This window comes from Tachyglossus aculeatus, chromosome 19 (assembly GCF_015852505.1).
Source record: "Tachyglossus aculeatus isolate mTacAcu1 chromosome 19, mTacAcu1.pri, whole genome shotgun sequence".
In the NCBI taxonomy this organism is placed as follows: Eukaryota; Metazoa; Chordata; class Mammalia; order Monotremata; family Tachyglossidae; genus Tachyglossus; species Tachyglossus aculeatus.
The window spans coordinates 31,394,607-31,538,785 of NC_052084.1; the positions used below are offsets into that span (position 1 = coordinate 31,394,607).

Below are 144,179 nucleotides of genomic sequence, written 5' to 3' on the forward strand. Positions count from 1 at the left end.
GTCCTTTTTATTAGGTTTACCCAAATTAAAAATTGATGATAGAATTTATAAATAATACTATTTACACTAAAAACTTCATCAATTTCACAAATACAAACCAAACTAATGGACACTTACATTTGATTTTTAGCTGCTTGCCTTTGAGCTTTACGTTCTTTCCTTTTTTGATCTGGTGGCTTAGCAAAAACAATTTCAATATTTTCTCCCTCTAAGTCTTTGCCATTCATTTCTTCCATTGCCTATTGAAAACAGCTATTGTTCAATACACTTCAGGGAAAATGCACACTCACAATTATGATTTGTTGCACTAAATACTTTTGTAGAGATAGGAAACAAATCACCTCCCACATGAAAAAATAGCACCGAAATCTTTTAAAAAGGCAGTTATGTTCATCGCTAAGAGCAAACGTTCATTTCCTTCAAATGAATTACCAAGTAATACAAATAGAATGCTGGGTCTCAAATATCACTAATTTCCAAATTTCCAATTAGAGCCCTTATTTTGGGAATTGTAAGTATGGTTACTAGGCTCTGATTCACAGCAAAAAAAATTCACTGCCTCTCCATTTCTATACATTTACCCAATGGCTGCAAGTAACAGTTAGTTACTTGAATGCTAACGACTTCATATTGTCATTTTAAATTATCTGGTCTGGACAGGTTGCTTCTCTTGACTTCTATTAATTCTAGTGCTTTTGGAAAACACTACATTTTCTGGATCTATGAGGAAATGTTTTGTATTCTCTGACAAACTTTTCACAAACATTTTTAAGTAACTTTAAGTATTTCAGCACTCTAGGTAAAATGAATGAGGAGAAATGTACTGGTTTCTCTTCCTCGACAGCACTCCTCCTTCTGTGATCCCAATCTTACTGTTCTTTTTTTAGCATTCCTCTTACTGCTAAGTGCTTTTAGGGCTTGAGATGTAAACCATGACAGGATTTTTTTTTTAAATCAAAGTTGTACTGATCATGGGTATAGACCGCCTCAACTAGGTTCTTTCAAGATTCACATTACACTAAAAAACTCCTAATGTTGGATATTCAAATAAATTTTAGGAGACAAACTACTATGATCCTGCTATCCCAAAGTTTTGATTTTGCACATATATTATATTCCCAGCAAAGATGCTACTCTACTACACCATTAAAGAAGGACAATGTGGTACTGTACATGTCATACTAAAATAATAATAATAATGATGGCATTTATTAAGCGCTTACGATGTGCAAAGCACTGTTCTAAGCGCTGTGGAGTTTACAAGGTGATCAGGTTGTCCCACGTGGGGCTCACAGTCTTAATCCCCATTTTTACAGATTAGGGAACTGAGGCACAGGGAAGTTAAGTGACTTGCCCAAAGTCACACAGCTGACAAGTGGCAGAGCTGGGATTTGAACCGATGACCTCTGATTCCAAAGCCCTTGCTCTTTCCACTGAGCCCCGCTGCCTCCCCAAACAACTAAAAAATACTAATTATCCACCCACAGCCCTTCTTAGACTTATATCTCACTAAGAAATTTAACAAGATCCCACATCTGAATTGCTTCTGCTCAGTCAAAACTTGATGGACCGAAAAAAAAGGGGCAGAGATGTAGATTCGTTTACGTATTTTTGAAATTCTTTCTAGTTAACACTGTTAGACTAAAAAAGCAGTCTTTTCTGTAAAGACTTAATGTCAATACTAAACTTTTAGAAGTATTAATGCGGCTTTCCATGCTAGTTTATTAAAATAAAGCACTTGTTTGTCTACTTAGTGACACCCAGACACTCATAATCCCCTTAATTTACCTTTACAGCACCATCCCGTTCATCAAAATGAATGAATGCATAATCTTTTAACTTCTTCACTCGTTCCAGTTTCCCAAATTGACTAAAAGCTTTTTCTAAAATCTCCTCTGTTACAGTGTTGGCAAGGTTGCGTACAAAGAGCACTTTCACCTGAAATTGAAAGAAGAAAGCTAAAACTCATGTATAATTCGAGAGCACTAATGCATATCTATCATAAAACCTGATTATCATCAAAGCACAGTTCAGTGACTGCATAAAGGAAATTGTTTTTTCACCCTTCTCTCAAACGACTGGCACTCAGGGTAAACAGAAAAGGTACACAATCTATGCCCTCATGAAACTGATAATCTAATGGTATTTTTAGCTTCATCGTTTTTAAGGGTGGCAAAGGGATGACTACACAATCTCATCTTTTGGCACCCAACTCTACAACTAACTAAAGCAAACCATTTAAACGTAAGTGCTCAATAGATACGATTGAATGAATTTACCCCTAAAACTATCCTCTTAATGCCTACATTTCCCAATGGAGCAAGTCCAATTCAATCGTATGCTTAGCTCTCCTATTGGATAAAACAGTTCTAGCCACCCATTTCTGAAAATCTCCTGATCTTTATTTAACCGCATTTGATACCATCTTCTGATGATTGAAAAAAATGTTAAAAAGTCAATCAATCACTTGCAGAGCACTGTACTACGTTCTTCTGAGAATACAGAATAAGAATTGGTCAATGCAATCCCTGCCCACAAGGAGCTTACTGTCTAGAGAACCTGTGAAAAGTACAAGAACTTCACAGTCCAATGATCAACTTCCATTCAAGCAAACCAACCAATTCCACTTATTAGAACTACAGGTGAGAGGCAGGGAAGGGAGATTTGATGAAGGGAATAAGACTATGTCAGAAGTGGGAAACAATATCCACCCCTGTGACAACCACTAGAACCCTCTCGGGGCCCCACCAAACCAAAAGAAATTTCCAAATTTGAGGTGCACACTTTGGCTCGGTTCTTCTTTAAGTGTGTGGAAGAGAGGTAGAAGGGATGTGTTCCCCCCACATCACATTAGGATCTAAAATTTTAGATAATTATGGGACTGGATAATCCAGAATTTCCACACCTGTTAATCTTAATGATGTACATCCCAATCACAAAATCATTTGGACAACTGGGTATTTGTTCATTTGGAGGTGGGGATCTCAATTCAATAAAGATGATCGGTTCACTGATTAAGATTCTTAAATATTCACACTTTTATATACATCCCCAGGCCTTTCTTACCTTTGCCATGACTTCAGGATCTGGATCTTCTATAGGATCAGCCCACTCAACTGTAACAACATTTCCCCAGACTTTCACTTTGCCACTCATTAACCTACGCCTTGCCTGAGCAGCAGTTTTGTGATCTTCGTACTCAAGGAAGCAAAAGCCTCTGTTCTTTTTTTTGTCATCCGGTTGATGATACAAAATGACATCTGTAAGTCCCTCTGTGAAATTAAAGCAAGCATATTCTTAGTATTTCCTTCAATGTGGTAATTTAGAAAATGACCTTTTAGAGAATTATAAAACCTGCCCAAGCCATCACAAAAACCCAACTTCAAGTTCAAATTTGCCTGAGATTCGTCTTTGCCTTTAAATCAGTGGGAGAACTTTAAAAATCACCAGACCCAAAACAGAATCATTACACCGCCACTTATTACAGGAAATCCAGACTTACGACACAATTGCCTCTCGACAAATTGTGCCTTAAATCAGAATCTGTTTTCACATAGAAATTGTTATAAATGGGGGATTGGTTCCAGAACCAAAGGCAGATACCCTATTTTTATCACAACTACCAGAATTTTATACTCAATTGTAGACAAGTAACATGGAGTCAGATGATGTTCCACGGAACGACAGACGGCTTTTTCTTTTGAAACTTTACAGGTCAGCATAGAGAAAGCGCACCTTGTGAATCAGGAGATCTGGGTTCTAATCCCAGCTCTACTACTTGCCTGCAGGGTGACTATAGCCAAATCTCAAAACTTCTTGGTGCCTCTCTTTACTTTTTTGTAAAAAGGGGGTGAAATGCAAGTTTTTCCCTTCCCCTTACACTAATGAACTCATTGCCTGATCTGTTTATCAACAGTATTTATGTTTATATCTACCCCTGTACTAAGGCACAACTTAAATGCCAATATTATTATTCAGCTCATCCCCACTCCCACCAAATCAATCAGTGGTATTTATTGAGAGCTTATGGTGGACAGCACTGTATTAAGTGCTACAATACAACAGAATTGGTAGATATGACCCTGCCTCAAGGAACATACTTGAAAGACTTTTCTCATTTCCTCACCCTTCCCAGTCTCATTTCTTCAACAGGGAGAATAAATGCCAGCAGCAAATACATTTGGAATTCCCTCATATACACTCAAGTCTCCTGAATTCAGACTAAATGGAAGTACCAGAGAGGCACAGTATAGAACTACAAACTACAAAGAAAACCAGGCCCCACTGATCAGTAGATGTTTCAGGGTAATAGCCACAACCCTCTCATCTTCTAGCAAAGGACACTGCTGAAAACAGCAAAAAATTTTTAGAACTAGACTGGAGGATTGGCAAGAATTGCAATGGCCCACTATCTTGGCCAAGCCAAGTGGAAAACATCCACAACTGATATATTCCTAATAGTTTACACTCCTCAACTAAGAGGGAACAGGCAGGGGGACGTCTCAGCTTTCTACAGCTCCCCAAATAATGTCTTAGCAACTTGTATTTCTCAACTACACGGCAAGATAGTCCCCAAATCTTCTGAGGCTTCATCTAGGAAGTGACTGAGAAAAGGACTGCAGTCCCCCAACACACTGTCTCCTTTGAATAACAGTGGTATTTGTTACAAATTTACTACGTGCCCAGCACTGAAGTAGGTACGTTCAAGATAATCAAGCCGGACACGGTCTCTGTCCCACATGGGGCTCGCAAGCTGGGTGGGAGAGAGAACAAGTATTTCATCTCCATTTTACAGATGAAGAAACTGAAGCTCAGAAGCCGACTTGCCCGAGGTCACAGAGCAGGCAATTGGCTGAGTAATTGGGATTAGAGCCCAAATCTCCTGACCACAAGGCTTCCCTCTAAGCAACAACTTTTCAAGTTGAGTGAGGGCACCTGAACTTGAAGGGCATAGCAGTGTAATTACCCCCACCGGAAAAACAAGGGCAGGAGCTTTCAGCAATTGTTGCCAGCCAGGATGAGTTGGGGAGGTCAGAGAAGGGATGCTACTGGTGCACAGTTGGGGAGGGAAGGGGTCACACACCGCTGAAAATTGGACAACCAACCACTACTTTCTGTGACATTTACCACTACGTCTGCTGCCTGGCTTCCATGCAGTTCAAAACTTTTTCACAGCACTTTTAGGCTACTGGTTGCAGTTCAACTTTTTTAAAATTACCTTTTCAATTAAATAGTCTCTTAATTGGCCACTGCCTCAGTGTCATACTCCACCCAAAACAATGCAAAATGCAAAGATGTAATGTTAGTAGCGAACGGGGAAAATTAGTCACTACTGATGTGATGACTTACAACATGAAATTAATCCTTAAATTCCCTGATCTCAAATTGCATCTTTATGAAATTAGTTTACAATTTGTTTCATCTAACGATTAATAATCAGCAATCTGATACAGCCTACTAATCAAAAATTGATTACATACCCTAAAATGTTATCTCTTGATAAAATAAGCATTCGACAGCTAGAAATCACCCATCATTCACAGGAAACAATACCAGCTTCTTAAATTTATCTCCTGCACCCCAGCTAAAACCAACTTACCTGTTACTTTGCTAAACTCCTCAACAATCTGCTCCTTAGTTTTACTCTTAGGAATAGACCCAACAAAAAGCCTATTATTGGCAACAGAGATGCAGACACCAATGTGTTTTCCAGAACGAATTTCATGATTATTATACTAGGGGGAAAAAAAAGATAAAGTTTACACAAGTTAAAAAGTCACTTGTACAATAAACACATACTAATTAACACCCCGATTACCACCTCTATCCATCAGTTACTTCAGACTTCACATCCCGTTTACTCAAGCAGACTCTGCATAGCCCACAAGACTTTCACTTAGTTGGAACTGAACGAAAATTTAGGGGATGAGCAATCGATAAACCAGTTGTGCCCATCAGTTCCATGGGCAGACACCTTCGGAGTGGTTATTCTATACTCACCTTAGGATCTATTAACCCTATTTATTGAGCTGTTTGCAGAGCACTGTGTTAAGCACTGAAGGAAGTCTTCCCTACTTCAATTATTAGAAATTAAGTGACTACACTGAGTCAGTCATTCCTTTCTCAAACAACTTTAGGAAACTTTTGGAAAGTAGCTAAATCCCTATGTGACTGGTAGGCATTAGTGAGCGGCATGGATCACAGTCTTTCCAGAAGCTTTGGAGCTAACCCAAATACAATATTTATTTCTAATGGAGGAACATGGCTAAGTTAAGTGGAGCAGCTGCCTCTCTAAACTGTAAGTTCGCTATGGGCAGGGAACCTGTCGTATTGTTATACTGTACTCTCTGAGCAGTTAGCACAGTAAGTGCTCAAGAAATTCAACTGACAGACTGCCCAAGAAGGGGACACCAGTTCTGGGTTCCTTTTTTTTTTAATCCCAGGGCTTCCACTGAAGCAGAGATAATGAGCCTTTTGGGCCTATCCCCCATTCAAGGGCCTCAGGGAAATCCCTCAGAAGTATATTTCTCCACAGGACAAAACACGCACTCACAATCAATCACTCCCTACCTAGAAATTTTTCTTATCTATTATTGAGCCCATCCAACCTGTCTTTAATACGGTACTAGGTACTATGGTGCAGGGGCGTTATAACAAAAAAGAGAAGCCTAAGAGTCTACGTCTCAGGGATCATACAATCTAAAGATATAGCAACACTAGGAGTCTGAAGTTCTTAGAAAAGATTTTTGTTTAATGATGGGTAGTGGGTGTTCCCTATTGGAGAAAAGATGCTAAAGGAGTGACAGCCCAAGAGGCAGCTGTGAAAGCTCACTTTACCATCCTATTAACTGTTTAGTACAGAACTTCACTTTTCATCTCTACTGGCCATTCTGGAATCTCTAAGACAATTTCTTGGGACAAGCAAAGCTAGTGACCACACGGCTTACCTAAGAAGACAGAATATCACAATCCAGGGATATGCAATTTCTTTCACACAAATTGGGTGGGTGAAGGATTGCCGATTATACAGCTGTCCTAAAAAAACTAAAATTCTATTTAGGCTGTGTGGTGCATGTTCAAAGAGTCAGACCCCTACTTGGAATCTGTATTGGTTTTTTTTTTGGGGGGGGGGGGGGTGCAGTAGAAACAACTACAAAACAAATGTAAAGCTACCAAGGTGGCAGAAACACTGGCTGAAATTCCAGGCCTGCCCCAGGCAACTCCGGGTAGCCAAAAAGCCAAACCAGATTATTCCCCTTCCCAATTTTTCGCCAAATGCAAACTCTCTGTGAATATATCTAACACTACCACAACGTGGATTTTTATTTCCTCAGGTGCTTTCGAAACATCTGCTAATTGACATTTACAACTAAGCCTCAAACATTTGCAGCCTACCCCGTAGCCCCAGTGGCTTTCAAGTGAAAAAATGACTCCTAAGACAGAGCAAGGAAAGAAAAAATCCACAAGGTAAATTCCCTCAGGGAGTACTTGTGGAGTATATATTTAAAACAGAGAGTGAATCAGTTGCATGTCCTGGCTTTTAAATTGCTTTAATTTGATCTTTTCCTACCCCAACACAAAAAGTTGTTTTATAAACAAACGGCATCCCAGTAAGGTGGTCGTACTTCTTTGAATTAAACTCACTCCTACCCAACCTCAGCCAGAATCCAAAGGATCCAGTTTCTAGGAAGAGTGAAAGAGATAGTCAGGAAACTAAGGTGAACATGCAGCTAAGGTGAGGCATTGCAAGGTGGGAAACGGGAAGCAGAGTGGTCTGCTGGAAAAAACAAGGGCCTGGGAGTTGGAGACCCTGGGTTCTAACCCAGAACCGGACTTGTCTGCTGTGACCTTAGGCAAGTCATTTAACTCCTCTGTGCCTAAGTTCCTTCATCTGCAAAATGGGGATTCAATACGGGTTCTCCCTCCTACTTGAAGACTGTGACCCCCATGTGGGACCTGATTTTTTTTTTTTTACCTACTCATTCATTCATTCAATCGTATTTATTGAGCGCTTACTGTGTGCAGGGCACTGTACTAAGCACTTGGGAAGTACAAGTTGGCAACATATAGAGATGGTCCCTACCCAATAACGGGATCAGCGCTTAGTACAGTGCTTGGTACACTGTAAACACTTAACATAGCGCAATTAATATTATTATTATTGTCAGTCAAATATGCAGGGGGAAAGACAACTAAATGCTTCTCAATGCCAGCTTCCTCTACAGGTAATTCTCAATTATTGCAAATTATTCAAGTTTTTAGAGTTTCTATGCCCTTTGCTTCTTCTCTCCCTGTTTGCCATTTAGCCATCTCACTGCTCATGGTGCCTTCATATTTTATCCTTTTCCTCTGAATAAAATTAAGATCAGTAATTTGTTAACAGCTTAGCAACTTTCCATCTAGGAGCTTTCTATATACCTTCATCAAGTGCTTACTGTATGCAGAGCACGGTACTAAGCCCTTGGAAGAGTACAAGACAAAGATCCTTGCACTCAAGGAGTTCACAATCCACGGTTTCCAACAACTGAATAGTATGTGGATCAATTACACGTGAGTGCAAAAGCAGATAAGCCATACAAAAATGATCTGTTTAGTGATATTTGGGGAAAAAACCCTACAAAACTACAATGTTCAGAATCTGAACTAGACTGGGCCCAATTAGTTTGAATAAACAGCTTTGAACTGTGTAAGAAAGTGCCATTTAGGAGCTTTCTATATACCTTCATCAAGTGCTTACTGTATGCAGAGCATGGTACTAAGCCCTTGGAAGAGTACAAAACAAAGATCCTTGCACTCAAGGAGGTCACAATCCACGGTTTCCAACAACTGAATAGTATGTGGATCAACTGCACGTGAGTGCAAAAGCAGATAATCCATACAAAAATGATCTGTTTAGTGATATTTGGGAAAAAAAAACCCTACAAAACTACAATGTTCAGAATCTGAACTAGACTGGGCCAAATTAGTTTGAATAAACAGCTTTGAACTGCGTAAGAAAGTGCCATTTAGGTGCTTTGTTTTGATTTCTCCAAACCTGGGTTCTTTCTCTAAAGGCCTGACAACTACTTCATGTCACTGAGGCTGAACGTAAGGGTCCTAAAACTAACATTTTATTATTTCTCACGTCACCCAGGACACCTCTTTCATTGAAGCTAAGCTTGATTCCACTGCACATCTCTACTACTTATCCATACCCACCCTCAGCATTTAATAGCTCACCAAGAAAGGAATCTGGTTTGGTTAAATTTTCGGTTACCAGCGCTAGGAATAGGAACAGTTCTTTGGTGGATGGATGAATGAATGAATGAATGAATGACTGGAACTTGGCTCTGGTGTAAGGAAAGGTCCCATAAACATTGTTCTGGTAATGAAAACCCATCAGCGGCAAGGGGGCCTTGTGGCTGAGGAGCCATCCAGCTCCAGTTCATTCATTCATTCATTCAATTGTATTTATTGAGCGCTTACTGTGTGCAGAGCAGTTCCAATAGAAAGAAGGTCCTTACCATTGGCTTTAAGGCACTCCATCAGTTCACCCTTTTCTATCTTAACTTGCGGATCTCTTACAACACAGACTGCACTTTTTGCTCTTTAAACATCAACATGCTCTCTACATCTATATCTTGTCAGTCTTGCCAACCAACGTGTGTACCAACTCTGTTATACTGTACTCTCCCAAGGTAACTGGATACTGCTCTGCATATAATAAGTGCTCAAAAATAAATACCAGTGATGGCCCCAGGCTCCTTGCCTACATACTCCCTCTCCTTTCATATTTTACTCTCCACACCTTCAAAATCCCCTTAAAATACTTCTTCCAAGAAGTAATCGCTAAGCCCTCATTTCATTCATTCATTCAATGATATTTACTGAGCACTTACTGTGTGCAAAGTACTGTACTAAGTGCTTGGGAGAGTGCAATTTTCTCTATATTTTCTCCTTTCTGCATCACCTATGCATTTGGATCTGTACCCTTTAAGCACCCCACCCTCAGCCCCAAAGCACTTATGCACTACACACACACACACACACACATACACCCACACAATATTTGCACTTATATACTGGTGTGGCCCAGTGGAAAGAGCATGGACATGGGAGTCAGAGGACCTGGGTTCTAATACCGGATCCGCTGAGTGACCTTGGTCAAGTCACTGAACTACTCTGTGCCTCAGTTTCCACATTTATAAAATGGGGACTCATTGCCTGTTTTCCCTCCTACCTAGGCTGTCAGCCCAATGAGAGTGGAACTGTACCCGACTAAAAACTAATTAGGATAAGGTGGCATAAGTGTAGTTCTTGGAACATAGTAAGTGCTTAACAAATGCCACCATTCTTATTATAGCAATATACTATGCTGCTTCACCCATTTGTGATTTATTTTAATGTGTCTATCTCCGTAAGCTCCTTGAGGGCAGGGATCAGGTCTACCAGCTCGATATTGTATTGTACTCTATGTTAGCACAGTGCACTGCACATAGTGAGCACTCAATAAATGAATAAATGACTTGCGAGTATTCAGATAGAATTTTTATATTTAAGTTTCAGCACTGGCATGTAAATTTACTCAACTGTACTATTTGCATTTTGCACTGTTTGTAAATATTTTTTAACTATTTTTGTGGGCAAGAAATGTTAATTCTTTGCCTTGTACTTTCCCAATGCTGAATTTAACAACTGCTTCTAGTTGATGCTCAATAACTATTACTATTACTTCTACTTATGCTTACCTGGGAACTACCACTTTTGTGAGGCCCAGTATTTAAAACCCTACACTTAAACAAAACTGAGACCTCTTCAAAGGGAAAAAATAATTATCATTCTTCGACAATGCTTAAAAAGCATCACTGACTGGCTTTCTAGAAACATCATTCCATCTAAGCCGGCAAAGTCGCCAATGAGTCAGAAAACTATGACTGGCCAATCACAAGAACGGAGGTAATTTAAAGAACGCTGAAATTCCCAAACTATAGAACCAAATAAAACACACACCCCCGCCCCGCCAAACACTTCCTTAACAGTTAAATCTAACAATAATTTGCTGGACTTGCTGAAATAGACTTTGCAAAACAGTTCAGATTCATGGTTACTACACAGTAATAATATATGTAAATATATATATATATATATATGGTAACTATGCTAGGGGTAATCACCTATAGTCTTCTTTAAGAGAGCTATACAATTCAACTGTCTTCCACTTTTCTGGTGTCCTGAGCATCGTTCAGGGTTTTATCAATAAGCATAAGAACTGTTAGTAAAGTTATAACAACCTATTTGAAAGAGAAGTTAAAAACAAGGCTTGCAAAAAATATATAAAAATATCAAGCATTCAAACCTTCCCTCCCCTCAGCCCCAGAACAAAGCATCTTGATATTTACAAACAAGTGTTTACCCCTGTCACTGGCACGCCCATGTCATCAACTAGTTGTGTACGTTAGCTCTCTATAGCCCGGTTGATAACACTATAGGTAGGTGACAGTACACTGTGGTTGTCCATTCCGCCCGTCCCGTACTTTTCTACGCTCCAGAATGTTACCTCTTTCCTCCAAATTTTCCCGTTGCACTTGTCTTCTGTAGCTAGCTTTTTTGTGCAGCAAGAGTTCTCGTGATTTAGTGCCCAATACTGAAAACTCCATTACCCTGAGCTTCAGAACAATGCGCGCCGACCTCAATCACACCCAGAACATACGTAAGTTAGCGAAAGCTCAGCACATAATAAATGCAAAATTTGAAATATTTTTAGGAGGGAAAAAAAAACCTTACCAGCTTAACAGCCTCCTGAGCTGCCTCCTTAGTACAGAAAGTAACAAAAGCATAGCCTCTATTTAGACCAGTTAATGGATCCATCATTAAACGCAGATCCCAAATAGATCCAGCTTTCTCAAATAATGGAACAAGTTCATCTTCAAACAGATCCCGTGGAATCTTTCCCACAAATATCTACAAATAAAAATAATAAAGTAAAACAATCTACTCAATCGTATTTTTATGTCTGTACGCTAATCACATTTCAATTTTTTTTTTTTTTTACCTCTGTGCCAACAGAAGGTTGCTGTCCTGAATAAACAGAATCTGGAGGGGGACCGCCGTATTTCCTCTGCCCAGTGGTCACATCAAGTGTATAGCCCGTTCTTTCCAAGAGAGCCTTCAAAAAGATGTCAGAAGTTCATACTTGGTTAACTCATTCAACGCAAATACCACATTAACTGTATTTCTTTTTAACAACCCTCTCCTCAACTTCTGTAGCCAAGGAGTTGCGCAGAAACCAAAAAATGTAATAAGCAAATGATAATAGGTCACGGGTTCAAATTCCGGCTCCGACACCTGTCAGCTGTGTGACTTTGGGCAAGCCACTTAACTTCTCTGTGCCTCAGTTACCTCATCTGTCAAATTGGGATTAAGACTGTGAGCCCCACATGGGACAACACGATCACCTTGTATCCCCCCAAGCGCTTAGAACAGTGATTTGCACGTAGTAGGTGCTTAGCAAATGTCATTATTATTATTATAATAGAAAACTCCACTTCCTTTAGATACAAAACAGCTAGATGAAAGAGATTGAACTTGAATAGGCAAACAAGTATTTATCTGGCCAATATCCCGGAGCACAGAAAGACTCTTTGGATGCAACACTGAATAATAGAAACATTTAATATTGATCACAATTCATTATCAGTGAACTATCATTTCAGATCTAGGGGCCTTCCAAGGAAAAGTGTTCTTAATTCCTCAGCTAGGAAAAAACAGATATACTTTTATTTCTACCCAGCACACCAGGCTCGGTAAGCACGTACTAAAAACTGGAGAATGTCTATCTGCAAAGCATCACTAAAGGAAATGGGGTAATATTCACCCCTAGATTGCTCTAAGTAAAGTTGACTCTGCATGTTTGTAAGTCTACTTGAAGGCTCAGGACTGCTCATGGTTTCTTCAAACTAGATCATAATCAATGAATAATACGTTGAGGCGTTTAGCCAAACTTACAAGGTACACTGTCCCTACCAAACTAAGGAACATCAGTTGCAGCCCTCTAGAAACTTAATTCTAAACATGTTCAGAGAGGAGGAATATTAGGAAATTCCAGCTTAAAGCATTCTACAGGAATTGTGATGTCATCATTGCAAAAAAAAAAAAAAGTCTAAAGCCATGTGTATTCTTTCTGGAATCCATTCTTTTTGAAACTCCCCCAAAGGCATCTGGTTTAAGAGTAGGCAATTCCCACAACGCAATCTCAATCTAACCTCGAACTTGTAAATACAAGCACCTTGCTTCGCTGGAGCTCTATGAAGTCCACGCACATTATTTCCTTTAACCTCCCATCAATTGAATGTGCTGGATACAGCAAGTATTCTCTCGAAGAACACATTTTGAAATCAACTTTTTTTTTTTAAATCGACGGGGTGAAAGGGGCCATTCAAGAGAAGGAGGCCCGCTCAGCGGAAAGACCAAGAAACCAGACAACTAGAAATTCCACTTCCTGATCAAATGACCCATCTCACCTCAGTTACAACTGAAAAACAGTAAAACAAAACTCATTAAATCAGGTTTACCTACAAAAATAAGGGAGCTTTTGTCTTTCTACTCTGGGTCTCACTTTCGGCTTCCTCGATACCATGACTACTTCATCCTAACTTTAAAATTGTACATCCAAAGACACAACGGAAAACCATTCACTTCCAGTGACTTTAAGAGGCAGGTATAGTGGAAAGACTGGCATTTTTAGCGTTGAGAAGATCACCTAAGTTGGTGAAATCAAGCCCCGTTTTCAGGGAAACTTGGGCAATGTTTACCTCTTTTGTCCCCAAACAACACTATAGCACAGCAAGAAAGGAAGGGCACATTTATTTTTCCTTTGATCTCTACACTCCAATTCCCCTCAAGATGCCTTTGGATCTGGGTCTCTTAAAAAGGATGGAAACCTGCCTGCCACCATCCTCTTACTTCAAAATATTTTTCGATTCCTTCTTTTCGCCAAGGAATTCAGCAGCCAATAGCTGGACCACCACTTTCCCAAAGAACACGAAACACCACCCCCAGCACCTAATATAGTGCCATGCACAGAGGAGGTACTCAAATACCCAAACTCCTCATCAGGGATTGATTATATACATGCAAATGAACACGCAGTTATTTAGTCACACCTTTCATTATAATAATAATAATAATAATGATGATGGCATTTATTAAGCGCTTACTATGTGCAGAGCACTGTTCTAAGCGATGGGAATTTACAAGGTGATCAGGTTGTCTCATGTGGGGCTCACAGTCTTAATCCCCATTTTACAGAAGAGGTAACTGAGGCCCAGAGAAGTTAAGTGACTTGCCCAAAGTCACACAGCTGACGAGTGGCGGAGCCGGGATTTGAACCCATGACCTCTGACTCCAAAGCCCGAGCTTTTCCCACTGAGCCACGCTGCTAGCATATCCCTCTAGTCCGTAAACTGCCTGTGGGCAGGGATCACATCTACCAACTCTACTGTACTGTATTCTGCCAAGCATTTAGTACAGTGCCCTGCATACCCTAAGTGCTCAATAAATATCACTGACTGATTCTTCCACCCCACATCTGATCATCGTTCTTCCTCCTGTTCCCACTCTTCATAAATATCTTGTCTGTGCATCAGTCCCATTAGACTGTACCGTCCTTGAGGGAAGAGAACACTGTATTTCACCTGCCGTATTTTCCCGCATGCTTAGTTTCGTCCACCGCACTCAGTAGGTGCTCAATGACACCGGATGGTGGACTAAAAAGGGAAGATAAACGCTAAAATTTTTTTTAAAGAAGTTGATGGGATCAATAGTCTTCCCAAAGCCGGCTTCACTTTTTTGGAACTGCGAGTCTCAAATCTGCAGCCCAGTAATTCATAATCGGTCAAAGTAAGGATAAACTAGGGAATAGTCTGTTGGAAAACAGTGTTTGTGTTCTTCAAATAGTCACTGACAGTTATCGAGATGTACCTGTCAAGATCCTCTGAACACACTGAACTTCATGCCCCCTTTCCACGAACAAATCTAAGATTCCTCTTCTTGTTCTCCCCTACAGGCCTCTGAACTGTTCCTCCCATTCTTGCAAAATAACTGCCAAGTCTTACTTCTTAGGCTCTCCTTCACTACTTGCCTCCTAGTTCTTGGATCCCTCTATCTTACAGAAACTTGCTGATATTCTACAGACTCCAATGGACTCCAAGGGATCCTTCATTTGTCTTATAAATCGGTCGGCTTAATCAGAAACAGTACCAGAGATATAACCCCCGGGTATGTGCTTAGCCGATCTAAGGAATCTGACAATTCTGTTAAGCAGAAGACTCCCTCTACCCTAGCTCCTTGGCACCCAGTAAGCCCTCAAGTCCACTGCACTTCATGGACAATCTGAAGACCCGAACGGCCAAGCCAGAGTCTCACAGGTCTGTTTCCTCTTTTATAAATAAGGCTAATTCCCATCTTTTCCAAATATATTCTTTTCAGGTATGTCTGAAAATGGCCTTTGCATTAGACTAAGGTGCACTGCCAATGCACCTTCTTCATTAAATTCCTTTAAAGCTTCAATAGCTCTTTCATCTAGATCACTGTGTGCAACTAACCCTGGGGAGGAGAAATACAAGCTTTAACCATATTAATCCCCATTTCAGGCATCAAAGTCTTGGTCTGGATAGACATCAGTTATCCAAACCAAGACTTGACAGGATAATTTAAATTGGGCATGTTCCTGACCTGGTGAATCTCCATTTTTCTTCAGTTCTGTCCAACTTTCTACTAGCTAAACTTAGCCTTGTTCTCACTTAATTCACTCAACTTTCAACAGATGTTTTAAGAGAGTTTGTTCAAGTTGGGTTTTCACTCAAGTATCAATAGGGGTGAAAGAACACGATAACCACAGATTGCTAAATTAACCATTAACTCTCTCACTGGCCCAAATTCACACATACTCATCCAACGGTCAAACACATAATAATAATAATAATGGTATTTGTTAAGCGCTTACTACGTGCCAAGCACTGTTCTAAGCGCCGGGGGGGATACGAGGTGATCAGGTTGTCCCACGTGGGGCTCACGGTCTTAATCCCCATTTTACGGATGAGGGAATTGAGGCACAGAGAAGTTAAGTGACTTGCCCAAAGTCTCACAGCTCACAAGTGGCAGAGACGGGATTAGAACCCATGACCTCTGACTCCCAAGCTCTTTCCGCGGAGCCATATGCCCATGGTCTCCGAGCAAATCCACTAAGATTAGCATTCATTCTCATACCTGGGCTCATATTCACTTCACTGATTTAATTTCCAGAAAACCAACTCTAAACCTAGAGTTTTCCCACACACATACCTTAATTTTTGCCTCATCTGGTCCTTTACTAGAATCTGCCACTTTGGTCCCCTGTTTTTCTCTCTGTCTATATGTCTTCATGACTCCACATAGAAAGGCACTTTTATTCTGTTAAAAAAAAAAAAATTTCTAGTCAGTTATAAAAGCACTTGACACATCCCCACACTTGTTTCCACGTGTCAGTGGTCAGCACGTACAAGCACAGGCACAACTAAAGGTGGCAACCATCTGTCCCGCCACAGAGTAAACTGATGAACATTACCTGAACATGTGAGAGATCACTGTCTTTAAACTGCTGAAGCACTGCCAATGCACCTTCTTCATTAAATTCCTTTAAAGCTTCGATAGCTCTTTCATCTAGATCACTGTGTGCGACTAACCCTGGGGAGGAGAAATACAAGCTTTAACCGCATTAATCCCCATTGCAGACGTAAAGCGGTACTCATATCAGCACGGGCGTGCCACTCTGCTTTCTCTCAGAAAGTCCACCATTCCCGTATCCTGAAAAAAATGATAGTTAAGCGCACTGCTTTCCGAAAAACTTGAAAACGCGTACTTGAAGCACTGAAATAAAAACAGCGGAAGCGTTCGCCTTTGGTACCGAGTACAATACTTTTCCCGGGCACTAAACCGCCTCAATCCACGCCGACGGTCCTGAAACCTAAAACCGACTCTGCGATACGGAGGAACGCCAATCCCGACCGTGCGGGGAGCCCGTCGGCTGATGATTCCAGGGGCTACTTTTTAAAAAAGGCAACGCCATCCAAGGATAAAGTCTAAAAGCGCCTCCAAGTTACTTAGGCTCGAACCCTTCTTACAGCCCAACAGAGAACTTCACCAGCTCTCGCCATGAGCAGCTGTCGCCTTTTCCAGCTGTTGCTGTTGTTTTTTTACAGGCCCATCTGGCCTACCTTCCTCTTCCACCCCCACCCTCCACCCGGGACCCTAGGATCTGCCCTCAGGTCTCTCCCGAAGGTCAAGTAAATAAACTCTCGCTCCAGGTGAAGACTGCAGGCCCCATACTGGTCGGAAACCACAAAAAGTCGCTGTTCCGGCTGGGAGTCCGACGGGAAAGCCTGGCTCGTCGCGTGGGTCCTGGGAGCTTCGGGCCTTACCTGCAACGTAAATTTCGTCTAGTTTTTCGGCAACTTTCTGTGGTAAACCAGCATCGAGCAATGTCTGGAAATGTTCAGAATGGGCAGCTGCGGAAGTGTCCATGGGCTCTTCGGTACCGTTCCCGTTAACATGTTCAGTAGCCATGTTTCCAGAGATCTGTGCAAACGCAATCGGGCAGAATTAAGGCTAGAAGTCTTCCTCCAGAAGGGAGCGGGGTGGGGGGACGGGATAATAATAATAATAATTGGCATTTATTAAGCGCTTAGTATGTGCAAAGCACTGTTCTAAGCGCTGGGGAGGTTACAAGGTGATCAGGTTGTCCCACGGCGGGGGGGCGCTCACAGTCTTAATCCCTATTTTACAGATGAGGGAACTGAGGCCCAGAGAAGCGAAGTGACTTGCCCAAAGTCACACAGCTGACAATTGGTGGAGCCGGGATTCGAACCCATGACCTCTGACTCCAAAGCCCGGGCTCTTTCCGCTGAGCCACGCTGCTTCTGGTTCGGGATGATGTCCGAACCGGACTTTCCCCTCCGCTCTGTCCCGGGCCAGCCGGGCGGCACCTCGCCAGGCCGGACGCGCCAAGCACTGTTCTAAGCGCTGCGCAGGTGGACACGAGGTGATCCGGCCGTCCCACGTGGGGATCCCGGCCTTCGTCCCCGTTTTCCAGAGGCGGCGACTGAGGCCCGGAGTGGGGGGGGCCCTACTCCGGCCTTACGGAGGAGGGAAGTGGCTAGTCCCCCTTCTCGACTGTGAGCCCGCTGTTGGGTAGGGACCGCCTACGTTGCCAACTTGTACTTCCCCAGTGCTCTGCACACAGTAGGCGCTCAATAAATATGACTGAATTCATTCTTTCTTACTGTGTGCAGAGCACTGCACTAAGCGCTGGGGAAGTTCAATCGTATTTACTGAGCGCCTACTGCGTGCAGAGCACTGGACTAAGCGCTGGGAAGTTCAATCGTATTTACTGAGTGCCTACTGTGTGCAGAGCACTGGACTAAGCACTGGGGAAGTTCAACTGTATTTACTGAGCGCCTACTGTGTGCAGAGCACTGGACTAAGCGCTGGGGAAGTTCAATCATATTTACTGAGCGCCTACTGTGTGCAGAGCACTGGACTAGGCGCTGGGGAAGTACAAGTTGAATGAATAGCAACGACGGCATTTATCAAGCGCTTACTAGGAGCAAAGCAGCGTGGCTCGGTGGAAAGAACACGGACTTTGGAATCCGAGGTCATGGGTTCAAATCCCGGCTCCGCCACCTGTCAGCTGTGTGCCTTTGGGCGAGTCACTTCACTTCTCTGGGCCCCAGTTACCTCATCTGTAAAACGGGGCTGAAGACTGTGAGCCCCACGTGGGCCAAACTGATTACCCCGGCGCTTGGAACGTAGTAAGCGCTTAATAAATGCCACCGTTATTATTAAAGCACTGTTCTACATGCCAGGGGGGGTTAACAAGTAATCAGATTGTCTCACGATTGCTCGGTCTTAACCCCCATTTTCCAGATGAGGCCCAGATTAGTGAAGCGCCGCACGGCTGACAATGGGCAGGGCCGGGATTGGAAGCTGTGACCTCTGACTCCAATCAGTCAATCAATCAAATGTATTTATTGAGCGCTTACTGTGTGCAGGGCACTGTACTAAGCGCTTGGGAAGTACAAGTTGGCAACATATGGGGACGGTTCCTACCCAACAGTGGGCTCAGTGTCGGGCTCTTTCCCGCTGGGCCACGCTGCTCCTCGTGGCTTTGCCCAAGGTCACCCCACACCCCGGGATGGGGGTCCGGGCCCTCGGGGGGACTGACGGTGGGAACAAAAAGCGTCCCCCCCAATCCCCTCCCCTCCCCACCGGCTGGCCGGGGCCAACACGTGCTCCGCGCCTTCAAACGTCCTGCAACTTCTTCAATCAATCAACCAATCAATCGTATTTATTGAGCGCTTACTGTGTGCAGAGCACTATACGAGGCGCTTGGGAAGTCCAAGTTGGCAACATATAGAGACAGCGTGAGAAGCAGCGTGGCTCAGTGGAGAGAGCCCGGGCTTTGGAGTCGGCAGAGGTCGTGGGTTCAAATCCGGGCTCCGCCAGCTGGGTGACTTTGGGCAAGCCATTTCACTGGGCCTCAGTCCCCTCACCGGTAAAATGGGGATGAATGTGAGCCCCCCGTGGGACCACCTGATCACCTCGTAACCTCCCCAGCACCCAAGAACGGCGCTCTGCACACAGTAAGCGCTCAATAAATACGACTGATTATTATTATTATTATTATCATATTATCGCCGGCCGCCCCCCCCCCCCCCAGCTGGGTGACTGGTTAAGTCACTTCACTGGGCCTCAGCCCCCTCATCCGTAAAATGGGGATTAATGTGAGCCCCCCGTGGGACCACCTGAACACCTCCCCGGCGCTTAGAACGGTGCTCGGCACATAGTAAGCGCTCAATAAATACGATTGATCATTATTATTATTATTAATATCATTATCGCCGGCCGCCCCCCCCTCAGCTGGGTGACTCTGGGCAAGTCACTTCTCTGGGCCTCAGTCCCCTCAGCGGTAAAATGGGGAGTAATGTGAGCCCCCCGTGGGACCACCTCGTAACCTTCCCCAGCGCTTAGAACACTGCTCGGCACATAGTAAGCGCTCAATAAATACGATTGATTATTATTATCATAATATTATCGCCGGCCGCCCCCCCCCCCCCCCCCTCAGCTGGTTGACTCTGGGCAAGTCACTTCACTTCTCTGGGCCTCAGTCCCCTCATCGGTAAAATGGGGATGGATGTGAGCCCCCCGTGGCACCACCTGATCACCTCCCCGGCGCTTAGAACGGTGCTCGGCACATAGTAAGCGCTCAATAAATACGATTGATTATTATTATCATAATATTATCGCCGGCCGCCCCCCCCCAACTGGGTGACTTTGGTTAAGTCACTTCACTGGGCCTCAGTCCCCTCATCGGTAAAATGGGGATGAATGTGAGCCCCCCGTGGGACCACCTGATCACCTCCCCGGTGCTTAGAACGGTGCTCGGCACATAGTAAGCGCTCAATAAATACAATTGATTGATTATTATTATTATCATTACCGCCGGCCACCCCCCCCTCAGCTGGGTGACTTTGGTTAAGTCACTTCACTGGGCCTCAGTCCCCTCATCGGTAAAATGGGGATGAATGTGAGCCCCCCGTGGGACCACCTGATCACCTCCCCAGCGCTTAGAACAGTGCTCGGCACATACTAAGCGCTCAATAAACACGACTGATTATTATTATTATTATCATTACCGCCGGCAGGCCCCCCTCAGCTGGGTGACTTTGGTTAAGTCACTTCTCTGGGCCTCAGTCCCCTCAGCGGGAAAATGGGGCTGGATGTGAGCCCCTCGTGGGACCCCCTGATCACCTTCCCAGCGCTTAGAACAGTGCTCGGCACATAGTAAGAGCTCAATAAATACGATTGATTGATTAGTATTATTATTATTATCATTCTCGCCGGCCGCCCCCCCCTCAGCTGGGTGACTCTGGGCAAGCCACTTCCCTGGGCCTCAGCCCCCTCATCGGTAAAACGGGGCTGGATGTGAACCCCCCGTGGGACCGCCTGATCACCTCCCCGGCGCTTAGAACGGCGCTCGGCACATAGTAGGCGCTCAATAAATACGATTAATTGATTATTAATATTATTATTATCATTCTCGCCGGCCGCCCCCCCCTCAGCTGGGTGACTCTGGGCAAGTCACTTCACTGGGCCTCAGTCCCCTCAGCGGGAAAATGGGGCTGGACGTGAGCCCCTCGTGGGACCCCCTGATCACCTTCCCAGCGCTTAGAACAGTGCTCGGCACATAGTAAGCGCTCAATAAACACGATTGATTGATTATTATTATTATCATTACCGCCGGCAGGCCCCCCTCAGCTGGGTGACTTTGGTTAAGTCACTTCTCTGGGCCTCAGTCCCCTCAGCGGGAAAATGGGGCTGGATGTGAGCCCCTCGTGGGACCCCCTGATCACCTTCCCAGCGCTTAGAACAGTGCTCGGCACATAGTAAGAGCTCAATAAATACGATTGATTGATTAGTATTATTATTATTATCATTCTCGCCGGCCGCCCCCCCCTCAGCTGGGTGACTTTGGTTAAGTCACTTCTCTGGGCCTCAGTCCCCTCATCGGTAAAATGGGGCTGGATGTGAGCCCCCCGTGGGACCACCTGATCACCTCCCCAGCGCCTAGAACAGTGCTCGGCACATAGTAAGCGCTCAATAAATACGATTAATTGATTATTATTATTATTATCATTATCGCCGGCCGCCCCCCCCTCATCTGGGTGACTTTGGTTAAGTCACTTCCCTGGGCCTCAGTCCCCTCATCGGTAAAACGGGGCTGGATGTGAGCCCCCCGTGGGACCGCCTGATCACCTCCCCGGCGCTTAGAACGGCGCTCGGCACATAGTAAGAGCTCAATAAATACGATTGATTGATTAGTATTATTATTATTATCATTCTCGCCGGCCGCCCCCCCCTCAGCTGGGTGACTCTGGGCAAGTCACTTCTCTGGGCCTCAGCGGTAAAATGGGGCTGGATGTGAGCCCCCCGTGGGACCGCCTGATCACCTCGGCACACAGTAAGCGCTCCCTAAATACGACTGATTGATTAGTACGATGCTGATGGTGATGATGGCCGGCCGCCCACCGTGCCGGCGGGCGCCACATGGCCGGGCCCCGTCCGGGCCCGCCCGCCCACAAAAGCCCGGGCGGCCTAGGCCCGGCCAACGTGCTCCCTGCCTCTCCCCGCCGCGGAATCCATTTTCCAGAAAAGCCGGTTGGTCCCGCCGCCGCCGCCGCCGCCGCGCGCGCGCGCCCGCCCGGGCCCCTCCCCCCACCGGGCCCCGGCCGGGCGCGCGCCCCCCCCACACACCGGAGCGTCCGTTACCTGTCTCTGTCTGTGTGTGTGTGTGTGTGTGTGTGTGTGTGTGTGCGTGCGTGTCCGCGCGCGCGGGCTGCCGGCGGGCGGGGGGGGGGGGCCGGCCCGGCGCTCCCTGGGCCCGGCGCGAGCGGAGCTGTTGTAAAATGGCGGCCGAGGCTCACGCCGCTGGCGGCCGGGTCTGCGCGCGCGCGCGCGCCCCCCTCACTCCCTCCCTCACGCGCGCGCGCGCGCCCCACCCGGGGTCTCTCGGGCCCCTGGGCACGGGTGACTGTCCGTCCCCTCACACACTCACGCGCGCGCGCCCGGACACACACACTTACGCGCGCGCCCGGACACGCGCACGCGCACAGGCCGAGGCGCGCGCCCGCCAGCCCCGTCCCGTCCCGGTCGACGGAGACCCCGCCCTTCCGCTCGGGCGGCCGCTCGGGGGCCTGGAAGTCCCGCCCCTTCCCCTCGGTGCTCGGCCCGCTCCCGGCCCCCCCCCCAGGTCCCCCCGTGCCCCCCACCCGCCACCCGACTTTCGGCCCGGGTGAGGCGAGCGGCTCCCCCCCCCCCCCCACACACCCCACACACATCCGCCTTTGTGAAGCCCCGCTCCTCCTCCTCCTCCCCCCCGCCATCCCGCCGCGCCATCCCCGGGACCCACCCGGGATCTTGGGGAGGAAGCCCGCGAAGTGCCGCCGTGGCCGTCGGCGCCGGGCGGGAGCCGCCGTGGTCCGTCGGTCGGTCGGTCGGTCGGTCGGTCCGCTGGCTGGGGAGGCCGCCGGCGCACGTGTCCCCCGGGGCGGGGCGGACGCGGGGCGGGGCGGAGCCACGGAGACAATGGGGCGGCCGGGACACACGCACGCACACACACACACACACACGCTCGCAGGGACACGCGGCAAGGGCCGGACGGACGGAGAAAAGGAGTCCGCGCCGGGCCGGGCCTCGCCCCCCCCCCCCCCCCCGCCAACATCCGGGGCTTCGCCCCCTCAGCGTCCGCCTGAGGAGAACCTTCTTTCCTCTCCATCCCCCCGTCTTACCTCCTTCCCTTCCCCACAGCACCTGTATATATGTATATATGGTGGTACATATTTATTACTCTGTTCATTTATTTATTTTACTTGTACATTTCTATCCTACTTACTTTATTTTGTTGGTATGTTTGGTTCTGTTCTCCGTCTCCCCCTTTTAGACTGTGAGCCCACTGTTGGGTAGGGACTGTCTCTACGTGATGCCAATTTGTACTTCCCAAGCGCTTAGTACAGTGCTCTGCACATAGTAAGCGCTCAATAAATACGATTGATTGATTGATTGATTGAGAACGACGGCCGGGGCCGGTTGTCCCTCACCCCCCGGCCGCCACGCCACAAAGGGGGCGAGACAAAGACACGCCTCCCCTTCCTTTCTTTCATTCATTCCCTCCCTCAGTCAGTCGTATTTAGTGAGCGCTCACTGTGCGCGGAACACTGAGCTAAACGCTCGGGAAGGACGAGTCGGCAATGCGTTACAGTCCCCACACCCCCCGACAACATGGCTCCGTGGAAAGAGCCCGGGCTTTGGAGTCGGAGGTCAATCAATCAATCAATCAATCGTATTTATTGAGCACTTACTCTGTGCAGAGCACTGTACTAAGCGCTTGGGAAGTCCAAGTTGGCACCATATAGAGAAGCAGGGTGGCCCAGTAGGAAAGAGCCCGGGCTTTGGAGTCAGAGGTCATGGGTTCAAATCCCGGCTCCGCCAATTGTCAGCTGTGTGACTTTTGAGGAAGTCACTTCACTGGGCCTCAGTTACCTCAGCTGTAAAATGGGGACTGAGACTGTGAGCCCCATGAGGGACAACCTGATAATCTTGGAGAAGCAGCGTGGCTCAGTGGAAAGAGCCCGGGCTTTGGAGTCAGAGGTCATAGGTTCAAATCCCGCCCCCACCACTTGTTAGCTGTGTGACTTTGGGCAAGTCACTTCACTTCTCTGGGCCTCAGTTACCTCATCTGTAAAATGGGGATGAAGACTGTGAGCCCCCAGTGGGACAACTATTCACCTTGTAAACTCTCCGGCGCTTAGAACAGTGCTTTGCACATAGTAAGCGCTTACCAAATGCCATTATTATTATATAGAGACAGTCCCTACCCAACAGTGGGCTCACAGTCTAAAACGGGGAGACAGAACGAGACCAAACATACTAACAAAATTAAATGGAATAGATATGTACGAGTAAAATAGAGTAATAAATATGTACAAACGTATACATATATGCAGGTGCTGTGGGGAAGGGAAGGAGGTAAGATGAGGGGGATGGAGAGGGGGAGAGGAAGGAAGGGGCTCAGTGTGGGAAGGCCTCCTGGAGGAGGTGAGCTCTCAGTAGGGCCTTGAAGGGAGGAAGAGAGCGAGCTTGGCGGATGGGCAGAGGGACTGGGGACATTCCAAGGCCCGGGGGATGATGTGGGCCGGGGGTCGATGGCGGGACAGGTCATGGGTTCAAATCCCAGCTCCGCCAATTGTCAGCTGGGTGACTTTGGGCAAGTCGCTTCACTTCTCTGGGCCTCAGTTACCTCATCTGTCAAATGGGGATTAAGATTGTGAGCCCCCCGTGGGACAACCTGATCACCTTGTATCCCCCAGCGCTTAGAACAGTGGTTTGCACATAGTAAGTGCTTAACTGCCATTATTATTATTAACAGGCCGACCATCTAGAAGGGCGGCTCTTCCGGGAGACCAACCGAGACCGACCCTCAGAGCCCTGCTTTCCCTCAAGGGGGCTTTTTCATTTAAAATCAAGCTAATATCAGGTTGTCCCACAACATTCCGCCATAACCCCCTCTTTTGCAGATGAGGCAACTGAGGCACACAGGGCAATAATAGTAATGATGGCATTTATTAAGCGCTTACTGTTCTAAAAGCTGGGGAGGTTACAGGGTGATCAGGTTGTCCCTCGGGGGCTCACAGTCTTAATCCCCATTTTACAGATAACTGAGGCACAGAGAATTCACGTGATTTGCCCAAAGTCACACAGCTCACAATTGGCAGAGCTGGGGTTTGAACCCTTGACCTCTGACTCCCAAGCCCGTGCTCTTTCTACTGAGCCATGCTACTTAAAATCAAGCTCATCAGGTTGTCCCACAACATCCCGTCTTAGCCCCCACCTTTTACAGATGAGGCAACTGAGGCCCACTTAGGGTAATAATAATGATGGCATTTATTAAACACTTACTATCACTTACTATGTGGAAAGCACTGTTCTAAGCGCTGGATAATGATGGCATTTATTACTAAGCGTTTACTATGTGCAAGGCACTGTTCTGAGCACTGGGGAGGCTACAAGGTGATCTACTCCCATGGGGGGGGGGGGGCTCAGTTTTCATTCCCATTCTACAGATGAGGAAACTGAGGCCCACAGAAGTGAAGTGACTTGCCCAAAGTCACACAGCTGACAATTGGCAGAGCTGGGATTTGAACCCACGACCTCTGACTCCAAAGCCCAAGCTCTTTATTCCACTGTCACACTGAGGGAGATGATTTGCCTAAGCTCACACACATATCCCATGGTGGGCCTGGGATAATGATGGTATTTGTTAAGTGCCTGTCCATCTGATTTAATGAAGGCCAAGGACTGTTCTAAGCGCTGGGGTAGGTACAACGTAGGTTGACCAATGAGGGGCAGTTTTAATCCCCATTTTACAGATGAGGGAACTGAAAGAAGTTAACTGACTCGACCAAGGTCACACAGACAAGTGACAGAGCCGGGATTAGAACCCCTAACCAGACTGCCAAGCCCATACTCTTTCCACTAAGCCACGCTGATATTGCTGACACCGAAAAGGCGGTATTTGGTGGTAGCTGCTGTCACTCGATAGTTTGAAATTACCATCCAAACTGGCACTCGTTAGACACCACCACCTTTCTCCCCCTTTCACCCCGTAATTTTAGGAAGCCCCAGGCTTTTAAAGGAATATGGAGCTTTCCTCGCTTGTTATAAATGAAATGCGGTTTTACCTAAAACTGACTGGATTTTGTTCATCTCCCATCTTAGTAAGCCTTCTGAGGGGGCCCACACTCTAAAATTCACCCTATACTCCATTGAATCTATCCGTGTTGGGAAACAACTGACTGAAAAGAGTAAAGGATGCAGTAGCTTACTGCAGAGGACCATGGCAAAGAAATGCAAGCAGCCCCTCAGGTGGTTTGCTCCACCAGCTAATATAAAAACTAATTGTCCCCTGTGTAACAGCCTAAGTAAGTCCTTTCTCCCTCAAATATTGCTTGAAGTTTCCTCTATAAACTCCATTAAACTTCCAGGAAATCCCCATCCCACATGGAGTTTACTGTTTCAGTAGGAGGGAGGACAAGTATTTAACACACGTTTTATAGATGAGGAAACCAAGGCATGGTTTTAAGTGCTTAGTAGGTGCCAAGCACTGTTCTAAGCACTGGGATAGATACAAAGTCATCAGGTTGTCGTCCAGCCCTTAGTGCAGCACTGGGCATTGAGTGCTTAAAAATATGAATTTAAGAAAATGTATGTGAAATACATTCCTGTTGTGCCAATAAGTGACCAGCAACATTTCATTTTACACACTTGGTCACTCTCACCTGTTGCTAAAAGGGCATTTCCCCAGTTCCCACAAGGAACATGGCTCCACAGCCACCACTGCACTCATGCATTGTGAAGCAAAGGAGTTTTGGGCAGTATATGCTTAGCAATGTGCCTGGAAATGTTCTACTATACATGATTTCTTCTATTGCTTTGAAATAATTATCCTTTCCTTAGTGTAATAACCTTTGTTAGGTGCTGTAAACCTGGAGAACAAAAGCTAAACTCAGTGAAGTGACAAACTGACAAGAATTTAGTAGTTTAAGTGGTTGGGGAAAAAACTACTTCCAGAGGGAGACATACACTCACCCGGTATGCTGCTGCTGTTCTGCTACTGCGATCAGCTGCTCCATGGTGCAAGTTGGATCCTACAATTTGGGCAAGCAGAAGTATTCTGACCACCAAAAACTCCTAGGCAAACAGCCTAGGAAGGGCCCATCTGCTCACAGCAATGGTAAAACAATGGTGGTAATGATAATAATGGTGGCAATGTTGAGAGGCTGAGGGCAATGCACTGACCTAAGCACTAGTGAAATAAAAGTGGCAGGCAGAGGCTACTGCATACGTGGTAACTGCAGCTTCTTTCATTGCAAGTGCCATGTTTCTCCCCCAACCCTGATCCAATAGCATCTTTCCAGAGGCTACAGAAAATTAATGTTTAAGCACTTTGTGAAGAGGACTGTAATAAGCACTCAGCATACAATACGTATTGTTAGGCAACATTCCCTGTCCACAGTGAGCTTGCTATGTCTACAGGGACATTTTTACTACCAAAAGAAGAGTTTACTGAAGCATTAGGATTGACTCACCCCTGTATGTTCAAATACGGGCAAGGAATTCATCAAAGTCAGTTTACAACTGAAACCCCCTTCAAAACATGCACACCCTAGATGATTATTGTATACTTTAATGCATATAATGCAAACTCATATACAGCTAGGAATTTATCTTCTGAAAGTGGAGATTGGGTCCTAGGGGAAGTGTGTAGGTGTACCCACCCAGATCCTAAGGGGTTCTCATTTTTTTCCCCCCAATCTGAAGAGCAGTTAAATCTCCCCTAGTTCGAGGGGTAGTTGGACATAAATTCCTGGCTTAAAATGAAGACCAGATAGGTATAGCGTGTTACCTGCTTTCCTACAGCACAAAGTTACTTGGTTTGTTTTAGAGAGTGAGGAAGATTTTAGAGAGTAAGACAGGCAGGCCTCATCTGGGTGCTCACCTTCACTTTATTAAACAGCAAGTTACCTTTCAGGTCTGGGTAAGGTACTAGACAGCCCTCACCTTTTAAAGTAATGTTGTTACTGCTTTTTCCATAAGAGTACTCTGAACACACAGTAGGAAATACAACACTCCCAAATAGATGGAGCATGCTACATTATCTACGGATGCAGAACAAAGCATCAAACTCGAGATAACAGCAATCACAGACGATAGCTTTCAGCACTACACTGTCTTGGCATTCCCACAACGGCATGAAAGCTTCATTTCCAGCCACCATCCAGTCATGATGCCGATGTAATGATTCACAGCCCTGAAAGGTGAAGACATTCTGAATGAGCCATTTGGAGCAAGCAATCAGACAATTTCTCAGTTCTACAGTAACTGTGGATCTTATGCATACGAGATTAACAGGAAAAACAATTTACCACACAAATCACAGGTTCACGGTACATAATGCGATTGTGACATTTGGCTGTCTTGGTCTTATCTCAGAAGCCAGATCCGTTTTGTGTTTTTCAACAGGTGTTCAGGTTCGGGATAGGATCATCACAGACGAGACCAATTTAAAAACATCTTGCTCTACCATGAAACAAATAAGTCAAAAGGGTACTTACTTATACTCTTATCCACCTGCACCTCCCATTTCACTGTTGACAAAAATGACCAAAACAAAAGTTAACTTTCTGCTGGTGTGCACGGTTTAATTACATCTCCCACGAGGGACAACAAGAGCACTTTGTTCCTCCCTCCAAAAACGAAGCTCTTCATTTTTTTTAAAGGGGTAGTTTCTCAGAAGCCAGATCCGTAAAATATTGCTTTCATCAAGAAGTCAGGTTCGGGATAGGCTCATCATTGATCGTACCACTGCCTTTTACCCACTGAATGGTGCCTTAAAACCGTAACTGTGTTAAGATCATTGTTTCATTAAGCGAATTCAGCCAAAAAAATGATTTTGCAAAGTACCTCAATAGGAGCGAGTCCTCATTAGTATCGTAGGTTGCTTTTGTTCAGATTTTGAAAGCCATTTCTCAAACCTGCTCCTGGAATCTGGGACTATCGGGCAGGCCATATTCTTCCCCATCTGGGGCTTTCACGGACACCTAAAGGTAAAAGCCAACAGCTTCAGTTTAACAAATGGATCAGTTCCCCACTCACGTCGATACAAAGTTAACGTTCAAGTCACCCCAAGGTATTCAAGCTGCACTCGATCCAGAATCCCAAATTGTAAGCCAGTACTCCCCGCGTCTTTATTTAATCAGTTTCACACACCTCCAGAACTTACTCCCGCTTTTTTATTTAATGATTTTCACACACCTTGGTATCTCCAGAACTTACTCCCGCTTTTTTATTTAATGATTTTCACACACCTTGGTACCTCCAGAACTTACTCCCGCTTTTTTATTTAATGATTTTCACACACCTTGGTATCTCCAGAACTTACTCCCGCTTTTTTATTTAATCATTTTCACACACCTTGGTACCTCCAGAACTTACTCCCGGCTTTTTTATTTAATGATTTTCACACACCTTGGTACCTCCAGAACTTACTCCCGCTTTTTTATTTAATGATTTTCACACACCTTGGTATCTCCAGAACTTACTCCCGCTTTTTTATTTAATGATTTTCACACACCTTGGTACCTCCAGAACTTACTCCCGCTTTTTTATTTAATGATTTTCACACACCTTGGTACCTCCAGAACTTACTCCCGCTTTTTTATTTAATGATTTTCACACACCTTGGTATCTCCAGAACTTACTCCCGCTTTTTTATTTAATCAGTTTCACACACCTTGGTGCCTCCAGAAGAACTTACACCCGCTTTTTTATTTTATCAGTTTCACATACCTTGGGATCTCCAGAAGAACATGGCTGTCTTTCGTGTTCCAAGACGGTACGTGACCGACGCAGCACAATGGACAACGCCTCTGGCCATGCCTGCAAGCAAACCGGTGGCTGAAACCCGGGAGAAATCGACCAAACGTGCACCAGTTGATAGCCTCCAAACAAGGCTCTTTTGTAAGATATTTCCTGGGCTCGTGAGGGGGGATAAACGGGCCCAAGGGAGGAGGACACATAGGCCCCATGGCCGTTACAGTCACCACGCGGTGGAGGGGAGGGGTTGACACAACCCCCGAACTCCCGGCATGCACCTCGCCTCCCGCCCCGCCCGCAAAGCACGCTGGGATTCCTCCATTGGCCTGGCCCGCCTCCAACCTCTGCCGCACAGAAATCAATCCTATTTATTGAGCGCTTTCTGTGCGCACAGCACTGTACTAAGCGCTTGGGAAGTACAAGATGGCAGCACATAGAGCCAGTCCCTACCCAACAGTGGGCTCACAGTCTAAAAAGGGGGAGACAGAGAACAAAACCAAACATACTAACAAAATAAAATAAATAGAATAGATATGTACAAGTAAAATAGAGTAATAAATATGTACAAACATATATACAAGTGTTGTGGGGAAGGGAAGGAGGTAAGATGGGGGGGATGGAGAAACCCAAAGACCGCCAGGCCCTGGGGAACCACGTTTTGCCCCCCCCCCCTTTTATACCACCTCCAACGGAACTCGCAGTCATCACGCACTTCCTCTACTCCCACCGGGTCCGCCGGCCTCCCCCCCCCCCCCCATCCGACTCAATCGCCATCCCTTCCCATTCAATCAATCAATCAATCAATCGTATTTATTGAGCGCTTACTATGTGCAGAGCACTGTACTAAGCGCTTGGGAAGTACAAATTGGCATCACATAGAGACAGTCCCTACCCAACAGTGGGCTCACAGTCTAAAAGGGGGAGACAGAGAACAGAACCAAACATACCAACAAAATAAAATAAGTAGGATAGAAATGTACAAGTAAAATAAATAAATAGAGTAATATTCGTACTTATTGAGCGCTTACAGTGTGCAGAGCACTGTACTGAGCGCTTGAGGACAAGTTAGCAGCATCTAGAGACGGTCCCTCCCCGACTTCCATCTATATGTTGCCAATTTGTCCTTCCCGAGCGCTTAGTACAGTGCTCTGCACATAGTAGGCGCTCAATAAATACGACTGATGATGATCTGCAGCGGCGCTGCCCACTCACCCGCAACGTTAGACGGCGACATACCCGGAAAAAGAGCGAACTAGGCGCCCGGCCGCTTCTTATATAGCCCTGCCGGCACCAAAAAAAAAAAAAAAAAAAAAAAAAAAAAAAAAAAAAAGAGGCCCCGCCCCTTTTCCCCCATCCCTCCGCTCATTGGACGAAAGCCGAGACGAGAGCGCGCTCTCGACACGAGGCGGGCCAAGCGTCACGCCGCCATCGGGAGCGCGCTCTCGACCCTAAAGCGCCGTGTGGGCCGGCGCGCGCATGCGCCCCGCCCTCCCCCACGTGCTGTGCGTGTCCTCGCGCGCGGGAATCAACTGCCTCAGGGCGCCTCAGGGCGGCTCAGGGCGGCTCGCGCCCGTCCTGTCAGCCATGTCCACCCCCCGACCCCTCGCCTCCCCTCAGGGCCGCCTCGGAGACTCCAGCCCCGAATGGCGGGTCGGTCAATCAATCAATCAATCAATCAATCGTTTTTATTGAGCACCTACTATGTGAAAAACACTGTACTAAGCGCTTGGGGAGTACAAGTTGGCAACATCTAGAGACAGTCCCTACCCAACAGTGGGCTCACAGTCTAAAAGGGGGAGACGGAGAACAAAACCAAACATACTAACAAAATAAAATAAATAGAATAGATAGAATAGAATAGATCTATTCTAGATCTATCTAGAATAGATAGATGTCCACCCCCGACCCCTCACCTCCCCTCAGGGCCGCCTCAGAGACTCCAGCTCCGAATGGCGGGTCGGTCAATCAATCAATCAATCGTAGTTATTGAGTGCTTACTATGTGCAGAACACTGTACTAAGCGCTTGCGAAGTACAAGTTGGCAACATCTAGAGACAGTCCCTACCCAACAGTGGGCTCACAGTCTAAAAGGGGGGGACAGAGAACAAAACCAAACATACAAAATAAAATAAATAGAATAGATAGAATAGAATAGATCTATTATAGATCTATCTAGAATAGATAGATGTCCAATCCCGACCCCTCGCCTCCCCTCAGGGCCGCCTCAGAGACTCCAGCCCCGAATGGCGGGTTGGTCAATCAATCAATCGTATTTATTGAGCACCTACTATGTGCAGAACACTGTACTAAGTGCTTGGGAAGTACAAGTTGGGAACATCTAGAGACAGTCCCTACCCAACAGTGGGCTCACAGTCTGAAAGGGGGAGACAGAACAAAACCAAACATACTAACAAAATAAAATAAGTAGAATAGATAGATAGAATAGAATAGATCTATTCTAGATCTATCTAGAATAGATAGATGTCCACCCCCGACCCCTCGCCTCCCCTCAGGGCCGCCTCGGAGACTCCAGCCCCAAATGGCGGGTCGGTCAATCAATCAATCAATCAATCGTTTTTATTGAGCACCTACTATGTGCAGAACACTGTACTAAGCGCTTGGGAAGTACAAGTTGGGAACATCTAGAGACAGTCCCTACCCAACAGTGGGCTCACAGTCTAAAAGGGGGAGACAGAGAACAAAACCAAACATACTAACAAAATAAAATAAATAGAATAGATAGATAGAATAGAATAGATCTATTCTAGATCTATCTAGAATAGATAGATGTCCACCCCCGACCCCTCGCCTCCCCTCAGGGCCGCCTCGGAGACTCCAGCCCCGAATGGCGGGTCGGTCCATCAATCAATCAATCGTAGTTATTGAGTGCTTACTATGTGCAGAACACTGTACTAAGCGCTTGGGAAGTACAAGTTGGCAACATATAGGGACGGTCCCTACACAACAGTGGGCTCACAGTCTAAAAGGGGGAGACAGAGAACAAAACCAAACATACAAAATAAAATAAATAGAATAGATAGAATAGAATAGATCTATTATAGATCTATCTAGAATAGATAGATGTCCAATCCCGACCCCTCGCCTCCCCTCAGGGCCGCCTCAGAGACTCCAGCCACGAATGGCGGGTTGGTCAATCAATCAATCGTATTTATTGAGCACCTACTATGTGCAGAACACTGTACTAAGTGCTTGGGAAGTACAAGTTGGGAACATCTAGAGACAGTCCCTACCCAACAGTGGGCTCACAGTCTGAAAGGGGGAGACAGAACAAAACCAAACATACTAACAAAATAAAATAAATATAATAGATAGATAGAATAGAATAGATCTATTCTAGATCTATCTAGTATAGATAGATGTCCACCCCCGACCCCTCGCCTCTCCTCAGGGCCGCCTCAGAGACTCCAGGCCCGAATGGCGGGTCGGTCCCCTTCACTCCACCCTTCCTCCGGGCGGCGTGGCTCAGTGGAAAGAGCACGGGCTTTGGAGTCAGTGGTCGTGGGTTCAAATCCCGGCTCTGCCAGTTGTCAGCTGTGTGACCTTGGGCAAGTCACTTAACTTCTCTGGGCCTCAGTTCCCTCATCTGTAAAATGGGGGTTGACTGTGAGCCCCCCGTGGGACAACCTGATCGCCTTGTAACCCCCCAGCGCTTAGAACAGTGGATTGCACATACTAAGCGCTTAATAAATCCCATCATCATGGCGCCAAAATTCAAACCCTCAACCCCGGTCCCGAGCGGGGTGGCCCTCCCCCGCTTCCCCGTTCTAGTTCCGTTTGGGCCCGAGGGAGGCCTGCCATCTTGGGCAGTGGGCCATCTTGGTCAGTGGGCCATCTTGGGCAGTGGCCAACCCCGGGCCGCGCCAAATAAACCAGGCTCCCGGGAGGGCCGAGGGAAAGCTCGTCAGGGTTTGGGGCCACCAGGAAATCCAGCTTTTCCCGGAGTGCCCAGTGAATGAAAAGGTACTTTTCACACTTTCGGTGACATCCCTAACCACCGCACAAGCCGGAGAGGAAGTGTGACACAACCACTTAAAGCGAGCCAAATGTTTGTGGCACCCACTTCGACCTGGAAGATTTGGAAGTTCACACCTCTAGACCTTTCGGCACCCCAAGCCCTACCCCTAGAGCCACTTTGTGTTTATTGATTTATTTCCTCAATCTATTATCCACTTTCCCACACTCTTACAATTATCACTTTCGGTGACATCCCTAACCACCGCACAAGCCGGAGAGGAAGTGTGACACAACCACTTAAAGCAAGCCAAATGTTTGTGGCACCCACTTCGACCTGGAAGATTTGGAAGTTCACACCTCTAGACCTTTCGGCACCCCAAGCCCTACCCCTAGATTGATTTATTTCCTCAATCTATTATCTATTTGCTTTCCCACACTCTTACAATTATCAATTAATTATAATAACAATAATGGTATTAAGGGCATACTACACAAGCACTGCGTTAAGCACTGAGGCAAATGCAAGACACTCAGATCAGACACATTCTCTGGCCCAGGCGAGGCTTGCAGTCTTTGAAGGAAGCGGGAGAGATATTTTATGCTGATTAATCTTCATTTTAGGAAGAAATTAAGCGACATGATGATGATGGCATTTATTAAGCGCTTACTATATGCAAAGCACTGTTCTAAGCTCTGGGGAGGTTACAAAGTGATCAGGTTGTCCCACGGGGGGCTCACAGTCTTAATCCCCATTTTACAGATGAGGCCCAGAGAAGTTAAGTAACTTGCCCAAAGTCACACAGCTGACACTTGGTGGAGCCGGGATTTGAACCCATGACCTCTGACTCCAAAGCCCGGGCTCTTTCCGCTGAGCCACGCTGCTTCTCTACTGAGCCAAGCTGCTTCTCTAAAGTCCAAGGTAACCCTCGCAGGCAAGTGGGGCCCAGCCTGGACTTCTAATAGTTTGTAATCTGTGAAGATAAGAAGCATTAATTTTACTTCTATTGGGCAGTCAGTTCTCCAATCAATCAATCAATCAATCAATCATATTTATTGAGCACTTACTGTGTGCAGAGCACTGTACTAAGCGCTTGGGAAGTACAAGTTGGCAACATATAGAGACAGTCCCTACCCAACAGTGGGCTCTCCAATAAAGTGGGGTGTGCCAATCTTGCCTAATAAGGAAAGGTCATGTTGTGAAGCCCATGCCTTGAATGATGTCACAGTGTCTTCTGACATAGCAATCAATCAATCATATTTATTGAGAACTCAGAGCACTTTTCTAAGCACTTGGGAGAGAGCACAGTGTGACAGTTTGTAGACACATTCCCTGCCCACAAGGAGTTTACAGTCTAAAGGGGGAGACAGACATTATTACAAATAAAAAATAAATTACAGATAGGTACATAAGTATTGCGGGGCTGAGGTAAACAGGAGCAAATCTAAGATCGAGGGTAACGCAGAAGGGAGTGGGAGAAGAGGAAATGAGGGCCTAAGGAAGGCATCTTGGAGGAGATGTGGCTTCACTAAGGCTTTGAAGGTGGTCTGTCGGATATGAAGAGGGAGGGCGTTCCAGGTGAGAGGCAGGATGTGGGCGAGAGGATGGTGGCAAGATAGATGATATCGGGGTACAGTCAGTATGTTGGCAATGGAGGAGCAAAGCGTGTGGGCTGAGTTGGTGTAGGAGAGCAAATTGCATGGTAGGTAGATTCAGCAGCAATCTGAAAATGGCTGGCTAACGTGGGTGGTAACTGCCTCAGGTGCCAGGGAGGTGGCTACTCTGGCAACTGCCTGCTGGTGTCTGGCACCGTGGGACATCATGGCCACAAGGCTGTAGTCACTTTGGCTCTAAATGGGTTTTGCTCACACGTCTCAAAGTGCAGCTCTCCTGTCTGCCTATTCGCCGCTTCCACTCTGTGAAGCAGTGTGGCTTAGGATCGAACACGGGCCTGGGAATCCGCTGGACCGGAGTTCTCGTCCTGACTCCCCTACTTGTTTGCGGTGTGACCTTGGGTAAGTCACTTAACTTCTCAGTGCCTCAGTTCCCTCATCTGTAAAGTGGGGATTAAGACTGTGAACCCTGTGTGGTTCAGGAACTGCATCCATCCTGATCAGCTTGTATCTATCCCAGTGCTTAGTCCAGTGCCTGTCACATAATAAGCACACAAACGCCATTAAAAAACAAAAAATAAAATGCTCTGTGCCCCAGCAGGTCTGTGTCTGATGGATGAGAGTGAGTGGACCTGCGCAAACCGCTGGTGCTAAAATCAATTCCTTAGTGTAGGTTTTCGGTTCTGACTGGACCGAGGCTCATCTATCATTTGTAACAGGAGGTGCTGTCCGCATCATCATTTGGTGGGGGGGAGTAAATTTATATGACAGATCCCTAGAGAGGCACATTCACGGAGCCTTAGAAAGAAGCGCGAGAGAGAGCTCAAAAAATAACCAAAGCAAATTCAAACTATGTTCTAAGCTGACTTCTCAATAAGTTTCCTATTCCTAAATCCTCAAATGAAGGAACTTGCACAATATCCCTCTTTAAAATCGAGTCACTGGGATTATTTTTAGGAGAATTTAGTTTAGGGTGGCCACTGATAGCATTAGCAGGTTCTTTATGTCCCTATGTTGACCTGTCAGTAACAGACATACATACAGCACGTGAGTCCCCAAATTTATGCAATATAATGACATCATACAGAATCTTTGGCAAAAATCTTCGGATCTTTGGATCTGGGGATCACCCAGGATAGCCAACTACTACCCCAGGGCCATCTTCTCAAGCCAAGGGCATTGCAGGAGACTGAGGGTGAAAGCCAGCCTAGGTGACTGTTGCAGGCACAAAGTTTATTTTGTGTGGGAGGAGGCACCTCCGCCTAAAATATCACAGATTGGGACATCGGAGGAATTCTCAGGGATCATTCATGTGTCAGATGACCAAATTCCCAAGTTTGAAGCGGAATTTTTTCAACGCTTTACTGCTTCGAAATGTTCACTGATGACCTGACAATATGGCCTCATTAGATGGGCAAACTGCAGGCCCTAAGAGAGTTGGACACATTTTATTTCCTATAAACAGACCAATGTGAGAAATGAGCCCTATGCTTCTAGTCTCTTCACCAGCTGATATCAAAGGGAAAGAAGCAACATATTCCTGGTAGCTTAAACAGCAGGCTGCACATCAATGTGAAATCGAGTATAGTCCTTTTATAGCTGGTAGCAGAGTAATATAGAACAAGAAAATTGAATAACAGATTTATAGCCTTTTAGCAGATTAATAGAGAATAAGAAAACAGGGTAACAGATTTATAGCCTAGTGGCAGATTACTATAAAATAAGAAAATAGAATAACAGATTTATAGTCTTTTAACGGATGAATTTAGGAAAATAACCTTGGATGATGATGATGGTGTCAAAATCTGTAGAGAAGAGTGAACGAAACTTAGATCTGAGTCTTCAGAAACAAGACCCGAAGTGAAGGGAGTTGATTACAATAATAATAATGGTAACTGTTGAGCGCTTACTATGTGCCAGGCACTGTACTTAGCGCTGGCACTGTACTAATTATACTGCTAGTGATTTGCTCAGGGCCTCTCATGCACTTTTGAATCTGCTAATCATGGTCCTGCAGGGCCTCAGTACCCCTAGGGACTCCCATGTCACTTCAGAGCAGGAGGGAGGTTGTCCGCTGACCAGGATTGCCTCCCCATATCCACACCAAGGGAACCAAGCCTGCCTATACAACCTTTAGAACACTGGAAGGGTTGTAGCAATCTTTTCACCAAGTAGAAATAGTAAATAATAGTAATAGTAAAAAGTAATAATAAAAGGAAAGGTATTTATTGAGCTCTCACTGTGTGTAATGTACTATACTAAGCACTTAGGATGTGCAACAGATACACAGGACATGTTCTCTTCCCATAGGGAGCTAACTCTCTAACGGGAGAGCCAGGTAAAGAAATATTTACAATTCCATAATCAGCAGAAGAAGTCCATTTTACCCTGCCCTGCCCCCTCCAACATTTTTTCTACTCACATGTTTCAGTTTTTTGGATTTTTGAATTTTACCTTGCTCTAAGTCATGGCGTTCTGTGTGTCTGTCCTCCTTCTCTAGACTGTAAATGTGATGTGGGCAGGGAATATGTCTGTTTATTTCTGTATTGTACTCTCCCAAGCACTTAGGAAAGTGCTGTGCACACAGTAAGCACTCAAAAAACACAACTGAATGAATTAACTTAGGCTGAAAGTCTTCTGTAGGACACCCGGGGTCTGTTTTGAAATGGATCCTCTTAGTGTTGAATAGAGTACTTTGCCCATTGTAAGTGCTTCATAAATGTTTGTAATAATTGTAACAATGGGAATAACGATCTCTTACTATTTGAGAATAAGATAATGGAATAAGATAGTAGTTAGTGGAATATGATAATGTTGTTATAGACTAATGATAATAATCACAGTGATAATGAATAAGACAGTAGTCACTGACATTTACACAGTGTTCTCTTGTTCTAATATTCTTATGTCCTGGCGCTTTACTTCTGATAAATTCAAGTGTCCTTATAAAATCTTATAGTGTTTACACAACATTACTGGCTAGGTAGATAGCATGTTTTGTTAACAATGGATTCTATTTTGCCATCTGTGCAAAGATATGTAAAGTCAGGCATAAGGAAGTGTGAGAGCTAAAACACAGAACACTTTAATGGAGGGATAATCACAACATTTGCACTCCTCTAAAGATGGTTTCACGCTCCCTTGAATAGGTGGGAGAATTGAGCTAAATCAATAAGCAGCTTAATAGGCATGTGCAAATTTTAGCGGGCTTATATGTATAGTTGTCCTCCCCATTCGAAGTAGACACCACTGACCGTGAAGTTCACCCATGAGTGGCTGAAGAGGCCAATGCGGGACCCACAGACCCTACCACCATCCACGCACTCTTCCCAACCTACAGCCTGCTCTCACCAGCGCTTAGAACAGTGCTTTGCACATAGTAAGCGCTTAACAAATGCCATCATTATTATTATTATCTTCTCTCGCCTCCTCCACAGATTGCAGGTGATCGGCATTTTGTCTCCTTTAGAGGTGGAATGTGTTTACCCTGCTCAGAGCCAGAGTTCTCCCCATGAGGGTCACTGTAAAGCTACCATAGCACCAATGTGATTTAAATCACTCTATAGGTCATGGACAAAACACGCGGCTCCTCAGCATTTATATTAAGTCGATCCACTGGAGCATTTGAGTGAACAAACTCAGGGTCTCTCCAGCCCTGCTCCCAGATCTTCAAATCTCAAATTTTAAAACAGATGTCATATCTCTCTTTGTTGTATTGAGCAGGATCAGTGATCCGGGAAACGCATTCCAAGATTCAGTTTTAGAGAATTTCCCAAATCCCAAATCGCAAAGGATGTGAGTCCATTATGGACAGATGGAGCTGTTGGAGATTTTTCACAGATTTTTCAAGAGTTTCGGGAATTCCTATCCCTAGCCTCAGGGCAATATAAAGGAAACTTACTGAAACAATTTTTATGCCAATTTTGCTATAAGGCAGGCCATTTGGTGACTGACTTCTTTTCTAAACTGTTCTGAAAGCAGCACCATTTTAGGGGCTACGTGTAAGAAAGCTGTCAAAAAAAGCAGCAGAAAGGCTGAATTAACAATACTAATAATATTCAAATGGGGGAGCTGGGACTGAAATCCAGTTCTTGATGTGCCGAGGCCAGTACCCTCAACTTACTTCCTACTCCTTATTCATTCCTTATTCCTTAATTCCTTATTTCCTTATTCCTACCCCTTAATTCAAATTCTTCATCTGTCCTTTATTCCAGAAAAGAGTTTGGGAGAGAACCCAGCCCAGGCCTGTGCCTACCTACTATTAGTCCCTTTAGCATAGCTTCCTCCTTTCGAAAGATTATGCCTGTTGAATCAATCACTGGATCAGTGGTATTTATTACTGAGCACTAGCTGTGTGCAGAGGACTGTACTAAGCACTTGGAAGAGTACGATACAGCAGATTTGGCAGTCACAATCCCCACCCACAGGCTAGCATCAGAGCCTAGAGCCACTCTGGATGGGGCGTTAAGGTACGTTTTCTTCCCTATTGCTTTGGGAAAGGAAGGACCTGTGTTTGAAATGGAGCTGGGGAGGCATCTAAATCCAGTAGAGGAGCCTGGGTTCCAAATATTCCCCTTGGTTTTCACTCTGCCCTGTAGTGGAAAGCGTGTGGGGAGGGGAGGCGGGGAAGAAAGACACTCCCACTCATGTCAGAAAGTAAGAAAGAAGGGCAACTCTCATCATTGCTGAGTTCTCAGCTGCCCAATTGGTCACTGTGGCTCTGAAAAGGACTGGGGGTGGGTGGGTGGAGGGGGAATAGAGGGAGTTTATGATTAAGTAGGTGACCAGAGGTCCCAATTAAGACAGGACAGATCCCAAATTTGGGGTTCTGCCCCATCTCCTTAGCCTCTTTGGTACACAATCCTGTCTCAAAGAGTCAGGAGTCACCTCCTCCTCATCTCTTCCTTCCTGCCTCCCTTTCCCCCCACCTCCTCCCAGGAAGAAATGAGGGAAATCTACTGATTCTATAAAAGCTCTCAGGAAATCCAGAGGAATTAATTGAACTTGATGCACAAGGAAGGGATTTCCTAGACACATGATGTTTCAGAGATGACACCAGCTGTAATTCAAGCCTGACTGACTCTTAGAAAGTTAACGAGAGAGAGGAAACAGGAATCACTGTTCTAACAGTCAGAACTCCTCACCAGGGAATCTCCATGGAAAAAGTCCAATAACTGGATTGAAAAGTAGGAGTAACTCTGTGTAAGCTGGAGCACTGTGACCGACAGTCCAGGGGGAAAAAGTGGAGCAGAAATTTGAGAGTGACTTGTCTTGTCTTGGGATCCTTTAGGCATACGAGGGGACTCCTTTTATTTAAGGAGAGGGAAGAATGAAACTCTGCTCAGACTTCTGCCAGCTTTCTGGCTGAACTCCCCGTCCGGACTGCCTTCTTCTCCCCATGATCCGTGAAGAGAGTGATTTAGAAGGACTGGCATCTTCCAGCCTTCCACCTCCAAACTGGTGCCACGTCCTTGCAGCCCAGATGGTGTTCATTAATAGGGAATGTTTAAATCACGTTCCAAGACGTCGGTAGCGTTTCCCTTCTCAACTTCAGCTGAGAACAGGAGAGGATAGTGGTACCCGAAGTGAACACGGAAATGAATTCGGCACCCCCGCCTCCCCACCAAACATCCCATATGACTGAGCCTTTGCTACCATGTGACTAGATTACTTCTCAAAGGCCTTTCCAGTCCTAGATGCCAAAGAAAAGTAGCAGAGACTCCATAAAACCGCAGGTTGGAGTTCGTTCTCTCCGACCTTTTTCTTCTCTCTCTCTCTATTCTCCACTGGAAATAGGCAACACTCCACGTCTGAAAAAGAAAGTCTCCTTTAGGTAATAGTACTGATTATGGTGTTTGTTAAGCCCTTATTATGTGCTAAGCACTGGGGCAGATATTCTACCATCAGATCAGACTCAATCTCTGTCCCAAATGGGACTCACCATCTAAGGGAGGATAGAACAAGTGTTTCGGCCAAAGTTGACAGATGAGGAAACTGAGGCTCAGTGAAGGCAAGTGACAAAGCCAAGATTAGAACCCAGGTCTCCCGACTACGAGTCCGGTGCTCTTTCATCATCATCATCATCATCATCAATCGTATTTATCGAGCGCTTACTGTGTGCAGAGCACTGTACTAAGCGCTTGGGAAGTACAAGTTGGCAACACATAGAGACAGTCCCTACCCAACAGTGGGCTCACAGTCTAAAAGGGGGAGGCAGAGAAAAAAACCAAACATACTAACAAAATAAAATAAATAGAATAGATATGCACAAGTAAAATAAATAAATAAATAAATAAATAGAGTAATAAATAAATAGAGTAATAAATAAATAAATAGAGTAATAGGCCACACTTTTTCAACGGCAGTCTGCATTCATTGCCGCTGCTCCCTACCAGATTCTTCTGGCCTGAATCTCTGCTTGCCCACCGCCTACTTCTTACCATTTCCTCATGAACAGTCCACATTTAACCCCATTGCAGTTATCCTACTTGTATTTCCCTGAGATTTCTTTAGGACCCAAAAGGCTCAACGGAGCACCTGCAAGGCTATTGCAAAGGCACTTCAGCTTTAGCCGAACTGAGCAAGAGACTGAAAGCAGGAGAAGCAGCGTGGCTCAGTGGAAAGAGCCTGGGCTTTGGAGTCAGAGGTCATGGGTTCAAATCCCGACTCCGCCACTTGTCAGCTGTGTGACTTTGGGCAAGTCACTTAACTTCTCTGTGCCTCAGTTACCTCATCTGTAAAATGGGGATGAAGACTGTGAGCCCCCCGTGGGACAACCTGATCTCCTTGTAACCTCCCCAGTGCTTAGAACAGTGCTTTGCACGTAGCAAGCGCTTAATAAATGCCACCATTATTAAAGGATGAATTGGTAGCAGAGGCAAGGTACAAGCAGAAGGGAGGGAAGACCCCCCTCCTACCCCAAGAGAGACAGAGAAGGAAGGGAGAAGTCATGAATTCCAGGCAAGCGGGAAAGCTTAGAGGAAAGAGCATGGGCTGGGAGTCAGAGGTCGTGGGTTCTAATCCTGCCTCTGGGTATTTGCCAGCTGTGTGACTTTGGGCAAGTCACTTATCTTCTCTGTGCCTCAGTTACCTCATCTGTAAAATGGGGATTGAAACTGTGGGGCAACTTGATTACCTTGTATCTACCCCAGCGCTTAGAACAGTGGTTGGCACATAGTAAGGGCTTAGCAAACGCCATCATTATTATTATTATTATTATTTTAGCAGCAGCTGGCAGTAGTGAAGCGCTGCAACAGAGCGGCAAGCCTCATTTCAGAGGAACTGGATATCAGAAGTGGGGCAGAGTGACTGACAATAGATGACCTAACGGAAAGGGCATGGGTCTGGAATCCAGGAGACCGGTCTTTTGGGGATTAAACAGATTAAATGACTGCTTGGGCAAGTCACTTAATCTCCCTACGTGACGCAGCACAGCCTAGAGGAAAGAACCTGGGCCTGGAGTCAGAAGACCTGAGTTCTAATTCTGGCTTTGCCGATTGCTTGCTGTGTGACCTTGGACAAGTCACTTAAATTCTCTGTGCCTCAGTTCCCTCAACTGTAAAACAGAGATTAAATAACTGTTCTCCCTCCTGTTTAGACTGTGAGCCTCATGCGGGACAGGGGCGGTGTCCAACTCCAACCTGATTAACTTTATCTACCCAGCACTTGGAACAGTGCTTAATGCGTAGTAAGCATTTAACAAATGCCATAATAATAATGATTTGCCTTGGATTCTCCTTCTAAAAAATGGGTACAAGGTACCCACTCTCCCATATGAAACCGCAAGCACTGGGTTGGACGGGATTGTGTTCAATTTTCTTATCCCCCAGCGCTTGACATGTGGTAAGTATTTAATAAATAACATTCTTATTATAAAAGATGGAGACTCATAAGCATATCCACAAAAAGTCAGAAGCACAGAAAGAAAAGGAGAGGGGAGTAGAAACAGAGGCAGGCAGAGAGGACAGCGGACACGGAAAGAATCCAAGAGAGCTCTGTCAGCCTCACTCTGCCAGGAAAGTAAGAGAATTCCTTAATGAAACTAATATAAATTAGACACAAACCATCCCCTGGAGCAGTAAATAGCCCGAAAGAGTTAATGCCCTTTCCAAAGAGCTTAACTTCCTAACAAGCAATTGCTCAACAAGTTCCTGCCACTTATTCCCTGCTCAGGTTCTGCCCAACCCCTGAAAAAGAGCACTACAGTCTTAATATTTGCTGATATTTTAAACTACAATTATCATTTTTTTCCATCTCCACTCCAGTCACAGGGAGCAGATGAGTATAACTGCTCATTAGCTAGGCCAATTTTAATGACAAACTGATTGCTGGGCCAATATATATATAATATATATATAATAATATATACTATATATATATATATATCAGAGGTTGGTCAGAGACATCAGGATTCTCTGTTTTGGTCAAGAAGGCCATATGTGTATGGACATTACTAAGCTGGACCATTTAAATTCAGAAATGGCAATTTCCACAGAAGCCCAGGAAGTCTTCCATCCCTCCACAAAGCTAGAACAGCAGAGGCTCTAAGAAACCCACCTTAGTAAAAATGACTTTTTTTCCCCCATATTGAGCCTATTCTCAACTTTGAGACCAGTGGAAAGGCCCGTTCAGATCCACAGGTCATGTGTTTGAAATCCTGGGTGCCCTGTGTGCAAAGCTCAGAGTGACTCTGCCTGGAGACAGAGCAGAGTCGCGGCCCAACCATCTCAGAGCCCTGTAGTCCATAATTTGTCTGCTGTGTGACCTTGGACAAGCCACTTAACTTCTCTGTGCCTCAGTTTTGTATCTGCAAAACGGGGATTAAGATTGTGAGCCCCATGTAGGATATAGACTGTGTATTGCCTGACTAACTTGTATGTACTCCAGCTCTTAATACAGTGTCTGGCACATAGTAAGCCCTTAACAAATACCGTTAAAAAAAAGTGTGGTTGTTTCTGCCTTTGGGTGGGGTTTGGGTGCATGGAGAAAGCCCTAATGACACTTTCTACGGGACAGTCAAGAATCCAGCTATTGGGGTGCAAACCATTTTTCTTGTCTCCCAGGGCACTTGGACAAAGTGAAATGCCCAGGATGGCAGGTGCTCAGACATTCCTCAGCCCCTGCTTCTAGGGAATGCAAGTTTTTCACGTGTGTGCAAGAACAGATTTATATATTCTGTAGTACTATCAAATCTTGGGTATTGCCAAGCGTTGTGCTAACCCTCATACAAAGGAAATGGACACAAACTCCGCTAAACCACCCTGGGTACAGGAAATGAACAGAGAACATGCTGTGTCATCTTTGATTTACATTTTTTGTTGTAGATCTTGGTAGATTTTTGAAATCTGGTCACCGGAGGGAGGGCTGGCGCCACATTGTTATTGTGAGAAAACCAGGATGTGTCACCAGAGATGAGGCCTTAGAGCAATTACATGTAGTAGCATCATATAGGGAAGCAGCGTGGCTCAGTGGAAAGAGCCCGAACTTTGGAGTCAGAGGTCATGGGTTCAAATCCCGGCTCTGCCAATTGTCAGCTGTGTGACTTTGGGCAAGTCTCTTAACTTCTCTGTGCCTCAGTTACCTCAACTGTAAAATGGGGATTAATACTGTGAGCCCCCTGCGGGACAACCTGATCACCTTGTAACCTCCCCAGTGCTTAGAACAGTGCTTTGCACATAGTAAGCGCTTAATAAATGCCATTATTATTATTATCATATCACTTAACAACAACAACAACAACAATAATAATAATTATAATGGTATTTCCTAAGTGCTTACATATGTATCAAGTCTTGTACTAAACTCCGGGGGTAGATACAAGATCATCAAGGGTAGACATATTCCCTGTTCCACTTGAGGGTCATAGTCTAAATAGGAGGGAGAATAGGTGTTACATCCCCATTTTTTACAGATGAGGAAATTGAGGCGCAGAGAAGTTAAGATACTTACCCAAGGTCACACGGCAGACAATGGCAGAGCCAGGATTAGAAACAGATTGTCTGACTTCCAGAACTGTGCTCTCTCCACTAGGCCACTCTGCTTCATGCCACATCACGCATGTCCAAGACCTAAAACCCCACCAAATCTAACCTCCACCCAGGGTTTTCCCGGCTTCCCCGAGATCGGGAACAAAATAGGACATAAGTAGAATCGGTTATCATCTCCGTTGCTGGTGTCTTGTTTTCAGTTCCCGCTATTCTGCGATCCCAGCCCCAGCCGGACGCTCTCCATCCCTGAAGCAGCTGCAAGGTTACAGGCTCCCCCCGTCTTGGGGAATCAAGCCGACCCCCTGCCCCGTGGCCCTTATCCTGGCTGCGGTCCATCTCCCGCCGCACCGCGCTGGGCCTCTCATCCTTGCAAGATGAGCAGAGGCGATCCGATGTCCCAATTTAGGCGGCACGAACCCGAAGTTGCGGGGTCTGCCCCACCTTCCGGGGTAGTTTCTCCAGGAGATGACCGTGCTCCGAAAACTTGAAAGAAAAAAATGATTGGCGGAGGTGGGCGAGGATCTCATTCCCCGGGGACGGGGTCACGTCGGGAGAGGAGTGTGTGCCCACTCAGCTGCCCGGTGAGCCCTTGGCCTGCAGGTCTGAGGTTGACCGATCAGGGCAGCTGCAGTTAACGTCAGCCGAACCTGGAGTCCATCCAGGGAGGAGGCCCCTGGCTCTCTGGGGTGGCTGGAGCGGCTCAAGATTTGGGCAGAGCAGGAGGACAGACCCCTCCCTTGTAGCCAAAGAGACATGAGCTTTGCCCAGTTTTGCCTTTCCCAGATTCCCTTTCCTGTGGGAAGGGAAGGGCAGGAGGTGGAGCCTGCCCCCACAGCAGCTTGGAAGATCAGGGAGCCTGGACCTACCGAATGGTAGTTTGTGGCCGGGAGGCAAGTCAGAAAGAGAGGAGCCAACTCTCTATCTACCCCCTCCCACCTCCCCAAGCTGGAGCAAGAGTTTTTCCTGCCCCCCCAAAAGCTGCTGGGGGACTTTCGCCTCCGTCACAATTCCAAGAAAGTGTATTAGACTGTGAGCCCACTGTTGGGTAGGGACTGTCTCTATATGTTGCCAACTTGTACTTCCCAAGCGCTTAGTACAGTGCTCTGCACACAGTAAGCGCTCAGTAAATACGATTGATGATTCCCCATACAGAGATGCCACCCCCCCAAGACTCTGCTTTTCCCCAGTGGTCCGTAAATGAGGAAGAGGAGGAGTTTGTTCTGACTGTTCCAGACTTGCTGCCTCAGTAATAATAATTGGGGTATTTGTTTAGCATCTACTATGGGCCAAACGCTGTACTAAGCCCTGGGGTAGGTACGAGATAAGTAGGTCAGATATAGTCCCTGCCTGACATGGGGCTTGGAGTCTAAGGGGGAAGGAGAACATCATCATCATCATCAATCGCATTTATTGAGCGCTTACTATGTGCAGAGCACTGTACTAAGTGCTTGGGAAGTACAAATTGGCAACACACAGAGACAGTCCCTACCCAACAGTGGGCTTACAGTCTAAAAGGGGGAGACAGAGAACAAAACCAAACATACTAACAAAATAAAATAAATAGGATAGATATGTACAAGTAAAATAAATAAATAGAGTAATAAATATGTACAACCATTTATACATATATACAGGTGCTGTGGGGAAGGGAAGGAGGTAAGATGGGGGGGATGGAGAGGGGGAAGAGGGGGAGAGGAAGGAAGAGAACAGGTATCTCACACGCATTTTTCAAATGAGGAAACCGAGGCCCAGAGAGGTTAAGTGATTTTCCCACAGAAGGAAAATGGCAGAGCTGGGATTAGGATCCAGATCCTCCGACTCCCAGCCCCGTGCTCTTTCCTCTAGGCCATATTGCTTCTTGAAATTCCTGCTGCCTGAATTCAGCAGATAACTGCTCAGCCACTGTTTCTTTTATATCCTCGGTGGACTGAACATAAGAGGGCTTCCTAGACTGGGGAATAATTCTTCCCAAATAATGTTCCTGGTAAAATAGGCAAACGCTCACAAAAGGCATTTAAATTGCTTTTCCCAACACAAGAGGGCAGTGATGCCCCAGTCTTAGAAGCAACATTCAGGTGTGAAAAATCTTTGTGAGGGGGTCTCTGGACTTCATTAGAAACATTATTGCTGTCCTGATCAAAGAATGAATTAAATTAATCTAACTTCCAGCTTATTTTAGCAGACAATTAGATAGTTTTATCCCCTGGCCTCATGGCCACTCTATTCTATCTATTTTACTTTGTTAGTACGTTTGGTTTTGTTCTCTGTCTCCCCCTTTTAGACTGTGAGCCCACTGTAGGGTAGGGACTGTCTCTATATGTTGCCAATTTGTACTTCCCAAGCACTTAGTACAGTGCTCTGCACATAGTAAGCGCTCAATAAATACGATTGATTGATTGATGGAGGGCTTTAGCCTGCTTCAGTTAGAGAAATGGGTTTGGGGGGGATTCACAGGGACTCAGCCTTCCCCCAGTGCTCTCAGTGGTCACTATGATTCATTGGATGGAAAGTAATTTGTCATGAATCAACCGGCATTAAGGGTCTGAAGCCCCATCCTCAGCATAGGACATGTCCATTGAAGGAAGTTGCTGCTAATGCACATATACCGTTCCCACTCATTTTATACTCCATTTTATTTAGACAACAAAGAATTAGGCTCCAAATACTCACTTAACAAAATCTCCTCCCCAGGGGCACTCTGGGTGGCAGGCCCTGTAGTTAGAAGTGTACAGCCTGAGATTAGAAGCTGAATCTTTGGAGGATTTAGTAGTGCTTTCTCCAGGGAGAATATGGTACCTTCTGCTCTTTGATTTTCACAGAGCCTATTATCTACAGTGGGTAACATCGTGTTGAAGGTGCCTTTCACTTTTCCTAAGCCAATCTCCTAACTTTCCCCACACTCACCTCTCTCTCCTAGTGATTGCCCCTTTTCCTCTGTTTTGAAAGCCCTGCACCCTCCTTACCTCCAAACTATAGACCCCTCCCCAAATTCTTCAGGTGGTCTTCTCTGATTAATTCCCTACCTTCTTGGTCAGGTCTAGGGGCTGTCCAGAACTAATCTCAGTTTTTCAGTGAATGTATTAGAATTCCCACTACAGGTTACTGGGATACTAATATGCCATCTTTTTAGACTTTTGGTGAATGTGTTTGTAATCACATTCGTGGCTCAGCGGAAAGAGCCCGGGCTTTGGAGTCAGAGGTCATGGGTTCAAATCCCGGCTCTGCCAGTTGTCAGCTGTGTGACTTTGGGCGAGTCACTTAATTTCTTCGTGCCTCAGTTACCTCATCTGTAAAATGAGGATTAAGACTGTGAGCCCCCCGTGGGACAACCTCATCACCTTGTACCTAACCTCCCCAGCAATTAGAACGGTGCTTAATAAATAGTAAGTGCTTAATAAATGCCATCATTAAGGACTGTCTGAGGATGGTGGGAGGCACTCAGTGGAGGCTTTCTTCTGGGGTTCACGATTAAACCTATTGATTTCAGAGAAGCAGCGTGGCTTAGTGGAAAGAGCATGGGCTTTCGAGTCAGAAGTCATGGGTTCGAATCCTGGCTCTGCCACATGTCTGCTGTATGACCTTGGGCAAGTCACTTAACTTCTCTGAGCCTTAGTTACCTCACCTGTAAAATGGGGATTAAGACTGTGAGCACCACATGGGACAACTGGATCACCTTGTAACCCCCCCAGCGCTTAGAACAGTGCTTTGCACATAGTAAGTGCTTAGCAAATGCCATCATCATCATTATTATTATTATTATTATTATTAATCAGTGTGAGTGGGAACATTACAGTTCTGTTAGTGGGAAGGATTAATAAATCAGTCAGTGGTCTTTATTAAGTGCTTACTGTATGCAGGGTAACCTCATGTGATAGCAGAGAGAACAGAGCTGAAGCCTGACTCAATCAGGAGGGAAGTCACTTGACTATCTGGTTGCTCTAGGAAAATATTTAACTTATTTCTATTCTTAAGGAGGAGTAATCATCAAGACCAAACAAGATGTCTCTGTTGTAGGAGCTACTGGATGCTTTGGCAGAATTTAATTAAGAGCAAAATATTTTGTCAGGCAGGAAATCTAAACTTTCCTGAACACCTGTCTGCATGCAGATTCATTTGAGGATCCCAATATTTTATTTTGAGAGTTGTGTGAAAAGAAAAGTGATGGGTCTTGGTAGTTGATATGGAGTGTTAAGTCATTTTGCAGGGCTTTATAGGCAGTTCCTAATTCCAGAACATTAATTTTATAGCACATCAGCAATTTCTTCCTTTTTTTTCATTGGCAATAAGAAAAGATGAAAACTTTTGATGTATTCAATTATACATCAACTGACTGTCCTGAAATTCTGCTGGTGGAAAAGGTTATTATGTTATAATTCACACAAGTTCTCTGGAATCTTATTCCCATTTTATAAATGAGGAAATTGAGGCTCATAGAGGTCAAGTGATTTGCCCAAGGTCACATAGCAGTCCAGAGGTGGAGGCAGGACTAGAACCTGGATCTTCTGACCTCCAGCTCAGCACTCTTCTCAATAGACCACACTCAAGGGCAAGGATTTTGTCTTTTAGCTTTGTTCTTTGAGGTAAAGCACCCAGGACAGTGTTCTGCACGTAATAGGCACACGATAAATGCTCTTGAATATCTGAATAAAATATTTAATCATCTCTTCTAGGCATCCACTACATTCAGCTTATCTTCAGGACCTGAAGTGTGAGATACAAGGACAACGGTGCCTGGCACATGGTGAGCATTTGGGCACTTAACAAATGCTATGAAAAAAAAAAAGTGAGGGTGGAGAGGGAAAATACCAGGCTGTGAATCAGGAGACTCAGGTTCCCTTAATAATATTCATTAAATTCCCATTCCAATATCTTACTACCCTTGAAGTTCTTCCTAATGTCCAAACTAAATTTCTCTGGCTTTAATTTAAGGCCATTTTCATGTTTGATCCTCTGTGAATCTGGAGAATAACCTGTCATAAAAAACTCTCATAGACATTAACAATGACTAACTCTTCCCTTAGCCTTCAGCTAAACAAGCCCAATTTTCAATTATTATTCATTCCTGATTTTAATGAACGCCTAAACCCTTTGCTCTTCAAACCTATTCTCTGTCCCATTAATCATTTTTGTTGCTTTTCTCTGGAATCTCTCCAGTTTCTCTAAATTCTGTATAAAGCGTGGGTGGCTAAACTGGACACCGGACTTTAAGGTCCGCTATGTGTAGGGTATAGCAACGGGATTAAGTTTCAATTCTCATCTCATACATCTGTTCATGTTAGAGACTGGAAATGTTCTTAGAGACCATTTTATTTACTGTTCCTCAGACTTAGAAACAGATGAAGATTTTCCCTCTCCATTACCATGCCTCTGCTTATCGTTTTGCCCAAGAGGCTGTCGATTGTTTGGATGGCCGCACTTGGAGTATGATATAGCGTTTGGGGCAACGTAGGGCTGTAGGGATGAGTGATATAAAGTTATTCCCAACCCTGGAATGGAGTAGGGAAAGCCCTCAAGAGCCTTGCTGCCTCGCAACAGGCCTGGTTTGAGTGATCTCCATGGGTGATGGGATTGTGGAACCAGGAGCAGAACTGCTTTGAGGTAGGAGGAATCTCAGTGCTATTACAGTTTCCTTGGCAGCACGAGGGTCTGTTTGATGTGGGACTCGGATCAGTATTCTCCTTAATTTCCCCCTTCTCTTTCCTCTACCACCCTTTAACCTTCTCTTCCGCAGGCCCAACAACCCTAAATCCTTTCATCTTTCTCTTTAGGATCAATTCCCATCCTTTCAGTAATTTCTGTTGCTTTTCTTGGGATCATCTCCGTTTCTCCAAGTCTCTTTTAAAGTGCTGTGAGCAAAACTGGACACTGCACTCTTACCAGGGAAGAGGAAAGCAGAAGGATCACTTCCTGAGTCTTGCATCTCATACTCCTTTTGATACAACCCAGTTCCTCACTAGATTCATAACTAAATCATCATCATCATCAATCGTATTTACTGAGCGCTTACTATGTGCAGAGCACTGTACTAAGTGCTTGGGAAGTACAAATTGGCAACATATAGAGACAGTCCCTACCCAACAGTGGGCTCACAGTCTAAAAGGGGGAACTAAATGGAGATTTGCTGCTCTAATCCAGGATAGCCTACTCAGAGCCCTTCCCCTATGTACTGGGGAAAAATATTCTTTGACCGGTGTTATTTATTGAGGCCCTACTGAGTGCCAAGTACCGTACCAGGTGCTTGGAAGAGTACAGTAGAATTAGTAGTCATAATCCCTGCACTCAAAGATTTTACTATCTAGCAGAAAGACAGATATCACAGTATAATACAGATAGGAAGAAATATAGTATAAAGGATATGTACGTGTGTTATAGATGCTTACTTAAGGACTTAGGTGGCATGAAAGTGCTATTTAGGGAGTTGGGAGAGCTGAGGTGGAGGGATTAGAAATTAATCAGGGAAGACCTCCTGAAGGAGCTGTGATTTCAGAGGGGCATACAAAGACATTGCTTCATATAAACCTGGACTACATGGGACTCAGCATCCCACAGAGGGAAGGAATACCAGATAAATCAAACATCAATTTCAACAGAGAAGCAGCGTGGCCAGTGGATAGAGCACGGACTTGGGAGTCAGAGGATCTGGGTTCTATCTCTGACTGTCCCTTTTCTGCTGTATGACCTTGGGCAAGTCACTTAACTTCTCTGTGCCTCAGTTACCTCATCTGCAAAATAGGGACTAAGACTGTGAGCCCCATGTGGGACATGGATTGGGTCCTACCTGATTACCTTGTATCTACCCCAGTACTTAGGACAGGGTCTTGCACATAGTAAATGCTTAAAAAATTTAATGTCACAGGACAAAAAATACCAGTTTGTTATCGTTGGGAGGGACTAGTCCTTGGACACCCCACTGCCCCAGGCAGGGCAATCCTCCCCAATCTTCCCAGCAGGGTGAGCATAGTGGCATCTCCTCTGGGGGGTTGGGTGGAGAGGAAGGGGGCTCCTCTGGTTGTCAGACAGCTTCCCCTCAGACTGTGGAGTCTCAGGAATCCTGCTGGCTGGCCAACTTCTAGCTCCAGTCTTTCCCGTCTTCCCACCTTATTGTCTTCCTGTGGAGTCCCTGACCAGGACTCAGGATCTATACATCACCCCCGTGGGACAACCTGATCACTTTGTAACCTCCCCAGTGCTTAGAACAGTGCTTTGCACATAGTAAGCGCTTAATAAATGCTATCATTATTATTATTATTATTATCACGGCACCACTGGGCAGTAACTATCAACAAACTGGGTGAATTCCTGGGTCAGAAAAGGGGGGAGGAGGCTGGCACACTTGTGACCCCAAATACCAGACTGCTTAGGCTTCAACGCGTAGCTTACAGCCCATCCAGAAATATCGGGGCATTATGAGTTGCCAGTCTTGCTCCCCATTGGCACGTGATAAGTCACAGGTTAAATTTTGGGAAGCAAACTTGGGTTTGCTCTGGACAGATTAAGCGAGTCCTCTTAGGCATCCTTGGAAGACAGACACCAAATCTGGGTAGAGAAGTGATTTCTGCAAAGTGTCTTAACTGCAAACTCAGGAACGTATTTAGGATCCAAAAAAAAAAAATTTTTTTAAAGTGCTGTTATTTTCAGCCTCAGGGAACCATCATGTCGCTCTGCTCCCTATCCCTCCTTTCCTTTCCCCCAACACATTTTCCTGGGTCTTTGGCAGGGATCATATCTTTTACTTCTATTACGCTCTCCCAAGAACTTAGCACAGTGTACTGGGCATAGTAGGTGCTCAATAAATGCTATTGAACAGATGAACATTGATTTTTCAGTAGTCACCTACACCCACTGCTGGTTATTGGATAAAATATTGCCAGACTGTGGCATCTCTGTGTTCAAAGGAAAGGTAGTTGTCCGGGCAAATTCATTTAGACATCTTCAGAATTTCACAGCTATCACATTGCCAAAATGAGCATTTTTCCCCCACTATATTTCTCTAGGCCGTGCACAGGAATCTTTCAGAAAGAAGCATGTTCGGCCAGGTGCTGTGATTTCTGTGCGTACATTTTCCTTCTAGCTCAATAGATCCTTGAACCTTCTCTCAGACTCACGGTTCTTATCAAGCACAAAGTCTGCTTCAACAAAACTCTTTGAATCCTCACTTGCTCTGAACACTTTCCAGTGTTTCTCTTTCGCCCCAAACTGCCTTTTCAAGAACAGAAGAGGCTGTTGATTTGTGTGCTCACCATCATTCCCATTTCCCTCTACAGTGTCAAAGAGAAACTTCCCGTTTGAAATCATCTTCATGCTCATCTCTGGCTCCCAAAGCTGGTTACCAGTTCCCTGGGTTTCCTTTAGGAGGAGTCCTAAGATAAAAGAGAGGGTTTTGGACTGTTAGATTCTTGGACGAAAATGTAGCAAAAAATAGAAATATGGCCTAATGGATAGAGCAAGGGCACGGGAATCAGAAAGACCTGGATTTTAATCCCAGTTCTGCCACTTGTCTGCTGTGTGACTTTGGGCAAGTCACTTATCTTTTCTGTGCCTCAGTTACCTCATCTGTAAAGTGGGGAGAAAGACTCTGAGCCCCATATGGGGCAGGGACTGTGTCCAACTCGATTAACTTGTATCTACCCCAGCACTTAGAATAGTGCTTAACACATTGTAAGCACTTAACAAATACCATCGTTGTTGTTATTACAAACTACATTTATGATATGAGCAGTAAAACTCCCTAGGGAGGTGTCTGTTTTTGGGTTTTTTTTGGCATTTCACTTTACATTAAGGTCAAGTCCATTGTTTTTTGAAACTCTTGGCCATTGGCTTTAAGGACACTTTAATCAGCTCTCTCCCCATTACCTGGCCTTGCTCCCCTCCCCTGCACCTCAGGTCACATTTTTCACTCCTTTCAAACCAACCTCCTCATTATACCTCATTTTCATCTCCCTTGTGCTGGAACTCTCTCCCCCTTCATATCCAGCAGACCATTGCTCTCCCCATATTCAAGGCCCTTCTGAAATCACATCAACTCCAAAATCTCTTCCCTGCTTAATCTCTCATCGTCCTACCCTATTTCATCCCAGCGGCCTTTCAGCATTTCTGCATCACTTAGTCATTTAGGTATTCAACTCTTCCTTTTCTGCCCACCATATTGCAATTAATGCATTTCTGCATGCATCGTCATACTCTATTACTCCCTCGAAACTGAAGTTTATTTTAGTGTCTTTCCATCCATAACTCCTTAATGGCAGAGGTCACATCTACTAGCTGTTGTATTCTTTCCAGTGCTTAGAGTAGTGCTCTGTACAGAGTAAGAGTAGAATAAATACTCTTGACTGCAGTGTGTCCTAATGGTTAGAGCATGGGCCTGGGATTCCAAAGGTCTGAGTCTGCTCTGTGACCTTGGACAATCAATCAATCAATCAATCAATCAATCAATCGTATTTATTGAGCGCTTACTATGTGCAGAGCACTGTACTAAGCGCTTGGGAAGTACAAATTGGCAACACATAGAGACAGTCCCTACCCAACAGTGGACTCACAGTCTAAAACGGGGAGACAGAGAACAGAACCAAACATACCAACAAAATAAAATAAATAGGATAGAAATGTACAAGTAAAATAAATAAATAAATAAATAAATAGAGTAGTAAATATGTACAACCATATATACATATATACAGGTGCTGTGGGGAAGGGAAGGAGGTACTTCACATCACATCACATCACAAGTCACTTCACATCCTCTGTGCCTCATTTCCCTCATCTGTAAAGTGGGGATTAAGACTGTAAGGCCCCTATGGGACCGGGACTGATTTGCTTATATCCACTGCAGCAGTTAGTACAGTACCTGACACATAGACTGTGAGCCCACTGTTGGGTAGGGACCGTCTCTATATGTTGCCAACTTGTACTTCCCAAGCGCTTAGTACAGTGCTCTGCACACAGTAAGCGCTCAATAAATATGATGGATTGATAGTAAGTGCTAACAAATGCCATAATAGTAGTAATAATCATTGTTATTATTATTATTGATTTACAGATGAGGAGACCCATTAGGATTTGGTGCTTTCTAAATTTCAGATAGAATTATCTTTGAAATGTGATAATGTAGAGACAAATCTACCTTTGCTTTTTTTGAGCTAGGTGTTTGTTGGGCAAACACGTTATTACTCTTGCCAGTAAAGCAGTAGTCTTTACTACTACGACTAGTTGAACTACCTTAGGTTAATGTAAATTTGCATCCTGATTTGGTGTTTCTTCATTGGCTAAATCTTGTGTTGCATTTCAGCAAGGTGAAGGGGGTTGAAACAGTGACTACTTCCTGGAGAATTACGTTTCCATATTCCCTACCTTGAAGTAAATAATTATCATCATCATCAATCGTATTTATTGAGCGCTTACTATGTGCAGAGCACTGTACGAAGCGCTTGGGAAGTACAAATTGGCAACATATAGAGACGGTCCCTACCCAGCAGTGGGCTCACAGTCTAAAAGGGGGAGACAGGGAACAAAACCAAACATACTAACGAAATAAAATAAATAGAATAGATATGTACAAGTAAAATAAATAAATAAATAAATAAATAGAGTAATAAATATGTACAAACATATATACATATATACAGGTGCTCTGGGAAAGGGAAGGAGGTAAGATGGGGGTAAGATAATTCTAAGCTACTGGTGAGACTGCCGTGATTACTTTTCTGTCCCATTTATTGGTTAACTGTGTTTAATGATCGTGGCACCGATTTTCAATTGCTGCCTCCAGGTGTCAGTTTTTCCTAAATTATACGATATGGGGCTAAAAAACAGCTTTGGTAGAAGAATTCCATCGTACCTGAGGTGAACTCTGCAGAATTGAGTTCTTCTCAGAGGGTTGCACCCGACCTAAGAAGGTCTGCTGTCCACGCTCACCAGGCATCTGGGAATGGGGTTGATGCTCATTGTGGGCAGGGAATATATCTGTTTATTGTTATATTATACTCTCCCAGGTGCTTAGTAATGTGCCCTGAACACAGTAAGAGCTCAATAAATATGACTGAATGAACTTGCCCCCCATCTACTTTACCTAGCTCTCTTCTAGACTGTGAGCCCGTTGTTGGGTAGGGACTTGTACTTCCCAAGCACTTAGTACAGTGCTCTGCACCCCGTAAGCGCTCAATAAATACGTCTGAGTGAATGGATTACTCAAACTCTCCCTGGAAGGCTGTTACATTTACTAGCAAACCAGTCAATCAATCAGTGGTATTTATTAAGCACCTAAGGAGTGCTGGGCATTGTAATAATACGAAGAATTGTGGTATTAAGTCTTTCCTATATGTCAAGCACTGTACTAAGTGCTGGAGTAGATACAAGATAATCAGGTCCCACGAGGGGCTCGCAGTCTAAGTAGGAGAGAGAACAGGTATTGAATCCCCATTTTACAGATGAGGGGAACTGAAGCGCAAAGAAGTGATTTGCCCATGGTCACACAACCGGAATTAGAACCCAGATCCTCAGACTCTCAGGCCTGCGTTCTTTCCTCTAGGCCATGCTACTTCTCTAGGTACTAAGCACTTAAGGGTACAGCAGTAGCAAGATTTTTGTTCCCTTCCCTCAAGGAGCATTTAGTCCAGTGGGGGTGAGAAACTAAAAGTATTTATGCGCAGTGACTGGAGGAAGAACAAGCCAAAGCAGGAAGTAGTACAAATACATTAGGACAAAACAGGTGAATAAATCATTAAATGTGTAGACAAACATGTTAAAATACACGTACGTACATGCGTTGAGTATGTAATTAATTAATGGCATTTCCTGAACACTTATGGCATGTAGATCACTGTGCTAAATGCTTTGGAGTGTACAGCAAAAACAGAAAACATGGTCCCTGCCCCTAAAGAGCTATCAATCTAATGGGGGGGGGAGAGAGAGAAAGAGAGACACTTATCATTTACAAACTGAGGGAACAGAAGAAAGAACGTTTTACCCAAGTCCCTAACTTTTCCTTCAGTAACTCAGGTTGGAGTGTTCCTCCAAACCCTCTTGAATCTGTGGAACCGGCTGATATTATACCATTCTCAGCAATACTATCAAAAGTACCAAAAATATAAAAAGTGTTCAGAGCACTGAGGTGCTTGGATAACACAAGTAAACTGCACAAGTAATTTACCATCTAATGAGGGAACAGGGAACTTAAACCGATGAATAAAGCGTAGTGCAGAGTGAGAAATATATACAAATAACAGACACAAGGGAGTAAATCAATAATGAATAAATGGATAAATCCATGAATGCTTTGTAGATTGGAGGGATTGGCGTTTTAAGAAAGGTGTTAGATTGTCAACCTTATATTCAAAAGAGGTATTTTCACCTTTTTTAAAAGTTGCAGTCTTAGGGTTTCACCTGAAATATGTCTTCATAACTCCTACCGTGCCCCAACCTTTAGACCCCTTTTTCCTTCACCACTCTAGGAGAATAGTGACCAGAGTCAGGGTCTGAGGAAATGGAGGGGAGACGTGCAGCAGCAGCAGTGGCTTCTCCTGCTGTTGCCATGGTCACCAGCTCTGCGGAGTTGCTGCTCCAGGTCTCCTGGACCGCTTTCGTGCATTCATTCAATCATATTTATTGAGCACTTACTGTGCAGAGCACTGTACACTTGGGAGAGTACAATAACAGTGACAACAAAACTGACCGCTTCTGGCTGTGCTCTTGTCTGAGACGCCAACTGTGTTTAGTGGGCAGCATTCATTCAATTGTATTTATCGAGCGTTTACTGTGTGCAGAGCACCATAAGCAGTAGCAGCAATAAGAGCAGTTTCTCTTCTCACCTGCTCCAACTGCTGCTGTTCCACTTCTTGCTTCCCTCACCGGAGCTTGGCCAGGACAGGGAGACCAGCGAGAAGAGGCTCAGTAGTGGGAGAAGTTAGTGTTGCTGTTGCCATAATGTCAAGTGCTTAGTACAGTGCTCTGCACACAGTGAGCGCTCAATAAATACGATTGAGTGAATGAATGAATGTATCCCCACTGTGACACTTTGCAGCGCCTCTTGGGGTATGCATACTTTTAGATGAGTGCTTTACTGAGCACTTACTATGTGCAGAGCACTGTCCTAAAAGCATGGGAAAATACAATACAACAGAATTAGCAGACACGTCCCTTTTTGTTTTGTTCACTTTTGGGGGATTTTCCGAGGTACCAGTACAATCAATCAATCAATCAATCATTCGTATTTATTGAGCACTTACTGTGTGCAGAGAGCTGTATTAAGCTCTTGGGAAGTACAAGTTGGCCACATATAGAGACAGTCCCAACAGTGGGCTCACAGTACAAGAGAAGCAGCATGGCATAGTGGATAGAGCACATGCCTGGGAGTCAGAGGGTCATGGGTTCTAATCCCGGCTTGGCCACCTGTCTGCTGTGTGACCTTGGGCAAGTCACTTCACTTCTCTGGGCCTCAGTTACCTCCTCTGTAAAATGAGGATTGAGACTGTGAGCCCCACATGGGACAGGGACTATGTCCAACCCAATTTGCTCGTATCAATCCCAGCGCTTAATACAGTGCATGGCACATAGTTAAGCACTTAACAAATTAAAACAAAAGTTCCTGGACCATTCCTTAAGAGCCTTCTTTGAGTGCCCTTTAATTCTGACTCACTGCAAATATAGCCTCAAAATTTGTGATAACGGATTTTCTCACTTCCAGTGATTATGTGTTGACTCCTCCGTCCTGAATTGAGTAATCAAGTAATCACAGTTCTGAACAATTGACTGAGTGTAAGGCCCTTTCCTGACCTGCTCTAATTAGCATTATTGGCCTTAGGAATGTGAAGGCTTTTTTAAATTTTATTTTTTTTAAGTCACAAGACAAAGACCATTGTAGGTCTCCTTTTAGCAGTTACTGTTGGAGGAAGGGGCATTGCTGTCCAAGCCTTGTTAGTCCAGTGGGAACAGCCTTGTTTCTAATATTTGTCTCAGGACACCATTACCAACTCTAGAGTAGAGGGGAAGCCTGAATTCCTTGCAGGTAACCTCCTTCTGAGGTCATGCACTGGCAAAGAAAGGAATTGTACTTTCCAAGTACAGTGCTCTGCACACAGTAAGTGCTCAATAAATGCAATTTAAATGAGTCTGTTGCTGAATTGCACTTTCCAAGCACTTAGTACAGTGCTCTGCACACAGTAAGCACTCAATAAATATGATTGAATGAATGAATGAGGTGAATCCACAGTGAATTACACTTGTTACCAATAGTGGGCATGGTGAGGGAAAAGTGAGAAAACAAATGACTAAAATAAGGCTTATGGAGTGTTTATGAATTTCATTCCCCCATCCCTGCTCCTCAGTAGCCCAAATAACTGAGATTTGTACCTATGTGGAGATTAAACGATGTCCGGGTTCTGAATTCAGTTCACTTTACTCTCCCGCAGAAGGAATCCTTAAAATATCTGCTGCTTTCAGAAATTGGACACACTATGAATCCAGTGGATTAGGAATTCCCAAATTCATTTTAAGAATTCAGGAAAATTAGAGTCAATTCTTTGTAACAATGAAGTTATCAAGGGTCATTGTGTGGTGAATTCCTGTGGGCAGTGTCTGAACCATTTATTAGTATCTGTTCCAGCTCTCAGTGCAATCAATCAATCAATCAATCGTATTTATTGAGCGCTTACTTTGTGCAGAGCACTGTACTAAGCGCTTGGGAAGTACAAGTTGGCAACATATAGAGACAGTCCCTACCCAACAGTGGGCTCGCAGTCTAAAAGGGGGAGACAGAGGACAAAACCAGACATACTAACAAAATAAAATAAATAGAATAGATATGTACAAGTACTCAGTACCTAGTAAGTGCTTAATGAATACCATTATCGGCATCTCTTGCCACCACATCATCATTAAAGTCCCTGTTGAGAAAATTTCATCCTTTTTCTTGATTCTGGCCCAACTGTCATATTTAGATTGATGCCAGATAGCTGGGGACTGGGGCAACCTTCAGGATTTGAAGAGTGTTTAGAACCCAGTTTGGCTACCAAAATGGGTTTTGGGGGTTCTGTTCCAACCAGTCTAGTCTGTGAGCCCAAGGAAAGATGAGATTGGATGGATTTGAAGACCTTATTCGGGATGTAGAGCACAGTAAGGGGCCATCCGAGGAAATTGAAGCTAACCTTTGTGACAACATCCAGAAGATGTCTTTTTCAGTGAAGGCATCTTTACAATTCCCTCCTGTCCAGTCCAAGACCTCACCCCCAAATCTTACGACTAGCTGGATTAAGCTCTTCATCGGATCGGTTCTTCCAGAGCTGAATACTCAAGAAACTTTTGTTGATCAGGTGATTGGTTTTACAACCCCATCCTACATTAAGGAGACTTTCCTTCCAAGAAAGAAAGCATGCTATATTTACAAATGGGAATCGAATAGGCCTTGCAACATTAGCTTTATTTCCAGTGTACCAGCTGAATAAAAATATGTGCTTATCCAAATGCATGTATCATCTGAAGGATATGTCAAAAGAAATCAGGGGGGGAAAAAAAGCAACACCATGCCCGTAGCTTGAAAGAGTGAAAAATAATTGCAGGCAAAATGTAGAAGGATGTCAGAATCTCACCCATGTGCACTGAACTCCAGCCTTCCTTTCAAAGGAGTGTGTTTGGAAAACAAAAGCTTCACAAACTTGTCCAAGAGTTGTGTTGCTATAGGAACTATCATAGAAAGATTTAAATCGGAGAGCTTTGTGGAGAGAAAGGATTTTTCTCTCCCCTTGAACGGTTTGAACCCACCTTACAGATAGACCTCCAAATTCATGAGCATTTTCACTGCTTTAAACGGTAGTCACAGCCATCTAATGGCTGAGGATATCTGAGGCAGCAGAAGATTTTATACTGTGAGCCGCGGGTGGGACGGGGATTGAGTTAACCTGTACCTTCCCCAGTGCTTGGAACAGTCTTTGACACATAGTAAGCATTTAATAAATGCCATAAAAAAAGATGAGTGTTAAAGTCTCTGGGGTTAGTCTTGATTTTAATGGTGTTGCCAAATGTTGTCCTTCCCCCACCACTTATTTACTTAGGACTCTGCCTCACTTCTTTTGGATTGTGAGTCTGTGACAAAGAAAAGTTGGGTTAAGCCTTCCTCTGTGCTCTTCACATATCATCCATGATGAATCAATCAATTTTGATCGCTGCATATCAGGTTGGTGTGTCTGCTGTTGTCTCCTAAAAGTCCACATTGTTTGAGACTCAACTTGATATTTCATCTTTAAAGCTTCCGTCCTCCCTCTCTGCTGGTGAAACCCCCTTTCCATTCACTTTGCAGCAGCTATTTAAAATGGCCTGTAATTTCCCCTCCCAGTAAGGCTTCCTGCAGCAATAACGATCGAAAGGTGACCTACATTGGTAATTATCTTGTGGCTTTAAAAAAAGGGAGTGTGTGTCATAAGGATGAAAGCTCTTTTCCTTGGATTATGAGGCTATTGAGAACAGGTCAGGAAGGGCATAGCTGCCTGTCCAACCATTCGGGACTGAGATTGCTCAATTCAGTAAGGAAGTGACAAACACCAAATCACAGGAGTGAGAAAATTCATTCTCACCAAGTTTGCGGCTAGTGATATTTTTCAGTAGGTCATAGTAAAAGGGCATTAACAAGGAGAAGCATAAGTTCAATTAGTGCTGAAGACATTTTAGGGCTCTTTTAAAGCTACCCAGACACTTTTACAGGCCAGGCTCAAAGACGCCCTCTTCTAAAACTTATCAAGTACCCATCAAGAAGAAAAATACTTGAATCAATCAGCAGAGCACTCACCCAACTAAGCACTTGGAAGTATACAATGAGTTAGAACGCACAATCCCTTCCCTCAGGGCTCTATAATCTAGCCAGGAGTTTACAATCTACCTGGAGATAGGAGGATCAGCAGCTATTTCCATGAGCTGTCCATCATTGGAAGTCATGTTTTGCTCAGCATTGGTGAGTAGACTCCATCCATATCTGGCTCCTTGTTTAGCGAAGTGCCATTCTCCTTAACAGTTCCTCTGTTCCTCTTTTATATGGAGTCCCGTGTCCAGAGATGCAGTTGTGGTTGGTATTTACTTTGTCAGCTTTTGTTCGGTTTGGTCTGGCCAGGATAAGGCTTATATGCAGTTTCCTTGGAGTACCTGGGTAACTATCCTTGGTTTTCTTCACTTATTTTCAGTCTGTAGGACTGTATTACCTGTGAAGCTGTTAATTATCATCTGCACAAACTTCTTTTTGCAAAACTCTAGAGCACAATTATCAGGAAACATCTGTTCCTGGTTGTTCTGTCTAAACCACAAGCTCACTGAAAGCAGGGATTGTGCCTACTTACTCTATTGTACTCTCTGAAGCATTTTCTACTGTGTTCCGCCCAGATTAAGCGCTCAATATATACCCTTGATTGACTGATCGTCTCAAAGATTTGTCATGATACTAATAGTTGTGGAGTAAGGAGAGTTTCATGAGAGATTAGATGTGAATTCGGACTCCAGTTCCCAAACCCCTTGTGGCATACATCTTCCCACGTTCACCAGGTGGGGCATGTGGGAAGAAACCCAAAAGAGCTGCTTTTAGGCAAGCTGAAAGGGGATAATTACAAATAGGATGGAGGCAAGAGGCACTTCAGTGAGCAAAAATGGTGTGACATTGCAGTGGGCAACGAGAGACAGCCGCAGAAGGCAGGCTTGGCATACAGCAACCATTAATCGGTGGCGGTTTGGGATCAGAAGTTTCAGAAAGTTTGGAGCACCAAGAGGGAGAAAGAAAAACGGCACAGAACATCATGGGAGTAAACAGTGCAGCAGGGGACAATCGTTATATATACATTGTATGAAAGGGTTTATCAATCACCTGTTGAGATCGATCTATCTCACAGTGGTTATAGCCACACAGTCCTATAGAAGCTCTAAAGGACTGAATTAGAAAATGAATAGTGGCCATGAATTCCTTTAGCTTGGCATTTCACTTGCTCCCTCAGCTGGGGCCATCAGGTCTCTAGGGCTTTTACCTGCTGCCGCAGCAATGAACAACCCATGAAAAGAAGCTCAAAAGAGCACCTGTTTCGAAAACCAAGACCCTCTTCATGGATGCCATTTTCTACACGCTACTTAAAAGCTAAGTTCTGGAAAAAAAAAGGAAAATTAGAAAAGAAATCTCTCAGGTTTCTGGAAGGTTTATTGCCTTATCTTCTTGAGGATTAGTTCGGGAGTCACTAAATACCATCGACTGAACCATTGGAATTCAGTATTTCACAGATCTGCCCAGGAATTTGTCAGTCTCCTGTCAGTGCCAGCAGCACAATAGAGAAAAAGGTATGCTTCTTTCAACTCACATGGACCTGACATTTACGAATAGCTAAGACCTCTCTGCAGAGACTGTGGCTGGGCTGGGAGACTAACCATTTGCCTGTCGAGTGTCTAATTATTCAACCCTCCTCCTCAGCCACCCTAAAAGCAGGGGAACAACTAAAACCACACTGTAGTCCTTCGGTTTGAAAACCCCTAATTTAAAGAATCACATAATGACGTTGACAACTTTAAGGCAGGAGTTGAAGGTACTCTGGCTAAATTTATCTCATCTGTCGCCCTGATTATTAACATTTCTTTATTTTTCTCCTTCTGGCTCAGAGGGGCCATTCTCTACTGGGGTTGAGTAGTTCATATTTTTCATTCCTTAGCACTGCCATCCGTCAGAAGCTTTCAACTGCGATCACCCAGAGTTAAATTTTTCCCTAAATCAAATTTACCCAGCCAAAGTTTCAAACAAGTATCATAAAAGTAATTTCCTATAAAAATTTCAGCTTCTCTTCCCAAGCGTAAAACTTTAAAATAGAGGGAAAATAGGGGAGCCAAAGAGGGTCAGATTTAAATCAAGAGTAAAACTTAGTTCTAAGGTAGCCAGCAAGGGCACCCAAAAACCCAGACTCTGAGACACATGCAACATCATATGTCACCCCAGGATGTGGTAAAATGGGATGGTGTCATAAGGACATCATTTCTGCAGAAGTCTTTTTGATTTTGCCCATATCTTCCCAAACTTCGAGTGTTTCTCTGTGGTACCCTGACCCTGCCTCTTCAATTGTTCAAGAGTCACTGCGATCCCTTTCAAGGTCCCTCTGAACACAGGTGCCACTTCAGGGACAGGGAACTTGGTGGCAGGAACTGAGGCAGATGGAAACTGGGCATTTAAAGTAAAAATACCAGATATAAAGTAATCAGGTATAATAACTGTGGTATTTGTTAAGTGCTTACTATGTCCCAGGCACTCTACTAAGCGCAGGGGTGAATGCAAGCAAATTCGGTTGGACATAATCCCTGTCCCACATGGGACTCAAGCTCTCTCGTTCACCCCTCACATCCAAGCTGTCACCAAAACCCGCTAGTCTCACCTCCACAACATTGCCTGATGCCAATTTGTACTTCCCAAGTGCTTAGTACAGTGCTCTGCACATAGTAAGCGCTCAATAAATACGATTGATTGATTGATTGATTGATCTGCCCTTTCCTCTCCATCCAAACCGTTACCCTGCTCATTCAAGCTCTCATCCTATCCCGTTTGGATTACTGTATCAGCCTCCTCTCCGATCTCCCATCCTCCTGTCTCTCCCCACTTCAATCCATACTTCACACCGCTGCCTGGATTGTCTTTGTCCAGAAACGCATGTTACTTCCTTCCTCAAAAATCTCCAGTGGCTACCAATCAACCTACGCATCAGGCAGAAACTCCTCACCTTCAGCTTCAAGGCTGTCCATCACCTCGCCCCCTCCTACCTTCTTCTTCTTCTTCTCCAGCCCAGCCCGCATCCTCCGCTCCTCTGCCACTAATCTCCTCACCATGCCTCGTTTACGCCTGTCCCGCCGTCGACCCCCGGCCCATGTCATCCCCCTGGCCTGGAATACCCTCCCTCCGCACATCCCCCAAGCTAGCTCTGTTCCTCCCTTCCAGGCCCTACTGAGAGCTCACCTCCTCCAGGAGGCCTTCCCAGACTGATCCCCCTCTTTCCTCTCCCCCTTGTCCCCCTCTCCACCCCCCAACTTACCTCCTTCCCCTCCCCACAGCACCTGTATATATGTATATATATTTGTACGTATTTATTACTCTATTTATTTATTTATTTTATTTGTACATACTTATTCTATTTATTTTATTTTGTTAATATGTTTTCTTTTGTTCTCTGTCTCCCCCTTCTAGACTGTGAGCCCACTGTTGGGTAGGGACCGTCTCTATATGTTGCCAACTTGTACTTCCCAAGCACTTAGTACAGTGCTCTGCACACAGTAAGCGCTCAATAAACACGATTGAATGAATGAATGAATGAATGAATTTTACAGAAGAAGGAACTGAGGCACAGAGAAGTTAAATGACTTGCCCAAATTCACACAGGAGATAAGTGGCAGAACCGAGATTAGAACCCACATCCTCTGACTCCCAAGCCCATGCTTTTTCCACTAGGCCAAGCTGTGCAACCCATGCATGAAAACCAGACTGTCTAGTATAAAAACTAGTTTAATGGCTTAGTTCCCTGCCATCTGGTAGGGTATTGAACTCAAGTCTAAACCTATTCCCACTGGTCTGTGTTCCAATGCAGATAAATGAATGGAGAAATGGCCTGACCCTTTCCCCACCACTGTGGGGGTCAACAGGGTTATGCGGTAGGTCTGGTCTGTCCTGCCGTGCTCAAGGATAGGCTAAGATAGATTCAAGCAACAAATGATTATGCTTCCAGTCCACTAGAAGACTCTTCAGCTCAACAGGATAAGAGCATCATCAGCAAGTTCTGAGGCGGTGGTTCAGGACCTGCTATATCTAGATGATTGTGCTCTATTGACACATTCACAAAAAGGCATGTCCTTGATTGTGGATTGCTTTGCAAGTGCTACAAAATCTGTGAGGCCCAGGAGGGGCAGAGACCATATTTAATTCCCATCTATGCCTTCTCTCCCAGCTCCTAGTACAGCAGTGCTCTGCACATAGTAAGTGCTTAATGAATACTACTACTTCTCTTACTACTATATGCTTCTGTAGTCTGACTGTGTTTGAAAAAACAGAAGTCATGAACCAGCATACCCCTGGCAAACCCTACACGTAACCAAAGGTTTTCATTGGCAAGACAGAACTCAAATTAGTCATTGAATTCTGCTACTTAGGCTATACCCTGCCCAAACATATCCAGATTTATTTTACTTGTACATATTTACTATTCTATTTATTTTGTTTTGTTAATATGTTTTGTTTTGTTGTCTGTCTCCCCCTTCTAGACTGTGAGCCTGCTGTTGGGTAGGGACCGTCTCTATATGTTGCCAACTTGTACTTCCCAAGCGCTTAGTACAGTGCTCTGCACACAGTAAGCGCTCAATAAATACGATTGAATGAATGAATGAATGAATGAATGAAAAGAGAGAAAATAAGATTGCTTTAACAAGCAACATGGTTGCTCCGGGTAAAGGTTAACTGTTTCCTTTGTTATAAATTGGTAATCCCAGGCTATTTATATAATACAGTTTCCTTCCAACTTGGGTTCGCTCTTCCAAGGCTTCGCCCCTCTCTTTCGTTGTCATGGCTGGTGCCTTAGTGATACCACCCAAACATGTTCCTGACTTCTACCCTTCAATTCTGCTCAGTCCGAAGCTTCATTTGCCCTGTGGAGCTAGAGAGGAGAACAAGAGAGAGACTCTCAGTGGGGGTTCTGTACCAAACCATGACTCTTGGGTTGGAGACCGTCACCCTTCAAGACTTAACTGTTAGATTTATTCTTTTATCCGTTTTATAGAGACCATTTTTCCTGAGGTGCTCACATTACTGTATTTTACGTTGCAGTTGCATTAGAAACTGCGGTAGTGTTTGAAGTTCTCTAACTATTAGAATTCTTGCCTTTTGATCTCAAGAAGCACTTGAAAGGGCTCAAAGCCAAATGTACACTTTTTCAAATAGCACAGAAGAAAAGAAGCAACAGCAAAAGGCTGAGGAGTGGGCACTTTTGATGACTGAAGAAAGCAGCTACTGTGGAGAAGGAGAAAGGGACCCTGCCTAGGGAAAGGAGATTGTTTTGAGGGGCTAAAGAATCTTGCTCTGCCATTGGGCTTGATTCTGGCCATAGTTCAAGCAGCCTATCTGGGGGTTGACTTGTGCCATGTCTAAACCGCAGTGAAAAACACCCTCTGTGAAAGCACAAAAATAGCAGTAACATATGCCCAGTTGTTTTTTAACAACAAAACCGAATTGTGTCTAATTGTATGTTTAAGCAACAATACACTCTGAAGCAGTTTATTGTCCTGAGCTTGACAGAAGCCAGAGGAGATTTTCCCTGCTAAATAAGGCAACCAAGCTATTTATTGGCCTGGGCTCTTGCCCTTCTCTGTGCCTGCATGCCTCTCAGAACACTATAAGTGATGGTGCACGGCAGATTTCTTTTGGCCTGTGAACTGAGCCCCTGCCCTTCAAATCCAGTTTAAAAACAGGATGTGATGATGAAGATTTTAAGAATATAGAAGGTGAAAGATAGAGAAAAGTGTAGTGATTGTTAACACTATCTTATCTTATACACCCTATCTTAAAACCCCACCAGAAGGCAGGGATGAAAGTAAAAAAATGTTTTCTGCCCAGGCATGGAGCAGGGGGTGTGGGGGCAGCTCATCAAATGGGGGTGGGAACAGAACCGGGACAAGATTTGCTCCAACCTGCCCCCAGCCAGTTGAGGATAATGGGAACCCCCCTCACCTCACCCCCCAGGGATGTACTTGGCTTGCCTCCTCACACTTCTGGAGGGCCTAGAATTGGGGTCGGGAGGTAGCGGGGCTAAAAAGGGAGGTAGTGGGGCTAAAAAGGGAGGTAGCGGGGCTAAAAATCTTCCCCTGCTTTTCAAAAGCAGAGGGGCAAAAATATTTAAAGGGTAGGACTCCATTTGCCAGTGGAATTTAGTAAAAGGCAGAAAAAGACAATCTAGGATGAATTGTTGCTCTGCTGTGCAAAGCTTTGTGCAGAGCTTTATTAGAAAGATATCACTGCCTTTAGGCTCAAAGATGCTAATATTGATGCTGAAGTTTTTATCTGAGTGCGTGAGCAAACAATGGGTGACTGATAATCCCTTCCACAGGGTGAACTGCAAAGATTATGCCTTGCTGAACTGTTGTATTTGCTATCCCCAGGGCCTGGCAACATTTTTGTTTTTCCTTCTTTGTGAAAGGATCTTCCTGAAGCCTCTGCCCTGTAGCAGAAATCCCATGTCTCACTGTCGCATACCAAGCTGTCCTGTCTTGGGCTGCCGACTACCTACTCTCCATAGTTAAGCCTCCTATGTTTTCGTTCTTGCTCTCACTATTTCCATGCAGCCACTGTCTACCTGTCTCTTCCATTAGATTGTAAGCTCCTTGGGGGGAGAGATAGGCTCTTTAGCTTCACTGTGCTTTTCAAAATGCCTAGTACAGTTCACTGCAAAGTCCACTTACCTTGCCTTACCTAAGTTTTAGCCTTCTTGCCTCTCTTCCCTCTCCTTTGACCCTGATTTTCCCTTCTCCCCCAGTCCTTATCCCATTGCCCTGCCCTGTCTCCTGGGGGGCCTATTCCTAACCACCCCTTAAATTTCAAGTTGCCTAATTCTTGGCCTCATTATGTCAAACAGTTGGAAATGAGAGAAGGGGGAAAATTTTAGGAACAAAGCCCTTCAGGCAATATAGCCCACAACAGAGCTTGTAAAATGCACGATGGAGATCTCTTCCAACTCCATGCCCAGTTGCCATATGTGAAGCAGCGTGGCTCAGCGGAAAGAGCACGGGCTTGGGAGTCAGAGGTCGTGAGTTCTAATCCTGGCTCCGCCACTTATCGGCTGTGTGACTTTGGGCAAGTCACTTAACTTCTCTGTGCCTCAGGTACCTCATCTGTAAAATGGGGATTAAAACTGTGAGCCCCATGTGGGACAACCTGATTGCCCTGTATGTATTCCAGCGCTTAGAACAGTGCCTGGTGCATAGTAAGCACTTAACAAATGCCATCATTAATTAATTAATGTGAAAGCCCACGGAACTGGGGGCAGTTGGGTTAACCAGGAGGACTCCCTGGGCATCCCAACTAACCAACCGGGTGGGTTAGGCTGTTCTGTGTCATTTTTCCCAGAAAGTTTGGCCTGTAATTATCAATTGCCACAGAGTGCTAGGAGGACTCCTCCAATCAAGTCTTCATCTCTCTTCTTTTTCTCCCCTCTGATTAACCCAATGCCTCAGGAGGTCCAGTCACTTTTCTGCTATCTTCTAGTCCTTTGGCAGCTAGATTAAGATCCTAAGTGTGAGAATGAAAAAGCATCCTTTTCAGGTTCTCAGCAGGTGGGAGACACACTTCGGCTTGTCAGATCCGTTGCTGCCCTGGCTTGCTCAGTCAGAATGGGTCAGTGAGACACTTGTGTTAGAATAAAGCGTCAGAAGAGTGGCATGCTGAGAGGTTCTGTTAAAGTCTTGTTAGTGTCCAGCCTGCCCTGTGAGAAGAAAATTATATTCATAGAACTGTCCTCCCCACACCAAAGATTACACGTACCAAACAGATTGCCCCGTGGGGCTTTTGTCTGTTGAGTGTAAGACAGATGATTAGGCTTTTTTTACCCCCAAAGATTCTTGTTGTCTTACTATTGTCCAAGACAATATCATGCAGAAATTACACAAAGGCTATTCTTAGTGGCTGCGGTTTGATTGTGAGGACAGCCCTTCTCAGCCCCTTCTCTCTCAGCTGGAGAAATTCAGTATCATAATAGCTCTGCACTGTGCAGTTAAAGTTTCAAGGAGACCTCCTCAGGAAACAGTGATTCCTGCTGAGGCAGTGAGGCTACGATGGGCAGTAAGGACCATGAAAGCCAGCCTCCAAACCAAACATTATTTTAGCCATCAAAGTGGTGTTTTAGAGTTCCCAGTGGACTTGACTCCCTTGCTGTCAGGATTGGGAGAGGGAGACCTTGAGGGGGGCCAGTTCAGAAACACCTTAACTAGGATCTGAGGTTAAAGGTGTGAACCAGTTGTGTGAACCAACGTTTTGGAGGCCGCAGGCAACTCTGAAAGAAGCCAGCAATAAAGGAGATTGATATTCTTTTCATTCTGTCTCTAGGAAAATTATGAGCACTGTGACCTAGTGTACAGAGCACAAGACAGGAGCCAGGAGCACTAAATTCTAATCCAGGTCCACTACTTGTTTGCTGTGTGACTATGGTCAATTAACGCGTGCCTAAGTCTACTCATCCATAAAGTGGGAATCAAATGCCTATTCTCCCTCCCACTTAAACTGCGAGTGCCATGTGGGACAGGGACTGAGCTTGATCTAAATACTCTGCATGTAATCCAGTGTTTAGCACAGTGCTTGGCATGTAAACTCTTGGGCAAGGAACACGTCTGTTAATTCTGTGTATTTTACTCTCCCAGTCGCTTAGTATAGTTCTCTGAATTGATTGGCTGATTGATAAAGGCTTACAAGCCAATACCTTACAAATACCACAAATTATTAGACAAGGTTCATTCATTCAATTGTTTTTATTGAGCGCTTACTGTGTGCAGAGCACTGTACTAAGCGCTTGGGAAGTACAAGTTGGCAACATATAGATTTGTTGATTTGAGTATTATTTTCCTGACAGTGCCATGGAATAAGAGCTGGGAGTTGGCGAATCTGTGAGTGTATGTGTGATTACTGGTTTGGAAACTGATTTGCTATTTGACAGGAGGGAGGAAGGAAGACACTGGACTGTCCGTTTCTATACTTTTTACCAAGTGTTGTTTCTGCTCTTGACTAGAATACGTTCCGTGCCCTCATTAGAGTGAGGTTTCTGACAGAAAAGAGCATTGTGCCGAAGCGTAATCATGCTAGTCAAGGTTGGTGAAAGGACGAGCTCTGCTTAGCGTGTCCCATGGGTGAGGGAAGCTACTAGGAGCTGAAGGACCACACTATTGTGTGGAGGCAGTTGTTAGCTATAGTGATGCTATGGTGACTCCTGAATATACCCAAGAATGTCGGGGTCCCCTCTGCTGTTTCCACCCCCTGTCTCCGTTTTCAGTCACGGGGCACATGAGCTGAAAACTAGACTGTCTGATGTACAGCTGTATGAATGGCTACCCTAAGTGGAATTCTGGGGAAATTATTCTCCAGGCACTTCCTGGAAACCCAAACATTACTTTCTCGACAGTGAGTTTTGTCTGTGCAGAGGACACAGTATAGGGTATGATAATCAAGGTTCCTTCCTTTTCAGATCAGTAGGGAAACAGTCACATTCGTGGGCAGATGATGGAACCTAGGGTGAAATGTTTTTCTAACCCTCCTTGTCCTTTGCACTTAAAAATGCAGGAAGGTGACAACAAGCATTCTGCAATTTGAGTCTCCGTCAATGCCCCAAGAGCCTGTGCCGCCATGTGTCTCCTCAGGGTACACTAGATCTCTCTTGAGGCTGCAGAGCAGCCGATCTTTCCGGTTGGCCTTCTTAGGCTGCCTCAACCCTGAATTCTGGATATCCCATTGTCAGTTTTCAAACACAACTACCTCTGAAGTCTCCCAGGCCCTGGGGATAAAAGGAAATCCTCAGGACGTCAGAGCCCCCTTCATTTTAGTGCACTATTTCCATCTTTTCCCCGAAAAGGCAGTTTTTAAAAATCCCAACTGTTATAGGTTGCCTCATGGAGTGATTTGCCATTGACTTTCAGCTAGATTATTACTGAGAAGCCTAAAAGCTACCCCACAGTCAGCGGGAAGTAGAAGGCAGAGAAACAAGGGATTTGAGTCATCCACAAACAGGATAGTCAACACCTCAGTGAACTGGAAACAGCAATCTCCCTAGGCCATATTTAAAGACTGCACAGTGGCCCATCAGCCCAGTCCCCTACAACTTGGATGTTTCGGCTTTCCTCCCTCCCTCCCTCACTCTGCAGCCTCTGAACTAGCTAGCTATTTTGTTCCCTGAGGACCCTTGCGAACCAAACGGTTTGATTATCTACGGGTGGGTTGGTTTTCCAGTCTGCGCAAGCCCTTCACATCAAGCGGAAAGCCTGTTGGTTTCTGCCCTTCATTGCTTTCAGTTATCGCTCTCTCTTCTCCAAGTCTGTTGCATCCCAGCCACAGTTTGGAAAACTTCTCCAGCTGGAAGGGAAGTAAAATCAGCCGAGTCCAAAATGCTCAGAAGAACACAAGGGCCACAACCAAGACTGGATGCACCTTGGCAGAGTTGGCCTAGTGGAAAGATCACCAACCTGGGAGTCAGAGGACTTGGGTTCTAATCCTGATCTGCTACTTGTGCGCTGTGTGACCTTGGGCAGGTTGCTCAGCTTCTGTGTGTCTCAGTTATCTCATCTGTAAAATGGGGATTAAGACTGACAGCGGAACAGGGACTGTGTCCAACCCAATTTCTTATATCTATCCCAGGGCTTCGTACAGTGTCTGGCACATAGTAAGTGTTTAACAAGTACCATTAAAAAAAGAAAAATTGCCCTTTGGGCCATCCCAAGCATTTAGCAATAATAATAATAATAATGATGGCATTTATTAAGCGCTTACTATGTGCAAAGCACTGTTCTAAGCGCTGGGGAGGTTACAAGGTTTTCAGGTTGTCCCACGTGGGGCTCACAGTCTTAATCCCCATTTTACAGATGAGGTAACTGAGGCACAGAGAAGTTAAGTGACTTGCCCAAAGTCACACAGCTGACAATTGGCAGAGCCGGGGTTTGAACCCATGACCTCTGACTCCAAAGCCCGGGCTCTTTTCCACTGAGCCACGCTGCTCCTCAGTGTACAGTGCTCTGCACACAGTAAGTGCTCAATAAATACGATTGATTGATTGAACTGGCAAGGTGCGTTTCAGATGGGGAAGGCAAGGAAAACTGAAGGTTCACTGGGTCATCTGCATTAAATGGATAACATCCAGACTGAACACAAACCACGATGCAAGCCCCAGTTGCACAGATAATTAATATTTCTCAAGTGGCTAATCATGGGCTAATTCCTAAAATAGCTCATGAAAAATCAGAGTGATTTATTTTCTGTGCTAGGACAAAATGGATCCAGGGAATCAGCACCAATTGATAAAAAGAGATTATAAAAAAGGCAAAGTTTTGTACACAAACATCCTGTCACATACTAAACATAAGCAAATAAAAAGCAATAACTTTATACCACTTCAGGGTATTTTGTTCTCTGAATGAGTATGGCATGGTCTTTCAAGCCTGTGGTTATAATTTCCCAATTTGGGTCAAAAGAGAACTAGGGAGGAAAGTGCTAAGTGGTAATTATAGCTTTGTCTCTTTTTGACCTTCTGTAGAAGAAAATGTTGTTTATTCAGTTCTCTTTCCATAAAGATGAGTAAAGGAAGGAAAATAACAAAGGCTTTGTTTCAAATCCACCTTTGGTTTTTATCTAAATTCAATATCCTACCAAATGATGTTTCTATAAAGCCAGTGTAATTTTTCAGAAAGAAGATGGACATTTATCTTTTCCTGGTGGGCTCATTTTAGCAAAACCATCCCTTGATTGACTGGGAAATCAATTAGTGGGAAAATACCAGGGGATAAATGCCACCTTTTGATCATCGCTCTTGGATTTTATACAGTTCAATTGTGTTGGGGAAAAAGGAGGAGCAGAAAAATCACTCAGTGAAGCAGGGCCTCTAACTAGAGGAGATAGGAGACTTTGACAAGGGTAGGGACACCAGGCTGCAGAAAAATTCACCTGGGAGTTTGGTCTAGGTTGCTCTGCAGAAGCCTGGTCACAATCATCCCATTCACATCAGCCAGTTAAAACCCAGGCTTCTGGGTTTTAAAATGCAGTGTCCGAAGCTTGACTTGCCGTCAATCCGAAAAATAATTAGGCTTATCGATCAATGGTAATAATAAGAATAGAAAGAGTGGCATTTGTCAAGCAGTGAGGTGGATACGAGCTTGGCAGGTCAGATCCAGTACCTGTCCCATATGGGGATCACAGTCTAAGAGGGAAGATGAAGAGATGACAGATGAGGAAACTGGCACAGAGAAGTTGTGACATGCTCCAGATCATCATCATCATCACCAATCGTATTTATTGAGCGCTTACTATGTGCAGAGCACTGTACTAAGCGCTTGGGAAGTACAAATTGGCAACATATAGAGACAGTCCCTACCCAACAGTGGGCTCAAAGTCTAAAAGGGGGAGAACATCAGGCATCACACATCAGGCACGTGGTGGAGATGGGATTCATACCCCAGTCCTCTGATTCCCACTCCCATGTTCTTCCCATGAGGTCACACTGTATTTCCAAGTGCCTTCGGGGTGCACTAATGTTTATCTCCTCCATTTAGAATATAAGCTCCTCCTGGGCAAATCATGTGTCTTGGGAGCTGTTAAATCGTATTTATTGAGTGCTTACTGTGTGCAGAGCACTGTACTAAGCACTTAATTCTCCCAAGTAGTTGGTTCAGTGGACTGCACCCAGTGAGCACTCAAAATATACTACCACAGCCAAGACAACTATGCTACTATTACTATTACATCCTTGGCAGAGTACTGAAGATGGTCCCTGACCTTGGAGAAACTTCGAAGGGACAGATAGGCAGACATAAATGCCTTCCAAATAGGAGGGGGGCATAACTAAAACTGGCGATTGGAAAAGTGTGGAAAAAAGGAATACGTGAATAATTACATGGGTTCATCATCATGATGATGCTGGGGAGGATTCTGCCTCAATTTGCAAATGTCCAAGTGTTCCCCACTCCCTCCTCTCTTGCCTTTGTCTGGCCAGAAGTTCCACCAGAGTTTGAAGTAAATAGACTGTGTATGGGGAGAACTTTCCACAGCTGCCAGTTTCCTTGTCAAAACCACTGAAATTCTGGCTGTGTTCTTTTTCTAGTTCCCGGCTCATGTGGAAAATGAAATTGCCTTGCATTTTTTTCCTTTGGCAAGCAACAATTTGTAGAGGTTTTCCCAGGGTGTAATAAGCAGTTCTATTTCCCCCTTTTTCCACGTTTTTTTTTTTCCCACTTTCTCAGGAGACTGTAGATTGGATTAAAGCTGACTGACTGTTAGAGGAGCAGCAAGTTGAAAACCAGCATCTCTGTGTACACAGGTTGTCAAGCTGCAAAGCCAAGCCATGACTTTTCTCTTTCGGTGATTGGAAAGGAAAATGGAAAAGAGTTCAGACCCAGATATCATTTTGAATTATTCAACTGATAACTGGATCCTTCAAAGCACATAATGAACGAGGTCAGATTTCTGCCCTTCGCTAGACGGGTCGGCCTCCAATTCAGTCCTCTGACACAGAGCGTTGAATTTGAATGGATCCAAAATAGATCAGTTGAGAACTCACTATGGATAATAATAATCATAATCATAATAATTGTGGCGTTTGTAAAGTGCTTACTATGTGCCAAGCCCTAGGGCAGATACAGTACAATCAGATCCGACACAGTCCCTGCCCTACTTGGGGCGGACGATTTAAGGGGGTAGAAAAGGTAATTTAATCCCCATATTATATAAATGAAGAAACCAAGACCCGGAGAAGTTAAGTGACTTGCCCAAGGTCACACAGCTGGCAAGTGTCAGAGCCAAGATTAGAAGCCAGTTCTCCTGATTCACAGTCCCATGCTCTTTCCACCAGGCTATGCTTCTTCTCTATGAAGACCACGTTGAAGAATTCTCCTCACTGTTGTACAGTTGGGTTGGCTCTTCCTGCTTCCTGGACAACGTTCTTTCACGTGGCTACCTGTCAAAAGTTCAACTTCACTCCATCAGGTGCTTCTCCATTCATTTTTCTATCCGTCGGTCTGTTTTCTTATCTGCATTTCTTGTTTTCTAGACATGGTTTTATTTATCATGGTTGTGATATTGAATAGTGAGGATTCTTGTAGTGGGGGGAAGACCAGATTATCTAGCTTCATTTCTGAATCCAGCTGTTTTGCATGCGTACACACACACACACTCATGGGCATCTATACATCTTTTAGACTGTGAGCCCACTCTTTTAGACTGTGAGCCCACTGTTGGGTAGGGACTGTCGCTATGTGTTGCCAATTTGTACTTCCCAAGCGCTTAGTACAGTGCTCTGCACATAGTAAGCGCTCAATAAATACGATTGATGATGATGATCTATACACGCATATACACACACATGCACATACACTTTCCTGTTGGAACGAGAGTTATCTCTATGAGTTCTAGTTTCCTGGGGCCCTATTTTACCTTCAGGGAAAAGGGAAAAAAACCTATTTGAGCACTGCCTTTCAGTTTTATGAACAGCAGCCAAACCTGGTGAAGATGTTCCAGGGCCTTGTCCTCTGAGCAACACCAGCAAGTGCCCAACATCAACACTGTCATAGGAGGTGTGTGGTCAGAGACGCTTTATTTGTTTCAATTAAATTACCCATCAGACATGTCGCTTCAGAAGCAGAAGAAAATGTTGCGAAACTGTCTAGCCCCTGAGAGTTGCTGGTGGAAGAATAATTAGGTTGCAGTCTTTCCAGCTGTGCAAGCATGAATGAAATCATTATGTGATGTTCAGAGTCTATCTGCTTGTGGTGGAATTGCTTCCCATCTCAAATGCATTCAGAGACAGCTCTGCCCTCCAAGACAGGTGCCCCAGGACTGAAATCACTGCCCCCCAGCATAGCTCTGCTTCTGAGAGGCTGGGAATCCACTCCCATTAGTTTGTATCTACTCCAATCAATCAATCAATCAATCGTATTTATTGAGTGCTTACTGTGTGCAGAGTACTGTACTAAGCGCTTGGGAAGTACAAGTTGGCAACATATAGAGACAGTCCCTACCCCACAGTGGGCTCCAGTGCTTAGCCAGTGCTTGGCACAAAGCAAATGCTAAATAAATGAACTTTTTAGGTAATAAAAGGAGCACAGGGCTCACCAGAGAAAAATGGCATCTCCCAGTGATAATAATAATAATTGTGGTATTTGTTAAGCACTTAACAAGTACCGTGTCAACCACTATACTAAGCACTGTTGTAGATACAAGATAATCAGGTCCCATATGGGGCTCACAGTCTAAGTAGGAGGGAGAACAGGTATTGAATCCCCGTTTTTGTAGATGAGGGAACTGAGGCACAGAGAAGTAAAGTGACTTGCCCAAGATCAAACAGCAGACACGGGATAAAGCCTGTATTAAAACCCAGGTTCTCTGACTCTCAGGCCTGTCCCCTAGGCCATGCTGCTTCCTATGTATAGGAAGGACAGCTGTGTATCCACATATAAACAGAAACAGGTGTTCATTTGATTCTGCCTTTTGGGGAAGAGAACAGACATTCAGCTCTTGGGGGTCAAATCACCACAGGGCTTTAACTTCTGACACTTTGTACCGCACAAATCCATGTACCTCAACTGACAAGCTCTTCAAAATATATCTGCATCGAATATTGCTCTGCTGGTTAGTATTATTATCTTTCTTTGTGAGTTGCTGTAACATTACAGCCCAATCTCCTGATGGAAAAGCAAAGGTCAGAGTACCGAAGACTTCAGTAGCATCTTCTCTGACCATCTGTACATCTTGGCCACTTAACTTGCAGTGAAGTAGAAATCAAAACTTGGCTCCAGTTTCTCTATTTGGTAACATTTTATTAAAGGTTAAGCCATTGCTATTGCACATTAATGCTTCCTATATGCCTTCAGATGCTATTATACTAATTAGAACCCACAGATGGACCGGCTTGAAGAGGAAATCATAGCCCCGCAGCACACTGTAATTGTTTTAAAGGGCATCCATGAACTATTACCAACTGACCCGCGAGATGGAGTCAAGCCAGTTGTCTTTCCTTGCCATATCTTGAAATCTCACAAGAGGACCTGGATTCTAATCCTCATTCCACCACTTGCCTGCTCTATGACCTTGGGCAAGTCCCTAATGCTTAATATGGTGTTTGGCACATAGTAAGTGCTTAACAAATGCCACAGTTATTATCATTAGTATGAAGATTCCAACTGGTGGGTGGGGGTCAGGATTCAGGGCCAGGACTTAGTGGAATAATAGTAAAAATAATAATTATGATATTTATCAAGCTCTTACTATGTGCCAAACACTGTACTAAGTGATGGAGTAGATTCAAGATATTTATATTGGACATAGTCCCTGTCCAACATGGGGCTCATAGTCTATGTAGCAGAGAGTAGGGTTTAATTGCCATTTTACAGATTAGGAAGCTGAGGCACACATACAGCAGGCAAAGGGTCAGTGTTTCAGATTCTCATTGTGGTCAATGTCAGGCGTATTGCTGCTGTAATAATCACTGGGATTTACTGTGCACCTACTATGTGCGGCACTTGGTAGAGCAGGCTAGAAGTCAAAGATGCAACCCGTGCCCTCCAGGAGCTTACAATCGAATGGTCCAGTATCAGGAGCGTACCGTTGGCCACGCTATAGAGGCCTATGCAGGGGCGTGGTGGCATGAAAGAAGAACTCCCTCCACTCACAGGGGATTGAATTATGTGGGCTCTTGGTACATCCATCCAAGGCATGAGACCCGGGTGAAACATCACAGGTATTAGCTCGAGGTGTTTAGCCCTAGGAACTGTAACAAGAATGGTGAAAACCCAAGCTATTTAGGGTGTTCTCAAAAGTCCATTTACCACTGGATCTTTATACCTTTACATTAGTGTCACCCACACTAATATGGGGGTAGAGGGGCCTCTGGGAAGAAGCAGAGAAGCGGTGTGTGATGAGTGAGCACAGGTCAGAGGATTTGGCTTCTAATTACCTGGTTCTGCCACTTGCCTGCTGGATTACCCTAGGCAAGTCATTTAACGTCTCTGTGCCTCAATTTCCTCATCTGTAAAACGGAGATTCAATACCTTCTCCCTCCTGCTTAGACTGGGAGTCCCACGTGGGACAGGGACTGTGGATGATCTGATTATCATGTACCTGTTCCACTGCTAAGTACCACATTTGGCACATAGGGAGCACTTAAGAAATACCACAATTACTGCTATAATTGTGGGCTCAGAGGGACCAAAACTGAGGGTCAGCTGATTGTTGAGGATGATGTCACTGTTGCTGCTATTGATTTTCCTGGATTTTGGAATCTCTATTGACCGAGAGACTAGTGAAGGGTTTAATTCAAATGGCCAGAAGCCTCTGGCTGGGTTGGCATGAACTGGAGAGACCTTTAGGACTGCATGTAACATCGGACTGCATTTAGGGGGATTTGACTCTTTGTGACATTTCTGTTTATAACTCACACAACTGCAATTTGTTGTGTGCATTTAGTTCCTAGGTTCGCTGCTGTTCGGTTCACCTTCATTATGAAAGCAAGGGCATGTGTTCTTTTGCAGTTCTAGATCACATTTTCATCTGTCCACATTGTTTTGTTGCTTCTATCATATTTTTTGTCTGCAGGCTGTAGGCCTCTGCACCGTGTATTTCCGTCTGGGAAGTGCGTGAATGTGGAACAGAAATAATTGGAAATGTCCATCTGTCTTACCAAGAGAGAAATCAACAGTGATGGATGGGATGATCTCAGTGACAAGGCAGGATTAATGTAATCTCTCAACCAGAAGGGGGGAGCCCATGTTTTATAGCATTTCTCCAGTCTGTTCTCTGTTCATTAGAGACATCGATAAATGAGAGAAACAGCAGGATATTCTTGTCAAAAACCAGAAGAGATTCATTAGGGGCAAAGTACAAGGTAATACATACAAATAAGGTGCAAAACAAACACCATGGATATAGGGTGGGGAAAGACAGACTAGGTTTGCATACAACAGAAAAAATATCCGTGGATCATAGTTGTCCACAAGTTGTTTACAGCTATATCTGCATGCAGCAGGTTTAAACTATTTTACCCATTAGTGATGGTATCTGCTAAGCATTTACTCTGTGCCAGGCACTAATTAGTCGTGCATAGCGGACACACACTGGGAACTAGATACAAGCAAACATTAGTACAGTGCCAGGCACAGAGTAAGTGCTTAACAAATATCATAATTATTATTATTATAAAATCTTTTGACAAGTAAATACTGTAGTCTACTGTTAAATGTGGGAGTTCCTGTGATAAGGAGAGCTGAGCAGAAGGCAGTACCCATAAATACAGGATGAAGGAAACACGTAACTGTAAATTTTAGAGACCAAGCTAATAGTATTGAACAGTGGACATATATATCATCAATGCTTTTCATTGATGTTTGGCCTATAAAAATGGGCTGATCCTTTCATCGCATGAGTTCTTTATCCAGTCCACCTAGATAACTTCCAGGTGGTTAGTCCTCTGGTCTTTGATGACTCAACTTGTTGGCAGCTGATCAGAGAGGGAGGGAGGGAGGGAGGGAAGGAAGACTACTAGGAACATGGACTTTGCTAGATAAGCTTCCTGTGAACCATTGCAGCTGAGTAAAGAGCTAAAGACACTCTGTCAGCCAGCCATTGGGGAATAGTGATTAGGATTTATTTTTGCTAAGAAACAGCAGCCAGCAGCTTGGGGCAGTTCCCAGGAAATCACACTGCAGTCAGGAAGAGGAAGATTTGGTTATCTCAGATTTATCAACAGTCCAGACCCCATTCTTATATAACTAGGAAGACTCTTGGGAGCAATATTGTCCCCTGGGGCGGAGAAGGGGTGCTTGCTCTTAAGATACTGTGGTAAGTAGATCACTTGCCATTACCAAGGCAACAACCTCTGATTTGGGCTCTGTGACTACCCACTCCGTTGTTTTGTATCCTTTCAAGCACTTAGGAGAGTGCTCCTGCACACAGTAAGTGCTCGATAGATACCATTGATTTGAATTCCATTGATTTGATGACGTAGCAGTGGTGGTGGTCACTTCAGCCGGGAAGGCAGTGAGGCCTAGTGGCCAGAGCATGAGGACGAGAGTCAGCAGATTCATGTTGTAATCACAGCTGGGGCACAAGTCTTGTGTGATGTTGGGCAAGTTGCTTAACCTATCTGTACCTCAGTCTCCTTTTCTCTAAAATGGATAGCTGATCTGCTTTCCAGGTTGGATGGTGTCTGTTCCTGATCTGATTCATTGATATCTAGTACTACCACACAGTAATCACTTAATGAATGTTGTTCTTACTTAATTTTGGGGCGGTGATGGAGCTGCTGGGAAGTCTTGGAGAAGGCAAGTGTCTCTCACCAATTTCAAGTCACACGATTGCTCTCCAGTGTAACATTTAGCAAGAGCTGGTCTACCAGGGGTGAGAGGGGATGAGCCTGAGGAAAAAAATCCCGGTACCTCCAGGCATTTCCCAAACACTCAGAATAAGTCTCCTACTTCCCCTCCAGAACCGCCCCCATCTCTGTCTCCAGTGGGAGCCCGCACACTGTCACAACCAGCCTTTACCCACAGTCACTGGAGAAGGTAGAGAGCCTTATTTAGCCTATACAGTCCTTGAGGGAAAGGATGGGGTCTGCCAACTCTATTGTACTGTATTCCCTCACTGCTCTGCACACAGTAAGTGCCATTGATTAATTGAGAGAGAAGGCAGGGGTCACTTTGCTCTGGAACACAAGATTGAGGAGGATCTCTTCTCTATTCCTCCCTAACCTAACTTCCTGGCCACCATGGATTCCCTCTTTCCCCTCCCCCTGCCCCCCTCACCCACATTATGACTGTCAGTCCAGCCAGGGGAGGCCTCCTTCCAAACACTGACTTACTCAAGCTTCTTACACAGCTTCTTACTGTGCAAGCTTCTTACTCAAACACCTTCTTACAAGCGCTTAGTACAGTGCTCTGCACACAGTAAGCGCTCAATAAATGCGATTGATTGATTGATTGATTACTCATTTCTATGGGCCGGGCCTATGGAAAGGCTGACCCTGGAGTATGGGCCTAAAGACTTTTTAACTTCCCTCATTCTTTTCCCCCCCTAAAAGAAGCATGAGGGTGGGAAAGGAGATTTGGGAACAACTTCCCAAACTTTATAGCTGCCACTGACTGAACATTTCAGTCCCTCCTGCTGCTGATCAGGCCTCTTTTCCTCCTGCTAAATTGGTTTTTAAGCAATTTCATTAAGGCTGGAAAATTGATATGAGGCTCTGAGACTCCTAAAGATGTGATCAGCAGCCGATCTGAAATCTGCTTGAATAACAAATGGCCCAAGACAAATTATCTTCTGACAGGCTTTCTAACCCTGATCTGGAGCTTCAGCTATGCACACAATTGAAAGGAAATGCATGGGATTCAAAGCACATCTAGGACCGTAATTCAATCTTTTCCTCCCAGATATACACTACTTTCTGTTCTGTTGACCCCCTGTAAATTATTTTAGCATTAGATTGTAAACTCCTCGAAGACAGGGATCATTACATCCAGAGCTTGAGTGCCTGACACATATTAAGCTCTTAACAAATACCATTATTATTATTACTCAATACTATGCTAGATTTTTATTTCTCTAAGGTTATACGTAACAGTGAACTACCTGTTGCTGATGTGTTCTGGTGGAGGAAATCTTTGTTAGCAAGATGATTAGCCTCATACCTTTCAGTCATTTATATTACTACTGTTAAGGGATCAACATTTTCTTGTAAGAAATTGACCCAGTCAGTGTGAATCAAGTTTTCTGGCTCCATTAAAATTTAGATAAGATAATTTTCAGACAAACCTATTCTTCATAAGCACTATTTGCTACAGATGGATAACCCAAATATAAATTTCAACATTCATTCATTCATTCAATCGTATTTATTGAGTGCTTAGTGTGTGCAGAGCATTGTACTAAGCGCTTGAGAAGTACGAATCGAGAACATATAGGGACGATCCCTACCCAACAATGGGATCACAGTCCAGATGAAGTCAGCCCTCCTTTTTGTGAAGTCATAGTTGGCGGGACACCATTAAATTATATAATCTGGTCCTCAGTCAGGGCAGATACAAATCAGAACCCTGGTTGACCCTGTTGGATGTTTTGTGGCGGCTAATGTTTCAAAAGACAGTATAGAGAGGGAAATTTCCCAATTCCTTTCAGGGATTATTTTGCCAAAGCATAGCTCTCCATCACTGCAAGTTGCTACTCTTACCTTAAACTCCTTTCCCTTAATTTTATCCATGACTAAATTACCTCTTTCTTCTTCATCCCTGCTTCTTTCTGGGATACATCTGACATGTGTATCCAATTATCTCTCTACCTCATGCTATTGTGGCTTTGTGACAACCTCTATTCTTTGGCCCACAGCCTCTTCTGATTTATCATCAAGACCACTCCTTAATCAGCCTGGTCACTTTTTTCTCTGAACTCCCCGAGGTTTATCTCCATTTTCCATTAGTCAAATCCTTCCTTCATTGATTTCTTTGCCTTTCTAATCACTGATTGTTCCAGCCCGGCTGGAGCGGTGCTGCTGGAGCTTCATAAAGTTCTCATCATTCAACCTGGTTTCATTTTTTTTCATTGGTGGTGACAGAATAAGTATAGTAGAGCTGCCCTTTATTGTGCAGTCACTCTCCTGAAAGTGAGATCCTATGCAGGAGTGCGGGGTGGCTGAAGAAAAGTGACAGAATAGATCTGGAAAATGACTGGGTAACACATGCTCAGAAAGGTTACTTGTCATCCAGAAGTAATACAGCAGACTCTTGTAAAAAGCCAACATGAATGGTTTCTTTTTAATGCCCAAATTTCAAAATATTGAGGATGATTTACACATGGGCAGTGTAGGAAAAATGAAATATATCCAAGGAATGAAAATAAAATTTTAAAAAATTGCAAAGAATTATATTACTGTGAGGTCTGCATTGTAAAATTCAGCTGTGAAACAAGAGGGATTGTGGGTGAAACATTGATTCAGTAGTAAATGTATGGAGCTTGACTCTTGGACAGGTGTTTTCCAAGAGATTGCTTTTGCATTACAGCATTTCAGCATTCATACTGGGGCGGTAAGGGGTTGGATGCAGAGGGCTGAAATTTGTCCCCATATTTCCCATTGGAACAATAGTTCATTAATACCAGTTTGGCTTATAATGAGGCTTCTTAAGAATGCATCTGTTGGTATTGAATGGACTGAATTCAAACAGGAGCTAGGCATTTAAGCTGTCGGCTTCAATAGAGTATTTGAAGGTGAAAATAATAATAATTACCACACTTGTTAATAATAATAATAATAATGTTGGTATTTCTTAAGCGCTTACTATGTGCCAAGCACTGTTCTAAGCGCTGGGGAGGTTACAAGGTGATCAGGTGGTCCCTCGGGGGGCTCACAGTCTTCATCCCCATTTTTACAGATGAGGGAACTGAGGCCCAGAGAAGTGAAGTGACTTGCCCAAAGACACACAGCTGACAGTTGGCAGAGCCAGGATTTGAACCCATGACCTCTGACTCCAAAGCCCGGGCTCTTTCCACTGAGCCACGCTGTTAAGTGCCTACTATGTGCCGGGCACAGTTCTAAGTGCTGGGATAGATACAAGTTAATCAAGATAGACACAAGTGCAGTCCCTGTCCCACATGTGGCTCGCATTCTTAATCCCCATTTTACAGATGAGGTAATTGAGGCACAGAGAAGCTAAGTAACTTGCTCAAGGTCACACAGCAGACAAGTGTAGGAGCTGGAATTAGAACCCACGTCCTTCTGATTCCCAGGTCCATGTTCTATCCAACACTTATGCTCCTTCCTAAGGAACCCTGGCCCCTAAATGAAAAGGAAACATTTTCAAATTTAGTCATCAGCTACCTAGAACACTTAGGTACTTCATTCAATCGTATGTATTGAGCGCTTACTGTGTGCAGAGCACTGTACTAAGCGCTCGGGAGGTACTTATTTATATCCATCCTCAGCACTTACGTAAATACATTAATTCAGTTGAACATTCATTTATTTTGATTCTAATTGTAACTTTTATTTTTGTCTCCCTCAGAGTGTAAGTTCCTTGTGGGCAGGGTATCGGTTACTTGCTTGATTTGTACATCCAAAGGGCTGACTACAACGCATTCAATCCAGTGGGCACTCGGTAAATATTATTACTGCTACTTACCTTACACTCAGTTTCAAGAAAGCATATTCTCTATTGCTCTAAAACTAGAGCGATCTTCAAGGTCTGACAGGGCAGGAGAGTGGAAGGCACTGTCCAGATGGGACTGTCTCTATATGTTGCCAATTTGTACTTCCCAAGCGCTTAGTACAGTGCTCTGCACATAGTAAGCGCTCAATAAATACAATTGATTGATTGATTTAATCCATCTTTCTGTTACCTACCAGTGCCTTCGGGTCTGGCTAAATGATCCAAGAGTTGGACAATAGGGCTCTAATACCCCCTAGGACCCTCCAACATGACATCCCCCTTTTGAGCCAGGATCCTTCTGTATAGTTCTGTATATTCAGAGTTTCTGGGTGCTACTGGTCTGCTTCTGAGGCAGTGACTGGATCTAAATTTACTCCAGATAGGCAGACCTATCGGGCCATTCAGTCCCCCAGTTCTACTGAAGGCCCCAAATTATCTGTTTGGGCTGTCACCCCCGGAGCAAATCAACGAGACGATTGTGCACAATGGGCTGTGTTGATCGAGCATTATCTGAAGAGCATGGTATTACCGATGAGGGCATAATTAATTCCAGCAAGGTTCATTTCTGAACACACCAGTTGTTCGGCGTTTTCTGGCAGCACTCTGGGTATTTATTTGGTAACTGGAGTTACCAAACCGGAGAGTTGGCTTGGGATTCAAGAGTGGGCTGAATCAGCCCCAGATACAGAACATAAATACCAAACAGGCTATTTGTTTTCTACTTTCTCTCACCAAATGTCCTGAAGGACTGGGGCTGGGAAGAGACACAGTGCCTTGAGGTAGCAGAGTGCCTGATGCGAGAAAGAGGCTTGAACCTGAAGAAGCAGCAAAGGGGCCTCCTCAGAGAGAACATTTTAAAAAATCAGGAAACACATAAAAATTATATTGCCGCTTTGGGGCATGTTGGGAGTCGGTGCTTTCAAAACACCAAAAATCACTGTCCACATCTGTACGATAAGTGTCTTTTATTTTTTTTGAGAAAACTTCTCCAGTGAAAATATCTTTTTAATAATCTGCATGCAGTCCAACAAACCCTGACCTAATATAGAAGAAATATACATGGTGAGTGTTCTGGTTGACAGACTTCAAGTTTTGTAAACTTCAAGTCACTAGTTGTTCCCCAGAGCCTGCACCATCAGCAACAATCATCTTTCTTGTTGGCCTGAAAAAGGTGTACATTGTTGTTGGGGGCCTATTTTTGTTCTCTACTAACTTTCCCTGGTAATGTCATCTGTCATCCCGAACCTAACAGCTTGGCACAGGTCACAAAACTGTAGAGTACCTGGCCTCTCCCTCCTTCATGGCCCAAACTTGTCCCCTTATCCTCTCCAATTGCCTATCATTTTCTGCGCATGCACTAAGTTATTTAAACCCAGCCTGACTTGAACTGTTTTTCCAAGACTTGGCTTTAATATAACATAAGAAAATAAGATAGCGTTGGAAAGGCGTGATGAGGTAGATAATGAAGTGTGCATATATATATTATAGATTAGATGTGTATATATATATATATACACACAGATTATATGTATATATATACACACGCACAGATTTTATATATATATATATACACACACACACAGATTTTATATATATAAAATCTGTGTGGGTGTGTTTGCATGGACAAGTAGTCACAGGAGACCATGACAACATGCAATCTTTTGGCGTCTCTGTGCTCTTCACCTTCATTATGGTGAACAATTCAGAGTCCTATTGAAAGCAGGACAGTGTTTGGTAACCTCTGTTTTGATAAAGATTTTTTTTTAGAGCTAAACGGGTGATAAATTACTCTGAGTTAATAACCACATCCTGTCTCTCTCCTTAGTCCAAGATCACAGAGATGACTCAACTAGCACTTTTTCGACTAATTAGCTCACATTAGGGGGTATCAGCCAGAATGCGGGTTTTTGCTGCAGTTTTCTTGTGGCTGACAAACAGCTGTTTCCAAAGCATACTTTTTAGAATAATGAAATGTACCTAAGGGGAGAAAGCTCTTTATAGATATAAAAGCTCTTCTGCAACTTTGGCTTGGCATAACACTGTGGCTGCCCCTCCAAAGAACTGCCCCTTGTGAACTGATCTTTCCAGGCATTCAGTTATTCACTCTCTGGATTGGGGCAGTCCGTGTCAGGGAACACCGAGCTGGTACATTAGCCCTATGGGACTGCTGTAAAATGGTCACCAGCTCTCCTGGGATATAAAATATTGAATATCCTGTTGTTCCTCCTCTCTATTATAGCAAGGATGTGAAATCACCCTGCCTCCAAGAAGTCTTCCCCGTTTAGGTTCTATTAATCTCTAGTCCCTTCAAGTTACATCCACCCAACTGTCACTTCAGAACTTCTGTGCCACTGGTGTTCTCCCAGATGTCCCGAGTACTCACATACATGTCTTACATATCCTATTACCTGTGCACTACCCTCTTCTTTCTTTGTCCTCTCTGTAAATTATTTGTGTTCATCTCCTCAACTAGATTGTAACCTCCCTGAAGGTAGGGATCACAGGGACAGCCCTGTGTACATCATCACATAACTGTAATTTGGATTTTTTCAGCCCCAGATGCCTCACCTTATACTTGCTCACTCTGAAACTCATCCACCACTTTCCTGACATTTATCCCCATTTGCTCGACACTTCACCATCTGGGAGAGCTTAAAGCCATCTGTAAACTTGGAGATTTCACTGCACGCTCTTTCAACCAGATCATTTATGAAACAAAACTGGTCCCAGCACTGATCTCTGGAGGAGCCCACTTCTCCATCCTGTTAAAGTGGTGGTTTTTTTCCCATACTTTCGTTTTCCTATCTTTTATAATAATAGTAATGATGGCATGTATTAAGCACTTATTATGTGTAAGGCACTGTTCTAAGAGCTGGGGAGGTTACAAGGTGATTAGGTTGTCCCAAAGGAGGCTCACAGTCCTAATCCCCATTTTACAGCAGAGGTAACTGAGGCCCAGAGAAGTTAAGTGACTTGCCCAAAGTCACACAGCTGACAGTTGACAGAGCCAGGATTTGAACCCATGGCCTCTGGCTCAAGGAGAACAACATGTCTCATGACTGTTGCATTCCAGGTTGATCTGTCCACTGCTGTGTTCTCCTACCAGTCCTTGACTTCGCCACACTGCTGGATACACACGTTTTGTGGACTGCAGGAAAGGAGCTTGGAATTTTCCATAGCCTAACAAGGGATTAGGAGAGCTGAGGAAGTCCTCTTTTCTGGAATTAGAACAAAAAACAAAATGAAAGAAAGAAAGTTAGAGAAAGGAAGGCTTCCGTACTTCAGATAAAAAGTGACTTACGGTAAAGTCGTGTTCTGTTTAAGATGGGAATATACAGATAGTTTCACCAGGCAAGGCTTTTCAGGGAAGGGACAGTGTGGGGAAAAAGCCGCTGTTCTCTCTTAACCTTGGTCCCTCACCAGACTCAAGGCCTCTTCTCCGCAGGTATTTATCCCTCCACAAAACAAGCAGGATTCTGGGTTTCCCAGAATTGCTCTACTGGGGCTGAAGCGGAATCATTCTAACAAGGTTATTTAGCTCAAGAAGCTGAGATTGTCCAGCTATCACTCTTCTGGCTACTGTTTGCATGCTTGTGTAAATCATCATCATCATCATCAATCGTATTTATTGAGCGCTTACTGTGTGCAGAGCACTGTACTAAGCGCTTGGGAAGTACAAGTTTGCAACATAGAGAGACAGTCCCTACCCAACAGTGGGCTCACAGTCTAAAAGGGGGAGACAGAGAACAAAACCAAACATACTAACAAAATAAATGGTCCAGTAGTGGGACCAGGCTCTCGCTCTGCAGGCAGAGGAGTGAAGGCTAATTCAGGGGTCCTTAGTCCCGGCAGATATGACTGACTCTTAAGAATGAAGATGACATTGTTAATATTTTCAGAGGTACAAGCTGGTGGAGAATTCAGTGAAGATTTTGGCTCTCTAAACGAGGACGGCACCAAACTGAAACTAAGATTGGATCCTCTATCACAACAGCGTTCTCCTTCTTGCCTATCTCTGTTGGAATTAGTGTTAGGTTCTTTAACATCACAGATAAGCCTTCCCCCCAGGCCTCAAGTCTTCAGAATAGCAAGAGAAAGGAATGATAAGTGTTTTTTGCATAAGCAAATTGTTTTAGAATTGAAATATTTTCATTTTCTGCCCTATTGGAGATGCAGTAGAACATTTTGGCATTTGAAATAAACACTGTAGCCTTGTCTTTGCAGTTCTTTCCATCTAGTGCGATCGAGGTTATTTTTCTATAAGATTTAATCATTCTTATGCTCATATGGTGAATGAACTATTGAATTATTGTTTTCACCTTTGTATCTTCTGTAATTCACTTGCAAATTATGCCATATCAACTTCCATTCAATCCCCAGTACAGTTTAGTGCCTAGAATTTTGAGCTGTCTCGGAATGAAATCAGTACTCAGGTGCACTCTATTCCTATGAACCGAAGCAGATGTTCAGAGGATTCTCTATGTAGTATCTCTCGGTCATTAACTGAAAGGAAGACGTCTAGAGCAGTGGTGCCATTTTTGTTATGCTCATAAAGGAGCCCCCTTCATCTGCCTGGCACGTGATGGTCTCAGAATGGCAGCCACACTCTCTCTGGCAGGGCTGCTTACTGGCCACGTGCCACTCCCCGGCTGCGTGGTACGAGGACTTTCATCATCATCATCATCACCATCAATCGTATTTATTAAGCGCTTACTGTGTGCAGAGTACTGTACTAAGCGCTTGGGAAGTACAAGTTGGCAACATATTGACTTTCCTTTGGGGTGAGCTGGCATGGGCCAGCTGAGTCAGCCCACCCACCAAGAGGGTGGGTTGGAGATACCACGGTAGCTGGATGCTGGTCACTTTAGGGGGCCACAGCATCCTGACATCATTGACTGGCTGATCGATGGACCCCGGCACAACTCAGTATCACCCGTTCCTTTAAACACGGGGCCCTCCCAAATTCTGTCTGGAAGCAGGAGCTTTGGCTCCAGGACCGAGCCCATCATCATCATCATCATCATCAATCGTATTTATTGAGCGCTTACTATGTGCAGAGCACTGTACTAAGCACTTGGGAAGTACAAATTGGCAACATATAGAGACAGTCCCTACCCAACAGTGGGCTCACAGTCTAAAAGGGGGAGACAGAGAACAAAACCAAACATACTAACAAAATAAAATAAATAGAATAGATATGTACAAATAAAATAAATAAATAAATAAATAAATAGAGTAAAAAATATGTACAAACATTTATACATATATACAGGTGCTGTGGGGAAGGGAAGGAGGTAAGATGGGGGGATGGAGGGGGGACGAGGGGGGGAGGAAGGAAGGGGCTCAGTCTGGGAAGGCCTCCTGGAGGAGGTGAGCTCTCAGCAGGGCCTTGAAGGGAGGAAGAGAGCTAGCTTGGCGGATGGGCAGAGGGAGGGCATTCCAGGCCCGGGGGATGACGTGGGCCAGGGGGAGATGGCGGGACAGGCGAGAGCGAGGTACAGTGAGGAGATCAGCAGTGGAGGAGCGGAGGGTGCGGACTGGGCTGTAGAAGGAGAGAAGGAAGGTGAGGTAGGAGGGGGCGAGGTGATGGACAGCCTTGAAGCCCAGGGTGAGGAGTTTCTGCCTGATGCGCAGATTGATTGGTAGCCACTGGAGATTTTTGAGGATACAGGATAAAGATAATAATAATATAATAATAATTATAATATAATAATATAATATAATTAATATAATATAATAATAATAATAATGTTGGTATCTGTTAAGCACTTACTATGTGCAAAGCACTGTTCTAAGCGCTGGGGAGGTTACAAGATGATCAGGTGGTCCCACAGGGGGCTCACAATTTTAATCCCCATTTTCCAGAAGAGGTAACTGAGGCCCAGGGAAGTTAAGTGACTTGCCCAAAGTCACACAGCTGACAGTTGGCAGAACTGGGATTTGAACCCATGACCTCCGACTCCAAAGCCCGGGCTCTTTCCACTGAGCCACAGCAGCTTATTCTAAAGATGTCCCGGTCTTCTCTGCCGGAGATTTCTGTGTGCCTGCATCACCCTCCCTGCGGATGAATAAGCTAAAGAGGAACAACCAGCAGCTTGCCAGGCAGTTTTCAGCTACCTGCTGTTTAAAACTCTTCACTTACCCCAGCTTTGGAGACCCAGGGAGAGAAAACAGTTCCCTGGTGTGTGGATGCAAATGCCAGCTCAGAAAGTGTGAAATGCTAATGGGTCTGCCAAGGAACTCCGTGAGGACACCGAGTGCACACTTTTCACGGGGTTGTATTACTGCATAAATGGGATTTATAATTAATCTATAGGCAGTCGCCCATGCTCACGACTGCCTGACCAGCCATGATCTCCAACAGTGGAATTCAGGAGATAGTTGTCAAAGAAAAGGTTAAATAAGGTCTGAATGCTCTCTAATAAGAACTTTCCAGGGAGCTGCAGACTTGGCAGATACATAATCACAAGAGTCCTCCAAACAACAAAGTGATTCCAACACACACACACATGTGCGAGCGTCTCCCTGGTGCTATATTCAGTGCCCCAGTCTCTGTGTCCTTAGGGAGGTTCATTCATTCAATTGCATTTATTGAATGCTTACTGTGCGCAGAGCACATTGTATAATAATAATAATAATAATGATAGCATTTTATTAAGCGCTTACTATGTGCGAAGCACTGTTCTAAGCGCTGGGGAGGTTACAAGGTTATCAGGTTGTCCCATGAGGGGCTCACAGTCTTCATCCCCATTTTACAGATGAGGGAACCGAGGCACAGAGAAGTGAAGTGACTTGCCCAAAGTCACTTGTCACTGAGCTGACAAGTGGCGGAGCCGGGATTTGAACCCATGACCTCTGACTCCAAAGCCCGGGCTCTTTCCACTGAGCCACGCTGCTTCTCCAGTACACTGTACTGTGTGCAGAGTGCAACAGGGACAATACCTACGTGGGAACCCAGCAATAGAATATAGAATATAAAGGTATATGCATAAGAAATACTTGCAGTAGGCATTAAATATTATCTATTGACTGATCAGAAGTGATGAGAAGCATTTTGGCCTAGTGGATACAGCATGGACGTGGAGGTCAGAAGGACCTGGGTTCCAATCCCAGCTCGGCCAAAATACCTGCTGTGTGACCTTGGGTAAGTCACTTAACTTCTCAGTGCCTGTTTCCTCATCTGTAAAATGGGGATTAAGACTGTGATTCCCATGTGGGACATGAACTGAGTCCAACCCTGATTAATGTGCATCTACATTAATGTGCAGCTACTTCGGCACTTAGAACAGGGTCTGGAACATAGTAACAGCTTAACGAATACCATAAAAAAATGCTCAAACCGTGATTAGGGCACAACCACAGGCTTATTAATACCTGTGAGAGAATCCTTTATATGTAGGTTTCTAAACTAAACTAGTTTAGTTTTCAGTTTAACAAACACAAATCTATAGTTCAGTCAATCAATCAATGGTATTTATTGAGCACTTCCTTTGTGCAGAGCACTGTACTAAGTCCTTGGGCGAGTACAATATGACAAAGTTGGTTGACTCAATTCCTGCTCAGGAGTAGTTTACGGTCCACAGGGGAGACAGATATTAAATTACAGATAGGGGAAATAGTACATAAATGCTATGGGGCTGTGGTGGGTAACAAAGGGGGGTACACAGCAAAGTGTCTTAGAGCCAAGGGTAAGGAGTTTCTGTCTTATTCATTCATTCATTCATCCAATCATTTATTGAGCGCTTAATGTGTGCAAAGCACTGTACTAAGCGCTAGGTAGAGTACAGTATAACAACAAACAGACAAATTCCTGCCCACAACGAGCTCACAGTCTAGAGGGGGGGCAGACGTCAATATAGATAAACGAATAAATAGATAAATTGCAGATGTGTACATTTGTGCTGTGGGGATGGGAGGGAGCATGAATGAAGAAGCAAGTAAGAGCTGTGCAGAAGGGAGTGGGAGAAGAGGCGAGATGGATTTAGGGAAGGCTTCTTGGAGGAAATGTGCCTTCAATAGGGTTTAGAAGTGGGGGATAGCGATTATCTGTTTGATATGAGGAGGGAGGGCATTCCAGGTCCTCTTTATGTGGCAGTGTCTTATGCGGCAGTGGGTGGGCAACTCCTAAAGGTTTTTGAAGAAGGCTGGGATAAGGCTTGAACGGTTTATCAGAAAAATGATTCGGTCAGCAGAGTGAAGTGTGGACTGGAGTGGGGAGGCTGATACTGAGTCAAGTAGTATGTAAGTGCTTGGATCAGCATGGTAGCAGTTTGGATGGAAAGAAAAGGGTGAATTCTAGAGATGTGAAGGTCGAACAAACAGGATTTCATGACAGATTGAATATGTGGGTGGAATTCATTCATTCATTCAATCATATTTATTGAGCGCTTACTGTGTGCACAGCACTGTACTAAGCACTTGGGAAATACAAGTTGGCAACATATAGAGACAGACCCTACCCAACAGTGGGCTCACAGTCTGGAAGAGTTGAATGAGAGATGAGTTCAGGATAATGCCAAGGTTAGTGGCTTGTGAGACAAGGAGGATGGTGCTGCTGTCTATAGTGATGAGAAGACAGGGAGAAGACAGGGTTTTTGTGGGAAGATTTGGAGTTCTATTTTGGTCTTGTTAAGTCTGAGGTATTGGTGGGGCGTCCAATTAGGGCCTTATTAAAATTAGCACTTACTGAATGGAATCTAGCTCACCTTAGTTTAGGGAAACATGTAGTTCATAAATGATTTTTAAGAATGACAAGCTTGCTATGATGTTGACGTTAAGATGAGAGTTGACTGTAATCAATTTTGTTTGGCTCTGACTTCTCTGTTAAAGGGATATGATGGCCTTGGTTTCTGGACAGTTCCCCTTGCCTCCTTCGGATTTTATTGTTGGCTCCCAGAGACAGAATCTCAAGAAGCCCATCATGTAGGGACTGATTGTATGGGCATTTTGGTCATTCAACCTAGTAGAAAATGCTGGAAGAATAATCTGAGCGGGATTGCCATGCAGTCTCAGAACACTGAAAGGCTCCTTCAGGGACAGAGAGGCTAATTGTTTTCCACTTGGCCCCGTGGTCAGTAAAGTCGCCGTGAAATAAATCATTCCTCATCAGGGGTGTGTAATTAGAGATGACTGTGTGGGGTTCCGGGAAATGCTGACTGATTGCGTAAAAAGGAAAGACCTACCGGAGTCTGTAGTAAATGTGAATTAAAAACAGTACTCCAAAGGATGGAAATCTTTTTCCGGTAAGAGCACCTGGGGTCTATCCAATATCCTTGCAGCATTCACCTAAAGGTTTAAAAGTTGGGGGGGGGGGCTTTCTGTTTTTCCAATGGAAAAAGCACTGTTCTGTTTACTAGAAAACCTGGGTTTTAGTCTTTGTTCTGTAGCCACCTGGACATGCATTTCCCAATATGCTGGAATCTTCCTCCTTCTTCTGCTTGTTGCACTCCACATTTTATCATAACTGGTAGGAGTGAACGTAGGAGTGGAGCTGTGCAAGCCACTAGCACTATAATCAATTCCTCTGTGAACAAGCAATGATATTCACTGAGCATTTACTGTGGGCAGAGCACTTTAGCTTAGGAAAGTACAAGACAGTTGTAAGCATGAACCCTGCCCACAAGGAGCTTCCAGTCTACAGATTCTCATCTACAGGCTCTCGATCCTGAAGTCTCGTGGATGAGGCTAATTAGTCATCTCTGACAGGAGGGAGACTCTATCCTCAACACTGTAAAAGTGGGAGTGGGTTTGAATTTGTGCCAGTGGATTGGAGAATAGGAGGAGGAGGATAAATAGGAACAGCTTCTTGAAGTAAATGGACTTAGGGTTGTGAATTCAGCTCCATATCCAAATACCTGAATATGACGGCCTATTGCTGTGTGAGTTTGGGTAAGACACTTAACTTCTCTGTGCCTCCATTACCTCATCTGTAAAATGGGGATTGAGACTGTGAGCCCCACTTGGGACAATCTGATAACCTTGTATCTACCCCAGTGCTTAGAACACTGCTTGGCACATAGTAAGTGCTTAACAAGTACCATCATCATCTTGCCTTTAAAGCAGTTGTTTCTGTCAGATGGAGGGCCTTCTTTGCTAAAAAACGGCAAAACAATCAACCACCCCGCTAAACCCATGTGGAAACTGTCACTAACAGGTGGGAGCACATCAAGAGTCTGGGGCAAGGAAGAGAGAAGTGCAGGGGGCTATTTCCATAAGGCTGTCGGCAAATACGTGTTGGACTCGGATTCAGTTTTCTTCAATAAAGAGGGAGTCATTTGGGAAAGACAGATGAATCCACTTAGACGCACTCAACGCCTGGGGTCATATGAAGAGCAGGCTGAGAGTATAGTCAGTCATTCACAAAGTGGATCATGTGGAGCTAGAGATAGAGAGTAGAAGAATGGGCTCTTTGATAGAGACACTAACAGTTGTCAGAGGTAGTCTAAATTATTTCAAATATCAGAGTACGCCGTATCGAACGGTTCATTCTTCAAAGAGAATGTTTGAAGAAAGGGTCCCCATGGGGACAAGTGTGTTAAGTTATTTGACTTGCCAGCTGGTTTCTGCCTTGGCTCTCATCTTCCTTTCTGAGCAAACCAGCAGGCAGTACTGGTTTCCCTCGCCAACTGTTGAATTTGGTTCCTGAAAGTCACTGTGGTTGGCAAAACTGTGGTTAGTGAGACTAACGGCTCTTGGGGAAAAATGGGGTTAGTGCTCTGTGCCTTCATTCTCACTGGGTAAAGTCTGAGACCTTTTTATGATCAAAAGTAAACACTAAGCTGGATGAATATTATTAATATAGGAGCATGAAGTGTTTGTAGGAAAGATAAATAAGTGGATCCCCCTGGGCGTCTTCACAAATAAGTCAGTCCCATTTGCTTGGAGGCTCTGATTCAGGGTGTGAATGCAACCCACAGTGTAATCAGGGGAAAATGAAGCACATGCCAACTGGAACCGAACAGCATGAAGCACAGTATGAGACGAGAGATGTGAATACTTGTGATGGGAGAGCCACAGGTGGGGAGCAAGAGTACGAACAATTTGAAATGGCTTTGGAAATGGAAATTCCATAATTCCATAAGCAATTCCTCTGTGCAGATTCTTGGTCCTGAAGTCTTAGGACTGAGGTGCTTGTGTTGCTCCGATGGGAGAGTCCATTATCATCACCTTAATGACTCAGAAGTGTATCCTGGAGCAATCAAAATGGCACTGTCATGGTCAGTGGGAGAAAAGGAATGGGTGTGGGGAGAGAATGCTAGGAATTTTGAATTATATCTCCCTTACAAGACTGAATATGGGTCTACACGTGCAAATTATCTAGGAAATCAAGTTCCCAGAGTACACTTTTGTCCCATTGATCAGTCTACCCACAGGAAATATCCATATAATTCTAGCCAAAGTGTATTCTGGGGGTTTGATTGGTGGGGAAATTTACAAGTATTGACCAAGAATTAGCTGTTGAAAAAGAGTATATGAGCAGGGACTATGGTACAAGGTAATAAACACTGGACTCATGAGAGGAAAACTATTATGTCTCCCAAGACACTGGCCTGGCGTGAATAGGGGAAGAAATATTTTTGGAAAGGATTTTTTGTAGAAATGAAATGCCATTACACATAATTTGGAGCCACTCTAATCCCCTTCTTTCAAGGTTCATAGCAGTATTAAAGAATGGGTCCATTGAGTAGATAACTAATCTCTGTTGAGAAGATAACCAAACTAAACGGTACCACGCAAGGGGGCAAGAAGCCAAAGGGGAAACTGGTAGAAATTGTTACTGGCAAATGGAAGATTATAGCTTTTAGTACCATGTCAGAGAAGCACATTTAAACATTTAAAAAAAACCACTTTCCTTGTGGAATCTGTAAATCTCATTTCCAAATTGCTGCTGCATTTAGTTGATTCCAAGTTATCTTAGTAATTTATTCTTTTTTCCCATCTTAATTAGGATTTTTCAAAGTAGCATGTTTTATACAGGAAGCAGCTTGCAGAGGTGGAAAGAGCCCGGGGCCTGGGAATCAGAGGATTTGGGTTCTAATCCTGGCTCTGCCATGTGTCTGCTGTGTGACCTTGGGCAAGTCATTTAACTTCTGTGTACCTCAATTTCCCCATCTGTAAAATGGGGATTGAATCCTACTCCCTCCTACTTAGAATGTGAGCCCCATGTGGAACCGGGACTGTGTCCGAATTGATTATCTTGCATTTACCCCTGGCACATGGTAAGCACTTAACAAGTACTGGGAAGCAGCGTGGCTCAGTGGAAAGAGCCTGGGCTTTGGAGTCAGAGGTCATGGGTTCGAATCCTGACTGCCAATTATCAGCTGTGTGACTTTGGGCAAGTCACTTCACTTCTCTGGGCCTCAGTTTCCTCATCTGTAAAATGGGGATGAAGATGTGAGCCCCCTGTGGGACCACCTGATCACCTTGTAACCTCCCCTGCGCTTAGAACAGTGATTTGCACATAGTAAAAACTTAATAAATGTCATTATTATTATTATTATTATTATTATTATTATCACTGTAATAACAATTACTGTTACATATTTGGTAGGGACCGTCTCTATTTGGTTGCCAACTTATACTTCCCAAGCGCTTAGTACAGTGCTCTGCACACAGTAAGTGCTCAATAAATATTATTGAATGAATGAATGAATGAATGAATGAATAAATATTTTCAGGACATTACATGCCTGTGAAGGGCTCACAGTGTGTAATTTTGACCATAAGACCATGATCCCTTCCTTTACTAGGTCAGACCAATGGTCTATGCAGTCCAGTGTTTTAGCTCCAATAGGGGCGGCAGGATGTTCGGAGGGACCATGCTGGCTGCCCTCCTAGTCATTTATCCTCATCGTTAAGAATGGATCAGCTGACATCCCTATCATTTCCTTCTCCATGCCTGACTTTACCCCTAGGACAAGACCATAAGAACTGAAATGCTGCTGTTCTGCCTGTTGCTGACAAATGGAATTTACAATTCCACCATCCAAATTGAATTTCTTATGCCAAGATTTAGACCATGAGCCCGGGGGGCTGGAAAACAGATTTCCAAGTAGCCATAGGCAATATTGGAGGACTTTGAACAATATTCCTATAAAGGGCCCTTTTCCCGCACGTAAAGATTTCCTTTCACCTATGCCCACCCATTTGGTTATCCCTAACGGTTTCTGAGTAACGGTCTTTGCTGCCCATTGCAGGCCCCCTGGAGAAACAGGTAAATCCCTTACTGTCTTCAGCCAAGCCTGAAGTGGTGAATTACTGGCTTTCCCTAGGCCTCCAGGCACTTACACCTTTAGGTCAGAGGAGAGAAAGTCTGGAATTTCCTACCAGGGCTTTTGCCCCCAAGGAATCTGCCCCTCATGTCAGGAGGGGCAGATCCCAAACATCAGAACCCTTTCTGATTGACAGCCCTGGGAAACTGCCTAGTTTATCTCTTGTTAAAGTTGGCTCTGCCTGGAAAGGCCATCAGCATGGCATAGGACAATCTTTCCATGCTCACAACGTGTCAATCACACATGGTCTTTACAGTCATTCCCACTTCCATGGGTAGGATGTCACTCTGTGACACTGCCTTGGGATGTGGAGGGCAGCAAAATCTATATGAATACGTATATTGGTTACTTCTGCAGGGGACATTGACAACTCAGCATGCAGAATCCCATACCACAGGACTGGAGATCTGAACTCCTTTTGACTAGGCAAAGCAGCGTGGGAAGCAGCGTGGCTCAGTGGAAAGAGCACGGGCTTTGGAGTCAGAGGCCATGGGTTCAAATCCCGGCTCCACCACTTGTCAGCTGTGTGACTTTGGGCAAGTCACTTCACTTCTCTGGGCCTCAGTTCCCTCATCTGTAAAATGGGGATGAAGACTGTGAGCCCCTTGTGGGACAACCTGATTACCTTGTATCTACCCCAGTGCTTAGAACAGTGCTTTGCACATAGTAAGTGCTTAACAAATACCAACATTATTATTATTATTATTAGGCAAGCAGATACTACCCCAATTCCTGCAGCTCTGCATGAGGCACAGCAGCACTGAGCTATCATGCATGCAGCTACAGCAGCACAGAGAACGGCAAAGATGAAAAGTCGAAGAGGGTTGTCTACCTATTAAGAAATGCATGGTGCATCAGAGTCTGTCCTTGGTTTCCATACTTGCTGGCTAGCAGCAACCTTAAAAATAACAATTATGGTATTTGTTAAGTGCTTACTATGTGCCAAGTACTGTCCTAAGCACTGGGGTTCATACAAGGTAATCAGGTAAACACAGTCCTTGTTCCAAATGGGGTTCACAGTCTTAATCCCCACTTTACAGATGAGGTAACTGAGTCAGAGAGGTTAAATGACTTTCCCAAGGTCACAAAGTAGACAAGTGGCAGAGACGGGATTAGAACCCATGTCCTCTGACTCCCAAGGCCGTGCTCTTGCCACTAGGCCATGCTGCTTCATATTAGAAATATGAAACTCTGACAGGTTGGGTTGGAAGCCACATTTCCTAGGAAATCAATGAGCACCAATTTAATATTGTTCAACTCTTGTGCTTGAAGGCTCCTGAGTTATGGAGTTTTGGGTGGCTATGTGGAAGGGTCTAATTAGTTGCTTAGTGAACAACATTGGCCTATCCAAACAGTGGCTCTGTGGTGAGCTGAAATGGGGTGGCCAAAAGCAGCCATCCCAGGGAAGCACTTTAAAGATACAAAAAAACTCCATCTCAGTCAATGCAGTGACCCAGAAGAAAGTTGAAAGCAGGCAAGTGGTGGAACCAGGATTAGAATCCAGGTCCTCAGACTCCCAGACTTGTGATCTTTCCACTAGGCCAATTGTTGATGGATTGACTGATCAGGGTGGGCTGTGTATCCAGGGTTACCCTGCATTTTCCCAGCACTTCTCCCTGAAAAAGTTAAAAAGAGCTGCCGGCCTGTTTCTCACAAAATGGGATTCTAAAGAAGAGCCCTAGCTCATCTTTCTGGGGTTGCAGTAGCCACTTCAACTGGCTCCCCGGGGAGGTAGCCTCCCAGAGAAACAGAAAGCCTGTCGAGCTGCAGCTGTGCTCTCACCCGTGTTAATGAATTGTTGGTTTGTCAGTATATATGCCATATGGCTCCAAAGTAGATTTCAATTTTATGTGGTGGAATTGATCATTTGGATGCTCTGCCCCTCTCCTGGATTTCAAAATTACCTAGCCAGCATTGAGGAAATTTTGGCTCCTGGCTTTTGTGCCATTTTACAATGACTGAAAGAGACTGATTTTCATTTTGATTGTTCTAGCTCTGCACTATTTATGCTTTTTGATATCTAGCCAATGGATAGAATATGGAAGAGCAAGTTTGTGTATCTCTCTATATGCCCTATTTGAACCCAACTCTTAACACTTCTCATTTTCTTTCTTTTCTTGTGGTGTGTGTTAAGTACTCATATCACATAAAACGCTGTAGTAAGTACTGGGGAGGGGCTTGGTGATATTACTTTGGATATGCCAACTAGTACTTCCCAAGCGCTTAGTACAGTGCTCTGCACACAGTAAGTGCTCAATAAATACGATTGAATGAATGAATGAATATGACCCCTGACCCTCAGGGGGCTCACTTTCTAAAAGATAGGGGGAGAATGGACACAAAAGGAAAGAGCTAACAGGTAAATTCAGCAAAAAAACAATCCCTCAGAAACACCCACTGGGGAAGCAGTACTTGGGTTCTTCAGTATTTCAGGCAAAGCTAAAAGTACTTAAGTACTTGGGTACTTCAGGAAAATCCAACCTGATTTTCTTGTATCTATCCCAGCACTTAGTACAGTGCCGGGCACACAGTAAGTTCTTAACAAAAACAAAACAAAAGTCTACCCTGGGTCTAACCACCACAACCAATCCCCACAGTCTAACTGTTATACAGAGGTTTCTTCTCCTCTCTATCAATCAATCAACCAATCAGTCAATCGTATTTATTCAGCAATTTCCATGTAGAGCACTGTACTAAGGGCTTGGGAAAGTACAATATAGTAGAGTTGGTAGGTACTATCCCTGTGCACAAGGAGCTTACAATCTCTAAGGAGTGGTGTTTCTCTCCCCGAAGGTGGGGAATATAGCTCAACATGGGTTTAGTTGGGTTTTTACTCAGTATTCCAACTTCATATCCCTGGGTTTAAGAAATCTGAAAATCAAGGAGGGCTTAGCCGCTATCTTCCTGTCCCTTTTCAGTGACCCACTTAAACATGAAAATGGTAGATTGAAATGATGTCTGTCTCATTTCTAAACTACAAAACTCAGATTTAGTAGTAGTGAAGGTCCTTCTTGTGAAGGTCCTGGAACAGAGTTAGAACACTAACACTGAGGCAATGCTTGCCACGTTGTACCTATGTCTTCTTGGGAAATTTAAGGATATAGAAAAGAGTTAGTGCTATTAGAGGTGGTTTATTCTTAGCTCTGAAGATGGGTGTTGAGAAAGACAGTCATAACAATGCTTCCAAGCATCCTGTTGCCATAGCAACGCGAACCAGAATAATGGACTGGATGGATCATTGGTCCGACACAGCAATGGCATTTTTTTATGATTTCAAGATCAGTTTATAGAGAGATGTATCAACTGTTCCATTTCCAGTGGAATACCGAAAGAATTATTGTTCCAAGTGACTTGGTTAAATGATCATGCATCTTCTGTTAGTTCACTCCCAGGGAAGAAGAGGGGTTCCATTAGTTGGCCCAGTAATAATACAATTCATCACAATACCTGGCTGTTGGCAAAGGAAAATTCACTTTTACCAGATGCTCAGCATTTCCAATCCTGCAATTAGGTTTAAAAGAAGCAAATTAGCTTCGGTAAGTCTCTGGGTGAATCCTTACTTTACATATTGGAGACACCACCTGGTATTTGCTGCACAATTAACGATATTATGAATTGCACACAGTGTTTTCAAATAACACTCAGGGTACTTGTGTGTCTGTCACAGGAAAGGGGGAGAATCCTACTTGACTCACGAAGGCATTTCATGTAGGTGTTTTTTTGAAATTCATGGATAAACTCAGTACATACTGTAGAATACGTCTGGCCCACTTCAGACTTCTCACTTCTTCCCCTCCCTGCCACGAGCCCACTGTTGGGTAGGGACTGTCTCTATATGTTGCCAATTTGTACTTCCCAAGCGCTTAGTACAGTGCTCTGCACATAGTAAGCGCTCAATAAATAACGATTGATGATGATGATGATGACACTTGGTCACTGGAGTGGGTTTTTCTCCCAGACTCATGGGAAAAGAGGGCCCGGTGGGAGGAATTAACTGGGGCATCCCTGGGTAACACAGGTTTCTGAGGCTGTTCAGAATCTCACTTCTTGCAGTGAGTTAATTCTCCCCCCACTTCTTGCCCCCTGAAGAAAGCTTATGGGAATAATAAATGATGTTTTTGGCCAGGAAAGGTTTGGGGAAGACATATGGAAAAATGGAAGGATGGTAAAGAATCAGTAAGCAAGAGTTAGTAAGGGAAAGAGAATCAATCACCAGTATTGATTGAACTCTTACAGTGTGCAAACAATGTGCTAATCACTTGAGAAAGTACGACAGACATAAAAGACACAGCCCCATCCTCAAGGAGCTTGCAGTCAAGCTTTACCTTCCCAAAGTGTCAGTGATAGACCTTCTTGTATCATAAAAGTTTCTTTAGTGGCTTGGATTATGCCCTAGAAATATGCTTATTCAGTTTGAGGATAATAATAATGATGTCATTTGTTAAGCACTTACTATGTGCAAAGCACTGTTCTAAGCACTGGGGAGGATACAAAGTGATCAGGTTTTCCCGCGTGGGGCTCACAGTCTTCATCCCCATTTTACAGATGAGGTAACTGAGGCACAGAGAAGTTAAGTGACTTGCCCAAAGTCACAGAGCCGACAATTGGTGGAGCCTGGATTTGAACCCATGACCTCTGACTCCCAAGCAGTGCTTTTTCCATTGAGCCATGCTGCTTCTCTAAGGATAAGGTTAAGAAGGGGAGAGTGATGAGGATAGGCTACCTGACCTAATATGAACTCAGTCCTCTCCCCAACCACCACAACTCCCTAACGGATCCCCTGGAGGACCCAAGGCTCAGACTGAATCTTGATGGATCAAATACTAGTACTCCCAAAATTTGCATCTCTTAACCAGTCACTTAATCAATGGTATTTAATGAGCAGTTACTGTGTGTAGAGTGCTGTAATAATGATAATAGCATTTATTAAGCGCTTACTATGTGCAAAGTACTGTTCTAAGCGCTGGGGAGTTTAAAAGGTGATCAGGTTGTCCCACGGGGGACTCATAGTCATAATCCCCATTTTACAGATGAGGTAACTGAGGCACAGAGAATCAATCAATCAATCAATCGTATTTATTGAGCGCTTACTGTGTGCAGAGCACTGTACTAAGCGCTTGGGAAGTACAAGTTGGCAACATCTAGAGACAGTCCCTTCCCAACAGTGGGCTCACAGTCTAAAAGGGGGAGACAGAGAACAAAACCAAACATACTAACAAAATAAAATAAATAAATAGAATAGATATCTATATACTATATATATATCTATATACTATATATATATATGTATACATGTATATATACATACACATATATATGTATGTATATATATACATATATGTATATATGTATGTATGTATATGTATAGGGAAGTTAAGTGACTTGCCCAAAGCCACACAGCTGACAATTGGCAGAGTTGGGATTCGAACCCATGACCTCTGACTCCAAAGCCCATTCTCTTTCCACTGAGCCACGCTGCTTCTCTACTGTACCAAGTGTTTGGGAGAATGCAGTAGAACAGAATTGGTTGACATGTTCCTTGCCTTCAGGGAGATTACAGTTTAGAGGATGCAGGACATTTTAACAATGCATGACTGGAAATTCCCAGTAAATCAACTCCAGGGACGGCCCCAGCCCAGGTCAAGTGGACTCCTGGACTGCTTCATGCAAATCTGGTCCAGCTGGAGTTGAGCTCTGCTGAAGATGGCCTGGAAGGCCTAGCCACGCATGTGGGTAGGAGATTAAAGCTTCTAATTCTGCTCTGTATTCCCAAGTACAGTGCTCTGCACACAGCAAGTGCTCAAATACTATTTCTTGATCGCTCAGCACACAGTAGGCATTCAATAAATCCTTCTAATACCGATAATGATGAGTCCAGTTTTCCTTGGAGTTTCTGGGTGTCAGTCCCAGTTGCCCAGGGAACAACCCTGCTTGTGGGAAACTACTTTCAAGAAGTTGGACTGTAGTTTTTCTCCAATCCAGCAGGTATCCATCTTTACTCTGTGCCCTTCTACCCTGCCTCTGAACCCCAAACACCAGAACAGGGGGTGCCAGGGTTGAAAGGTTCCAAAAGGCAGCTGAATCCAGTTTGAATTTGGTGGGTTTGGGCCAGTTTAACCTGACCAGATGGACTCAGGATGTGCTGGACCCATGGCCCAGAGATGGATCTAAAATAGATTGTAATCTCTGCTGGACTGTAAGATCCTTGAGGGTATGCTGTGTCTAATAACTCAATTGTACACTCACAAACAGTAGCTTGTTCCACAAGGAGCAAGTGCTCAATAAATCCTATTGGTTGTTTTGTGAGAAGCAGATAGAAAAACAGATGGGTGATAGTTTCAATTTTTAGTGGTCCTGGTGGCCAGAAGGATTCATTAAAACACAGTGTATAACAAAACTGCTTGATGAAGTAGTAGTAGAGTTATCCTTCAGTTCAAAGATGACGTGTGAAAAAATTACAGCAGTATGAAGTCCAAATTAATTCATCTATGGTACTGCTGTTGCCCTAGAGCTTCCAGAACTGGGATTGGGACCATCTGGGGCTAGAATGATACACACTATTTGAGGGAGTTAGTGGATTGGGGTCAGTAAGCATGAATTGCCTTACTGACTCAGCAAGTGTACCCTAAAATCCCACTCCTGGAGGAGTTCCAAGAGGCCTAGCTACATATAGAATGGTTTATCCTTTAGAGTCTGCCCAAACAATCTCGCCATAGACAGTGTAGATGGACAGGAATTAGTGAATTGTAGTTAGCTAAATTTAGTTAAGGTGCCTCGTAAGGATGGCCCAGTCTCAGTGTTTGCTCTTTGTATTTATAAGAAGGCAGTGCTGCTCTGCTGTTTCACAGTCTGTCCTCATATTTCCCTCAGGCAGAAGAACACACTCAATTCAGATAGGAGCTCCTGGACACCAGAAACATCTCATTCCAAGCAGCATCCCAAGGAACAAAAATCCAGGCAAGTTCAAAAGACACTGGGATTTTGTTTATTTGGCCTGGGCTGGGATTCGAGGGATTCTTATTTTACCTCAACCTAAAATTGCAACAGAAAAGACTGGCGTGGCCTCTAAAGGAAGTGTTTCCTGACAGGAACTCATCAGTATTTGTTGAGTATCTGCTGTGTGCTGAAATCGTACAAAACATTTAGGCTTAATCAATCGGGGTATTTATTGAGCGCTTACTATGTGCCAAGCACTATATTAAGCACTTGGGAGAGTACAGTGCAACAGAGTTAACGGACATGTTCCTTGCCCACAATGAGGTTACAGTCTACAGAGTCATACAGTAAATGTGGAAGATACAGCCCCTGCCCTCAATGAGCTTTCAGTCTAATGGAAGAGCTTACAATCTAGAGTTAGTAGATTGGCTGAGGACTCTCCTTCTCTCGAGGACTCTAAATACTCCTGCCCAGCTTTCCCAAGGGAATGTCGGCAGGACATTTTGCATATGCATGCTGGCAGAGAAAGTTACTACAGACCAGTTAATTCGTAGCATTTATTTAGCTCCCACTGTGTCTAGGACAGTGTACATTATATAAAGTATATTACATTATATTACATGTGCATTTCATAAATTAGTAGGCCTGATCCCCACAATCAAAAACCTTAGAACTTAGCCCTTCAGTGAAGCTAGAGAGTATCGACAAGATGGGAAATGCTTGGAAGCAGCACCTTCACCTCCCACCTCAAACTCCCACTGTCCCTCTTCACGGAGATAGCTTCTTTTCTCCCCACTCGCCCACCACAGAAATGAGCTACCTCCTGAGCCAGTGGTGACGGTCTATCAGCTCTTCTTCCCCTGATATTTCAGTAGCCCAGGCTCATTTCAGAACCCAACAAAGAGGAGCAGTTGTCAAGGCCCCTGGCCGATTCACAAGCCATCAATAAATGTCCACTGATGTAGAGCAGCAGTAGGTTTTGGGAAGTTTTTGTCCCTAGTTCTTCTTCCCTGACCTCATCCCACTCCTATTCTTTCTGGGGGCTTGAGGAGCTGCAGCCCCTCCCCGTCATCCACTCCTTTAAGTTTTCCTACCCAAGACAGATCTAAGAATCCATGTTCATCTGGGATCTCCCAGCAGAGGAATAAAGTCAGGGCAGAACAGCTGCAAATGCATCCACCTTTTCCTGTTTCTCTCCAGTCTAAGTCCTGGGCAGATGGTGATGGGTGTACTAGAGAACCAATCAGGAGGGATGTGGCTCTCCATCAACAGAGACTTCAAGATGACTGGGAGACTGAGAGGCAGTTTGAAAGCAGCAATGAGTGCTGCCTTTTGCAGCAGAGATGAATCTTTATGGGCCACAGGCCTGAATGGCGTGTCAGTTGGGCAACAGTCCTTTCAGTTATTCAGACTGTATGGAAAGGACCTCACTATCAGGATATCACCTTAAGATGCAAAGGACAGCTATGCATATTGAGCCTTTCATAAACATGAGATTTGGAGACTTAACGGTAATGGCTTTATAAACTAGCAAAATGGAATAAACATTTCCCTTGCCAACATAAGGCTTGGAGGCGTCAACCATAAGGGCTTTATAAACTGGCAAAGTGGAAAACAGGTTTCCCTTGCCAGCCTCAACTGTGCCACCAACTGTGGTTCTGAGAAGTGACATTCAATGTCCTTTATTCCATTTTGGCTACCAAGATAGAATTTAAGTATCAGAGGATTTCCTTTGCTGTGCCAGCTGGGATGAGAGAATCCCTCACCATTCCGTCAGTTTTGGGTTTTACCATTTGTCTTTACAGGAACTTCCCCTCCCTTGTTCTAACCCTGTAGGTGTCAAGAGAAACCCACATATCCATTCATTCATTCATTCAATCGTATTTATTGAGCACTTACTGTGTGTAGAGCACTGTACTAAGCGCTTGGGAAGTCCAAGTTGGCAACATATTTATGTTTTGCTAATACTGTGATTTGTATTACACTGTGGTCTCATCCAGATAAGATTTGTTTCCAGAATCTTAGAGCAGAGGGTTCTGGAAGGATGTAATACCATGACAAAGAAAAGAAAGCAGGGCCCAAAGGACTGATGGTAGCAAGTGCAACTGCAGTGGGGCAATCTTTACTGGCATGTGATGTGGAAAGGATTGTGGGTCCCATTGCGGTGTTATCAGCTACGCCTAAAGACCCTGAAAAATTCTTAAATTGAGCAGTGTCACTTTCAAACCCAAAGGCAGCTGTATTTATGATGGTGATATTTGTTAAGCACTAACTGTGTGCCAAGCACTGTACTAAGCCCTGGGAATTGTAGCAGTTAATCAGGTTGGACCCAGGTCCTGTCCCACATAAGGCTCACAATTTAAGTGGGAGGGAGGACAGGTATCCCCACTTTAAGATGCGGAAACAGGGACACTGAGAAGTTACGTGACTTGCCCAAGACCACACAACAAGCAAGTGGTAGAGTCAGGATTAGAACCCAGGCCCTCTGGATAGATATATGTATATATTGTATTTTATATTTATATAAATTACTCCACTAAAGGAAATGATTAAAGGATTAACCAATCCTCTCTATTCAAAAATAGCAAAGTCACCACAAATAGCTGGATGTTCCCCTTAAAAAAGTTTGTCCCAATTCCAGTGGAAAGGTACTAAACATAAGTCAATTAAGCCACTGTTATGCTTTTGGAAAACTGCAATCTTGGAACTATCACAGTTGTTTCCATTTCACCGACTTTTAAGCAGCTTTTCTCCACCAGCATTTTTCCCTTGGCAGCCCAGCTGAGTCTCCAGCATCAGGCACTGCCGCTTCAGGGCTACTCGGATAGGAGAATTAAGTACTTCAGGGAGAATTGTAGACAGTGATGAAGCAGACTCTGGTTGCTTCTCCTATTATCTCGTTCAGGTCCAAAACACTAAAGGCAGCTCTGTTCTGCTCACAGTGGGTCTTCTCCATACATTATGAGAAGCACTGAGCCCTGATCAGTCACCCCAGAGGTTGTAGATTGTTCACTCCTTGGGCTCAGGGATCGTGTCCACTAACTCTATCGTATTGTACGATAGAAGTTACTACAATGCTCTGCACACAGTAAACATTCAATAGAAACAATTAATTGATTGATTGCAATCAATGTCCCGTGACTCACGTGGATCCTGACTGTGATATAACCTAGAGGCTATTTGAGAAAAGAGATGTGGTTCCTCCAAGTGGACAGTTTGATTCATCTTGCAATTAAGTACTCATGACATTGATGGAACCGAAGGCGTAATCTTCAGCACCCAGAGGCCCACTCATTGTTCTAATCCAACCAGATGTACACCCCAACATAACTAATGAGATTACGGAGTTTTTTCGTGTACTTTCACATTTTGGATTCCTCTTTGAAGACTGTAATTATCATGACCCTAATTACGCCGCCATTTAAATACATTTATATCCACTCTGGAATAGCAAGTCAGCTGCATGAATATTAATGCATCCTTTTTTGCCTCTGTTTCTTTACTGCCCTTGTTCAGAACAAAAGGATGAATTTCTTCTGGGTCCAGCAAAGATAGGAAATGCTGGTTCTTGGAACAACAGAATAATATCCTGTTGGGAAAAAAACAACAACTTTGCTTGGCACAGTCTAAGGTAGCAGCAAAGTCAGTCTTCCTTCCTTGAATAATTTAATTGTTGATGAAATGCTGTCCAAGTAGTTAGGACTGAGCGGTCAATGTTGCACAATTGTTGCTATCTCAGGAAGAAACCTAGTTGATTGAGGTCATTAAATGGAATAAATCTGCATATTCACAGATGCCATGAGGTTTAGTACAAAATGACCGAAAACAAAGTTACAATATATTCCATTCTCCCTTTCATCAGAGCCTGAGGTTCCCAGCTGTTCCTTAGCAGTGGAGGAGATACAGTATAGTAGCCTATGTGATATCAATCAGTTGGTGGTATTTGAATGCTTACTTTGTGGAGAGCACTGTACTAAGTGCTTGGGTGAGTATTCCTTCTCCCCCTTCTTCACTTTCATTCATTCAATCGTATTTATTGAGCGCTTACTGTGTGCAGAGCACTGTACTAAGCGCTTGGAAAGTACAAGTCGGCAACACATAGAGACGGTCCCTACCCAACAACGGGTTCACAGTCCAGAATGGGGAGACAGACAACAAAACAAAACGTAGACAGGTGTCAAAATCGTCAGAACAAATAGAACTAAAGCTTTATGCACATCATTAACAAAATAAATAGAACAGTAAATACGTACAAGTAAAATGAAGAGAGTAATACATCTGTACAAATATATACAAGTGCTGTAGGGAGGGGAAGGAGGTAGGGTGGGGGGATGGGGAGGAGGAGAGGAAAAAGGGGGCTCAGTCTGGGAAGGCCTTCTGGAGGAGGTGTGCTCTTTCCACTGAGCCACGCTGCTTCAATGATTATGGCCCTCTGAACAACCAGCTCTCTGTTGTAACATAAGGTTGCAGCTATCATGAAGGAGTGCCAGCTATTAGAACAATTTATTCATCCGTAACATGTTGCCATTAATGGAACTCCAACGAGGTGGATGGGAGGTGGGAAAGGAAGTGATGGGGAGGCTTGATAATGCTCCAAATCAAATCTGTCGTGCAGAGTCATGGGCCAGATGCCCACATTTAAATAGCTCTGATCCTGTGCGATAGCCATCCGCCTCTAAGAAGAAAATGTTTCATCCAGGTTTCATTCATTCATTCAATTGTATTTATTGAGTGCTTACTATGTGCAGAGCACTGTACTAAGCGCTTGAATAATGATGGTATTTGTTAAGCGCTTACTATGTGCAAAACACTGTTCTAAGCGCTGGGGGGATACAAGGTGATCAGGTTGTCCCACGGGGGGCTCAGAGTCTTAATCCCCATTTTACAGATGAGGGAACTGAGGCTCAGAAAAGTTAAGTGACTTGCCCAAGGTCACACAGCAGACGTGTGGCGGAGCCGGGGTTCAAACCCATGACCTCTGACTCCAAAGCCCATGCCCTTTTCACTGAGCCATGCTGCTTTCACTGGACCTAAAGCAACAATCATAATAATAGTAATTGTGTATTTGTTAAAAACTTACTTTGTGTCAAGTACTGTGTTAAGCACTGGAGTAGATACAATAATAATAATAATAATAATAATTGCATTTATTAAGCGCTTATTATGTGCAAAGCACTGTTCTAAGCGGTGGGGAGGTTACAAGGTGATCAGGTTGTCCCTCGGGGGGCTCACAGTCTTAATCCCCATTTTACAGATGAGGTAACTGAGGCACAGAGAAGTTAAGTGACTTGTCCAAACTCACACAGCTAAGTGGTGGAGCCGGGGTTTGAACCCATGACCTCTTGACTCCAAAGCCCACGCCCTTTCCACTGAGCCATGCTGCTTTCACTGGACCTAAGACAACAATAATAATAATAGTAATTGTGTATTTGTTAAAAAACTTACTATGTGTCAAGTACTGTATTAAGCACTGGAGTAGATACAAGATGATCAGGTCAGACACAGTCCCCATCCCACCTGGTGTGCACGATCTAAAGAGGAGGAAGAACAAGTATTGAATCCCCTCTTCAACCTTGTACTCCGTACGAATGGATTCACATATATTTCTTAAAGAGAGTAGGATCAAAGGCACTTCCTTCATTGTGTTTCCTAAGACCACAAGACCTTGAGTAATGTCATCATCGAGTCAGACCAACTCATTCATTCAATCATATTTATTGAGTGCTTACTGTGTGCAGAGCACTGTACTAAGCGCTTGGAAAGTACAAGTCAACAACCAGAGACAGTCCCTACCAAATATGTAACAGTAATTGTTATTACAGTAATAATAATAATAATAATAATGGCATTTATTAAGTGCTTACTATGTGCAAAGCACTGTTCTATGTTTCAAACCAGTAGCCCATCCAGTCTGGTAGTCAGTCTTCAACAGTGGCACCAGAATTTCATTATACCTGGATCAGGTGTTGCCCAGTCATCCAAGGGGATTTTCAGAGGAGCAGTGTGGCCTAGTGGAAAGAACATGGGCCCAGGAGTCAGAAGACCTGGGTTCTAATCCTGACTCCTCCATGCATCTGCTCTATGGCCGTGGACAAGTCACTTAACATCTCTGTGTCTCATTTCCCTCATCTGCAAAATGGGGATTCAATACTTGGTCTCCCTCCTACTTAGACTGTGACCATCATGTGGGACCTGATTATATTGTGTCTATCCCAGCGCTCAGTTCAGTTCTTGGAATGTAGTAGGTGCTTAACAAAAACAACACTTTTTGCTTTCCCAAGTGGAGAACCAGAAACTGCTCAAAGACAATGGGGCAGGGAAGGGGCAAGTGTATAGCTCAAACTCTGAGGAGAATTCCCAGCCCTTTTCTCTGTCAAATCCAAGGATATGGGAAGATAAAGAGATGTAGCTGGTGGTGTCTGAGTGATGTGTTCCAGGAATAACAGGTGTTCCAGGGAATCAAAGGTGGCTGGAGAAAGAGGTTATGTTGGGGAAATGAGAGGAACTGGGAGGAGACTACAGTGGTGAAAGCACACATTCTGGCACAACTGTCTTAATCTCTCTAACCTTTAACTATCTGAAAAGTTAATCAATCAACCAGTGGTATTTATTAAGTGCTTAATGTATGCAGAGCATACATTACTGTACTAAATGCTTGAAGAAAACAATAGTGTAAGTAGACCCGATTCTTGCCCTCGAAGAGCTTAAATTTAGCAGAGAACATTGGAAGTATTTAGGCAGCCCTTTGCAGTGCAATCATGGGGTCTTTGTGCCATTTCTGGATCTTTCTTGTTTATCTTGGACCAGACAAACCGATTCCGAATCAGCCGTGAAAACTGGTGTCTCAGCCGTGAAAACTGGTGTCTCCATCGTCATGGAGCTCGAAACGATGGTTTCCGTAATTTCCTCCTATTTCTCCTGCGTTTCAGCCCATACCACGGACAGCTCCCCATACAGCCGATTGACTCTCTACCACCAGAGGGACTGTTGATGTCAGAATCCAAAGCAAATCACAGAAAACAACACGATGCCACAATTTTTTGTATCTCACCATAAAGTGGAGGTCACCACCCTCTCCTTTCTGGCCATCTGATATTAATGGGCTAATAGGTAGATAACGGGCTAATAGATAGATTAGCCCAGTAGCTCTGGGGCTTAGGCTTCTTGGCATCTGGTTGCCAGTATCCTTCCTGGAATGGACTTGCCTGATCGATGTCCGCACCCCTTCTGGGAAAAGAGCAGAAGGAGATTATGCGGCAGGGCAGATTAATGCAGAATTGCTTGTGCGCTTGCCTCAATGCTCAAGGCCAAGCATTGAGAATGATCATCTTTCTCCCTTTTTAGCCCCAGTGGCCCATTTTTAACCAGTTGTGGAAGATGAAGAGATGCTGAAGTCTGAGCTGCATGGCTCAACCCTTAGCCCCTCCTCCCTCTTCCTCTGTCTCTATCCATCCCTATCAGTTCTCAGCTCCTCCACTTGTCTGCTGTGCGACCTTGGTCAAGTCACTTCACTTCTCTGTGCCTCAGTTACCTCATCTGTGAAATGGGGATTGAGACTGTGAGCCCCACAGAGGACAGGGACCGTGTCCAACTCGATTTGCTTGTATCCACCTCAGTGCTTCGAACAGTGCCTGGTACATACTAAGCACCTAACAAATACCGTCACTATTATCAATATTATTCTCAAAGACTCCTGGAACCAAAAGAGACCCTGAGAGGGTCCTCTTCAAAAGAACTTTGACATATGGGTTCAGTTTAACCTCAGATTTTTAATTCCAGGGAGGAAAAGAGTTTCTTCAAAAATCAACATAAAGTCAAGGAAGAGATCAGAATGAAAGAACAGAATAAGGCACTTTACTCAGCACCCAGGAATTACTCATTTCATAGAATGTACCCTTCACCAAGTATCTTATGTGGGTGTTTTGGGAACACTGAGGGAAATCATAAACATCAGACCAGGAGGGAGAGGATGATTTATGTCATTAACCACTGAAAATCTCGGCTCACCTCCCAAAAGGTTGGTTATTATTTGAAATACCTACGGGTATGTGTTCACAGCTCCTCTTGTCTGTGAAACATGGAAACACAATCTCATTAGCCTTCACATTCCATTCCGTAATGTGCTGATCTTCACTAAGTGGAATTGTCACATCAATAATGTGTTTTTTTTCAAAGGGAAGATCCAAGGAGTCCTTGCGATGAGCTGGCCGGGCCAGGCCTTGACCAATTCTTAGGTGGAAATCTCTAGAACAGGTGGGCTGCCAGTTGACCTGACAGCCCCTTCAGGCTTTCCAGAACCTGACCTTATCTACATAACATGCGGATCACTCACCCATGCTGATCCCTCATCCACCAGAGCTCAGCCAACCCAAAGGGAGGAGCTGGACAAAGGGACATGGTTAAGTAAGGGTTAAAAGGCCATGTGGTTAGAAAGTCAGGTCTCTTTTGTTTTTCTTGCCTCACTCCTGGATCCATAACAAGCACATGCCAACCAGGAATTCAGCATATCCTAACAGGAAGAGCCCTTTCTCTTGCATGCTGGTGACCTTGGACAAGTCACTTAAATTCTCTGTGCCTCAGTGTCACCCACTAGATTGTGAGCTCCTCTGCTAGATTGTGAGTTCCTCTGCTAGATTGTCAGCTCCTCTGCTCGATTGTCGGCTCCTTGAGGGCAGGGATCATGTCTATCAACTCCAGTATATTGTACTCGCCCAAGGATTTAAGACTGTAGGTGCTGAATAAATACCACTGATTGAGTGAAACAGAATCCTGGGCTGGATGGACTATTGCCCTGGACCACATCCCCTTCCCAATCAATCAGTCAATCATATTTACTGACCACTCACTGTGATGTCCAGTATCTGACTGACCTGCACATTAAAACAACCCCAAAGAATCATCCACAAAGACTCCAAGATGTTCTTTTTTTGAGTTTTGACCAGTAGCTTTGTCATTATTTTGCAGTGGTAGTTTGGATTGTTTGCCATTTCCTTGCACTTGCACTCTGCCCCAGATTCCTGAACCTTCTCTGTCACTTATCAGTCCACTCCCTCAGCTTTATAGGGGTTTCCTGCAGCTCGTCTCCATTTGCAAGGCATTTTGCACCCAGGAAGACTTAGTGCCTCCTGCAGCTCTGAACGGGGTTTTCGCCATCATTAGGAATCCCTGCTTCACTGGCATCCACACCCTGCCTTCCGGCATATTCCCACAACTCTTACTGAGGGGTGGAAAGTCTCACAGACTTCTCTTATTAGAAAAGCAATCCCTCTGCTTCAAACAGTGAAGAATGACCACAGTAAGGAAGAATCATTGCATTCCCATGATAATAATAATGGTATTTAAGCACTTACAATGTGCAAAGCACTGTTCCAAGCACTGGGGGTATACAAGGTGATCAGGTTGCCCCACTTGGGGCTCGCAGTCTTAATCCCCATTTTACAGATGAGGGAACTGAGGCACAGAGAAGTTAAGTGACTTGCCCAAAGTCACACAGCTGACAATTGGCAGAGCTGGGATTTGAACGCATGACCTCTGACTCCAAAGCCGGTACTGTTTCCACTGAGCCACGCTGATCCATCATAAGTACTGTAATCTACGGGAAATAGATTTTTCTGCCCCATCTCATTGACTTCAACTTATTTTCATTTGCTGAAGAGGCGTGGGGGGCGGGGAGGGGTTCAGGGACACAGAAGTGGTGGCTGCACAGGGGATTTTGCGTCATTTCCAGCTAGCGAGTCCCTCCCGATTGGCATGCCGGGGACTCGGGCCCATTAGGAGCAATCAAGCCACCCTTCAAGACTCGCACCCCTTGGACGTGAAGCTGTTTGCCAGCTTCTGGGGGAGACCTGGTTTTTCTAATTCCTTTCATCTCTGCTCCAGCTGACCTGCTCCCCGAACTGTTTCAGCTTCTTGAGTGGAACCGAGCTAGCCTGCGGTCTCTCCTCCTGTGGATCAGGGGCACAACAGCCTCCTCTAATTTGCCATTTTCTTTGCAGAGCCAGCAGGAGGCTAATCTCTTTGTTCACCATTAATGCCATTAGTTAGGATGGCTCAGAGATGGGGCCGATTTCACTGGTGAGATCTGGACTGTTGCCTGTCACCTTTCACCGCAGAACTGGTAGAGCTCAAAAGTTCCTCCGAATCCCGTTAGAACTGCTGCCAAGCCAGAAGCTGGCCATGGCTGCTTCGTTCAGGGTGCTGTCACTGGCTGCAGCAGGTGACCCCCAATTTGGGCCCTACAGAAAACTAGATCCCACATGATCAGATTTATTTTATTTTATTTTATTTATTTTATTTTATTTTATTTTGTTTGTTTGGTTTTGTTCTCTGTCTCCCCGTTCTAGACTGTGAGCCCACTGTTGAGTAGGGACTGTCTCTATATGTTGCCAGCTTGTACTTCCCAAGCGCTTAGTACAGTGCTCTGCACACAGTAAGCGCTCAATAAATACGATTGATTGATTGACTGATCAGGTCTGTCTTGTACCCATTTTCCTGCCACTGCAGGCAGCCCCTAATGGTCAGGTAAAAATTAAATTCTATCTAAGAACTAGTCTCCTCCCCAGATTCTCTCACCCCTCAACATGGCTTAGTGGATAGAACACAGGCCTGGGAATCAGAAGGACCTGGATTCTAATCCCAGATCCACCACTTGTCTGCTGTGTGACCTTGGGAAAGTTACTTCACCTCTCTGTGCCTGTTACATCATCTGTAAAAGGGGGATAAAGATGATGAGCTGCATGTGGGACAGGGACTGTGTCCAACCTAATCACCTTATATCTACCTCAGCACTTAGTACATAGTAAGTGCTTACAAATACCATTATTATTGTTGTTATTATTAAAAACACACCCAGAGAACATTCCCCCACATTATTGCAGAACAAATCACAGCAAAGGAACAGCAGGTGGCCATCGAAGCATATAATCCAACCCTGTCTGGGCCTCTCCAAACTGCCTTCCTTATGGGGACTTCATGGAGGCGAGTCTGTGTTCAGGGAAAGAGCCCTCAAGTCCTGTATTATTCAGTGGGCTTTATCGGTCTACACTGTCTCATTCATCCTCCAGGTCTTCCTGGAAGGGGCCTGCTGACAACATCATCAATTCCCTAGAGATGATAGTGAGATGCTGTGCACCGATAATGCTCATGAAAAAAAAAAATTCTCCTTAGAGGAAGAAGGGAAACAGAGATGAAGTGTTTTAAGGAGCCCCTCCTGCTGATTGTGTTTGCATGGGATCACAGAGGTGTCTTTCTGGGATACAGTTCCTTTTGTCCCGATTAAGCCCAGGACAAGCCCAGTGGTGGGCCCCAACACAACATTGGCTGAAATTGAGCCATGCCAATGAGGTTAGCCTTTTTGGTACTTCACACCATAAGAGAATCCTGATGTAACCATATCCCCTTGGTTGATGGATAGTGTTTCGGGCTTCCCTGACCTTCCCCCTCACCTAGTTTCTATTGCTCCCAATCCTACGGGGGACAGCCTTCAGGCTCTAGTCAGGCTGCTGTTGGGATGAGGAGGGGACTGCTGAGCCTCCAGGAGCTTGAGCCCACTGTTGGGTAGGGACTGTCTCTATATGTTGCCAGTTTGTACTCCCCAAGTGCTTAGTACAGTGCTCTGCACACAGTAAGTGCTCAATAAATACGATTGATTGATTGATTGACAACCCCTGTCAATCACTGGTCTCTAGTCCAATAGGAAGGCATCTAAAGGGGCATGAGAGGTGGTGGGGGGGGGGGGGGGTGGTCCACATGCACTAGTGGACACTTTTTTCAACCTGCCAATTGGTTTGCCCTATGTTGGGAGAGCTGGGACGAGGAGCAGGATGCCCTGCCCTGAGCTTCAGACCTCATTTCTTATTCTCTTTATTCTTTCAGCACCTCATGTGTCAGTAGAATCATAGCCCAGCTCCATAGGCAGAGGCAGGCTGCCACTCTGGGAAAGGCCAATGGAACTAGGATTTGTTTGGAAGGGCAATGCTGTTAACTGCCTGTCCCTCCTAATTCAGTCCAAGGGAGAATCCCAAACATCCACACCCAAGACCTTCCTGTGGCAGTTTCTGAAACATTTTGTTGATTCTCAGTTAATACTACTGATCTATTGTGCTTGGAAAGACTTTCACCCCCTCTCCCTGCTGCCCATGACCTCTGGGAAAACCACTGCATTTCTGCCCAGCGAGGTGGGGATGGTGCCAGCCAAGCCCTCACTCTTCTTTTCCAGTCCTAGCCCCCCTCTTAGTGTGGGACTGAGGGATTGGGGAGGTGAGGAGGTACCACCAAATCCATTTGGCGATGAGCAGGGTAGCTAGCTACAGCGTACCAGTTCTCATGGATACTTTTCTGGCCTTGTCACATCCAGGGAAATTATAATGGCCACTGGAAAGAAATTTCATTTCCCCTTTCATCCTTGAATGGCATAAAGTTCTGGGTTGACACTAAATCAGTAATTCCAAAAATGGAGAGTGATGGTTCTCTTGCCTTCAGACCCAGCAGTTCCTTTCCAGTCAGCAACTTGCAGAGGGAGAGTTATGGGCCTGTATTTAGAGCTTCCTCAGGAACCTGCTTTCAGCCCATTAACCCATCAGTTCACATTAACCAGAGGGAGGCATTTCAGCGTCATTTCCACTGCTTGCAAGTTTGTTGTTTGCATGTTCAGCTTATTTCCCTAACACCATTTTAGGATGAAGTAGTTACTTTCAGAATTTAGGATTCATTCAGGATTTGCCTGGAATTTTTTGTAATGACAATTTTGACTTAGAATCTGTCTTGTTCAGAGGCATTATGGGGCTCTCAGAAGTTAGCAGGATGTACAGAACTTCAGTTGGGTGCTCTTTGATGCCTTTCCATGTCAATCCTGACCAATGTGGCCTCAGTAATGACCAGCAGGAGGTTCTTGTGTTGTTTACTTTGCCATAAAAGATAGACATTTTTCCAGCAGCAGTGGGACCTTCGAGGGGAACCAAGTCCTTTCACCACACGGCTCTACCGTGGCCACGGCACCCAGGAGTGGAGGTGAAAGCTGGCCTGTTCCCATGTCAAATCTCTAAGAACCAAGTACCTGCTTGTGGGTTAGGATCCCTTGGGGCATTAATCAATCAATCGTATTTATTAAGCGCTTACTGTGTGCAGAGCACTGTACTAAGCACATTAGCCACCTTGCTTTAGCTTGGATGGGCCTGAAATCCAAAGTAAGCGACAAGGAGAAAGCATCCACAGGGCTGTGGGATTTGAGGACCGGCCTATAGTTCTCAGCCCATCTGGGTCAACACTGTCGTCACCAGTTTCCACCTCCCCACGACCAGTTCTTAAACTGGGAGCCCCCAGGGGCCCAGAGATTAGCTCTTATTTGTCATCCCTGTGCCTTTCCCCAGTCCATAGTACAGTGTCATGCTCACAGTAAGTGCTTAACAAATGCAATTAGCAATAACAATAAATATACGGTCCTCACCCAATTCAGTGCATCGGAAATCACATTTTGGCAGGACCCTAACACCAGGGCTCAGTTTTGCTTTTCAAAACAGTGATAAGTGTAGCCAACGCCTCTGGCAACAGTTCATTAATGATAGGAATAAAAGTGCTTAGTACAGTGCTCAGCACACAGTAAGTGCTCAATAAATACGATTGAATGAATGAACAAATGAGCCCAAATCTCCCCTGGGTAGCCTATGCAGACCTTGATGTCCTATAAATCCATTTTCTTTACAAGGGGCTCTTCAGACAGGAATGTCGTGGTCTACAACAGCAGGGAAGGCTACAGCAGAGACAGTGGTGCCAGCTAAATGGGCTTTAATAAGTTTGATTTCCTTTTCCACCCACCTCCTGTGCAGCGTTTTCTCACTGGAGGGACGCCCTTCTCCACCAGCTCCCATCATGTCCCCAGCGCGGAGTTTGCACTTTTTCCTCGGCTTTCTGAAGACAGCCATTAACCAGATGCTTCCCATTTGGTTCTAGGAACGCAGTTAGCTTGATTGTCATGAAGCGAATGAGGCCGTAATTGTGCGAGCCAAAAGGGGCTTCTCAAAGGGCACGTCTCCAGCTGCCCAGCGAGAGTCCAGCTGCCAGCCATGACCAGGCAGACTCTGAGAGAAGTCATTGCCGAGGAATGGGGTGAATGGCGATGCCCTAGGGGTCCCTCAGGAACACCTCATATCTATCAGCTCCCTCTGCCCTCCAACCTTCCACAAACACACATAAACACACACACACATGCACACATACCTATGAGACTTGATTGCCTTCGGTACTGAAAGTCACAGACATTTTACATTTGAAACAATTTATCACCCATCCCGAAGCCCAGTAGCTTCCCCCTAGGAAATACTTCCTCAGAGCCAGACCTGGAAGTAAAAAAATAAAAAAAGTCCAACCTTAATAGCGGTGGTTGTGGCGGTGGTGGCAGTGGGCCAAGGTGGCAGAGAGGCGGCATTGCTCAGGTCAGGAGGGAGGCCAGACGTCATCCCTCCATCAAGGGAAGGGTTGGGATCACCCCCAAAGGCTCCCGTCCTGGAGTAAGGAGTGAAGCCATCATCTTGGTTCCACCTCCCAACTCTTGTCCCTGCAGTCTTCCAGCTCCAGCTGCTGGTGGCCAACAAAATCAGGGGCTGGGGCTTGGGGTAGGGGTGGTCAGACATTGCAGCCCTTCCCTGGCCCAGGCACAAGTGGGTGAGGATGCCACCCCTGATGGTCAAAACGGCCACCAACTACCAATTTTCCTACTGGAGCAGCTATTCCAGCACTTTTTCTTTTGCTGGAGCCAAGTTCCAACCCATTGTACTTACTTTACCCATTGCATTTAATTCCAGCACTCGTCTGGTCCCTAGCTGGTCACAGACTGACTGGCTGTGTTTTGTTGAAAACCAGGATGTTGGGACACCTCTTCCCTCTCTTCCCTTTCCCTTTTGATAACCAGTGAGGGAATAAAGAGAGTGTGGGGTTCATGTCCCCTCATACCGGAACATCCGTCCTCCAAATCCCAAAATGCTGTGGAGCCTAAATAATAATAATTTTAGTATTTGTTAAGTGCTTACTATGTGCAAAGTACTGTTCTAAGAACTGGGGAGGACACAAGGTGATCAGGTTGTCTCATGTGGGGCTCACAATCTTAATCCCCATTTTGCAGATGAGGTAACTGAGGGCCAGAGAAGTTAAGTGACTTGCCCAAAGTCACACAGCTGACAAGTGGCAGAGCCGGAATTTGAACCAGTGACCTCTGACTCCAAAGCCCGTGCTCTTTCCACTGAGCCACGCTGCTGTATTGTTTCCAGTGGGGTTTACGTATATAACAGTGGAGTAGTAGTGGCAGTAGCATTTACTGAATGCCCCCTAGCAGCAGAGCACTGTTCTTAGTAGTAGGGGAGTTCAGAATGAGAAAGTGACCCATTCCTTGGCCAAAAGGAGCTTATACTATAATAGGGAGACAAACATAAAAATACTTAAAACAAGACTGGTCAAAATATGTCATTGCGTATCTGTTGAGAAAAATACATGATGAAATCAATGGGTATTTTATCTGGAAAGAAACTGCAGGATCATCTCTGGAAACTGTACTAAAGGGTGCCGCTCCCTTCTCATTCATTCAATTGTATTTATTGAGCGCTTACTGTGTGCAGAGCACTGTAATAATAATAATGGCATTTATTAAGCACTTTCTATGTGCAAAGCACTGTTCTAAGTGCTTCTCAACAATCAAGACCTCAGTATAGGCCTGCCTTCTTAAAATATATTAGTCAAAGGTCTGGGGCCATAGCAAAGGGATATGTTACTCTCAGTAGGAGCAGTGTGGCCTAGTAGAAGGAGCATGGGTATGGGAGTCAGAGGTCCTGGGTTCTAATCCCCGCTCTACCAGTTGCCTGCTGTGCGACCTTGGGCAAATCACTTAACTTCTCTGGGCCTGTTTCCTCATCTGGAAAAAGGGGACTCAGTGCCTGTTCTCCCTCCTACCTAGACTGTGAATTCCATGTTTGACACAGAGACTGTGCTGGACCTGATTATCTTGTATCTACCCCAGCACTTAATACAGTGCCTGACGTCTAGTAAGCGCTTACCAAAAACCAATGAAAAGCAAAACAAAAACCCCTTTCATCTACTCCAGCACTTAGGACAGTGCTTGACACATGGTAAGCTCTTAACAATACCATAAAAATAATGATTATATGTAGGACATGGGCTTAATTCACATAATAATAATGATGATGATGGCATTTATTAAGTACTTACTGTGTGCAAAGCACTGTTCTTTCTAAGCAATGGGGAGGTTACGAGGTGATCAGGTTGTCCCACGGGGGGCTCACAGTCTCAATCCCCATTTTCCAGATGAGGTAACTGAGGCATAGAGAAGTTAAGTGACTTGCCTGAAATCACACAGCTGACAATTGGTGGAGCCGGAATTTGAACCCATGATCTCTGACTCTTTTCACTGAGCCATGCTGCTTCTCCATGTTCAGTCACGGTGATCGTTTGCCCTAGGCATGCACACTCTCTTGCCAATGGCTCGTGTCGAGAGGCAGCTGGTCTGGGAAGTTGTAATAGATCTGGTTGCAGAACGGAACATCTGCCGGTCCTAGAATTAGTGTGCGTGATGCCTGTCCTGCTATTCTTCTTGTTCTGGGTGAATGTCCTCTCTCTTCAAATGGGACAGCCCCTTGTGGGACAGGGACTGAGACTAAATAGATTTTCTTGGATTTAATTCAATGCTTAGAACAATGCCTTGCAGATTGTAAGAATTTAAGAAATGCTAATAATAATATTCTTCAGATGAACTCGAATGGTGGTAGAGGGAAAGAACAGGGACAGGCCAAAAGAAAAGGAATAAATGAGAACGGACAAATATGAATCACCCATCATAGGACTCTTGGAACTTACCCTTGTCTTAATTGCTTCAATGTCCTTCACCCAGTCCTGAGAAAAGAAAGCAGAATTCAGTTCGCAGCTATTTCAGCAGCCTGCAGTGTCTTGGAATGGAAAAACAACCAACACCTCTCTTCTCCTCCCAACAGGCAGATATTTGAAAAGGTATTAAACAGGGTCACTGAACATCAGGAGACATTTGTTTCAAATGCATTCGTTCTACGCACTGGAAGCTTTCCGCTTCCTTTTTTCTCAGTGCTTTTATCAGAAACCTTGCTACCCTTCATGGGAGCTTTCTAATGTGATCTACTTTCCAGTGTATTCTTGATATATCCAATGCCAATATCCAATGTTGTGCGTTTCCTGGAACGGATTGCCACTGTCTGTTAGATTTGCACATAATGGTGTCGACTATCTAGACTTTTTTTTAAACAAGATTTCGTTAAGCGCTTACTATGGGTCAGTCACTGTTCTAAGTGCTGGGACAGAAACAAGCTTACCAAGTTGTACCCAGCCCACGTCTCTCACGGGACTCACAGTCGTAATTCCCATTTTACAGATGAGGTAACTGAGGGCCGGAGAAATGAAGTGACTTGCCTAAGGTCACACGGCAGACGAATGGTGGAGTCAGAATTCGAACCCATGACCTTCTGACGCCCAGATCCGTGCTCTATCCACTACGCCATGCTCCTTGTAGGCAGGGATCTTATCTTCCACCTGTTTTATTGTACTCTCCCAAGTGCTCTGCACATAGTAAGTGCTCAATAAATATAATTGATTCATCCTCATTCTATCACCTCTAGCCCTGGGGCCCCTGGTTATTCATCATGATGATACCCTCTCTAAGACAATCCTTAGGTAACCATTTCTCTCTGTACTTTCCAGGTTTTTATTGCACAAAATATGATGTCTTGATTTTAGAGATTTAATTTTAGAGGGCAGTTTTAGGTAACTGTTTGTTAATCTGTCTCTTCTACTTCCTGTAAATGGAACATATTGCTCTCTAATCTCATTACACGTTTGATGTCCTGGTACAATTTTGAAAACCGTGGCTAGAAACAGAGAACACTGCAGACCAACCAATCAGCCCAACCCCTTCCTTTGTTTAATCAATCATTGGTATTTATTGAGCACTTATTGAGCACTTACTGTATGCAGAGCACTGTACTAAGCACTTGAGAGAATGCAGTACAATGTTGACTGCCCACAGCGAGCTTACACTCTAGAGGATGAGCTTGCAGTCTAATTTGTTTAGGGAGAGAGTCCACATCTCTGTTGCTTTTGTCTTCCTAAAACAAACCAAGAACCTGGCTGGACTCTCCTTTTTGGCCTCTTGGGCCAGTTTAGACTTCAGGACTGGTCTCTATTTAACAATTCTCATTCCTCATTTCCCCAATAGCCACCTCTGATAGTGATCGGTCTCTGATCCAGGCCCTGCGGATCATGCCTCTTGCCGTAAATTTGCTCCATTCATTCATTCATTCATTCATTCATTCATTCATTCATTCCTTCAGTAGTTTTTACTGAGTCCCTATTGTGTGCAGAGTTCTGAAGTAAGCGCTGGGGAAAAGTACAAGTACAATTTAGAGAAGGAACCTTGGTACACATGGGGTAATACTCTGAAAAAGATCCTGGGAAAGAGACTGATGATGGGCTCAAGGGCAAATTGAAGTAAAAACAGCAAAACATAAGGTAGCAGTAATTGGAGTAGTAATAATAATAATAATGACATTTATTAAGCACTTACTATGTACAAAGCACTGTTTTAAGCACTGGGGAGGTTACAATGTGATCAGGTTGTCCCATGGGGGACTCACAGTCTTAATCCCCATGTTACAGATGAGGTAACCGAGGCATAGAGAAGTTAAGTGACTTGCCCAAAGTCACACAGCTGACAATTGGTGGAGCCGGGATTTGAACCCATGACTTCTGACTCCAAAGCCCGGGCTCTTTCCACTGAGCCACGCTGCTTCTCTAGCAACAGAACAATATGGCTAAAGGAACAGAAATGTCAGACTTTTCAGGCCGGCTCTTTGAAGGCAGCTTTGCCCAGTTTCAATTCATTCTTTAATCATAGTGCATGCCTTTCCCTATGGAAAAAGAACCAACCAATTTATAGAGCCTGCCCTCTTAATTGAGTGGAAAACGTGGGTGAGAGCATGTGATTTTTACCCCTTCAGTGCTAGGGGAAAAACTTTTACAAGATGATTATGGGCTCAAAATACTATGTCCATTTTTAGTGGAGGTTTTTTCTTCTTTTTTTCTATAAAGCTGTAAAGGATTTGCCTTTGGGGAGCAGGCTAAAAACAGGAAGCACACCTCAATCTTCTTGCCTCGATAGAATGGTATATGCAAGACAGATTTGAGAAGCCAACGCTTCTCATTCCCTTCTAGTACCTTCTTTCTTGTTGGAAAGAGAAACTGGAGGGGGCTGTTGCTTAACTGCCTAGGGTACCTAGTTGCTTGACTTAGAGTGAGCACTTGGGAAGTTTTCACATAGGGTGTAGTAGACTAGTTTGTGGAATGAACTTTTATTCATTAGAGGATTTCAAGATGAAGGCATTGCCTGCAGACCTCTAGACATATGAAAAATATTCAATGCATACAGTGAGGTTTACAAAACACCACATCCAGCTTTCCCTAAGAGAAAGTGAGAATCCCTGTAGGGCTCTGTATTTTGAAAAGATTGAAAAGCAAGCAGCTGCAGGGTTGGTTTCCTTGTTGAACAGCATGTGTTAGGAAACAAACATGAGATATAGGAAGCAAGTGACTGACATCTTAAGGGGCTTGATAATGTCTTGGTCCTTGGTTGATACCCTCTAGTTTCCTGATTCAGACAATCTTGAGTGTCAGCAAGCATTCATTTTGACAGGCAGCATCCATTAATGGATGAAGTGACCACGGCATAGTTCTAAACTTTGCCATAGCACCATACCTCTGCAGCCAAGTTACCTTGGAATCAACTACAGTTGTTGTCACTATCGTTATCCAGTCACTGTGTACCTCTCCTGTCCACCTTATGGAGCACCCAAAGTTGTTTTATGGTCAGAGACCTTCATACCATTATAGCCCCAGGAGGCAGTCCCCTATTTGCAAAAATAAGACTAGAACGTGCCTCCTGATTCTCAAAACTGTGATTTTTCCACTTGACCAACAGTAGGACCAACAGTAGAACCTAAGAAAAGAAGATCGTAAGCCATACCAAACTGGGCCACCCCAATAATTTACCAACCGAGAATTCCATCTCCAAAAGCGGCAGCAGGATATTTACAGGAATAGTGTGATTGCCCTGTCCTCCATTCAACGTCATGACTAGGGACGCACCACCAGACATCCCTATCTTTTCCTACACTAACCCAGTATACACCTCTTCTGCATGAATTTATCCAAACCTGGAAAATCTACTCTTTTCCACCATGACAAAGCAGTGGAGGAAGATCAATTTCTGACAGGTTTTATTTTCCAGAGACATAAGGGAAGATTAAGCTTGTCGTGGACAGGGATTGTGTCCATTTATTGTTGCTTTGCGCTCTTCCCAGCACTTAGAGTGCTTTGCACACAGTAAGCCCTCAATAAATATGATTGATTGAACAAAAGTGATTGTTATTTTCCAGTTGAGTCCAGCGAATGTTCCAGTGTGGGAGTCATCCTCCTTGACAGGTGATTTCATCCAGCACCCTAAAAATTTGGAAGAGGCAAAACATTCAGGTGCTATGGGGCAGTTGAGATCTAGGCCCATTCTTGACGTGCCATTTGGTCCTCCGGCCATATTGATGGATTAAGCCCAACTGCAGATGCAGTCATTTTGTCTGTTTTGGTTTTCATAAGTAGTTTCCTTAAGTCCTTAACATTGCATCTAAGGGGTGTTCACTCAATATCATTACTATTACTACTACTTTGGGGGAAACTTTCCTTTTAGTTGATTCTCAGTAGTTTCCAATACTCATTTGCAGGGTCTGTGTCACTCAGTAGCTGTATTTCTGGCACTCTTTTCCATGGCTGATTCACATTCCTGCAGAACCTCTTTGTTTTTCAATGAACAATGTACGTCTGCAGAAAAGTGGTGGATTATTTTGGAAAGTTCCTGTTGACACAGTTCTTTCTGGAGGCATATTGAGTTCCCTGAGGAAGGATTATGTAAAACTCATTCCTGATTCTTCCCACCCTGATGATTCTGAACACATGGCCTTTTGGCAAGCCGTGGCTCAGGATGATATTGTACTGGGACTCTTTCCTCAAATTTGCTTTTCTAGTCCATTATCTGTAAGTCCCTATATTGTGAAGTTTGGCTTACCTTATTCTACCGAAAAACTACCACTGCTTTCATTTTATTTCATCTTCACCATATCATTGGGAGGTGGATGTCATCCTTCGGGCCTTGTAGAGGAGTCAACTGAGGTGAGAAGTGAGGAAGTGACTCGGGAAACACCTTGTGATGAGGCAGAGCTTAAAGGAATATCCAGAACCCCCAAATTCTGGGGCTGTGATGGGAAAGTCTTCACTATTTATCAGAGTCTACATGTGGTCAACCAAGATCCTATTTTCTCTGCACATCCACTTCTCTTCTAATTTCAAATAAGGCACAGGGCTCTCCTTCAGAGCACTACAAACAATGTGAGATCTATTAATTACACAGGACAATTAATATGAACAGATCCCTAGGGTAATTTTAAGCTGGCCCTGGTTTTTATTAGCATCACCTATATTAATGTTAATGGTACTTTGTATTTATGTAATGGCTTTCCTCTAAGGGACTTTGCCAGATGGGTATTTTCTTCTCTGGTTTCTGAAAGGAGCATATTATAAATTTCTCCATGGGCTTTTTGACAGAATTCTCAGGATGTCATTTGCCCTGAGACAAGTATTTGACTTCACTATGCCAACGTACCCAAGTGTTGCAGGGTCCACATGACTTTGTGCAGTATTGGTACGTTCAAGAGGTGTTGGGTAAATTCATGGACAGAAAGGTCCCTACAGGGTTGTCAAAGGGAAAGTTAGGGATGTCGACTTAGCCATTCATAGCTATATGCTTTCATGCCCAGAAGGACAACTACCACAAGTGTTCTGGTGCTACTTTTAGAGTTAGGATCTTGGGATGGATGGACATGGTTAAGGGTTCATTGTCTCAGATTCGCATCATGCCTACAGAGACTTAGCAATGACTGTTTATCCGAGCCACCTTCCAAACAGAGCTAGGGCAGGGCATCCCGGGCATGGATATCAAGGCTGGTGGCTTTGCCAAATGCACAAAGAGGTGTCTTACCTGTTGCTATTCCATTATGCCATTATTGCCCTTTGGCCTAAACACCAGGTCATAGCTGCAACCCTCATGTGGATGATGATGATGATCTGTGGGGAGCAAGAGAGGCTGGGGACTACAATGGGGGTGATGCTAGCCATCAGGAATAATTGTACTGTTAGAAAAATGAACAGCTCACTGGTGAGACGACTCCTTTAGCGGTAGAGCTGTTCTAAAGATCATGACCCAGGCCTTGGGAGCAGAGCTGCTTAGTGACTGTAAAGCCAAGAGGTGAAATCTCCAAATCATTCTGGAGAAAGGGGGTGCTCGGTAGCACTGTTCCTTATGCAGGAAAAGGAACATTTAGAGACCCAAATTAGTGCATTTCCTCAAGGGTAGGAGGAACTAAGCCTATTCATTTAAGAACCATTACAACCATAAAGGAGGTCAAGTCCAAAAAAGCAGAGTACTTAACAGTCATTAGAAACCATTCTCCTTTATGGGAACGCACTTTCCCAGTGTTCTGTGCCTTTGTATTCTTCCGGGGACCCTGGGAATTTGATTTTTACAGCTACGTCTGTTGCAGAGACAAATTTACCTGAAGCAGCAGCACCGAGAAAGCTCCATAAAGTTAAATGGCTGAGTTCCCTTACCAGGGGGAGCCTAGGGAGGCAGAGAAGGCACAAAGAAGATTTTTTAAAAAAAGACATAGAATCAAAATAATAATAATAATAATGACTTGGTGGGATATGGTTATAGGAAGACAAGTGAAGGTGGAAGTTCACTGGTGGGGAAAAGAACCATTTCTGTTTCTGGAGCCAAAGTTGGCCCTCATATTGTGCTGGGAGACAGTGTCAGTGGCAGGGCTGGCTTTAAACATTCTGCTGCCTTGTGATCGGATCAAAAGGGACTCATCCTTCCCACACCGTCTTCCACCATGTGCATGCTATAGGTGTGTGTGCGCGCGCACACACACACACACACACACACAGTAATAGCATCCTGTGCAATGTTTCATGAGATGACATTTCTCTAACCCCCTTTTTGCCACTACCCCCAAACTGAGTTTCCCTGGCAGTTCAGCTCCAAGACCCTGCCTTAGGTCCCACAAATGTATCACCTCTACCCCACCTCCATCTCTGAAAAGGGCAGCAGTGTGTCCATCTTTGGTAAGGGTCACTTTGGAAAGTCCAGAGCAGACATCATCTTTGGAAGATTCTGAGTGGCCACCAGAGATGACGGCTTAACTTGCTTCATGCCTGAATCTGGTCCTGGTCAGTGGTCGCCATCACTACCAACAGACCTTCCCTACCCAAAATGGAAATCTTATGTAGGAGACTACTGCGGGTGCTGATCGGTTGATTCTTGAAGGAGCAGCAGCTCCATTCAGGGACATCTTGAGTCTGAGCCATCCCATTTATAATGGAGAAAATGCTGGGTGCTAGACAGGCTAGCACAAGCAATGCTATATAAAATCAAAGTTATTCTCCAGCCCCATTCTTAGATTTGTCATGACAAAGGCTTGTATAGATTCGCAGGCATTTTGCATTCTACACTGTATATTGAACCACAAAACCCAAGCAGAGCTATTCCCATACTATTTATTACCCAGGCCAACTCCTTTGAAGGGAAGAGGTCATTGAAGTCACTGATAGTATTTGTCCAAGCAGAGTCCCATGGACTCAGGCAATCTCCTGCTTGAGGCCAACTGATCTTTCCTTCTTTGAGTCCACGAGTGAAGGTCAAGAAAGTGACGATTGTTTTTTCAAATCCTAAATCTTCAAAGGATGGTTACACAAACTGCTCTGAGTTAACACTTCAGGGATGACGTGATTAAATTTCCGGGCCATCTGCAATGGAATGATGGAGTGGCCTCTGAGAGTCGACTGTATTGGAGGTAAATCCAGGATCTGGAAACGATGGGATCAAAACCACTCTGTTGACATTTCCTGCCCTATTTTGCAGGCTCAGAGATTGCGGAGATTTTTTAATCACTTTCATGAAAGCATATGAATTAGCAAGCTTCTGATTTGGGTGTCTCCTCTAGGCTGTAAGCTCATTGTTCGGCGACATACCTACCAACTCTGTTGTATTGTTCTCTCCCGAGCACTTAGTACAGTGCTCTGCACACAGTAAGAACTCAATAAATACCATTGATTGGTTACTTCTGTCCATCCTGTTTAAGGAGTCTCCATTCAGTTCATATTAGAGTAGTTATTTAAGTGTCCTGATGTGTCCCACTCAGTTAAGTTGTGCTGCAATGAGGATTGCTTCAGTGCTGGTGATCTGACTACATTCCAGAATCTCGGGGTTTGTGAACCTGTTGTGCCATTGCATTTCATGCGAAATAAAGCAAAGGTGAAAAGTGATGGAATGGGGAAGAGCATAAAAGAGGCTTGCAAACACATCAGTCAAAACAAAAGTCAAACACATCAGCATCTTATCCAGAAATTCACCATATTATACTTCCGTGCACTGTGTTGGTTCTTTTCATTTCTGCTCTTTATCGGTATATTTAAAATAATGGCTTTGCGGATTTGCTGGAACTGCTCATCTAATTTCAGTCACAAACGAGTGAAAATGTTTTCAAAATTTTAAGCATCACATTATAGAAAGATTGTTGTTTCCAATTTCTTTCATGGTTACCTTAAAGTGAAGTTTTGCAAATACCCAGCGATATCAGACTTTTCTTTTTTTAATACCAAAAAGAGATTATTTGGTGAGCCAAAAACGAATCTAGAAATTCATTTTCACCCATCTGCAGTTCAAAAATAGTTCAACTGTGTTTTGCTGGGGTTTTTTTAAACATTCTGTAAAAACTGAAATGTCAAATTTTATACTGTTATAAAAAGGGATAAAACTTTAAAACTTTAAAAAAAGGTTAACTATGAAACAATGGTAGTCTTAATTACCACATCACCCACCTATTATTTCACTAATTTGGATTCCATCTACTAAGTCTATCATAGGAAGCGATCTTAATTCTGTATGTGAAATGACACATTGTTAAAATATATAAATAGGTAGAAAGTGGCTAGTCAGGACTATTAGTGAACAGGTGAATAGATAATTGTTTCCTATTTTCAGCCTAGGAAAACTTTCAAACATCTCTGCCTCTGTGAGAACATCAGAAATGCTTCACTGTGTCAGACCAACAATTGTAACATTAAAAACAAAACCCCTCCCCTCACTGCATAATCAAGAAGGTCTGAAGGGTTATTTTTTACTCCAAATGTTTTAAAAAGGGATTTAAGAGCTCAACCCCATCTGAAATCTGAGTATCAATATAGAAAGTAAGAGTCCTTATCAGCGGAAAGAGCCCGGGCTTTGGAGTCAGGGGTCATGGGTTCGAATCCCGGCTCTGCCAACTGCCAGCTGTGTGACTTTGGGAAAGTCACTTCACTTCTCTGTGCCTCATTTCCCTCATCTGTAAAATGGGGATTAAGACTGTGAGCCCCCCCCCCCCCCGTGGGACAACCTGATCTCCTTGTAACCTCCCCAGCGCTTAGAACAGTGCTATGCACATAGTAAGCGCTTAATAAATGCCATCATTATTATTATTATTATTATTATTATTATTACTTGGGTTCACAGGACATTCACAACACAAGCAGAGGAGTGTTCTCAAAAGTAGAATTCTTATTTCCACCTCTGTAGCCCTTCAAGGGATCCTAGCCCCAGAACAGCTTCTTAGGCAACAAAGCTATGTCTCAGTTCTTGGCATGATTTACAATGTCCTCAAAGGCTTTAAAAACTCCACCTTCATTAACTGAACCTTTGAGATTTTTTTTAAAGACAACAACCACTAAATTGATCAAACCAAACCTAAACTGATCAAGGCAAACATTTTACCTAGCCAAATTTCATCCACCAGTTTCAATCATCCTTCTCTGTGGTTTCATTTTGCGTTCAATAATGATTGCCTTTGTAATGTAATTCGAGTTGAAATTATGCCCAAGGTCCACTTGCAGTATTATTTTGTGATCTACAAACATAATAATGCAACCATTAGTAGGCATTACCTTTTTTAAGAAATGAATGGCATTATGTTGACCTGCAGCTGCCTCTATTAGACACCGGGAAGAATAAACAACTCTGGTTAAAAGCTTTGCATGAAGATATTATAAGCACATTACCATGCTTCATGAGTGAAGTCTAAAGGAGCCCCTGGACTAATGTCTGTGGTAAATACAGTGATGCAGGCTCTGGGCTCTCTATTTACAAACCCGGCCCTGAGAGCATGGAAGTCAGGGTCATACTGCCCAGGGTGGGGCCATCGGTTCTGGGCATGGGAAAAGGTGGAGGACTTTAAGGAATGGGGCTGCACTGGTGCAGTAGATCCACCTTTATAATACCTCTCCTTTCCCCTGGAATCTTTGGGTTCAGGAATGGTTTTGAACCACTGTGAGTGGCTCTGGTTCCCTAGGGCTTGAAGCTCATGACAATCCCTCCAATTTGCCGTATTCTGGGTAAATTCCTAAAAACGCCCAGAAGTCCGTGTTATGGTCTGGTCAGAACTGGGCTGCTTCCTTTTCTCTTTAAAGAATCCTGAATTCTCTGGACTGAGGAGACTTCTCATTAGGGCAAAATTACACCTGGTTGCCTCTTCCTGGAAGCATCAGTCAAGCCTCCAGGAACATCTCTTCATAGCTGGAGGAAGCTCTTGACCAACCTTCCAAGCTTTTAGTGGCAGTCTCACCCTAGGCACGTGTTTCTATGTCCCATTGCTGCCTTATTTCCTCAGGTTACGGCCTAGACAATTTAGCTACATTGTTCCAATGATGTGTTTGGGGCCAAACACATGGAACCACTCTTGGACTGGATGCGAAACTTCAAAATGGAATTTTCTTCATGATTTGACTGACCAAGGAGGAACCAGTCAGTGCATGAGACCGACAGGCCAGCTTTACATCTGGCCTGGAGAACTGGTAGTCTGATGTAAACGTGACTGACTGAGGGTGCATTTCTTATTTCCAATTATATGGATTTTATTACACCACTACATTAAGCCTAGTATTGTGTTGTGCAGTAAATGAATCAATCAAATGTATTTATTGAGCACTTACTGTGTGCAGAGCACTGTTCTAAGCACTTGGGAATGGACTGAAAAGAGAAAGAATTCAGGAAGTGAATGATCTGCGTACCCAAGAAGTCTCTGGAAGGGCACAGTTCCCTTGAAGGAAGGTCACAATTTCTCCCTCCATTCAGTCTTGGGGGTTAGATATCATTATTGTTGCTGTGGTTGTTTATCAGTATTATTCCTTGAACGTAAATAGCATCTGCACGCAATAAGAACTCCATTTCATTCCCTTTGTTATGTTTTCATTCCCTTATTAGATTGTAGCGTCCTAGAAGACAAGGACTATCACTTCTATTTGTACTTTTCAAGTGCTTATTGCAGCACTCTGCCTACAGGAGGAACTTAATAAACATTGACGACTAGTGTTATGGAGTCACTTAGACTCCCCATATTTTGGATACCCCATTATTTTGGACACCTCCAGACCCCCTATTAAATTCTAAAGTCCTCAAGCATATGTCCCTCCAACACTTCTTTCAGTGCTCAGCATGCAGGAGGTTTCATTCAATAGTATTAACGCTGATTCAGTTATTCAGATTTTCTAACAAATTAGGAGATAAAGCAGAGATATCCAGGGTGGTGACAGAATGAGGGAGGAATTTGTCCCAGATCATTATGAAAATAGAGACCTAAAACCTGCATTTTATTGACCCAACCCTGAAGCCAAATTCCTGCTCTCTGGATAATTTAGCAGCCGTGAGCAGGTTTGGGGGTGAGTGCAGGATTGGGTCAGCAGCATTGGAGAAGTGTACTTCCCAAGCGCTTAATACAGCGCTCTGCACACAGTAAGCGCTCAATAAATACGATTGATGATGATTACTACCAGGCCCGTACCCTAACCCCATGCAGCAGACAAATGGCAGCAAACCTTGTGACTCCCAGGCCCATGCCCCTTCCCTATGAATCATAGCAGAAACCTTGTGACTACATTTTAGACTGTGAGCCCACTGTTGGGTAGGGACTGTCTCTATATGTTGCCGACGTGTGCTTCCCAAGCGCTTAGGACAGTGCTCTGCACACAGTAAGAGCTCAATAAATACGATCGATGATGATGACTACCAGGCCCGTGCCCCAACCCTATGCAGCAGACAAATGGCAGCAAACATTTTGACTACCAGGCCCATGCCCCATCCCTATGCAGCAGAAACCGTGTGACTACATTTTAGACTGTGAGCCCACTGTTGGGTAGGTACTGTCTCTATATGTTGCCGACGTGTACTTCCCAAGCGGTTAGTACAGTGCTCTGCACACAGTAAGCACTCAATAAATACGATTGATGATGATGACTACCAGGCCCGTGCCCTAACCCCATGCAGCAGACAAATGGCAGCAAACCTTGTGACTACGAGGCCCATGCCCCATCCCTATGCAGCAGAAACCTTGTTGACTACATTTTAGACCGTGAGCCCACTGTTAAGTAGGGACTGTCTCTATATGTTGCTGACGTGTACTTCCCAAGCGCTTAGTACAGTGCTCTGCACACAGGAAGCGCTCAATAAATACGATCGATGATGATGACTACCAGGCCCGTGCCCCAACCCCATGCAGCAGACAAATGGCAGCAAACCTTGTGACTCCCAGGCCCATGCCCCATCCCTATGCAGCAAAAACCTTGTGACTACATTTTAGACCGTGAGCCCACTGTTGGGTAGGGACCGTCCCTATATGTTGCCGACGTGTACTTCCCAAGCGCTTAGTACAGTGCTCTGCACACAGTAAGCGCTCAATAAATGCGACTGATGATGATGACTACCAGGCCCGTGCCCCAACCCCATGCAGCAGACAAATGGCAGTAAACCTTGTGACTACCAGGCCCATGCCCCGTCCCTATGCAGCAGAAACCTTGTGACTACATTTTAGACTGTGAGCCCACTGTTGGGTAGGGACTGTCTCTATATGTTGCCAACTTCTACTTCCCAAGCGCTTAGTACAGTGCTCTGCACAAAGTAAGCGCTCAATAAATACAATTGATGATGATGACTACCAGGCCCGTGCCCCAACCCCATGCAGCAGACAAATGGCAGCAAACCTTTTGACTCCCAGGTCCATGCCCCATCCCTATGCAGCAGAAACCTTGGGACTACATTTTAGACTGTGAGCCCACTGTTGGGTAGGGACTGTCTCTATATGTTGCCGACGTGTACTTCCCAAGCGGCTAGTACAGTGCTCTGCACACAGTAAGCACTCAATAAATACGATTGATGATGATGACTACCAGGCCCGTGCCCTAACCCCATGCAGCAGACAAATGGCAGCAAACCTTGTGACTCCCAGGCCCATGCCCCTTCCCTATACAGCAGAAACCTTCTGACTACATTTTAGACTGTGAGCCCACTTGCGTAGGGACTGTCTCTATATGTTGCCAACTTGTACTTCCCGAGCGCTTCGTACAGTGCTCTGCACACAGTAAGCGCTCAATAAATATGATTGATGATGATGACTACCAGGCCCATGCCCCAACCCCATGCAGCAGACAAATGGCAGCAAACCTTGTGACTCCCAGGTCCATGCCCCATCCCTATGCAGCAGAAACCTTGTGACTACATTTTAGACTGTGAACCCACTGTTGGGTAGGGACTGTCTCTATACGTTGCCGACGTGTACTTCCCAAGCGCTTACTACAGTGCTCTGCACACAGTAAGCGCTCAATAAATACGATCGATGATGATGACTACCAGGCCCATGCCCTAACCCCATGCAGCAGACAAATGGCAGCAAACCTTGTGACTCCCAGGCCCATGCCCCATCCCTATGCAGCAGAAACCTTGGGACTACATTTTAAACTGTGAGCCCACTGCTGGGTAGGGACTGTTTCTATATGTTGCCAACTTGTACTTCCCAAGCGCTTAGTACAGTGCTCTGCACGAAGTAAGCGCTCAATAAATACGATTGATGATGATGACTACCAGGCCCGTGCCCCAACCCCATGCAGCAGACAAATGGCAGCAAACCTTTTGACTCCCAGGCCCATGCCCCATCCCTATGCAGCAGAAACCTTGGGACTACATTTCAGACCGTGAGCCCACTGTTGGGTAGGGACTGTCTGTATATGTTGCCAACGTGTACTTCCCAAGCGCTTAGTACAGTGCTCTGCACACAGTAAGCGCTCAATAAATACGATTAATGATGATGACTACCAGGCCCGTGCCCCAACCCCATGCAGCAGACAAATGGCAGCAAACCTTGTGACTCCCAGGCCCATGCCCCATCCCTATGCAGCAGAAACCTTGGGACTACATTTTAGACCGTGAGCCCACTGTTGGGCAGGGACTGTCTGTATATGTTGCCGACGTGTACTTCCCAAGCGCTTAGTACAGTGCTCTGCACACAGTAAGCGCTCAATAAATACGATTGATGATGATGACTACCAGGCCCGTGCCCTAACCCCATGCAGCAGACAAATGGCAGCAAACCTTGTGACTCCCAGGCCCATGCCCCTTCCCTATGCAGCAGAAGCCTTGTGACTACATTTTAGACTGTGAGCCCACTGTTGGGTAGGGACTGTCTCTATATGTTGCCGACTTGTACTTCCCAAGCGCTTAGTACAGTGCTCTGCACACAGTAAGCGCTCAATAAGTACAATTGATGATGATGACTACCAGGCCCGTGCCCCAACCCCATGCAGCAGACAAATGGCAACAAACCTTGTGACTACCAGGCCCATGCCCCTTCCCTATGCAACAGAAACCTTGTGACTACATTTTAGACTGTGAGCCCACTGTTGGGTAGGGACTGTCTCTATATGTTGCCGACGTGTGCTTCCCAAGTGCTTAGTACAGTGCTCTGCACACAATAAGCGCTCAATAAATACGATTGATGATGATGACTACCAGGCCCATGCCCCAACCCTATGCAGCAGGCAAACGGCAGCAAACGTTTTGACTCCCAGGCCCATGCCCCATCCCTATGCAGCAGAAACCTTGTGACTACATTTTAGACTGTGAGCCCACTGTTGGGTAGGGACTGTCTCTATATGTTGCCAACTTGTACTTCCCGAGCGCTTAGTACAGCGCTCTGCACACAGTAAGAGCTCAATAAATACAATTGATGATGACGACTACCAGGCCCGTGCCCTAACCCCATGCAGCAGACAAATGGCAGCAAACCTTTTGACTCCCAGGCCCATTCCCTATCCCTATGCAGCAGAAACCTTGTGACTACATTTTAGACTGTGAGCCCACTGTTGGGTAGGGACTGTCTCTATATGTTGCCGACTTGTACTTCCCAAGCGCTTAGTACAGTGCTCTGCACACAGTAAGCGCTCAATAAGTACAATTGATGATGATGACTACCAGGCCCGTGCCCCAACCCCATGCAGCAGACAAATGGCAACAAACCTTGTGACTACCAGGCCCATGCCCCTTCCCTATGCAACAGAAACCTTGTGACTACATTTTAGACTGTGAGCCCACTGTTGGGTAGGGACTGTCTCTATATGTTGCCGACGTGTGCTTCCCAAGTGCTTAGTACAGTGCTCTGCACACAATAAGCGCTCAATAAATACGATTGATGATGATGACTACCAGGCCCATGCCCCAACCCTATGCAGCAGGCAAACGGCAGCAAACGTTTTGACTCCCAGGCCCATGCCCCATCCCTATGCAGCAGAAACCTTGTGACTACATTTTAGACTGTGAGCCCACTGTTGGGTAGGGACTGTCTCTATATGTTGCCAACTTGTACTTCCCGAGCGCTTAGTACAGCGCTCTGCACACAGTAAGAGCTCAATAAATACAATTGATGATGACGACTACCAGGCCCGTGCCCTAACCCCATGCAGCAGACAAATGGCAGCAAACCTTTTGACTCCCAGGCCCATTCCCTATCCCTATGCAGCAGAAACCTTGTGACTACATTTTAGACTGTGAGCCCACTGTTGGGTAGGGACTGTCTCTATATGTTGCCGACTTGTACTTCCCAAGCGCTTAGTACAGTGCTCTGCACACAGTAAGCGCTCAATAAGTACAATTGATGATGATGACTACCAGGCCCGTGCCCCAACCCCATGCAGCAGACAAATGGCAACAAACCTTGTGACTACCAGGCCCATGCCCCTTCCCTATGCAACAGAAACCTTGTGACTACATTTTAGACTGTGAGCCCACTGTTGGGTAGGGACTGTCTCTATATGTTGCCGACGTGTGCTTCCCAAGTGCTTAGTACAGTGCTCTGCACACAATAAGCGCTCAATAAATACGATTGATGATGATGACTACCAGGCCCATGCCCCAACCCTATGCAGCAGGCAAACGGCAGCAAACGTTTTGACTCCCAGGCCCATGCCCCATCCCTATGCAGCAGAAACCTTGTGACTACATTTTAGACTGTGAGCCCACTGTTGGGTAGGGACTGTCTCTATATGTTGCCAACTTGTACTTCCCGAGCGCTTAGTACAGCGCTCTGCACACAGTAAGCGCTCAATAAATACAATTGATGATGACGACTACCAGGCCCGTGCCCTAACCCCATGCAGCAGACAAATGGCAGCAAACCTTTTGACTCCCAGGCCCATTCCCTATCCCTATGCAGCAGAAACCTTGTGACTACATTTTAGACTGTGAGCCCACTGTTGGGTAGGGACTGTCTCTATATGTTGCTGACGTGTACTTCCCAAGCGCTTAGTACAGTGCTCTGCACACAGTAAGCGCTCAATAAATACGATTGATGATGATGACTACCAGGCCCGTGCCCTAACCCCATGTAGCAGACAAATGGCAGCAAACCTTGTGACTCCCAGGCCCATGCCCCTTCCCTATACAGCTGAAACCTTGTGACTATATTTTAGACTGTGAGCCCACTTGGGTAGGGACTGTCTCTATATGTTGCCAACTTATACTTCCCAAGCGCTTAGTACAGTGCTCTGCACACAGTAAGCGCTCAATAAATGCGATTGATGATGATGACTACCAGGCCCATGCCCCATCCCTATGCAGCAGAAACCTTGTGACTACATTTTAGACTGTAAGCCCACTGTTGGGTAGGGACTGTCTCTATATGTTGCCGACGTGTACTTCCCAAGCGCTTAGTACAGTGCTCTGCACACAGTAAGCGCTCAATAAATACGATTGATGATGATGACTACCAGGCCCATACCCTAACCCCATGCAGCGGACAAATGGCAGCAAACCTTGTGACTCCCAGGCCCATGCCCCTTCCCTATGAATCATAGCAGAAACCTTGTGACTACATTTTAGACTGTGAGCCCACTTGGGTAGGGACTGTCTCTATATGTTGCCAACGTATACTTCCCAAGCGCTTAGTACAGTGCTCTGCACACAGTAAGCGCTCAATAAATACGACTGATGATGATGACTACCAGGCCTGTGCCCTAACCCCATGCAGGAGACAAATGGCAGCAAACCTTGTGACTCCCAGGCCCATGCCCCATCCCTATGCAGCAGAAACCTTGGGACTACATTTTAGACTGTGAGCCCACTGTTGGGTAGGGACTGTCTCTATATGTTCCCAACTTGTACTTCCCAAGCGCTTAGTACAGTGCTCTGCACACAGTAAGCGCTCAATAAATACGATTGATGACGATGACTACCAGGCCCGTGCCCCAACCCCATGCAGCAGACAAATGGCAGCAAACCTTGTGACTCCCAGGCCCGTGCCCCATCCCTATGCAGTAGAAACCTTGTGACTACATTTTAGACTGTGAGCCCACAGTTGGGTAGGGACTGTCTCTATATGTTGCCAACTTGTACCTCCGAAGCGCTTAGGACAGTGCTCTGCACAAAGTAAGCGCTCAATAAATACGATTGATGATGATGACTACCAGGCCCATGCCCCAACCTTATGCAGCAGACAAATGGCAGCAAACCTTGTGACTACCAGGCCCGTGCCCCATCCCTATGCAGCAGAAACCGTGTGACTACATTTTAGACTGTGAGCCCACTGTTGGGTAGGGACTGTCTCTATATGTTGCCACCTTGTACTTCCCAAGTGCTTAGTACAGTGCTCTGCACACAGTAAGCACTCAATAAATACGATTGATGATGATGATGAAGTGCTCAGTGAATACGACTGATTTATTGATTACCTGAATGAAAGAGTGGTTGTGTCACAGCTGTCAATCAGCCAAGGCCAGGAGTGTAAGCTCCTTGTGGGCGGGGATTGCATCTACCCACTTTGTATGGTATTCTCCCAAGTGCTTAATACAGTGCTCTGCACACAATAAGGGCTCAATAAATATGACTGATTGAGTCATCATCATCATCATCAATCGCATTTATTGAGCGCTTACTATGTGCAGAGCACTGTACTAAGCGCTTGGGAAGTACAAACTGGCAAAAAAAAAGAGACAGTCCCTACCCAACAGTGGGCTCACAGTCTAAAAGGGGGAGACAGAGAAGAAAACTAAACATACTAACAAAATAAAATAAATAGTGGCACCATAGTCCAACCTGTGGCTGCCCTATCCCTCCTTTTTTCCCTTCTTGCTCCTGTTCTTCTCTCCCTCCTAGGATAGCACCCCCTCCCCACCAATCCACTCCCTATTACTCTGCCCTGGAGGATAGAGTGTCCTCTCTGTTCCAGCAAGTGGAGTGGGTTGGGATTACCTACGTGACCACCCTGTCCCCCCACCCACCCTATTGAGAGAGACCCTCAGCTTTCCTGGAATGACCCAAGAGGACCTGCAACAAAGTTTTGGGTCAAGCCTGGAAAGTAGGACTTTTTAGTGTGGGGGTGTTGGGAGCACTGATATGGGTACTAAAGAGCCCCCCACAATGGACAGGAACCGTGTCTATTTCCCACCTGTTCACTCTCTCCCAGTGCTTAGTATAATGCTCTGCACACAGTAAGCACTTAGTAAATGCTATTACTACTCTGAAATATAGTCCCCCCCCGAGGCAGATCTTCAAACAGTCAGGAAAGAGTGATGCTTTCCCCAGACAGAGCCATCCCACCTCAGTCAAAAGCTTCCTTGAAGAGAAGTTATTTTCCATGCCAGCCATTCGGCCCTGCCAAGGAAACTCGGACGCGTGGTGATTTCCTAAGCAAATAAATCAGGAGTCTTGTAAGACACATTGGAGGAGAAGGCTTTTATGGGAAATTTATATTCATAATTATTTCGAGATTCAGCTGCCTCTTTAGTTGTGACTAATGCCACAGATCCACATTTGATTAGTCTCGCACCAAAATACTGTCCCCGTCCCTCAGTCCTCCTCATCTACTCTTTTATCAACAGGGATCCTGGAGCAATTTGTTTTCCTGGCAGTATCGTTGCTGTGGGGGGAAAATAACTGCAAGGCAATTATGATTTTATTAGCATATTGCAGATAGTCTCTTTCCTCATAAAATAAGGCAGTTAGTACACCATATAATGCTTTATACCAACAGGGCTTGTCAGCCCATGCCTCATCAAAATTGTAATATATTGGCGGGAGAAAGAAGGATTAAGTTAGCCACTAAAAATAAATGATTCACCGAAGTTACACTCTGCGAACTGGTCTGATTTTTATCTGAGGTGAGTTTTCCCATCACAATAACCTTAGGCCATGTTTCTCTGACAGGTAGATGCACAACCCACCTGCTAGTACAACTATATTTCTCCTCAGTTTTCCCCAGTCCCTAGCTCCCCAGGGGCAACTGCAGGGAAAGAGTGTGGCAATAGTGTAAAAGATAAGACAAAAACCACCCTTATTACTGAGAAATTAGTCCAGGTTCCAGGTTCAGAACTTGGTGTCTAGAACCTGCTCGTCTATAGCCAAATCAATCAGTGCTTCATTTTCCACGTTGCTGTCATGAAGACGTTCAATAGCTCAGGCCTTTGGAGAACTTTTTATTTCTAAATAGAGGTAACAACTCCATGAAGTCGATGAAAGTCATCAATCAATCCATCAATCAGTGATACTTATTGAGTGCTTTCTGTGTACAAAGCACTATACTAATTGTCCCCACAATATTTTGATCTGGGACCCCCAAGCTTACTCATCCAAGGACTCTGACAAGACTTGAGAGTTTGCAATCAGGGTGAAATGATCCGAAATGGTGGTTTGAAGGACCATTAGCTCTTTGTGGTTTGACTCCTCCATCACCATGCCCCTGCCCTAAAACTCCCTAACCCCCTTTTTGTCCCACTCTTAAAATAAAAAGTTGATGGCTATCTGACCCGTGAAATACAGTCACTTTGAAAGGTAAGAATGAAGACCAAATCAGAATGGGCAGCCCCTGAAATTCCAGGCCATTGTGGAGCACCCACTATACTAAGATGTTTGATTTGTGCTCAGTGGGCAGGGTCTGACCACCAGAAAATGGCAATTTTATGTGGCAGTGCTTTGTTCAAGAATAGTCTGGTTTTCCATAGATTTCATTGTAAAAGGATCGTATCTCGTCACAGTGGGGTTTAGAAATGCTAGATTAACAATCCCCTAAACTTCCCTGCTTCCACCTCAGTCTTCTCCCTAAAAGAAATAGAGAGTTGTATTGATGAAATTACAGCCATGAATCATAAAATGAATAAACCAACAAGATCAGGTGGCCAACTGAATATGGGGTTTGAAAGAGGGGGAGGAGTCAAGGATAATCCCAAGGTTTTGGGGTTTGGGCTTGAGAGACAGGGAGGATGGTGGTGGTGTCAACTGTGATGGGAAAGTTAGGTGGAAAAGTGGTTTGGAGAGGGAAGGTGAGGGCTCAGCTTTGAACCTACTGAACTTGAATTGCAGGTGGAAATTCCATGTACAGATATCCTGGTGACAAGAGGAAATGTAAGATTGAAGAGGAACAGAGTAGTCATGGTTAACAAGGTGAATTTGAGAGTCACTCACATGAAGGTGACTGTTTAAACCGTGGAAGCATTGGTCTCACCACCAACCCCTTGCCCACACTCTCCCTCCTTCATATCAGACAGTCCACCACTTTTCCCACCTTCAAAACCATCCAAAAATCACATCTCCTCCAAGAGACCTTCCCAACTAAGCCCTTTATTTCCCCTATCCACCCTCCCCTCTGTTCTGAATACGAACTTGGCTGTGTATCCCTTAAGCTCTTTTGAAACTCACACCAACCCTACAATACTTATGTAAGAATTACTGTACTCTATTTCCTCTGCCCCTAATCTACTTTAATGTCTCTCTCCCACTGTAGACTAGAAGCTCCTTGTGGGCAGGGATCATTTCTATCATCTCTGGTACATTGTACTTTCCCAAGTGCTTAGTACAGTGCTCTGCTCCATAAAGGCTAATGACTGTTTGATTGATCAATAAATATCATTGATTTATTGATTGAAAAATGTTCAGATTGGACACAGTCCCTATTCCATATGGGGCTCATTCGTTAAGAGTTAGAAAGAGCAGGTTTCTTATGCCCCTCTTAGAGATGAGTAAACTGAGGCCCAGAGAAGTTAAGCGATTTGTCCAAGGTCAGACAGTAGACCATGGCAGAGGTGGGGTTAGAACCCAGGTCTCCTGTCTCTCAGACCCCTACTATTATTATTATTATCATTTCTAATAATAATAATAATGATAGTACTTGTTAAGCACTTAACTCGTGGCAGGCACTGTACTAAGTGCTGGGGTGGATAGAAGCCAATCAGGTTGGACACCATCCCTGTCCCACATGGGGCTCACAGTCTTCATCCCCATTTTACAGATGGGGGAACTGATGCCCAGGGAAGTGAAGTGACTTGTCCAAGGCCTCACAGCAGACACGTGGAGGAGCTGGGATTAGAACCCATGACCTTCTGCCCCCAGGTCCATATTCTATCCACTATGCCATGCTGCTTCTCTCTGCTTCTCTACTGGGCCACACTGCCCTGCTTGCCGAGCCTCAAACAGAAAGAATTATATGGGGATTTTCTCTAAGGGAGGATGCTAATATTTCTAACTCTCCTAGAAGCTGTTTGTTTATGCCACTTTGTATATTTGATGGCTGATAAGAAAGCAGTAACTTTCGCACCTTGAAGTGAGAAAACATCTTTGCACAAATAAGTCAGTGATAAAATGTGTGATTTACCAGTCAAGCGATTACATAGTCCATTGTTTGGAGCAGTGAACTGTTGTCAGCCTCCACAAGGAGAAATTTAATTCCTTCCCTAATGATTTTAAGATGCTAATGCCACAATCCATGCATGCTTGTGTAGGGATATACACATGAAAGTTCCATCAACTCTCCTAATGAAATATGCAGCAATTATGTCCATACAGACTCTTCCTGAAGACTGTATCTAACAGAATTAAATGCATCACTTAAAGTTCAAAACTGCTGAAACGTCAGGCAGAACATCCAGCCTCTGGAAACTTTCTTTTTTGAAATATCCCAAAATGAGAGGAAGAAGGTTGATTTAATACTACCAAATTTGGTGGTTCTTTATCTCCCCTTTCAGAACCCAAGAACCACAGGGAAAATGC

The 144,179-nt window shown here is 44.6% G+C and overlaps 1 protein-coding gene, 2 long non-coding RNA genes and 2 other non-coding genes across 7 annotated transcripts in view; 1 reads left to right on the forward strand and 4 right to left on the reverse strand.

Moving 5' to 3' along the window:
• Positions 1-23,084, reverse strand: part of LOC119940584 (synaptotagmin binding cytoplasmic RNA interacting protein) — a 32,021-nt gene extending 8,937 nt beyond the window's left edge. For 2 of the 3 annotated variants that reach the window (XM_038760755.1, XM_038760754.1), the window contains exons 1-10: positions 22,982-23,084; positions 17,436-17,592; positions 16,583-16,701; positions 16,321-16,428; positions 12,032-12,145; positions 11,764-11,940; positions 5,600-5,735; positions 3,067-3,272; positions 1,789-1,938; positions 118-239 (exon numbers count right to left, since the gene is read on the reverse strand). In XM_038760755.1, coding sequence (XP_038616683.1) covers positions 118-239; positions 1,789-1,938; positions 3,067-3,272; positions 5,600-5,735; positions 11,764-11,940; positions 12,032-12,145; positions 16,321-16,428; positions 16,583-16,701; positions 17,436-17,580 — 1,277 coding nt within the window. In that variant the 5' untranslated portion in view covers positions 17,581-17,592; positions 22,982-23,084. The remainder of the gene's footprint in view (positions 1-117; positions 240-1,788; positions 1,939-3,066; positions 3,273-5,599; positions 5,736-11,763; positions 11,941-12,031; positions 12,146-16,320; positions 16,429-16,582; positions 16,702-17,435; positions 17,593-22,981) is intronic. The other variant, XM_038760752.1, reaches the window with a different exon arrangement.
• A 5,031-nt stretch (positions 23,085-28,115) lies between these two features.
• Positions 28,116-30,220, reverse strand: LOC119940821. Its single transcript, XR_005455048.1, has 4 exons — positions 29,977-30,220; positions 29,092-29,228; positions 28,743-28,775; positions 28,116-28,438 (listed from the first exon to the last, which is right to left on the reverse strand). It is a non-coding gene; the product is annotated as an uncharacterized LOC119940821 (long non-coding RNA).
• Positions 28,614-28,683, reverse strand: LOC119941160. The gene has a single exon (XR_005455181.1). It is a non-coding gene; the product is annotated as a small nucleolar RNA SNORD50 (small nucleolar RNA).
• Positions 28,915-28,986, reverse strand: LOC119941161. Its single transcript, XR_005455182.1, has one exon. It is a non-coding gene; the product is annotated as a small nucleolar RNA SNORD50 (small nucleolar RNA).
• Positions 30,221-33,911: 3,691 nt separating the features above from the next.
• LOC119940604 lies at positions 33,912-105,671 on the forward strand. Its single transcript, XR_005455028.1, has 4 exons — positions 33,912-33,984; positions 50,246-50,316; positions 76,130-76,263; positions 105,602-105,671. It is a non-coding gene; the product is annotated as an uncharacterized LOC119940604 (long non-coding RNA).
• The last annotated feature ends 38,508 nt before the right edge of the window (positions 105,672-144,179 follow it).